The sequence below is a fragment of the Patagioenas fasciata genome, chromosome 3 (genome assembly GCF_037038585.1).
Source record: "Patagioenas fasciata isolate bPatFas1 chromosome 3, bPatFas1.hap1, whole genome shotgun sequence".
Classification (NCBI taxonomy): domain Eukaryota; kingdom Metazoa; phylum Chordata; class Aves; order Columbiformes; family Columbidae; genus Patagioenas; species Patagioenas fasciata.
In genome coordinates, this window is record NC_092522.1 from 100,891,495 (window position 1) to 101,032,045 (window position 140,551).

The 140,551-nt window shown below is 42.4% G+C and overlaps 8 protein-coding genes across 30 annotated transcripts in view; 6 read left to right on the plus strand and 2 right to left on the minus strand.

Moving 5' to 3' along the window:
• Positions 1-1,377: 1,377 nt before the first annotated feature.
• GCM1 (glial cells missing transcription factor 1) lies at positions 1,378-9,320 on the plus strand. Its single transcript, XM_065833216.2, has 5 exons — positions 1,378-1,480; positions 3,249-3,501; positions 4,439-4,551; positions 5,548-5,676; positions 8,862-9,320. The coding sequence occupies exons 1-5, from the start codon at positions 1,379-1,381 to the stop codon at positions 9,318-9,320; spliced, it is 1,056 nt and encodes a 351-aa protein (XP_065689288.2). The 5' UTR covers position 1,378.
• A 15,153-nt stretch (positions 9,321-24,473) lies between these two features.
• On the minus strand, positions 24,474-43,699 carry FBXO9 (F-box protein 9). 2 transcript variants are annotated; one of them, XM_071806992.1, is made up of 14 exons: positions 43,568-43,699; positions 39,643-39,720; positions 38,497-38,655; positions 38,008-38,065; positions 35,091-35,190; positions 32,560-32,690; positions 31,173-31,287; positions 30,322-30,440; positions 29,937-30,027; positions 28,864-28,959; positions 28,033-28,126; positions 27,133-27,287; positions 25,697-25,845; positions 24,474-25,250 (listed from the first exon to the last, which is right to left on the minus strand). In XM_071806992.1, the coding sequence occupies exons 1-13, from the start codon at positions 43,568-43,570 to the stop codon at positions 25,737-25,739; spliced, it is 1,308 nt and encodes a 435-aa protein (XP_071663093.1). In that variant the 5' UTR covers positions 43,571-43,699; the 3' UTR covers positions 24,474-25,250; positions 25,697-25,736. The 2 variants fall into 2 exon arrangements, with proteins under 2 accessions (XP_071663093.1, XP_065689264.1); XM_065833192.2 differs by lacking the exon at positions 24,474-25,250 and having other exon boundaries at positions 25,272-25,845.
• A 14-nt stretch (positions 43,700-43,713) lies between these two features.
• On the plus strand, positions 43,714-69,880 carry CILK1 (ciliogenesis associated kinase 1). Of its 13 annotated transcripts, none has more exons than XM_065833188.2 (14): positions 43,714-43,794; positions 49,717-49,887; positions 51,773-51,827; positions 53,366-53,487; positions 55,365-55,444; positions 56,155-56,287; positions 56,758-56,929; positions 57,490-57,657; positions 60,111-60,407; positions 61,484-61,674; positions 62,247-62,398; positions 63,794-63,922; positions 65,694-65,807; positions 66,274-69,880. In XM_065833188.2, exons 2-14 carry the CDS (start codon positions 49,787-49,789, stop codon positions 66,426-66,428), a joined length of 1,869 nt encoding a protein of 622 aa, XP_065689260.2. In that variant the 5' UTR covers positions 43,714-43,794; positions 49,717-49,786; the 3' UTR covers positions 66,429-69,880. The 13 variants fall into 13 exon arrangements, with proteins under 13 accessions (XP_065689260.2, XP_071663091.1, XP_065689261.2 ...); XM_071806990.1 differs by lacking the exon at positions 43,714-43,794 and adding an exon at positions 44,123-44,336 and having other exon boundaries at positions 49,638-49,887; XM_065833189.2 differs by lacking the exon at positions 43,714-43,794 and adding an exon at positions 44,123-44,336.
• Positions 69,881-71,405: 1,525 nt separating this feature from the next.
• Positions 71,406-83,000, plus strand: LOC136099977 (glutathione S-transferase 3). The gene is given in 7 exon segments (XM_065834679.2): positions 71,406-71,575; positions 74,134-74,240; positions 77,813-77,864; positions 78,610-78,742; positions 80,479-80,620; positions 81,769-81,900; positions 82,469-83,000. Coding segments are annotated over 7 exon segments (729 nt in total). The 5' UTR covers positions 71,406-71,556; the 3' UTR covers positions 82,613-83,000.
• Positions 83,001-86,462: 3,462 nt separating this feature from the next.
• LOC136100532 (glutathione S-transferase 3-like) lies at positions 86,463-98,508 on the plus strand. 3 transcript variants are annotated; one of them, XM_065835730.2, is made up of 7 exons: positions 86,463-86,542; positions 89,695-89,800; positions 90,528-90,579; positions 94,091-94,223; positions 94,584-94,725; positions 95,847-95,978; positions 98,195-98,508. In XM_065835730.2, the coding sequence occupies exons 2-7, from the start codon at positions 89,714-89,716 to the stop codon at positions 98,315-98,317; spliced, it is 669 nt and encodes a 222-aa protein (XP_065691802.2). In that variant the 5' UTR covers positions 86,463-86,542; positions 89,695-89,713; the 3' UTR covers positions 98,318-98,508. The 3 variants fall into 3 exon arrangements, with proteins under 3 accessions (XP_065691802.2, XP_065691803.2, XP_071663094.1); XM_065835731.2 differs by having other exon boundaries at positions 86,469-86,542; positions 89,695-89,873; XM_071806993.1 differs by lacking the exons at positions 86,463-86,542; positions 89,695-89,800; positions 90,528-90,579 and having other exon boundaries at positions 94,119-94,228.
• An 11,170-nt stretch (positions 98,509-109,678) lies between these two features.
• Positions 109,679-117,667, plus strand: LOC136099276 (glutathione S-transferase-like). Its single transcript, XM_071806997.1, has 6 exons — positions 109,679-109,788; positions 110,699-110,750; positions 112,659-112,791; positions 115,858-115,999; positions 116,857-116,988; positions 117,303-117,667. The coding sequence occupies exons 1-6, from the start codon at positions 109,702-109,704 to the stop codon at positions 117,420-117,422; spliced, it is 666 nt and encodes a 221-aa protein (XP_071663098.1). The 5' UTR covers positions 109,679-109,701; the 3' UTR covers positions 117,423-117,667.
• A 6,286-nt stretch (positions 117,668-123,953) lies between these two features.
• On the plus strand, positions 123,954-134,216 carry LOC136099275 (glutathione S-transferase). Of its 6 annotated transcripts, none has more exons than XM_065833268.2 (8): positions 123,954-124,058; positions 124,964-125,087; positions 127,203-127,309; positions 128,401-128,452; positions 128,694-128,826; positions 129,812-129,953; positions 133,092-133,223; positions 133,875-134,216. In XM_065833268.2, the coding sequence occupies exons 3-8, from the start codon at positions 127,223-127,225 to the stop codon at positions 133,995-133,997; spliced, it is 669 nt and encodes a 222-aa protein (XP_065689340.2). In that variant the 5' UTR covers positions 123,954-124,058; positions 124,964-125,087; positions 127,203-127,222; the 3' UTR covers positions 133,998-134,216. The 6 variants fall into 6 exon arrangements, with proteins under 6 accessions (XP_065689340.2, XP_065689342.2, XP_065689343.2 ...); XM_065833270.2 differs by having other exon boundaries at positions 124,964-125,061; XM_071806996.1 differs by having other exon boundaries at positions 123,976-124,002; positions 124,964-125,061.
• A 1,558-nt stretch (positions 134,217-135,774) lies between these two features.
• TMEM14A (transmembrane protein 14A) overlaps positions 135,775-140,551 on the minus strand; it is a 7,343-nt gene continuing 2,566 nt past the window's right edge. For all 3 annotated transcript variants that reach the window (XM_065835040.2, XM_071806998.1, XM_065835041.2), the window contains exons 3-5: positions 138,893-138,994; positions 137,348-137,435; positions 135,775-136,367 (exon numbers count right to left, since the gene is read on the minus strand). In XM_065835040.2, coding sequence (XP_065691112.1) covers positions 136,328-136,367; positions 137,348-137,435; positions 138,893-138,994 — 230 coding nt within the window. In that variant the 3' untranslated portion in view covers positions 135,775-136,327. The remainder of the gene's footprint in view (positions 136,368-137,347; positions 137,436-138,892; positions 138,995-140,551) is intronic.

Genomic DNA, 140,551 nt, shown 5'->3' on the forward strand with positions numbered 1-140,551 from the left:
CTCTTTCTCCCCGACTGCCACAGCTTGAGCCAAAAGGTGGGGCAGTGGGACTCTGTTGTGCAAATATTTACGAACTCTTGCTTTATAGGTGAGGTGATAATACAGCAAGAGAAATGAAGATCACAGGTATTTTATAAATGGGAAAACTAAGGCATGAAGGCTAAGTCATTTTCAAGGGTCAGCTATAAGCAGAGCCAGAAATAACAATAAAATAAATTGTACTCAATAAATTTGATTAAATAGAGTTACATGAAGTAGTTTTTACTTCCTCTCCCACTACTTAGTAGCCTTTAACAAATCCTTAACTGGTATAAATTACAGTGATTTTGCTGGTATCACTGAAGTTTTCCCGTTTTCCAGACACAGAAAACTGGCCTGTTCATTTTCTGATTCACCTTTTCTCTCAGTTTCAGTGACTTCTGCCAAAGGAAACAAACCTAAAAACTTTTTCATGCATGGGATCCCTGAGGATATTTTGTTAAGCTTGGACGGTACTGAAATTCAGAGTAGGGCAACTGCCTGCTTCACAAGATTTCAGACAAAAAATGTTTTTATCAAACATACCTTTGTGGGGGATTTTTTTGGTGGTTTTGTTTGTTTGTTTGTTTGTGTTTGGTTTTTCTTTGTTGTTGTTTGGTTGGGGTTTTTGTTTGCTTGTTTGTTTGTTTCTCTTTTGATTTGTGCGGGGTTTTTGGTTTGGGTGGGTTTTTTTGCTTTTGTGGGGATTTTTGTTTGGTTTGGTTTTTACTTCAGTCTGCTGTTGAGATGATAGATAAATGCAGGCAGCCCAGGGTCCTTTTCTACACTTCCCTCATGCAGTTGGTAAACTCTCAGAGATGCCAGCAATATTTGAAATGACTGAGCACCATTTCATCTGAAATGATGCAGCTGTCCCTTCTTGTTGCTCACCTTTGTCATGTGTAAAATATCTAAGGGGTAAGCAGCAACTCAAAGAGCCCCAGCAGTTGCTGAGATGTTCAGTCATTGTGGCTCTGGAAATATTGAGCCAAAGTCAGATCAGACGTACAAAGAGGCTGAGAGCAAAGTTACATGACAATAAACTTGGTATGAGAGGAGACCAAGCAAAACAAAACAGGTGATAAAAGCATGAATTGTTTGCTGTTAGCAATGCCTTTGTAACATCACAGGCTGTTTCTAAGCTATATTTTCCACTGCATTGCTGGCTTGCAAAACTTTTAATGGAACAAGTTTTTCTGGCAGAAGAACACTGATTTTTATCTTTAATGAGCAGCCTCTCTATCATTTAGCTTCAGGAAACAGCTTCCTGGTTGTAAACTGCTTGAGAGTGCTGACAGCCAGTCAACTTCAAAAGCACCAAAGGAGAAACCTTCTTGCTAACTTTGGGAAGAGATTAGAAATGCTGAAAGGTGCAGACAATGTTGTTATGGAGCAGGAGGACTCTGCTTCCCGACATGGAGAAATGAGAAGTTGGGATATCAATGACATCAAACTTCCCCAGGTATGTGTCTGTGTCTTAGAAATTTATCCAGTTCTGGTCAGTCTTCTCCACTTCACCACTGATCTCAAATGCTGTCTCAGCCATCTGTGCCACATTGCCTTTATTCTTTTTGCCACCTTGAGCTATGGGTGTTATGCTGAAAAGCTAGAAAATATTGAGCGAAATATTGAGATGTCCATGTATTTTTTCTTAAACATATTATTGAAAGATCTGCTGATACATGAAAAGTAGTGATACTGCAGATGTGTTGCCTTTCTAGTCCACTGGTGGGTAAGGTGCATAGAAAGCAGGGGAAAAAACTATTTACTGCTGTGGCTGCTCAATTAGCAATGTCCAGGACCTGCTTTTTGCCCTGGGTAGTGCTTTGTGAAGAGTGAGCACAGCAACCATGACTGCCTTGCAGCTCTGGGTGCTGAGCCCCACTGCAGATCAGGCTTCAGGCGAGCGGGATGACTTCCCATATGGAGGCAACGCTTCTCCCACCAGCACCAGGGAAAAGCCTGCTGCAGTGGGCAGAGGTTTGCCACAAGGCAGAATACTCATCTTTCCCTCCCTTGGTCCTTTTCTAGTCCTGTTATCTATAAATCTCACTCATGCTCTCCACTGAGAGCCCTCAGCACCCCAATGTCATCTCCCTGTCCTTCACCTCAGCATTTTTGTGCCAGATTCCTCCTGCTGCGGTCCTTCACCATCTAGCTCTTTCATCTCCCAGCCCTGTTTTCTCACCTAATCCCAGTCTCTTCCCTGCTAGGTCACTGCTGTTCGCCCAAAGCCCCCATGTCCCAGGCTGCCTCCTTCCCTGCCCTCTGCCACAAGGCCACCTTCACCCACATTTCAACCGGAGTCTTTCTCCACACCCTTTCCTACACCATCCAATGGATCTGGGGGCAACACAGGAGTTTTCCTCTTCTCAGTTGATGTTCTTGCTGCTGTAATGACTCTCGGTGACTGGGATCAACAATTTCAAGGAAAATCCTATTGAGTTTTTGCACCCCTATAAAGCCTTTTCTCAAAACCCTCAGCAGGTATGTAGGTGCTTTCCAGCTTACTGCATTTTACCACGTTCACTGTACCCACTGAGGTGATGTGTGTTTGGTTGTTTGCGGTTTTCTTTTCCATTAAGTTTTATTTTTATTGCTCCTTATAGTGTTGTCCTTGGGTTGTTTTTTTTTTGCTTAGTCCACAGCAGTGAAGATAAAACCTGACCAGGATGTCCAGTTCGTATAAATCACTGTAGAAGTCTTCCACAGCAGCTAGGCCAAAATACGCTGAAGTCCAGAACTGAAGTCCTACAAATGTGGGCATGGTCTCAGTCTGATTCAGTATTTGCCGTTTTTCCAGCTAGCCAAGCCAAATGTCTCACTGTAACGCTGCTGCGAATGTCCTGAAAGGTAAAGCAGGATCTCTGCCATGAAAGCTAACAGAAGTTAGGTCGTGGCTGCTGCCTGCAAGCAAAGTATCTGCTATTTTACTTCAGGTGCTCCATCTTCCCCTCCCGTGAGGTCCTGCACTGAGCTGGACCTGTGGATGGGTGAGAATAACCTCTTGGCTAGGCTTTTCTGACACTTTGGGGCTTGCAGGGAGCCACGGGGAGCTGTGTATTTTCTGCCTTCTCTCCATTGCTCCATCCTGCTGACCAGCATTGCCTGCCGGGGTGCTGGGGTCACCCAGGCTAGAGGACACCCAGCAGAAGACCAGGTCAGCTGGGCTCTTGCACAGCTTTTCTCCTCCTCAGCCTAAAACGTGGCTTGCTTTGGTCTCTCCACAGGATATAAGACAGACAGACTGGTTTCAAGAATGGCCCAATTCCTATGTAAAACATATCTATAGCTCAGAGGATAAAAATGCTCAGAGGCACCACAGCAGCTGGGCAATGAGAAACACCAACAACCACAACTCTCGCATCTTAAAAAAGTCCTGCCTTGGGGTGGTGGTCTGCGGCAATGACTGCTCAACCTTGGATGGAAGGAAGATCTACCTAAGACCAGCCATATGTGATAAAGCTAGGCAAAAACAACAGCGTGAGTATGAGCATGGCTGTTCATTATATGGCAGTTCATAAGGGAACACAACATAAAGGAAATCAAAGTAGAGGATATCCTTTGGATTATCCAACCTTTCCACTGCCATTCATTATAGTAAAATGCAGCTCTGGATTTTGTAACTACCGTTTTGCATTTCTTACTGTTGGAGGGGAGTTGTTTTCTTTTTTTTTATTTTCTTTTTTTTTTTTTTTTCATTTTAATTCACTTTCTGATGGTTAGGGATTGATTGGCAGCCTTCTCAAGCCCATGGGTCAGGCTACTGAGAAAGCTGTGCATTGCAGGCTGACCTGAGTGTTGGCTTCATCACTGCATGGGCTCAAGAGTAACTCAGGAGGCAAGTCTGGCAGGAAAGAAGTTGTTCATAAACCGTGATGACTGGAAAATAGGCCTCATAGCCATGTCTCTGGAGCAAGACAATGCAAATAGAGAACATGAGCCACACACACATTTTTGAGACCATTCCAAACAATTGTTGGTTGCTCAGTAGAGCTAGCACATACTGATTTTTGGATTTGCTGAACATTTTGGCTAAAGAAAGATATTATTCAAGCACTACCCAAGGTTATAATGATGTACTCTAGAAAAATCAAACAAGAACACATATGACAATTCAGACATTACCAAGTTAAAAACAACTAAACCTGACCATGTTATTATCATAAAAAATTATAATAAAGCTATGATAGAATTATTTGTTGCCAGTTACATTTAATAATGGAACAGAATGAAGGCAATTATTAGTTTGCTTTTATTAGTTTTGCTTATTTTTTAAAGTTTTTTGCATAGTTTTTCTCAGTGTAGTTTCTGATCCCCAAGCCAGAAGTGACAATCCACCACCAATGAACCATTGTATCACATGGTATTCAGATGATCAATGCTGTATAGAAAATGTTTCCAACCATCTTTGCCCTAGGGAAATGCTGTCCAAACTGCAACGGGCCCCTGCAGCTCCTTTCCTGCCGAGGCCATGGTGGTTACCCAGTTACCAACTTCTGGAGGCATGAAGGCCGATTCATATTTTTTCAGGTTGGTATAAAATTACTTTACATTTACATTTACATTTACATTTACATTTACATTAATTTTAAAGACGACTGTTATTTAAGACGTATTAAGGACATCTTTTGTTCCGACAAATAAGAGTATTTGAATACAACAATGACTGGAAGGAGAAGAAATTTCACAATGAGTGGGCAAGGTCCTAAGCAGCCTGATCTAACTCTGAAGTTAGTCCTGCCTGAGCAGGAGGTTGAGGTAGACCTCCAGAGGTCCCTTCCAACCTAAATTAGCCTATGTTGTTACAGTGCATTATATTTTTCATTTAGGCTTCCATGAAAATCTGTTGATTTTGAAGCACTTTGTCTTGAGTACACAAGAACCAACGAAAGTCAGAAATGCCATGTTATCTCAACCTCTTCTCCAAGGCACCACGCATAAGCATGAGAGTATCTTGGGCAGGAAATGTTTGTACCCAAGGGACTGTCTATGGAAAATGTTGTCTGTGCCTTATATGTAGCTTATCTCTGGAAAACAGTGTATGCAAGTGTTTGAATAATGGGCACTATTTCTGGAAGCTGTAGTCCTAGTTTAGTACCATAGCTACCGAGCTGATTTTTGTTTTCCAGTCTTTCACTTATGTGCAGGTTAAATAAAATTAATTATCTGTGGACACTAATGGAAAGTAATGTTCTGATAAACATGTCTAAAGTGTGAGAAGAATGGAAATGACTGCAGGGACACTGTAGCCAGGCTGCGAAAGACCTTATGGCTTTAATTGAGGCGCTAGTGTGCGGATTCTCTTCTGCACATAAATGTGGGCTTATGATTTCAGAGACTTTCTACCCCATCACACTTCACCCAAGATATGTTTGTTACTTGAGCTCACATTAAATAACTCTTATTAAATACAAAGCATTATATCAAGCTATATGTGTGGGTTTGGCTGGTGCTACAAATTCTGCTCCATTAAGATTAATAACAAAGTTGATTCTAACTTTAGCATATCATAATTCCTTTCTAAAGTCCAAAGGAGCTCATGACCATCCACGTCCAGAAACAAAACTAGAAGCTGAAGCAAGAAGATCAATCCAAAAAGCACAGACAGCTTTTTCTCCATCTTCTCCAAGATTAAAAAGAAGCCAGGAAACTGAGGTAACTATTACCGATCAATGAAATTGTGGAGTCAGCGATCCATGCTTCAAGGCACGGTGGAGGCTGTCTGGGCTTTGGGTCTGGGTGGGCACAGGCTTTACATCTCCACGTTCTGCCTTCCTGTGATCAGCCCAGGAAGGAGCAGGGCTGTCCTGCCCAGCCCGCTCTGCTCAGCACTGTCATCCCCTGCCAGCATCCTCCATCTGGAGCCTCTTGGGGCCTGATGGCAGCAGGGGATTATATCTGTACTGGTAAACAAAGCAGGGCCAGAGGGCAGGCTTGGTCGTGTCACTATTCACATGGTCCTTGCTGTGGATTTGGCCAATGCTAACTCATGCTCACAGGTAAAATGCCCTGGCACAGGTCAGGAGGACAGCATGTGCCTGGGACCACTCCCTGGCAGGATTTCAGACAAGGTTGTATCAGGTTTGGGTCCCATCACTGTACACAGCTTGCTTTGAACCTGCCCATGCCCCTTCGTGCTGTCATGCTTCAAGCCACAGGCATTAACAATCTCAAGTTGACGCTGTGAAAAATAGCCTTGCATCATTTCACTTCAGGTCCAGAGGTCACCCAAGGCCAGGATGCAGTGTGGACACCGCCAGGCTGTGTCTCTTGATCCCCGTTACCAACAGCAGTCCTTGGCATCATTTTATTTAGCAGCGTGGACACAGCTTTAGAACCCCAGTTCCTTCCTTTTTTAAATGCAAGTGTTGCCTTTAGAAAGATTTGCTACAAGTTCTTTGTCAGTGCTGCTCCAGAAATTAAATTATTTACAAAGAAATCTGGGAATAAAGTAACTAGATACCTAGTCTAATCAGTATTGACATTGAAGGAAAATTTTAGAAGGTTTTAATTGGATTCAACTTATAGTATTCATTGCAGCACCCCATGAGAAAATTGTAACAAATTAACACTTGAAAACGTTTTGATAACAAGTGAACTCAGGAGGAAGATTCACGCGTGTGTGCACACATACACACGCACAAATATGTGTACACATACACACACACTGCATACTATTTTACTATAGAATACAGTATATAACATTACCTCTATGATATGCCTGTTATATACTCTCTGTGGTACCTTGACAAAACAACTTGTCATTAACAAGGGAAATCCAGAAATCCTTATTCCTTCTTCCTCCAGTCACCCAGTCCTTACTTAAGAACACCCAGTTACTTCAAACACAGGCCTGAATCATTTTATTCACAGGTTCCATGCCCACCACGGAGAGAGATGCTCTCCTGAAGGGACAGCTGCCCCTGAGCAGGATTTGGCCACCTCAGTGAGGCTGACTCCAGTGACCTTCCTTGCAAAGGCTGTGCTACACACACCTCTATAACACTGGTCTTCAGTTTGTCTTTTGATGTGTTAGAGGTGGTGCATCCTCCCCAGCCTGGTGCTTGGGATAGCAATCAGTGCCACTTCAGCTACAGATAAAATGGAGGATTGCGCTGGGTGGGGACAGACTTCTTAAATGGGTGACATGGGGAAGCAGGGGGATCCAGGAGACCAAGAAACAGATTAAAAGAGTGAACAGAGGAAGTTAAACCCATTTGAATGGAATATGAATTGAAGAGCTGCAGCTGTTTCTAATGGAAGTACTCAGGAGGACACTAAAATCCAGAGCTCAGAAGTGACTCTCATGGAGACACACTGGTGTGGGATGGGACAGTCAGAGTACAGGATGGACTGGTGATGGCGTCTTGACACAAGTGTCGGGGAACATGAGCATGAGAAAAAGCAGCTGAGCCACTGTGTACATGTCTAACAAACAAAGGAACAATTATTTTCATATCACTGGTTTAATTCTGTCCCCATGATCACTAAAATCTTCCTCACCTAGGAAATGTTACTGAACCTCAGGGCTTTTTTTTTCTTTTATGCCAGCGCTTACTGGTCTTACTGAGGTCAAGTTCCCTCTAGACGTGTCTTCATCTTTTCCTTCCTGTAACATCTTCCTGGTGCTTTCACTTCAGATTGTATGGGAGTAACAACAGACCAAAGATGTCATAAACATCTAATTGTAGAGTGTGGTCTTAGCTGATCTAACTGTGCAGTCAGAGTGATACCATTTACCCTTCCAGTTCATGGGTCTCCAGCAGTTTTTTGGGGGCAAATAACCATAGTTGTGTTCTGCGAAGACTAACTGCAATACAAACAACTCAGGAGTCTGATGTCACATGCAGAACCTCTGTTGCTGAATCTGCAAAAAGTCTTCTGAAAAGATTCAATTTTCATAAGCGCACAAGAGGCCAGGGAGGAGAACTAGAAAAATGTATGAGCCCAAAATAAAGCAAGTGATACATAGGATGTTTTCTCTATGGTGTCAGTAGGTCTTTGGCTGAAGGTGGGCTGGGTCCTACGTCAGGCTGTTGGAATTTCTTCTCGTGCTAGGTGGAGAACAGCTGAAAGAAGCTTTGCTACTCTGGCAGACAGTAAAATCACTGTAATTAAATGGATGCAAAAGCAGAATTACGAAGAAGAGAGACCTGCAAGTACTCATCAGAAATGATAGGACAGAATGAGTATTCTGAAAGGAATTAAAGTTTGCAAAATTATAACCAATAATTAGGGCAATTAAAGAAGTTGTGAAATATCCAGAACAAAAGACCCAGAAGAATAATACTTGTGTGCCTCTCCCTCCCTGAATGAAATTTCCGTTTGTGTCATAAAGAAATGTAAAGAGGAAAATTTATCAGTCGGAAATAGAAGTGCAGTCTGGAAAAGCTGAAGCATAATATTGTAATGAAAAGATCACTTCCTAACAACCAGTTAAAAAACCATCATGCTTAGCTTTTCCAAACTCCATAGACAAAAAAAAAAAAGAAAGAAATTCTGTGGTGTCAAATGTATTAGCATAATTTCATTTTCAGGTGCTTCTTCACTATATGCTGGCAGTGGACCCTGAGGGCTGTGAATGTGCAGTCTAACAATTCTTTCAGTGTAAAACAAGCTTAGGGCAAAAACTGGTGAAACAAACCCAGACCCATGATCTGGGCTCCCTGTTTGGTTTGCCCCTAAAGCCCACTGGCATTAACCTGCAAGGGGGTTCTGCTACAGCGTCTGCTTCATTATCTGTATTAATTTAATGCATTCGTGAGGGTCTCATGCAGGTTGGTTATTTCATGCTGCTAGAGTACACCTTGTTTTACTAAACCATGCTTTGCTTTTCCAAGTCTCTGACAGGTGCACTGCCAGCGCAGGAGACTTTGCCTTTGCTTCTTTCCAACATGGATGCTTATGTTCTACCTGCTAATTTCAGGGGCCATTTAAGCAAAAGCTTCCAGGAGCCAACACTGGGCAGCTGCTCTGGGTGGCTGCCATGCCCAAGGGCAGCTGGGGAGGACGGGGGCACTGGAGAATTACTGACCTGGAGCAGGAGCCTGGCTTTTGGGAGGGTCCCCAGCACCGGGAGGCCTTGCAGAGGCCATGCCAGCCCCACAGCCAACCTGCACTGTGCAGCCGCTTCCCCCCAGCACTGCGCCCACCCCGGCATCCATCACATCCCACACAGCAATCAGCATCTCGAGGGGGAAGCAAGTGAGACAAGGCCAAGGGAAGGCACCATACAGGTCTCAACTACTGCAATGGCGACATGCTTTTTAACCTGTACCCACTACAACGAACAGGTTTAAATGCCCTCTCCCCATCCTCATCCTCTGGCAACCAGCCTAATGCTGCAATGCAGATGTGAAAGTGCTAGTGCACCAATTCCCTCATTAGCTCCTCTTGAGAGCCTCAGGAGGGGCTTTCATACCTGAAGACTTGCCTTTGTTATTTTTTTTTCAACTGTAATATTTTTTCCCACTATTTCATTGATGTAATAAAAGTATCAGCTCTTACAGACCACCTCACTGCCATACTGGTTTGGTAGCATTTCAATCCCCCTTGATACCCTGTTTGTTCAAGCCTGTGGGACTGTGGAAGACAATCTCAAGGACCATGACTGTTGTGTGTGACCCTCTGCTTTCTTCCAGCTTCTTCAGGTAGTGATCTAAGTCTCTCCACTGTACCAGTCCTGCAAATTCTATTGTATAGAATAAGCATAGAAGGGTTTGGGTTGGAAAGGACTTTAAAGATCATCTAGTTCCAACACCCAGGGACACCTTCCACTAGATCACATTGCTCAAAGCCCCATCGAACCTGGCCTTGAACACTTCCAGGGATGGGGCATCCACAATTTCTCTGAGCAGCCTGTTCCAGTGTCTCACCACACTCATAGTGAATAATTTCTTCCTTACATCAAATCTACCCTCTTTTAGTTTAAAACCCTTATCACTTGTCCTACTGTAACAGGCTGTGTTAAAAGGCCTGTCCACATCTTTTTCATAGGCCCCTTTTAAGTACTGAAAGGTTGCAATAAGGTCTCCCTGGAGCCTTCTCTTGTCCAGGCTGAACAGCCCCAACTCTCTCAGCCTGTTCTCATAGCAGAGATGTTCCGTTCCACATCCCATCTTGGTGGCCTCGTCTGACCCCTCTCCAACAAGTCCATGTCTTTCCTGTGCTGAGGGCTCCAGAGCTGGACAGAGAACTGCAGGTGGGGTCTCACCAGAGCAGATCAGAGGGGCAGAATCACCTCCCTCAGCCTGTTGGACATGCTTCTTTTGATGCAGCCCAGGATATGATTTGCCTTCTGGGCTACAAGCGCACATTGCCAGCTCATGTCCAATCTTTCATCCACCAGTATTCCCAAGTGCTTCTCTGCAGGGCTGAGCCCAGTTTCATACATGTCTATATTCATTGTCTGACCCAGCTTCATTCATGCACATATTCAAGGTGCCCTGCTGCTGTTTCCAGCCACTTCTCATTTCTTTCATTGCAGACTCTAACATATCCTTCAGCATCCTTTCCATACATCACCCCCTTTTCTGACCACTTGCATGAGCTATATTTCAGTGGGAGCTGTCTGTCTCCTACATTTGTTTAAAATAGTAGGGTGCTAAATGTGAATTTTCTTCCCTCAATTTAGTGGCTAGCGTGGAGATGTTTGGTAAAGATATCTTTATGTTTTCCCATAATTCACATCCACATTCCTTTCCTGCATGCACTTCCACTGCTCTCTGGACTGCGCTCCAGGGGCCACCAGCCCTCACCCTGCAGAGGGAGGCACTGACACATCCCTGCTGTCCCCTCTGCCAGAAAGAGCTGAGGGTATTGTGTCCAAAGCCACGTTTCATGGCTGGTTCCTTTAATCACTGTCAAGGTAATGAGCCTTGGCTCCATGGGCTGCCCAGCTGGAGGTTCTGACTGTGTCCTGCCCGGCCTGCAGAGAAAGTTGTGATCCCACAGGCAGTGGTGACACAAAGCTTTTGTTGGGATGAGTCGATGAGGACACTATTAAAAAACAAGTGACAATAAAAACTCTTCACATTACCTCAGACTGTGGTGTATCTTGTGTCCATCTAACATTTCAGTCTTATAATTTCTTTTTCTTTTTTTGTTGTTTTCATCTTTTCAAATTCCCTCTTTTTTTTTGGAGCACATTAGTTACTTTGGAATACACTAATTACTAGGGAAATTGTTCTCATTATGAAGGGTGGAGTTTAGAGACATTTACAAGAAAAGAACAAATTATATTTATGGACTGTTCCAAAATGTTTATTGCAATTTGTGAAACAGGGGATGTATAGTGATTTGTTTTATGTGGAAAAAATTGAAATATAGCTCACAAAATGACAGTCCGCTGTTGGAGGGGAGGGTCAGCTCATCCAAAGTTTTTTTAGTTTATGAGTTATTCCCATGCTAATTGCAAACTTGGCAGGTTTTATGATGATTCTTTGGATCAGTAACTCAGAGAAGGAAACTTTGATCAAGGGTAATAACAACCTCTACCTTTTAAGACAGAAAACGGGAAATCAATAGGAGCCAGAAGTGCTTTGCGCTTCGGGAGGTGAGCTGCAGGACAAGGGACAGGCAGGTTCCCCGGGGCTGCGTGTTCCATAGATGAGATTCCTTTGTGACTGCCAAACTGGTTGCTCCAGTGAGGGACCACGCAGGGTACGGACTCTGCCCACTGCCATCCTCCTGTGCCTTGTGTCCCCTCTCGTCTGAATTCCGTCCTGCTCCCCTGTGCTGCTGCCAGCACAGCCCTGCAGCAGTGCTGCCACATGGGTGTGCGGCTGGGAGGCTCCTCGGACATGGCTCCCACACTGAAGCGCCATCTGTCCATCCCCTTTGCACTCACCAACACCTTCCTCTGCTTTTCAAAACTTATAGCAGAGGGGATTTGATAACCGATCCTATAACCTGCTCCATGGCTTCACTGTCCCCATCCCAACTATTAGGTTTTTTTAACTCGTGTCTAATTTTCCTTCCTGCAGATCAAACATTTCTTCAAGTCTTTGAAGATGGGCAGTGTCCAGCTACTGAGTTTCACAGGCTTCCTAAAGGACTGTTACTACCAAACCTTCCTAGAAGACAATTACTACCAAACCCATCTTCCTGCCTGAGAAGCAGGAAGCTTTTTGTTCCTTTGTCCCTAAGTCTGAACCAAATGTTTTCCAAAACCAAACCTGTTCTTGCGAGCACAGTTCCCAACATCTCCTGCCAGAGCAGGGCTGTACCTTCTTGCAGCTCCTGTGCTCCTGGTGCTGTGCACCCATGGCTGCCCCACAGTGTTCATTTCACCCAGTATGTTTCTGAGAGGAACATATTTCAGGTTCTAAGAGGACAGCTTATTCCTCTTTAAAAAGGAGGAAACTAAGACTTCATGATTTTTCTAAGGCTAAACACCGACAGGCTTTCCAGATTTACAAGCTGCCAGGGTCAGTTTGACCTTTACACATTCTTGCAGTGACTTCTGCGCTGGCAGCAACTCCCTCCACTTTAGGTACAATCAGCACAGTGGGTCAATATATTGTCCCAAATTTATATCTGTACAGCTCAAAATATGAAGATAGTAATCCCAGCTCTGACCTTTGGAAAAATGACTTTTTGCAACATATTTTGGATATGTGAAAATAACTGTATATATGTCACTGCTTTAAGCCTCTTTCAGCCAGCTCTAAGGTATTGTACCCAGCTGGGTGGTGATAAGAATCAGAGGTGAAAGATGGGACTAAATGCATTTTCCTCTGCAATTTTAGGAAAATATGCTGAACACTGAGGATATTCAGAGTAGCTTCATGAAGAAACACCAACTGATATGTGAGGATCTACCTGCAGGCAGGTCTGTAACTTCACTCTCTGCTGCAGAAAGTGGTTTTCTGCAAGGTGCAGATGCAGTAAAACATTAGGAAGGCAGCAGAGATGCAAGGAGGTCAGGATGTGGATGATTACACAGGCAAAATCTTTTGTTCTGGCTTATCAGAGTTTCATATGGCTGTAGCTCCTGACAAATCTTACGCAAATATCCCTACATGGTATGTGTGATCTACACTCCCTGCTTTCCCAAGGTCTTAGCTCTGAGGGCACCGGCCTCAGTGTTTAAGGGGTAATTCTTTGGAAGTAATCCTTGTGCTTCCTCCGAAGCAAATATTTTTATATATAAGGGCTCTCCTGAGGCCATCAGGGAACCACAGCAATGTTGCTCAGAATGAGACATAAACCACACTGTATCTTACAGAAACACAGCTTCTATGGGTCCTTTTTTGACTCATGCAGCATTTAAAGATGAAATATAGACATATAATCAGAAGGTGCTGTCTTCATAATTCAAGGCAGCAGCTGGACACCACTTGTATTTGGTGTATTTATCCTCAGAATATCATTGTGAGAAAGGGAAACACTTCTGTATCAGTCATAGCAATGGGGAGATGAGAAGGCACAACAGGGATTTGACCCACATCTCTCCAGGCCCTGGACACACGCCTGCCCCATTTCTTGCCCCTCTCCCTGGGGCCTCTACTTTGCATGTGAAAAGAACTGCAGGTCTAACTGAGCACAACCAGAGGTTTTCATTTTCAACCCGTTGTACAAAGCCTTTGCCCTTTGGCAGGCTGAGGTTATGAACTGTTTTGTATAAACGACAAGGTTATGGAATATTTTCTAAAATATAGTCCTAAATACATTCTCTGTATTTTTTTAATGAAACAAGTGTGACAAATTGCTGGTGGTAGAAAGAACTCCAGCTGAGGAAGCTTTAGGGGATACACTCCAAGTAACTACAATAAAGCTTTTCTTTCCTCATGGCCTTTGGGAAGTTTACTAATCCGTGTGTCTGGTACTCCTGGGAATTTTCCTCTGCTTCCCCTCAATATAGTCATTTGGGACTTTTTAAGTAATTACGCTCAAGGAGTTAGAATGGGAACATCTAACGTGTTTTCCTTTATTGCAAGCAGAAGGTGGAGGTGGCCCCCATGGTGGACCTCAGCAGGGATACGGCCTGTCTGTGCCAGGAACAGGCTTCACGTGGCAGGGCGGTGACTGGCAGGAGGACCCAGGGAAGGCAGAGGAGGATGACACATCATTATTTAAGAAAAAAAAATGAAGGAAGTCTGCTGGTGTCAGAATGAAAATAGATGCAATCAGTAATCAAAGCGAAGCATGAATAGGATATTAACGTGGCACATCTGAACACCCTGAGCAGTTTGGACCTGCTTCTTGTGCCAGCTATGCAGACTGGCCCTGATGCAATACAATGCCCATTTCTCCCAGAGCTGCTGCAATCCCCAGGCACTATGGGGTTTTAACTTTCACAAGTTGAACTTCACCAATATTGCTCATCTCCTGGAGCAAGGGGGGCTCACCATCCATGCAGGAGAACCAGGTTAGGAAGCACTTAAATAAACCAAATATACTTAAGTCCATGGGCTCTGATGGGAACCACCCACAAGTGCTGAGGGAGCTGGAGGTGTCATTGTGAGGTCACTCTCAATAATCTTTGAAGGGTCGTGGTGACTGGGAGAGTTTCCAGAAGACTGGAAGAAAGCAATGTCAATCCTGTTTTCATGGAGAATAAGAAGGAAGATCTGGGAAACTTCAGGCTAGCCTGTCTCACCTCAAAATCTGTGAAGCTGATGGAGGAAATCCTCCTGGAAACTTTGCAAACACATGAAGGACTAAAAAGTAGTAGTCAGCATGGATTTATGAAGGGGAAATTGCACTTAGCCGACTTGATAGCCTTCTACAATGAGATGAGTGGCTTGGTGGATGAGGGGACAGCAGCAGAGGTTTATGTTGACATTAACTACGTTTTCAGCACTGTCTTCCATAACATTCTCACAGACAAGCTGATGAAGTATGGGCTTGATAAGTGGACAGTGAGGTGGACTGAAACCTCATCTATTCTGGGAATGTTTAGCATCAGCTGCAGCTTTTCTCATACCAGACAGTTGCAGTCTCCACCCACTTCTGCTCAAATTAGCTGTGTACCGTGCAGAAGAACCGGTAAGTCATCCAAAGTCCTGACATTCCAGGAACACCCTGGGGCAGCAGGACACAGCCTTTGTGGCCTTGCAGACAGTGGCATCAGCAATCTGGATGCCACAAGCATCCTTTGCTCTCCTCAGTGGATTATTTGGTTTCTGTGAGCAATGCCAGATGATCTCTTGGATGACAAGTATTCCTGAGGCATGGATATAGCCTCTTCAGAGGACAGGGCAAGCTAAGAAGGTCTTTGGCCAGCTTTTCACACTGTACTTATTCCTTCAGTTTCCAGTTAGTAACTGAGGAAGCAAAACTGGAGGGCTTGTCTCAGACGAGTGCTTTTCACTTCTCACAACCATTTATGTCAAGATTCAGACTTCACATCATTTGGCAACTGTATCACCAGTGATGTGGTTTAAGTCTTCTGTCACCAAAGATTGCCCAATCTATTTGCTTTTTCAAAGACAGATAGTCATAAATAATACAAACCACAGCACTAGAGTGTCCTCTCTGTTTATTGCAAAAGCCACACGGTTACTGAGCATCCCAGCTCCTTTTTGCTTCTAGAGGAGACAGCAAATGCCTGTGGCAGGATCAGGTCCCTCAGCCCTTTGCCTCAGCAGTGTCCCTGCCAGGACACATCAGGGGCTGGTTGGTGGGACTTTCTCCTGTCCCAAATGCCAGCTGAGGAGCAGGGGGACAACAACTTGCTGCTGTCCCCATGTCTGCAGTCCCTGCCCTGGCACCTGCAGGACCAGGGGTGTCAGGGCAAGCTGACCTTATGCTGGATGGTGATCAGACACTTAGGGGAATGAGTTATTGCTGCCACAAGAACAGCTGTGATGAAACTAGTATCTGTGGATAGTGTAAACACTGGCTGTTGTGAAAAGCTGTTTGCCAAACATCCAGATTTCCTCTGCTCAAATCACAGCAAAGACAGGAAGAAGCTGTGACCTCAGGGAGGATTTCAGCCCAGGCAGCAGCGGCCCTGGGCAGAGTAGGGTCCCTGGAGACAGGGCCCTCCGAGCTGACAGCAAAAGCACCGATGAATTCCAGAGGGGAAGAGGGGAGGCTCATGTTCACTGCCTCTGGACTTCCTGACTCCCTGCAGAGAGGAATGCAATTCCCTGTCTGGGCTGGGGGTGGTAGGACAGGATGATACACATGTAAATGGCACGAGTGGAGACCCACTGACACCCATGCTTGGAGGAGAGTTTGGGGGCAGAAGAAGGGCAGGAGAAAAATGAACAAGTGTTCAGACTCAGGGTGGGTGAAACTAAGATGAACGAACAGACCCTGGCCAAAGTGAATCAAAATAAGAAGTAAATTTATGTTGTCTTGCCATTTTTCTCCAATGGAGTAATTGATCCCTACTCGTCTTTGTATGAGTTAAGGAGAAAACTTGAACATTGAGCTTCTTGCTTTCCCTCTGCCACTCGTGCAGCCCGAGGGCAGGCAGGGAGTCACTTTGCCATGGGTGCTTGGTACTCAGAGCAGGGACTCAGAGGAAAGCCTCAAAGAGCACTACAGGTGTGGCTGCTTGCTGCTGATGGGGGGTTTGTGCCAGGACTACCATTATGTCACCGAAGTTACAGGCAACAGTAGGTCAATGCAGTGAAGCACATAAAGCTCACCTGAAGAGCATCACCTGAAGAGCATCACCTGAAAAGCATCACCCAGCAGGCTGCTGGGTTGCCAGTATCCTCCCATTCTCTCCTCTCCCAACAGGACAACACCCCTACTAGGAATGGGCAGAGGGAGGTTTTTGCCTCTGGTTCAAGTGAGGTACGTTCCGGTTTTCCTTTTCTTTTATAGCTCACTAGTTAATAATAGTTGTACAGCTAATTTAATAGTGGTTCTTGTTGTGACTTGACAAGCTCTGACTTACCTGAAGCACTTGGACAAGGCGCTCACTGAGTACTTCTTTGCAGTGATACTAAAACTCTTGTCATGGACCAGCCTCCTCTTGTGAACTTCCAGAAAATGCTCCTTCAAGGATACTATCCTGTGTGCCGCTTAACCCTGCTTCCTCTCAGTGCCCTGTGGAGCCCTTCTTTTGGGACCAGAGGAGGTTTGCCTGACTTTGTTAAATTACCGTGTTCACTGTAAACTCCTTTACACACAGCAGTACCGCAGTAAGGCAGAAATGTTTATCTTCAGCCAGATAAAACTATTCTCCATAACCATGATTTGCATGAGAAGCCCAGTGAGAAACACGTCTGTGGCCTCCCTGCAGCATGGCAGTGAGCTCCAGCCCCAGCTGAGGGAGGAAAAGAGGGATGGAGGAGCGCTGCTCCCTGGCATGTAGCCGCGCTAGGGTGGCTTCAGCATCTTGGTGAGGCTGTGGCCTCTCCATACAACAGAGGTGAGGCATCTTGCTGTCGATAGCTGGCACTCAGCCTCCCCACCGGGTTGTCCTTCTGCCTTCCCTGATCTCGCCTGACCGCTGGATAAAGCGCATGATTCGCTCTTTCCTGTAAAACTAATGCTTTCTCGAAAGGTCCCTCACAGGCCCCAAGGGAGCGCTTTGGTGTTTTTAAATGCCTGGTCTCTCGGAAGCCCCATTCCAATAAGAGAAGAAAACCTTTTTTTATGCCTGAAGCAGCTTTAAGTTTTTCTCAGATCATTTTAACGCTGTCTGTGGGTTTTTCTTGGCCACCCACACCCCCTTGGGTGGCATGTGGTTACACTCCTCCATGCCTGACCACCCCTTCATCCTAGGAATACAGTGTCCCAAGCTCCAGCCAGCCTCCTCCCTCCCTCCTGTCATTGCACAGAGCGCATTTACGGTTTTCCTCACCTACTCCTGGAGGTTAATTTAACTTAAAAAAACCTCATTTTGAATGTCTACCTAGTTGATTAAAACCATGGTCTTACATGGCAGAAATTGTGAAGCTGGAGCTTGGCTTCCCCTGCCACTCTCCATTGTGAATTGTTTGGGGTCTAGTAACGGAACAGTATAAACAAACTACTAAAGTACTCTAAAGATCATTTGTGATGATATAAAAACTGAAAATAGATATTATGTGGCAGGATTTCTCTTCATGGAGATATTAGTAGTGTTTCCTTCTACACATTGCCTACTCTCATCAAACCTGTCAGAACTCGGTATAATTGAATCTTTGGTCCCTCTGTCAGACTTACTTTGAAACTGGTCAGCAAGCTCAAAAGTTACTGGTGGAAACTGCCAGGCTGACAAGATGACTGCTTCATCCTTCACTGCGTTAGGCACTAGCTAAAAACCGACCTGCAGGCAGTCACTGGGCTTAGAATCCAGGCAGGCTTTGATGCCGGTTCACTGAAGGGTGATAGCAGCACAGGCATATTTGCTGCTGCAGGTAGTTGTGGTTATCCAGGTAAACTATATAACGTGGTCTTTTTTTCATCAAAATAGTCTCTTCATCTCCATGATGACTTTAACTTTACCAGCTGCTGTCCCATCCTGGTCCTGTTGATAAATGCAGTTATAGCAAGAGAGCAGAAGTCCTGCTTGATCTTAGCTGGCTGCGTGTATTTAGCAGGCACTGACTTTGTGGGAACTTGTAACTACTTCCACTGAGGTCACTGTTCCTACGCGTGATCGCCTCTAGCTGTGTAACCACAACATAACCCTTCCTCAGATTCAGAGACAAAAGTCTTTCTCCCTGTCTGGTTCTTGCCTGTTCAAGGAATCAAGCCTGCTCGCAGGCTTGGGCTTCAGGAAAGCAACAGAGTGAAATGAGAGAAACCTTAAGTTCACACACATCTTCGTGTAGGTCAAGATCACTTCTGCATGAAATGTGGGTGGTTTGGGAATAGCCGCAGTTAGGGTTGCCTGGCCAGGCTGTACATCATTAACCCCAAACACCTCATGACAAAGGCAAACAGCCAGCGCCAGGGAGACGGGGCAGTCGGCATCCTCCCAAGAACAGTCCGGACTCCTGCGCAGCAAGAGACTGAGCCCTACTGTGGTGGGTTGTCCCCACAACCCTGTGGCTGCTCCGTCCCCAGGGCAAGTAGTGCAGAAAGACGCTTGTGTCATTATGGCTTCAGCCCACCCTGCTTTTAGCAAATCAAACCAGGGAGCATAGTCTGCACATTTCTGAAACGCAGGGGCTCTTGCAAAGCTTGTGGGCTCCTACTTTTAGCCACATTTTCAGCCTTTCATCACTCTAATACCTCTTCATTTTTAGTGGTCCTTGCGTACTACAGCGAGGCAAAAATCACTAAATTGAAGGAGAGTGCAGCAACGAGTTCTCTTGGGTCTTTTGGAAAACCGTAACTCAGACTTGACTGTAAAACTGGGATAACAGTAATATTCTCTCTGTTCGTATGCCGTAAGTTTAAACTTTGTTTAGGTTACGCTTGTTCTATAGCAAATCATCTTCCAGGCCTGATGAGAAGCAGAACAGGTGCAATTTTAGCAGAGTATGATCAGGAATGCTGCCGTACTGAAGCTCAGAGATGAGCAGCTGATCAGCAGTGCGCCCCATCATTTTTCTAATCTTGTGAACAAAAGTAACCACACGCTGACAACATGCTATATGATTTTAGTCTCCTAAAAGACTCTAAATTAGAGCCCTTCAACAGGAAAGAAAGAAGAACTTGATTCACTGCATTGTACGCACCCAGACAAATATTCATCTTATCATCAGACTACTTTTTGTGGTAGTTTTTCAGGTTCTCCAGACTTCAGTGGTTTTCTTATTTTTTATGTGAAACATTTAAAAAGACACACTTCTTAAAGACCAGGTTCCAACCAAAATCACTGGCACCTGTTTTATCTGCTGCTATGAAAGTTAACCTCCCCAATCTTCCCACTTTATTACCGCTGGGAAATGCTGCTGACTTTAATATCTCTAAGTTTGTCTTTCCCAGACTTTACTTTCCAGATCACCATCTGTCTAGACACTGTCAATTACTAATATGTGTACTCAAGGTGAGTTTAAAGGTACACAATATTTTCTTCTCCGTCTGATTAAATTTCCAGGCAGCACTGAACCAAGCCACTATATTCACGTTTGTCATTTAAGGCAGATGTCACATTATCCAAACAAATTGAAGACCTTTTCATTGATTTTTGATTTTTTTTTTTTCTTTTTACTGCAACCAAAGTACAGAAGTTGTGGAAAATACCCTGAATTTCAAAGGTCTTCTTGTGGGTTGTATAATAGGAACAATCTTTTCCTTGGGCGTTCCGCCCCATATCTCAAAAAAATCAGTGAGGTGTGGGAAGAAGGATTCAGCTGCAATGAGTTATGAATTAACATTGGTTACTACTAAGAGAAAATGGAAAAGCTTTTGAGAAGCAATTAGAGGGATCACATCCACCCCTATATTAATCTGTACAGAGAACAATTTGGCTGTGCTGGAAGAACCATTACGTTTAGCTTAAATGCAGTTTCTGCTAAGTAACTTTTGGTACAGCCGCCCTTTCTGTGCAGGTGGGGGTTACGGAGCGTGGGTCAGCATCCCCAGTAGGCACAGAGCCAGCTCTGTGGGTGCTGCTGTGGGCGTCAGGCGGCCCAGGACCCAGCTCTTCATCCTGCACATCGTGTCGGACACGGTGGCACAAAGATTAAGCTCCGTCTCCATTTTGATCTCCAGTATTGCGGCTCTCAGAGAAGATGCCACAGTCATTGGGAGAGATGACCTTGGGGGGGGTTGGGGGGAAACAAACTAATCTCCCTGATAGATATACTCTGAATGAAAACTGATTGTTAATTATTTTTACTTATACAGGAAATCTGATAAATATGTAAAATTTGAAGAGATTTGTGTCTTTTCCTCCCACATGTAGGAACTGAATCCCATTCCCCACCAGTCTGCCCTGAGCTGTCTGTTTCCCAGTTGTTTTAAAAGCAAAGTCAGCTGTTTGTATGACCACAGTTCAAGTCAGGAGGCAAAGACACCGGGCTTCACAGAAAAGATGAGAAAAAGGACCAATATTTTGTACTTTATTTTTTCTTCAAATGTGCAACTGAGAGCTGGTAAAAATTCATGTCCCTATAAACTTATCTTAATTGTCCAACCCAGGTTAATAAACACTAAAGTATGAAGTACCAGAGCTAAATCCAATTTCTTGGCAGTGTAGGAAGGAGCTTCCTGAGCTCCCCTTGCAGTGAGACAAACCTGCAGTATCTTCTTAAAAATACGAGAGGCTTAAGATACACGTCTGCTCAGCACATCATCCTTTGTCATGTAAGGATGTTCCCGCTTCACATATTGGCTGCTTCAGATCCCATCCCCTCCTGGAGTCTGGGAAGCAAAGTCAGGACTGAAGGTTCCACTCCAAGATTCAGATACTTAAAATCCCTTTGAAGAACTGGCCTTTCTGTTTAGTCCCATTCAGTTGTGTTACCACGGACATCTCACCACTGCAGAAATCTAAGGAGCTGAATGCTTGGCGGGTTAAATGTAATACAGAACTATTGCTTGTTGCATTTTCTCTAGTTTGCCTGTAATGCCCTCAAATTTTAAATAAGTTGTAGGGAAAAATAAATACACTAGGTTTATTAAGCACAAAAGAAAACTGCGACATGCCACCTCGTGGTAGAACAGCAACATTGTGCACTGGTACCAGTAAACATCGATCAGGAAGTTGCATCCCAAAGCTCTTCTTTATTACTAAGCTGCAACGACCTGGACCTGCAAGGGTAGTGCTACTTTGGGGGGATGGGGAATCAATCAAGCAAATTCCTTTCCAAAAAAAGTCTGCAAACTAAACCGGGCAGAACTTCTTTTTTAGCAATCTCTTACCATTATGGAAGTAGAATTAATGAAAATAAATTTACTTCGGGCATAAACTTGGCACAGAAACATGAAGGGGTCGCAGTGCTTGTACTTATCAGGTGAAAATTCATTAATTCAGAAATAAAATGTGTGGAAAAAATGCCTACTTATCTTGCCTTTCCACATTAAAAATAATTTAACTCGGCAGGACTTCATTACTTTTACCTTTCTTAGTTCTGCATCATACCCAGCTATTTCTCATAGAGCATTCTGATGCTAAATTAATAAACATGCTGCAGACATCTTCAAAAGTTGTCAGAATACCTGCAGTTGCCAGGGTGAGAAGGCGACAATATTCCTGCATCTCGCAGGATTGACATTCAGAAGTAGTCATGTTTCATGATTTTTTAAATTTTTTTTTCTATTCATACTTTGAATATGTGTTCCACAAAATCATACTATACTGTAATTTTAATACCTGTCTCTTGCAGCCTGGAATGGTAAGTGCACATCAGCCTGGTGCATCTGGACCCTTCCAAGTGGGCTACACTACCAGAGCTGACAGCAGCTTTAGCTGAGACACAAAATGCCACTTTTAAATAGCCCAAAAAGTTGTGTTTAATAACAGACTCTAGTTTCTCTTCCAAATCCTTTGTTTCAGCCAACGTTATCTAGGACTTGCTGTTTTAAGAATTATTTTAAGGACTCAGGAACTATACTCTGGACCAGACAGAGGTAAGGCGAAGCACTAACTGCTCCTTTTAAGCAAACAATTACACAAGTCGTTTTCCTAAGAAAGCTGCTAGTTTTAGCATAAAGCACAAAGCTTGACTGTCAAACAGAAGTCTTTGATTTCTTTACAGGTGCTATCAATACTCAGTAGCATACGTAACATTAATTTCTGAAATCCAAATTGTTCTGCAAATGTATATAAGCTTTCATGTTTTTCTTATCTTGGACAGTAGAAAAGACAAAACTGTAAAGCACCTCAATAGCTCAACCCTTTTAACATTGACAGAATTTTCCAAATACACTGGGCACACATTCCAGGGAATTTTCTTGGATTAAAAGAGTCAAAACTGACTCTATCATTTTCTTTCTCGAAACAAAAACCTTGTGTAAACATCATGTGTTTTTGAAATCCTGACCAGCTTGGCTCATGGTGATCGAGCAAACCAGAAGCTGAACTCAGCAGTTGGGAAGCGCCCACAGCTGGACCTTTGCTCCCAGCACCAAACCCCCATCTCTGCTTCCTGACCCTTCTACAGCCCAGCACCACACACAAAACCTTCAACTGTGGCTCGTATCTGAGTCAAGTCAGCCTAACATCTGATCATCTGAGGATCGTCTCTCTGCAAAACTGTCCACTCTAATACAATGCTAAGAGATCTACAACTCTGATAATCGTGTCTCTGTCACCTCTCGTAGCCCTCCTTCCATTTTTGTAAGTGAATTTGTCTCAGCTTATACAATAAATTCTTGGGGAAAAGGACCGTATAGGTGTACACCTTATTCTCTTATTCAAGTTACAAATACAATTAGTAAAGGGCAATTTCCCAGCAGTAAACTAGTTACACTAATGTCTTCATATGGTAATTAAAAGGAAAATAAAACTAAATTATAAAAACATAGAGCCTCTAGCAATTAAAGTCTTGGACTATCGAAAATCACTAGACAGAATGAAGAGCAACTAGTCACCCATTTATTTACTGAAACAAGTACTATTTTAATATATGCACATGGACAGTAACAGTATCTGCTGATTAAACCATTCTAAAAGACAAAACTAGCTTGACTTGCTTGCATTGCTAAATGCAAAGGAACAAGCATTTAATCCCAGCTCAGTCTCACAGATAGAAGGCTCACGTAATTTATATATAATACTCCTTCATCAAGAAAGTACTGTTACTGTCCATGTGCATATATTAAAATACTCATTGTCTGAGACTTCTGTTGAATCAACATCTCAATTTGTAACAGATTCTGTGTATACCAGGATGTTAGCTAGCTTTTCCTTTACACCCAGAGTATACAGGGTGTTTCAAAGAGATAGACTTAATTTGAATTGCAATTCAGCAAGAAATTGGGTCCATATTTTTGAAACACTCTCTTTTTCAAACACATATCCAAGGAAAGAAAAAACAAAAGCTTAGAAGCAGCAGGTAAATCTTGGTATGAAAAGGGCTTTGAATTGAAAGGCTTTTCTATTACATCCATGGTACTGGACAAAGCCATACCTGAACAAAAAATTGATATCTTCTTGTGATTCTTGTGACAAAACTTTTGACACTTCTCAGCAGGAAGAATCAGATCTTTGTCCTTCACCCTCAACAAAAGTGTAGGTAACTAACAAACATCTTACTCTGTGTACAAACTCGGCAATATTTCAAAACACGAAGTTGAAATTCTAAGCAATCATTTTTCCCTTCAGCAATGAGAACACAATACACTCCTTATTAAATAACGTATTGTATGAAGTCACAGTGCAACTGAAGTCTGAGGACATCAGCCAAAGAGGCACTGTAACCAGTCTTATTGGTCTAGCTAGAAAAACCACAAAGTTTCAGGTATCTACCTCCTCCTTCAGAACCCTTATCTACTTATCTACTTCTCTCAGTCAACTTGTAAACAGCATAATAAACAGGCTTTAAGTGGTTAACTCTACCTGTCAATCCTGCCTAGTATGTAGTTTATGCACGGTAACTCCTAACTGATCATCTTTAGCTGTATGAAAATAATGATTTCTCGGCAAAATAAGAAATTGCAAGGGATTGCGTGTTCAAAGTCATGATTTATTGATGTATTTTTAATCATGTAGCTCCTTGCAAAGATACACTTTATAAATTATGGAACAAGTCTAGTTCTTTCCCCAGCTTTCACATTTCAATCCTCAAGCCCAGGTCAGTATTTTGAAATGAGATGTTCAAAGGTAAATTAAGTAAAATAGCTTTAAAAAACTACACTAAAAAGCTTCAGTTCTTTCAGAATCAAAGATACATATATAATAAGCGGCATTACAGTATCTGCACTACCCCCCAGTCGATACATGCCGAGAAGCAGTGTACAGTACCTGCACTGAACCTCAAGGTACACTTCATGATTAGCAGTACACAGCACCTGAACATCTACAGCAGCCTCAACATTTATCGTAGTACAACAAATGCTCAAAGGATTTACAGCATCTGTAGCGAGGTTAGATGAAGGGTTGTAACACATGCCGATCACGTCCAAGTGAGCCATGCTTACCTGTGCCAATGCATGTGTGGTACACACCAGCATTTCGCCAGTGTGTGGTGACATTCTCCACGCAGAGCTGCGTACCCTGCAAACTCGTCCTACTGTACAGGAGAACAACTCACTGCCCTCTGCCCTCTGTGCCCATCCTGTCGAGAAGGCTCCACTCAGTTTCCATCAACATCAAATTACATGTGTGACCAACTGACATCACTGCATTGGTGCAGATGTATCTCTGCAGTTACATTTTCTACTTCATGCTTGCTTGCCCTTCATTGTTTTTTCTTAAGGTTGATGTTGACAAAGTGCCAGATCTTAAAGGCAAACAAAGTAAGTTTAATTTAAAGAAAACATTTATTTGAAGTTATTTTAAGCCACACAATTTAACAGATATAAGACAACTTTCTCCCCTTCTCATTTCAAGCCTTCACCAGAGACCACACACACTGTCCCACGGACAGTGAGATTTTCCTATAATAATTCCTTTTGGACAAACCAGTGTCCAGACAGATGAACTCACATTTTTAACAGACCGATTTATAAAATCTGTTTAAAAAACAAAATGAAAACAAACAACAAAACTTTGTTACCAAATTCTTGTCACAAAATAAAGGCGTTCGATACTCACAAGCTTGATCTCAAAACAAAACCCCAGCCATTCATTATCAAACAGAACATGCTGCCTTCAAAAAATTCCCCAGAATTTCAAAATGTTCCAAATATATACACATTTATAACTTAAGTGCTCATTAGCTACAACCTTTTATTCATGCAAAAATTGTGAGAGGAAAAGGTGTTTCCTAGAGTGGCTTCTCTGAAAATGCAGTAAAACTCTTCACTCGTGCAAAGAACAAAGGACTGTACATTTTGTCGATGTCAAAAGTAGTAACAGCTGTCTCACCAGTCGATCTGCAAAGGGTACCATAAGAGTTAAATTAGAGACAAGTTGCTATTCAAGTCCCTCAATAACGGAATCAAGTTCCACAGTACGATGCGTACACCAACCTACAGCTGGAATGTGTCTTTCGTACTGCCTTGTTCCGAAAGCATGTGAATGTTGGATGAATCACGCTATATAGACTATACTTCTATATAAATATCAAAGAAACCATTTTTTCCTTCCATTCTTATTAGCTCCAAGACTTGAAACAGCATGGGATGTCACTCAAGTCACCATATTAATATTGAAGTAAAAAATCCCCTTTTATTTGTTTCACTTAAAACCCTGAATTCAGAATACAGAGGGACAGCAATAACTTGTATGTTTACAAAACTTTTTAAAAAAGAAACCCAAGTATTTCTGAACATCAGTGACCAAAAGCATACATTCTTCCAGCTGTGTTTTATACTCATCTTTATTCTAGTTTCAAAAGGACACCGCCATGCTGAGAGGTACCGAACCTAAGCAGTACAGAAACTTCATGCTGTAAGGAGTGTCTATGATATTGCCACTTCTTCATAAATTACGTATGAAAGTATTAGTTTGTATAAAAGCAATATTTCTGTTTATGGAAGTTACCTATACTGCCAACCGCCAGTAGTTTACTTAGCTTTTATATACTTGCAGCCCAATAGCTGAGCTATGTTCCTTTAAAAACAGACTGGAAGACAAGGCCTAAATCCACCCTAAATGCCAACATCAAACATCTGGACAGCCAACTTGCCAGTAATTCAGTGTCAGGTGCAAGAAGAGTGGCCATGGTTAGTGATCAGAAGGGCTGGTCTCATGTCCACATTTTGCAGTGCTGGATTATGTAGTTTGTAAGTGCTACAGTTCTCACATGATGGGTGCAGACATTTCTAGCTTGCACATCCACAGAGAAAAATAAATATACCTTAATGAATATGTGTTTTCCACATCCCATTACTAGCACCACACTAAGTCATTCAAACCTGATTCAGTTCTGAAATCATTCAAACACTGTTCACAAATCCTTTAAACAGCTAAAATACTGCAATTCTACTACTGAGGAATCTTCCCATACCATTAAAAAGTGTTACTAAAATATTGGGATTTCTTAAAGTAGAAGTTCATTACAATATATCAAATCAGGACCAGTTACTGTTTTCAGGGCATTCTGTTAAAGCCTCTGAAGTCTCAGTCTTTATCTCTTCTGCACTTAGTACTGGACAAATCAATGCTACCCGTTTCTACAGTTAAGTATCTTTCTTTCATCTTATTCCCAATGTACTTACTTGTAAGTTACGTGACAAGAATGATGTACCCAGAGAAGTTTGTTGAACCTCTGTCGCCCACTGGAGCACAGCTGCAGTCCTACATGAAAACTGTGATCTGTTTCTTGCACAGGAACACGTCGGAAATACCTGTATTTGTGGTAGTCAATTGGTTTCTGTACAAAGAGAAGAGAAAAGTTTCATGACCTATAAAGAACATATTGTGTGACTATTTATCCTGAGGCCTTAGTATTGTTAAACTCTTATACTTAAGGCTAAGTACTGGTATTGATTCTATGATGCTAAGATACATCAATTAAGCTGTTAATTACGGAAGAAGTTCTTACAGAAAGTAATAGAAGTGTGGAAGACACCACCCAACTATGAAAACTCACTGTAAGTAGTGTAACACTTGTAACTCTTTGAAGTTTCACTTGACAGACACTTTGTTAATCTGAAAATTTTGTGATGTAAATAAATTGACCAAATCATTCAGAGTTCAATTAACGAATACTGCTTATTTAGTTTTATTTAATGCTGTAGAATATAACTGCCAGAATCTAAACTGATCTCAGAAAATGACCTTTTCATCCTTCCCTTCTGTTTGTTAACAATGTCAACAAACTACCTAAATAGCATCACATACAGCAATTAAGCCTAAGGGGGAGAACTGTTGCTCAAATGTGAATGAGATATTTATCTACCTTAATAAAAAGGTTATTACAGATTCAGGAAAAAGGTACAATAAATTACGATGCTCATTTATAATTTAATTTTAAACCATTTAAAAATGAAATTAATTTTTTAATTCTCTGGTGTAATGCAAATATTCAGATGCCTTAAAATATTTGGTCTGAGAAAAAACCTATTAAAAAGCCACCTCTCTAAACTACTTTTTCTCTATTCTCTTTTGCTACCTACCTCTTCCTTTTTCTTCATTAATACAGCAAATACTTTGGTTTGATTGTCCATTTCCTGGGAAAGGCGATAATGGCCAAGCAAGATTGCATCCGTTCTGGAAGGTTAAGAGGAGGAGAGTGTCAAGGACATAAAAATATTCTCTGTCTTAAATGCAAATGTTCTCTGTCTTATAGTGTAAATATCAGCAATTAAAAGAGCACTGAGTACATATCATAATCAAGGATATTTTTTTATTTCCATTTAGTAAAGTAGCAGGCTCACTGATGATACAAATCGATGGAAACATTTTGGAAAGTTGCTTTTAATTTGTCCAGGTAGGACAGTAAAAGTGAGTTAGTCAGTTCTACCCAGTCCACTGCTACATATTTTCAGACTTCTGGGGAACAGCTCAAACGTGTACTGAAGTCACAAACAATTTTCTATGTTTTTAACAAGTTCATGCAAACATCAAAAAGAAATAAAGCAATGATTTAGTCATATCACACCAAAATTTTCACTCTACTTCAAACAGTCAAGAACTGCGGGAAGGCAGTCAAGAACAAAATAGTATCTTTAAAAGGATTCTAAAACCACCAAGCTAATAGCACGTATTATTCCATCTACCTCCTCTAAAAGTTGAAAATCACATAACCTGCAAATGAAACCTACTTACAGTAGCAGCACCTCAAAATGAAACATATCTTTGCACAAAGACCAAATTTTAATATAGTAATATAGTATTTTAGTCTTGTTTTGTTAAGCCAAGATGTAGAATCTGAGACAGAAGTAAATACAAATTGCCAGGTAAAAGCAAGACGAAAACTGTAGAGGCAAGTATTTTACTTTAATAACCTTGTATTTTTAGTCCGTAAGCGAGGAACTATGGATTGTGGATCTTCAGGAGTTGTCAGCATCATAACTTGGCCATCTGGAAAGAATCTCAAATACCTGCAGGAATATAATTACACAAGACAAACCTAGAAAACAAATTATTTTTTCTCTGATTTTTTTTTTTTTAAATCACAGGGTATTTCCCAGAGGATATAGAACTTGGTAGGTAATAAGATTTGAAAAAAATATTTCTTCATACGTGATATAACAGAAAAAAAAGTAATCCGAAACCTAGAGTTCTGAAGATTAAAAGAGCAAATTATGAAGAGTTATGAAAAAGGGCAAAAGTTCAGGAGTTTTGTCACCTCTAATCACAGCAAGAAGGCTACCCTGGAATCAAAACTGATCTCAAGTAAGTTTCTCCATTCCTAGGATTGATTGAGACAAAACAACAAAATCTTAATTACAGTATCAGTACAGAATGGACAATGTCATATGGACTTTTTCAAGTTCTGGGATCTGATAAATGTTTACAGTACTGAGATACCATGCTGATGTTTGTGATACTACAGAAATAGCCTCAGAACAGACAGCAGAAGGGAACAATAAAAGCTGGAAACAGCAAGATGAAGAACAGCAGAAACACAGGCTGAGGAAATAAATGGCAAAGTATTTACAGCAAGTTGAGCAAGCCCAGCCTCTTGGTTATTTACAACTGGTTACATATAAGTCAAAAGAAAATTATTTTAAAATAACTTGTTTTCCCTCTGCTGAAAACAATTATTATATCATAAACGTAAAGTAGAAGTGATTTGGGGAAAGAAACCTGTGGATGAGTATTACTGTTGTTACTGTTTAAGCTATATCCAAGTGAAATAGTATAACTGAGGATGGAATGTGTTTCTAAGCCCACCTCTAATTGTAATAATAAATCCTATTTTTTAAGACCTATTCTCAAAAATATAAATAGCTTTACACACTGTAGTAGTTCCATTGAGTTTTACAGAATGATTCATGTTTGTGATATCAAGGGCTGGATTTAAAGAACTTAAGAGAGAGAAACATTTCACTCACTCATTGTACTACAGTTCTACCTGTAATATTCCACTTGGTGCCACGCTCTATAGAAACCATCAAGAGATTGTTCTCCTTGACGTATGTATTTTGTCTTGCTGATATATACACCTACAGAAAAGCAAGATAAGTATACAAATAAAAATTAAGTACATAAAATATTTAAGATGAAAAAACAAATAATATAAAACTTTTTATTTGTCTTTTGTTACTTAAACACATGAAAGTTTTTGGTTTTGTCCCTTGCACCCCTCCATTCTCTTTACAGATGTTCTACAGGTTCAAATGCCCAAACAAATTCAGATTAGGTCTAATAATGACGTCATAAACACGAAATCCACCTGATTGCTTCTGTCGCGGTTACATGCAGTAAAAAGTACAACTGTTTCCACAAGTACGTCTTACCATCAAATCGAACACGAGGCCTTTCCAAAAACATTTCCCTCCACGAGGCATATGGAACAAGCTTATTGCAGCTCCTGCCCCATATTTTCAAACAGACTTGATGCCAGATTTCAGGATCTCTAGTGAAAATGAGAAAAAAATAAACCTCGCAACTTTTTCGCGAACCTTGCTTAGCTTTTTTATATCAAAGTAACACACTCCATTATTCAGTTGGAGGCAACTAAAAGAAACTTCATTGAACAACAATAGCTCATAATTTAAGATCATTGACTCATTTACTTAATCCTGGAGCTTTTGAAAGCCACTGCCTTCTCCCAGTAAAATTCAAGAACACAATGCCATTTTCAGCCAAGGATGGAACAAAAACATTGCAGCAGCCAAGCACTCCTCTGTGTGGCCATATGAGGATGATGACACAACAGACATTAGTTTGGAGACCTTGCAGCTCTGACTTTCGAACATGGTGAAGCAAGTAAGACTTTGAGCAACGTTTTCCATCACAGTGAAGCCATCTATCTAACCTATCATTTAGTGGTGTATTCAAAAGCTGACTGGCATTGTGAGGAGTGTAACATGAAAACTGCCATGGGAAAAAAAAAGGAGGACATAGTCCTACATGTACAATTTAGCTGCCTAAGCGAAAAGGGAAGGGGAAAGGGAAAACAAAGAAAAAACCCCCACAAACAAACAAAAACAAAACCCAAAAAACATCTGTCCAACACAGGCAATTTTGCTCTATGGATTTATTATCCACTTCTCCATACTGTTTACATACGCTTAAGCATAAAAAAAAGCTCTTTTTTCTTCCTTAGAGTAGAGAAGCTTCACTCTAGATAACTTATGTGCAATACCTGGCGCAAATGTAAAATCCTCGACAAACAAGAGATAATTGCTCTAATGATCTTAGGTCCAAGTCACTCGAAACCACCCATCGGAAAATGTACATTAGTACTTCCATAGGCAACACTGCAAAGAGAAAATAAACCCTTGTTAGATGTAATCTGTAATCCCAGGGTTGACCATTACTGAAGTTCTGACTTGCCATAAAAAAATCTGATTTTTTCACATTGTAGCCAGATGCCAGGAAAAAAAAAATGTTTAACAGTCACTATATATTAGAATAACAAAAGAACAAAAATCAGGGGTTGAAAGTGCTTTATGGTAAGATTATAGGATAAAACATAGGCTTAGAGTACAAATATCCACAACTCTAAAGCATTACACCAAAACTTCCACACATATATATTGCACATCCACAGTGCCTCCAAAGCAGTATTTTCTTCAAACTGACCTAGTGTGTCACATTACCTCAAAGCATACTGCTCCTGCATAACAAGTGAAACCAGCTCAGGTCAGGTTCTGTGTTGGAGAAGAGGTCCTAAGGACAACCTATTCACCACAAAATTGATATGATACCACTCTATATGTTGTGGTACAGTTCCAGTGTTTGAAAATGGTATCACACAGCATTGTTGTGTTTAAAGGCTTTTTCTAACATAATACAAGATGACACACTCCTCATGAAAGCTCCACAAGATCATATAAAAATTTTCACAGCATTAAAAGTTCAGTGAGAAAGCCCTGGGAAATTAAGCCAAAATTACACCTAATACCTTTCTGCCTCCCTAAGTCTTTTCTATTGCTTCAGTTGTGTATAATCTTGTTCACTAATAGCAGCAGGAATCATATTTCATTTATTTTCAACTACTGCTGCTTCCCAGGGCCTATGGTTGCAACTGTATCATCACATGCACATAAGACTTGATGAACCTGAAAATACATTTGTTTGAAAAATCTGATACAGAATCAGATAAAAACAAGAAATGCATTTATGCATATTCTTCACAGAACAATTGTCTCTTATTCACAATTAAGAATTGTAATAAAGCAAACAAAACCGCCCCACATTTTACTTTTTCAAACATTAACTGGAATGAAAACTGGAATACATGTACTTCAGCAAGTCTGTTTCTTTAAGATGCTACTTTTAAGTATGACTCTGATCCTGAAAAATTCTACTTGTGCAACAAAGGCAAAATCATGTATGAGAACAATATCTGTTTAGCTCGTTAATGATCTTTTTTTCCCCTCACATCTAACTACAGAAGTAAATAGATATTGAGTACACTTCTTTAAAGGTGGCTTTAGAATGAAGGAGACAAATTTCTTAATAAAGTCTGAGTGAAACATCTCTATAAATTCTGCCTCTGAACTCTTACAGAGTATCTTATCTCATACCTGAGATATGGGTCTGGCTGACATCAACTTCGGGCTGGCAAAGTTTGACTGGAGATTCCTGAAGAGTTAACTGCTGCTGGAAATCTGACAGGAGATCAGCCATTTTGTCATCCTCTTTGTTATCTTCGACACTAGAAAAGGGAGAATGCCAACACAATTGGACAAAACACACCAACAGATGTCCTTATCTTGGCATCAATTCGCTGTCTTAACCTCATTCAATGTAGTTGTCTCCTGTATGTTTTTAAATAATCTCATTTCATCATACGATAAAACAACTACTACAATCCTATCAAGTCAATTTAGATTTTACTGGAACCAATCTGACAGTAACACTTATTTTTTCATTAAATTCCAGTTTATTTTGGATTTGAGAGTTCATGGTTCACTGGTTTTAGACAAGTCACTGAAGATTTGCCTGACCCCACTGAAACAGAAAACTGATCTTTTGCTTTGTCTAAGATAGGCCATATGCAGGAAATAATTTACTGTAATTGACAGAAAGCTATATTTTGTAATCCTTGTTACATTGTAGGACACTGAAAAACAACTAAGGATTTTTTTTTACTCTTGCATTATTCAGTCAAGAGTGATCCTCAGTGTATTTATTCATCAATTATGAAGGAAAACTTTCATTTAGGAAAACTACTTTTTACCAATGCTGTAGACAGGCAGACATAAAAAAATTTCAGGAGCAAGAACAAGATGGCAGAACAGAAGCAATGTGCTTGCTACTCGTCAGTATATTTGAAGGATTAAAGACAAAAGAACACTACCACATTAAAAAAAAAATCCAAATTTAAGTTGTATGTCATAATACGATCATTTAACAGGCACATGCTTCCTTGCACCAAGTAACCAAAAATTACACAACTCTCCTTGATCTCATCACAAAATGCGTTCTTACCCCTACCTTGGTATACAAACTAGCTAAGGGATCTTTCAGTCACTTTTTAATATTATTAAATTCTGCTCTAAACAAGCTTGATCGAACGAGCTGAGAATGCAAGCAAGCAACTAGCAGACCTACCAATGGGTTTAAAGAATTATAGAAAAGACAATTATGTTTGGGCCTGTCATAATGAAGACCGCAGTAAGATGCTGCACAACACACCTTCCTTTATTTTGATGTGTAGGATGGCCAGTCCCAGGCCACACTGTAAATTGCTTTTTTTCAAATGTAATGGTGTAATTTGCTTTTTCCTCTCCAAGATTGTATGAAACACCTACAATAGTAATTCAGAGAGTAAAAACACAACTAGAGTCTCTTGAAAAGACACACCTCTACAAATACTGCTTTTAAAGAGCAATTAAGAACACTGGCTGTTTTTCCCCCACTGTCACATAGTGCGCGGGATGTTGCAGCAACATTTACAAAACAAAATGAAAATTCATACAGTAAGGGGGAAACGGACAGAGAGGCTTAATTAAGGGAATGGAGAGAGTGATGCTAAAATAAGAAAATAATCCTAAGAAAACCAATTTTTGTACGTGACTGTAGTTTATTATCCAATATTTTTCCTAGTGCACAAACACACAGCAAAGATGTCATGCTAGCAATGCATTCAGAAACTAAAGTAACTTGTAAATAAAATACTTATCTCATCTCACTCTTTTATACTGAGTCAACTACTGCGTTGAAGCTATACTGCCCTGGGGCAACAAGACTGAGCTAGTAATACCACAAAGACATGGTTGTACTTTACTCTTTTATTCTCAGTTTTCAAACTCTTGATTTCTTGTAGCAATCAGCAGCATCTACGTCTGCTGTCAGTAAGCAGTAAATTGGAAAGCTCTGGTTCACAAACTTGTCTTCAGTATGCTGAGTTGTAACAGAAGTTTTGGCCCTAACCTGAATCCTGTCCTTAAGACTTGAGCTCAAGTTAGGTCAACCTTAAACTGCTACACATTTGGTGTGTTGAGGCTAGGGGTATTCCCATGACCAAAGACCAGACTACTCAGATTACAATCAATAAGCTTCTAAATGTATTGCCTTAATAACTGGAAATGTTCCAATTTGACTCTGTTAGTCAGCACAAGAACAGTAGTATATTTCCTTGCTTAATTACAATGCCTATTCCACGGAACAAAGCTTTTAATAATTTATGTTTTTGCCATCTGCAATTTTGTGGATGATCCTAAATGTATAATTTATAAATCTGAAAATCAGAGGTGAAAAGTAATAAAATGATTGATGCTTTTTTCTTTTTGTTTGGTTTTTTTTGTTTGATTTGTTTGTGGTTTTTGTTGTTGGTTGGTTTTGGTAACAACATAACTATATGTAATCCTTACATTTGAATTAACAAACAAGATCCATACCTTCTTTGAACTAGAGTATAAAAAAGCCCTCCTTAGACTAATACATCTGTAAAACTTTCTATAAAGCAGTCTATTCAAATGAAAGCAGACAAGCTTTTCAAATTTTAAGAGACTTACAACTGGGTACGACAGCAGACCATTCACCTGCTTTAAAAACAAATTTTCGGGGTTCAGTACTCCTAGGCACTTAATTAGTAAATTTTCATACTCACCACCTCTTTCCAACTCCATCCCCATCTGGGGACCGTGTGTAGGTGATCTTAAACTCTATGTCAGGTACAAGCTGCATGGCTAGACGATAAAACTTGATGGCTGAAAAGAAAAGTTTAATGTTTAAATATGTCTGATACTTATACTAGCTTAGCAAAGCAAAGATTTTTTTTCAGACAGGTGGCTTCAGTTAAAGGAATAAAAAGGTAGAAAATGCCTTCGCCTAGTAAATCTTATTTAATCTAAACTGATAAGGCTTATGTTCAATACAGAAGAGAGGCATATTGAACATCTATTTCTAAAACTAAAGACTTCATGTATTCTTTCAGAGTGAAGAGCTCTCAGATGTATGTCAGCTTTTACAGATTCGCCTTAACCACTACAAATTCAGTTATGGAGTACAAAATTTTATATTAAAACACTACAAAGACCTGATTTCCTTTGTTGCCCAGCACTTACAAAGCTTTCTCGAAAAGTCGTGAAGATTTTAGGCATTATATTCATAAGAAACTATGGTGAACATGAACGAGAATTTGAAAGATGATGCAGGTAGGCAGTATAGTACAAATAGTCATTCAGCCATATGTAACATTAAAAAGCTGAAAAAGATCAACAAAATATTGTTGTACTTTTAGAACATCAATGACAGAAACAAAACAAGTAAATTTTACTGTGGCAAAACCCTGAGAACTACAGAGGGCACAGAAGCAAGCCACTCAAGCCACTGAGGGTGAGGAACCCAACTGGAGGACAGCAGCAAGCACAAGACTACAGGAAAGGAAGGAAAAGCAGACCGACCAGGCTTCTTACAGCAAAGTCCCTCTGCCTTTAACACTCCAAAGATGCCGTAAGACTGAATAAAGAAACAGGCCCAAGAAAAACACCTTCTAGGAAAAAACTGTTATTTAAGCTGTAGAATGTCTTTTTTCTGAGTTAACTCTGTGGATCCTCCTTAATTTAAGTACATTCGGGTTTTTTAAATACCAATATTAAGATCATATATGTATTTATGTCTCCATATTCTCAGATGGTGATACCAAGACCAGAGGGCAACTCTCCCTCATATTGGACCCTCAAAAACAAAACATTAGTGAGTTTGGAAGCCAGAATTTGACACACTAATGAGTCTAAGAAGCACGAGTTTGGGGCAAGTAAGGGTTCCTGTTTTCTTGAGTTCATGTCAACACTGATGAGTGACAAGCAGTACCCTTTGGCTGGTGAGGATGAGGAAAACCAGCAGCCAGCTAAACAGAGATCAGCCTCAACTTTAGCATTTAATCTTGCAGCAAGGCCTGTACTGTACTTCAACATGAACAAGCTGCTGCACGTAAGTGTCTCACAAACATCAGGTATCAGCATATCTCAGCAGCAGGCTGAAATGTCACTTGGATTCTAGCGACCCAGGTCAGGTCAGCAGATAAAAGTGTGCTCAGCAATATATCTGTGTCTGGCGTAGGACTGTGTCTCTAAGGTCTGATACAGGTGTATGTATAAAAACAGTTTTGTTTTGTTTCTTTAAATCTCAAACCAAATTCAACTGAGAAAGAATGGATTGATATTAATGCAATCCAGATGTCTAAAACACCTTTGTGAATGCAACTCTGCTGGCTGTTACTACTTTTCCACTGCTGTGTTCAACATACAAGCAATGCACTCCAGCAGATGAAGCTACAGCTTCCATTTTGTATACATAATGCTTAAATAAGCTGCTTTCCTAATTTTTTTTATTTACTTGGCAACTGTTGGTATAAAAAAGCTTCAGAATCTACTGTATTATTTCCTAAATGGCAGATTTTGTATCCGATTCAGTCCCGACATCTTTGTTTACCGTGCATTTAATTCTATACCCAACACACAAAATACCTTAGCCTAAAGTAATTTTGGCCTGTAAAAACATGTAATATATTAGAAATTGAACCAACTAATTTTATTACCTACTGAGGACTCGTATTTCTCCCAGTTGATTTGACATCTGGAACAACCACCACTGTAAATCCCTTGCAAGGGAAAGAAAACTCCCATGGTGGAGAGGAAATTTTCTATTCAACAGGTGGTTGAGTTCAGGAGCTTCCAGAGTAGCCTCTGTTTTGCATATCTTGCCATATTTTGCACCTGCACTTTAACAGAGGTGGCCAAAAACTCTAGTGGATGAGCAAGATGGCACGTATGTTATGTGTTCCTTTTTTTTAAAGAAAGAAATAGAAAACTTGGTGTAACAATTAAGTCACCAGTTATTACCTGGTTATCTCCACTACTGACCTACAGGACTTGAAGTTAGGATGGGCTTCTTACTCTATATATTCTGAAAGCTAAATATGTGGAAAAAAACTTTGAATTTCCATTTTTGCTAAAGCTGATAGCAAGAGGGCAAGCCAGCTAAGCATCTTAAATATTTATGGTAAACCTCATAAAATTAGACTACCAGAATTAAACATTCACTTCAGGAATTCTTAAAGCTTAGCATGCTGTGTAAATTTATAAAACAAAATAAAAACCAGACAACAAAACAAGAAAACATTCCAGGGGTGTTAAGCAGTTCTCTTCAAAGTGAAACAAAGAAAACTGTGAGCACAGGAAATAGAGTATATTGTCTTCCTTAATTACTGTTACAGAAGTCATATAAAGAAACATGCTATATGAAGAAGCAATCCAGTGCTTCACTAAATTGCTAGATTACAAAATACCATAATTTTGTCTGAAATCTAGAAATTGCTTCCTTGATCTCACTTTAGCTTCACCTCAACCTTAGAACTACGATGATTCCTTTTATAGCAAACCTGTTTGCTTATCCGAATAACTGAGCTCTCAAATTACTAGTAGCCTGCAATTCAAGTTCACTGGCATCATGCAGTCTTGCACATAAATCAGAATGTTAGATTCCTCTGCATTAAGGGTGTCTGTTGTAGACTTCCATAGTACCTTCATAAAGGGCCCCATTTCGTTCTTCTTCCACCGCCTTCAGGAAAAGTTCTTTTGCCTGCACAATACATGATACAGAACACTTCTTAAATTCCTTACAAGTACATTGTCACTTGACTTATTTTTCATCTTATCTACTGTACCCTGTGAAGCAGATTAATAAAATAATTCCACAAATAGAGTGAGAAGAAATAACTCATGATAAAAATCATAACTGAAATTCCCAATCAACAAACTACCCCCGTTCCTGTTACTTTGCCCTTACCCACAGTCTTTCAGAAAGCAGATGTGGAAGGTGACACAAAGTGAAGTATAAAAACTAGAAAAATCAGTGTAGCATTATGGAAAGATATTGGTATGGAGACAACAGGTGAAACACCTCTGTTGTTTCTCTAGATTTAATTCAGCATTAGCTTTTAGGATAATTATACTGTCATATTAACACACTCAAAACCCCCAAAATTATACTACTTTTTTTTTTTTTTGTACCTTTTCCTCTTTTGCTATCTCCTGTTTCCCTCTGGCATCTACAGACTTTACTCCAGGTCCTCTTGAAGATGCTCTGCATGGCGGAGGTTCCAACCCACTAGAACTCATACCTGGGGCAAGCTCAAACATCCACTGAGCTCTGAACATCTGAAGCTCTGCCTAGAAAATCCAGTTAATTCTGATTTAGTATCACATATTCAGATAATTTCTGAGAAGAAATTACAAACACAAAAAAGAGTTCCAAAATTATGCTTTACACTTCCAAGTCTTAAATAGTTTCAGTGAGTTTAGACAAAGAGAGTTAGCAATTGTTTTATAGTATTTTTTTTTTTTAAATGCACAAGTACTTTTTCAATCTCATTCAATAACAGAAGCACTTTTATCTGGACTGTTCATCTCAAAAGAAAAAATGATGTTTCAGGAAGAGGTTGTTAGTACTAAGGTAATCACTTACGACTCCATAGAAAAGTATTCTTCCTACACACAGTGTTTGTCCTTGTTTATGCAGAGTTATCTTAAATAAGAAGTCAATAAACTCTTGAAATGAAAATTTAGAAAACCTGATTTTTTGTACACAAGCATAATAAGCTTTATTACAATCAAAGCTGTCATTTATATAATATACAAGAAAGATCTCACACTCTGTTCTCTTGTAAAAAAAAAAGGACTATGCTCTGTGCAATAAGAAGTTATAATTCTTGCCATGCATTTTTTTCAGCATCTTTGAAGTTACCTTTTACATGTCCCTTCCAATCATCACGACTTCTGGGGGGCAACTACATAGAAATCTAGTATTGTAAGAGAACTCACTTTTCTATCAAACTGCTTTTATCAACTTTCTGTTCCAGAAGAAAGTGACAACTTAAACTGGAATTTGATCCATATGGAAACTGTTGTGCAATTTCAAAGTTCTTCAAATAAATTCCAAATCTGCCACAAACTTTATTTTCTTCGCCACAGACAACTGAAGGCTGAATTTGACATTTGGAGCACAATGCAAAATTTATCTATTTTGCTTTTGGAGGGGTACACAGATCAAGCATTTGTCAGATCAACAAACATGTGGTAACTAAAGGAGCGTAAGTAATGCAGCTTAAATCACAGCAGTACTATATTTGTAAAAAAACACTAACATGAGAGACATACCTGAAGATTTGCTTCACCAGATCTTTCATTGTCATCGGTCCTTACCAAATCAGAGTGACAATCTTCTTCAGCTTCTGCCTAGTAGAGAGCAGTCAGACATGATTATACATAAGTCCCTATAGCACATTCACAAAGCATGACTGTCATGGACACTCACAAAAAAAATCAAGCATGTTCCTCTTTTCCCCACCCTGCCCACCTACCCAAAAGATCAATCTTAATTGATCATAAGAATTAATCTTAAAATACTGGTATTGTTTGCACTTCCCTATTAAACAATGAAGTTGGGTTTTGCATTTCAGTCACATCAATCCGACACAGTTTTGTATCACCTGAAGGCTTATACGCTATAATACCAGAATAAATACACTCAGTGTCTAAGTCAAAGCACAGAACCAAAGCTTCGGTATTAAACAGTGGTGTACTACTAATTAAAATTCAATCACTATCTTCTCATTGTAAAGATAACCAGTAGTTTTTATTTGTTTAATATTTACAAAAGCACAAAAAGACTAGTGCTTTGCGTAAGAATACTTTATGAAAATTATGAGACAATATGTGCAATCTCAAAAACTACATGTGAAAGTAAACAGAACACAAAAAGACAGCATGAGAGCTTGACAGCTGGTTTTATTTACAGTACTGCTGTGAGACAGGTTACACAAATAAGACCTTAAATATGACATTTAACTAAATTGAACTGGGTTCTACATAGGAGATAGACAGCTAGTTTAAGAGCAAAACTTAAAAACACGCAAATATATTCTCATTGTCAAATATCCTTAGATTATGGAACCTATACTAAACCAAACAAAAACTAATTCTGATTGTCAGTGATGAGGCACTACAATTACAACAGCATCAAGATGTCAGCAAGGAAAAAAAAACCACTTCAAAAAAGACTAAGATATTTGTTTAAAGTTCTTCCTGCAGCTGAAACATCCCAGTTTTTCTGTCATTCTGCCCTGAAATTCTATAGTTCTGCAAGTACATAAAGCAAAGTGAGATGATAAGAAGGTAAACCTGGCATTAAGATTATCACCACTACTTAAAAAAGTGCAAATCAAAGCATTCTTGTATTCAGAAAATTTATAAAATTTTTTTAGCATCTGGAAGTTCATGAACAAACTACATTGGCAAACCTGATGAGAATGCAACATTTAATCTCTTTGTCTTGGTGACAAGCACTTCCCTGGAGCTAGGCTGTAGCTCTTCTCCCTGGCTCCCAAAAGGACCCTAAACTTACAGGGCTGGTCATCTATAAACTTATTTTCACTAATGTCTCAGTCAATTTATCTTATACAATTAATAATGCAGTGTTGGTTGACTAAAATAAACAGATATTGCATCTGTTTTTACACTCTCATCTTAAGGTTGTGCATTTTTAATTTCTCGGTGGAAAAAACAGTTAAGCCAGAATGCTCCAAAGCAAATCTGTGCAAGCGGCAAATAACTTAGAAGTTTCATGGTTTTTCATTCCAGAATTTGATTGCAGGCAGTTAATGTCCTATAAGTACAGCAATCCTATCATCACATTATTTTAGCATCCAGGGATTATATCTACACTGGCCAAGCGGAGATACCTAGGAACAAGTCAGCACTGAAACAGATGCCTGTAAGTGCATTATTATGGCACTGGGCTGACACAAATAAGGCCTACTCCTGTCTGCGCAGAGTGCAAGGCTTCTGGTTCACAGCTGAATTCCGTCTAGTCAGCTCTCCGTCTGGGCAGGAAACGCCTGGTTTTATCTACAAAATGCAGAGACTAGTAAAATTATTTCTAAACTAAATCAATACACTATCTTCTTGTGCATAAAGGCACACCGATTAAAACCTTTAACTCATAAAGTCTGTAAATATTTAAGAGCAAGAGTTCAAATTATTTAGAAGCTTATGAAGCTGGCTGAAGTTTGCCTCATGTTCAAAAACTTTGTTTCAGTAATCTGTTTAAGAGTCTTGATTTTCCTCCCCTTGTCTCTGTTCAACTGCCCTACTTCTCCCTCATTTCTGAGTCAACTGTCAATCACAGTTCTGGACCAATTGCTTCCAAAACGCCATTCAATGCTCTTTAAAATGTAAATGTGCTCTCAATCAAAACAAACAAAAAAAATACACCATAGTAAGAAGATCTAGTCCACAGCCCAAAAGCTGCCAAAAAACATCATGAAGCTGATTACAACCAAAGTTTTGGCTTTCATCATTACCTCCTCTGTACCAAGTGCACCTGTGATCTGAAGTCTCTCATATCAAAGGTTTGTCTTCTGGCAGCAGTGGCAGCTTAAGTGGCCATCCCTCTAAATTCACCAGTAAAGTAATTCATTCACATAGCTACTGCATGGCTAATTGAACCAGAAAACCGATCTCTATTAACAACCTCTTCACTATTTGATCTGCTGAAATCCTATGGTTTTGCTAGAACAAATGAGCAAACACAGGTATCGCTGAAGCAAGGATCTTCAATAACAGACAGCTCATGAGACCACAACTAAAGCAGGTTGTAACTTACAAAAATTGTCTCCATGTCCCCCATTCTACACAATACTTAAATTGTAGTTACAGTTTCTGAAGTTCACAGAACACTGCACTGTAACTGCTACTTAGTGGATAGATCTAATGGATTCATCTCTATGCTGCTGGCCTCCCTTCTGCTACAAGTCAGTTGTCATATGGAACACTGACTTTATCCAGCTTGAAAGTGAGACATCCTTAGTGTGTACCCATCAGTTCAAATAATTTTCCATGAGAAAAGTGGTAGCCAGTCCAGCGACCAAAAGGTCAACATGTCAAAAGCAAAATCTGAATTAGACTGCAACTTGTAAAAGGAAGTCAGCTGAGGTGATTTGATTCTGATTTGTCTGCAAAGCTTTATAAATCATTTGCCAAATGCAAAACTAGTTTATTTGGACAGCTTTGTTTTAACTGTTTTGCAATCAATAACTGCATGCCAATTTCCTCAGAGCACAACAATCACTTACTAAACTGCCTGTTATGTCAAATCCTTCAATAGTTGAGATCTTTGTTTCAGCTAAAGAAAGCCAAGATCAAAAACAGTTGAAAGTTGACTGTCACCAGCTGAACACAGCTACAAGTGAACTGTACTGAATGAAGGGAAAAGCAAGCACGACTTAGTGAAACAGTGACTGATAGCTAACACTCTGCTTGGTATTACAAAAAAAATGAGGAAGTCGCTCAGTTTTTCTGTCAATGTAGTAAAAGGAACACTGTGTTCTAAAAAAGAGTTGTAATCACAGTGGTAAGGAGTTTTAAGAGCTCCTGAATTACAGAAACAGTTTAACTCTGAATGATCAAGTTCTCATCATGGATACTTGAATTCACATTGAGGTGCCGTCAGAAGAGCAATACTGAACCAAAAACATTCCTGATATGTTATATCACAAACTCAAATGCAGAGTGCCTGGCTCACAGACCCTTTTAAATTACCGAGTGACTTCATGCCATGTTTTTTGATGGAAGAAAGAGAAAGGTGGGGCACGCCCATTTGTAATGTCACAGAGATTTGCTCCCGTGTTTCTACAGACAGCTACATCGGTCCTGGACCCAGCAGCCCCACTCATCAGCCCAAACCCCCCAGCGGAAGGCGGCCGTGCCTCCGTGCGGCGCAGTCATCCGCCGTGCGATCCCGGCCACGACCCCACACAGCACCCGGGCGTCGCGGCCGCCCCGCGGGCAGGCGGACAGGGCAGGGCTGCCCGGCAGCAGTGCGGCTGGGGGCCGCTCCTCCAGCCGCCAGGCACACACCCCGTACCGCCTCATCCCCCCCGGCGGCGGGGCCGGGCCGGACCGGCCTCCGCCCGCATTTGCCACAGCGGCCGAGCCCCCACCGCCGCCTCCCGGTTCGGTCCCTCCCCCGCCCCAGGCCGCAGTGCAGCGGGGCCCAGGGTACGGCCGGCCTGGGCTCGCTCACCATGCTGCCAACGCTCGGGCGGCGCTGTCCCGTCCCGGGGGTCTCTGCCCCCCCTGCTCGGTCCGTGTGTCCTCCCCGCGGGGGGAAATTAGCAGAGTTCTCGGTCGGAGAAGCGCACCACGCAGCGGGAGTAACTGCGGGCCCTGCGTACGGCAGCCATCTTCCCGGCGAGTGAGGGGCAGGCGGACCGGGAGCAGCGGAGACACGGGACCAGACAAACCCGCAAGGTCAGAGCGCCGCCTGACGCACGGGCCGCTCTGAGACGCGGGCGCCGGCCGCGCGGACTACTCGTCCCAGCGTGCACCGCAGCCCCGCACCGCCTGTCCTGCTGCGGCTCTGCGGCGCGCTGCCTGCTGGGAAATACAGTTCTAGGGCGACAGCCCTTTGGGCTGCGGGCGCGCCGGGAGGGAAACGGCTCTTCCCCAGGCCGACCCCGCCCGGCGGCGGAGCAGAGGCTGCCGGGAAGTGTAGTCCTCGCGGGCGGCGGTCCCCGCAGCTGGCGCCGGCTCCCCGCGGGGTCGGTGCTCTGCCCGGCCTCTCCGCCGCCGGGGCTGCCGCTCTGCTTGAGGCCCGGCCCAGGACGTCACCGCTGCTCCAGTGCGGGAGCCGAGGGAAGGTGGCAATGTCCGAACCCCGCGGGCGGCCTCCCACCCCCTCGGCGTGACCCCTCGGTCCGGTGTCGGCAGGAGCAGGGCTCGGTGCGGGAGCAGCCGTTTCCCCTGTGGCTGCGGGCAGAGCGGTGCCTCGTTACAGACAAATTAAAACCCGGGTAACAAAGGGGTGGCTAGTACTGCGGTTGTATAGGTAATCATGTTGCTGAGGTCATGTGAATGTCATGGTCCCTCATCCTTTGCCCAACCCGTTCAGTGAGCTGTCAGTATGGGTGCCCTCTGCACCTCATTCTGCACCTCATCAGGTTTTACAAAATAGGACTAAAACTGGGGGGTTGAATCTGCATTACAGTAGTGTTTTTTTTTTTTTTTTTTTTTTTTTTTTTTTTTAGAAGAAAACCAGACGTGTAGGTCTTTACATATAATCTGTGAACTCTTACCTGTATCTACAGCCCTGAAGGTTTTTAGGAGCAAAAGGAGGCGGGTGTCTAGAGATGGCAGTGGGGCAGGTGGCTGTGGCCAGGGGGGCTTGAGTGGCGCAGGAGCTGGGCACCTGCAGTGGGTTTCAGATCCTGGTGGCTGTAAAGCTGCTCTGGAAGGAGTGTGAGAGGTGATGGGGCTGTCTGCCTGACCGGTCCTCATCCCTGGCCAGGCAGCTGGAGGTGGTGGGGGACTGTAAGGTGGTTTGGGTGGGAGGGCTGGGAATGCCTCTGGGTACTGGTGTGGTGGTGGACTCTGTGTGAATGGTTGAGGTGACAGCAGTGCAGATGCGGTTTTCAGATAAGGTAATCATGAATACAACTGGTTATCTTTAATGCTACTTTCTAGTTCAGGGTTGGAATCAAAGCTGCTGGGTGTGAAGAAGCCTCTGGCAACAGGAAAACAGGGCACTAGGGCTGTCCCTGGGCTGGGTACTGGTACGTGTTTATGCATGAGATGTAATAGGGATGACTTAAAGCAGCAATCTTTCCAAGTAAGTATGCACAGCTCCTACTGGCTTCACTGCGAGTCATGCATGTCCCTAGGAGATAATTTTAACTATTTTCATTATTATTCTTTCTTCAGTGTAGGAAGCATAAATGTTCCAAAGACCAGTCTCTATTTAGATGTGGGTGGCTGGGGCATCCAGAGCTTTTCAGAGTTCTGTCACACCTTTTTAACGAATGAACATCTTAAATAAGTGTATTTCACTGTGGGATTTGCAGATGTAGAATACTCCCCAACAAGAGGAGCTGGGTGTGCCACCAGCTCACCCTGTCTTGCAAATGTCAGGAAGTAACTCTGTGTTTTACTTTTAAAACCTAAATGAAGAAGTGCAAAAAGAAGACTTACAGAATCATTATTACAGTCAGATCTGATTATCAGCTGCTCAAGGCCTATTTTTGTTGTTCTGAATTTCCTCTCTGCATCCCCCGCGTCCATTTCTTAGCTTGACTCTGCTGGAGCCAGGGAGACCTGCTGGCCCTCAGCTGGGGAAAGCTTAGGCCCCCGGGGCAGTGGTTAAAACGTCGGTATTCTTGCCATGTGTTCACAGTTGGGCATTTCTGCGTCCCTGTTTTGTTATTTAAACTCCTCTTGGGGATTTGAGAGAAGCCAGTCATCAGAGGATTATTATTTTTTTTTTTAATTACGTTAAAACCCAGCTCAGCCGTAATCCCCACCCTGGCAGTAGTGGTGCTGTGCCACTCCACCGTCTATTGCGACCCCCCGACAGCCGCCCGCTTTTGGGGAGACCCCTAAACCATCCCCGCCGCCGAGGCCGCGGCGCCGAGGCCCGCGGGCCCGCGCTGCCCTCCCTGTTGCGAGGGGACCGGCCGGGCGGCGCGGAGGTGAGCGGTCGTGGGGCGCTGTCCCCCCGCGCGGAGCCCCACCACCGGCGGGCGGGGAGCGGCCGCGGCCGGGGCGGGGGGCGCGGCGGGCCGCGCCATGGGCTCGGCGGCCGCCGTGGGCCGCAGCGCGTCCGGGGCGGCGCAGGCTGGGCCAGAGGGCCGCGGTGGCAGCCGCGGGGGGCGGCGGGGCCGCAGCGCCGCCATTAGGGGCCTCGGTGCGGCTTCCGCAGGCTGGGGCTCGGCTGGAGGGGGGAAGAGGCGCACGCCGTGAGTACCGCGGGGGGATGCGTACGGCGGGAGGGAAGGGGAGCGTTCCAGGGCCATAAATGACCGAGTGAGGTTATTCGCGTGTGTCGGGGCCGGGAGTCGGTCACCGCCTCGGTGTGAGGGCCGGGCGGGAGCCCCGACCTGGTCTGTGGTGGTGGGCGGCGCAGGGCCCGGGGCTGTCCCCCGCCATCTCACTAATGCCTTGGGCCCCCCGCTGCTCCTCCCGCGGCTCTCTGCGCCAGGGGCACCCCAAAGCCTTCACCAGCAAACAAACAGCGGCTGCTGGGACAACACCGCTGGAAACCCGCGGCTGGAAACCCCGCCCGTCTCTGTGCATCCGGCTAGTAACACCTCCAGGTTATTGCCGAAGCACAGGACGCATTTTAAAAGGCACTTGCTGGTTGTTTACTGTTTGCGTTTCTCAGCTTCGGCAGAGTGAGCCAGTTTCACTTTCAGTTCTTAGCGCTGCAGCCCTCCGAACGGGAGAGGAGTCTCACTTAACATGTTCGTACGCGAAATAGTAAGTTTGAGTTATACTTCAGAAAGTAAGCTTGGTACATTAAATTAGGGTTGCTTTTAAAGGGGCTTTGCTGTCTGATTTCTGGGGGAGGGGGGGAAGTAGGCGAGGTACAGTCTGAACACAGCGTTACAATATGGTGAAAAAAAAACTTTTACTGATTTCTTTTTAGTGTCAACACAGTCTTTTACTCCAAGACAGTTTTTCAGTTTGTATTTACATCCCCAGTGATGTGAATTTGCCTAGATTGTTGTTCTAGACTAGGTTTTACATGTTGTAGCTCTGCAAACTGCTTCGCAGAGACTCGTGCTCTTTTCAACGGGGCTCTGCTTAGGTGAAGCAGCGTGAGGCTGAGGTTTAGTTTATGCTCCTAGTTGAAAATGAGAGATAGCAGGAGGTGATAAAATAAATCTTGCAGAATAAAACAGACTTTTGAAAACAACTCCACTATTGAGGCCAACAAGAAATGATACTGACTTAATTAACCAAAGATGACCGTATTTAGGTTTTGTTCAGTGGATTTGTGCTCCATAGGAACCATGTTAGCTTCTGTGCATCCTTGCATGTTTTTTAACATGCATGCCTCACTGAAATCTCTTATTTTCTGACTGTTTTTTTTCTCTCTGAGGTTCTTTGCCTCCCCTTTGTGCCTCAAAAATATTTCAGTTATATTGTCTGTTTTGGTCATGTTTGACAGCAGAGTTGGAATCATGGTAATTTCTTGCAAGTTCTGTGAAAATCAGTGGCTGTGGAAGAGAGAGGGGCTTAAATTAGTATCTGCAGTAAGGAGTAGGCAATTATGTTTGCCACTTCATCTGTTGGAGACATCAGACAAATGATCCAGCCATGATAGCTGTTGGTGGTGATTACTAGCAATGTCACATTCCAGCCATGTTACGCATCTTTTAGTTTGCTGTGGTTATCGAACATGAGGCAGAGATTCTCCTCTAGTCTGCAGTTGCGGTCCCCTGGAAAGGGATGTGGGAATGGTAAACCAGGGACAGCGTAATGGTCCATGAATTGTAAACCTTCACATCTGTTACGATTACCATTTTGGAACGCTGTCATTAGAGGAGTATGTGCTGAAAAATCCTCAAGTCCCATCTGTTTCTCTTTGGAGTTACTGTATAAAAGTATTTGTTTGGATACCAAAAAATATTACACTTTCGAACTAGGAGACCGTGCAAGGCTTTTTTGTTGTTTGAAATTTTCAGCAAGGATCTGAATAAAGATGTAGGGGCCGAGCCTTCTGAGTTGCCATCCAGATATTGACGAGCTGGAGTAACCAAAGCTTGTTAACCTGGATGCAGAACACTGCCTGAGCTTGGCTTTATGCCGTGCAGGTGCACAGACTGAAAACTAGCCAAAAAGAAACTGGTACTCCAAAGTGCCAAGACAGGCTCTGTGTTCCTTGCTGAGTAGTACAAAATGTGGGATTAAATCTCTAATTTAAGGTGATCAGTTCTGGTTCTCTGTAGCAGCATGTGGAAAGGAGCTGGTACTGCGAAAGGGCAATTCCTCCTGCCTGTCTGAGCCACCACCCGGTGTCTATTGATAGTGTTAGAGACATGCTGTTTCTTTTTCATACACGATGTGTAAAATAGACAAAAGGTATATTAACCTCACATTTCTCAGTTCTTGTGGGGTTTTGTTGTTGTCGAAGCCGTGTTAGTGGGACTAACAGGCTTAGAAGACTGAAAACAATGGATCTTCATGACATCTTGTACCCACAGGATTGTGGCTCTGCATTAATGTCAGTTCAGAGTTCAAACAACATAATCCCATTACTTTTAAAACTGTAATGTGTCTCCGTGAAATAAGATGGAGGAGAGATTTAAGGCTGCTAAAAAATCGTGGAAGTGTAGCTGAAATGCAGGTTAAAAAGGGAAAAGTCACCCACCACAGATATTGCTGTCCTGTTAAAACTGATGAAAGACAGAATGTGGCGACAAAATTCTTATTGCAGCGTAATTCTATTTTATTCCAATTAATTTACATAGAATAGACCACATTTGTTCTAAACTGAAGTGTAGCAAATGTTATCAGCAATTAGGTTAAATGATGGAATAGGAACTTTTTTTTCTTTATTATTGGTATTCCGTTGTTCATGCAGTGTCAGGACAAAACGTTGGACAGATAATATAATATAATATAATATAATATAATATAATATAATATAATATAATATAATATAATATAATATAATATAATATAATATAATATAATATAATATAATATAATATAATATAATATAATATAATATCATATCATATCATATCATATCATATCATATCATATCTCCACTACTTCCAGAGACTGATTCGTGCTTAGAGCTACTGTAGTGAAATACATGTGGTCTTATCTGGCATGAATATAATATTCTTCCTCTGAAGATTTAAGGGAATACATGTGGCTGTATCTCTAGTATAGGACCTTATGAAAAGTCAGGAAATTGTTTTAACTGATGGCAGTATGACCTGTGAGAGTGATGACTTACATGTCTGATAATTTGGGTAGAGCAGATGCCCTCCTAGAGTGCTTCATTTTTCTGATAGCAAACTGTTTTCTCTAAGCTGTGAGACTTTATCCTCTGCCTTCAGTAGTAGTTTTTCCCAATAGAGCTGCCTGCAAGCTTGCTGTAAGATACCTCTAGCTTGGCTGTAAAAGTGGATTTGGGGATCATACCCAGTTATGTCCAGATACAGGCTTGACCCTTTCGGGTGGGTAACCAAGACAAATGTTTGTGTGTAGCTTACAGGGCCTATCTCTTGGAGGAGAAGAGAGTCTGCAAGCAAGGAATCTTAGAAGGGTACAGAAATCAAATGGATTATGTTCTGTGCTTTCAGACCAAAGGCTAAGTCTTGAAAACATGATTCCTGCAACTGTTCACACTGTCCTGAGTGCTCTATATTTATGCTGCCACAGAAAGAACTGGTTACACTCGGAGAAGAAACACTAAGGACTGAAATGCGTTTGCAGCTAAAGTATCCTCATCATGAATAGGTACACAACTATCAGACAGCTTGGCGATGGGACCTATGGCTCTGTCCTCCTAGGGAGAAGCATTGAGTCTGGAGAGCTAATAGCCATTAAAAAGTAAGTATTTTCATTTGTTACTTAAGAGTGGATTGTCCAGGTTTTTCCATTCTATGGTCGGCATCACTTGGTCATGCTGGTTTGAGTACTTCACACTGCACACATTTGTATTTGCAGTTGTGTTGGGGCAGCATGCAAAGCTCAGGTTTCTTATATTCTCCAGAGCCTCAGCATAAGATAAAGAGAGTGACATGTACCGGGTTATTGTAGCAGTGCTTTGCTACTACATGCAGTCAAACATGTATTATGTACATTATTTAGAGTGTTCTGCAATGGTGCTTTGGAATCTGCACCCTCTTCCCTGCTTCTCACATGAAACATATGTTTTATGGTTTAATTTCCAGTGTAATGTTAATACCGCACTGATAATTAACATAATGAATCCCATTTTCCATTATCTGTATCTTTATATGCAATTACAAGTTAGTCTTTTCAGCTTAAGATTTTCTTAAAATTCCTTGAGAAATCCACTGTATTTTCTCTGCCGCTTCAGCAGTGACCTTAGTTTGTAAATGGCTTATTTGTCCTAGTTCTGGTAAGAGATGGCTGTGAAACATTGCAGGCACCTTCCTGAAATACCGACCATGACCCAGCGACATACTGGTCAAAAGAGCTTTCAGTACAATCCTGTTTTGTATGAACAGTCAATAGCTGGCTTTAGCAACTTTCTAAGTCCTCTGTGCGGAGGCTATTTTTTCTGTATGAAACCTTGCCAGAGGCACCTTTGATTTTCATTTTGTGGCGTGGCATAAACTCAAAAAAATTCAGAACAAATAAGAAGATGATACTCTCTTAGCTTACACATTAATGCCAATCTGTTATTAAGAATTGAAATGGCCTGGCGACTGAACGCACAAGACAGTAATTGTGGAAACACCGCTTAAACAAAAAAATAATACAGACCCCTTCATGAAATGAAGGGCTTCTAGTTCTTAAACTATTCCAATTATGAGAGGTGATTACAAACTGGAACCTTGCTACAATAATAAGTAATACTGAATTATTATTAATGTCTAACAAAGACTCAGATCTTCAAAGGGTGCCTAACTCCCTCCAAAATCCAGACACTAAGCAGTTGGGTATTTTTGTAAGCTTAATGTGTGCTCTTTGTGCATGTATACACATGATCTTTCATCCTGTTGGTCCTAAAGCATAGAGTTGATGTATGAAAGAACTGAGTCATAATCAAAATGCATATGAACAAACAAGACTGTATTTTACACACTAATACTACGTTCAGAGTTATATTCTGGCTTAGAACAAAACAGAAATTTGTTCCTGTTCAAGTTGCTGAGAAGCTTGAAAGGTAGAATTCAAAAAGCAGTTGGCGTGATAGATGCGATTTGGGAGGGAGAGAGAAACATAGGAAGCAGTGAACACTGAAAAATGAAGAAATACAACTTAGAGGGGAAAGATACTGAAATTACAGAGAAATCAAAATATAGATAAGAGGAGGAAGAAGAATATGGTGAAATTGGAGACACAGTGATTTAATTTGGTCTTCATTAGATTTGTTTCAATATTTAGTCTGAGTTGTTCATAACTGTTGTAACCCGTCTTTACAGTTAGACTCTACTCCATCACATTGTACCCTGAAAAGAAAAATAGCATGCCCTGACTTGTTAAAGGCTCTGAAATTTTTGCACCAAGATATATGTACACACACATATATATATATGAAAAAAGGCAATCCTGTGTAATAGTAGTGCTTTTAAATTCTATTAGAGTGTACCTTGTCTGGAGATCTAAAGTTCTTTGACAAAGAAGATAATACCTTGTATTTTGAATGGAAGAACTGAATTGTTAGGATATAATGAGACTTACAGGTCTAAGACCAGCTGATATTGACCATGTGTTAATTGTTTTTTTCCCTCTACTATTGTAGAATGAAGAGAAAGTTTTATTCCTGGGAGGAATGTATGAACCTTCGAGAGGTTAAGGTACTTGTTCCATTCAGTGATTGACTTAAACAGTCCCTACCACATATTGGGGTAACATCAAATTATTTCCACCCCTTTTATCAAAAAGTCCCCCCAACATGAGTTGTGGCATATGGTATTACAGTTCTGTTTTCTGGCTTTGTATTTGAACGGGATGTCTGTAGTCTTACAAAAATTCTTATCAAAATTCTGTAGTCTTGCAAACAATCGTGATTGTAGAGAGCTGCTTGGTTCTTGCAGTGAGTGGTGAGTGAGAGAGCTTTCCTATCACAAAACCTGAAGTCAGTTGGTGTTTGTTTTTTAGGGCTTGAGAACACATGCCCTTTGCTCAGCAGTAACCTTTGTATGTGCAGTTATTTCTGGATATTTGGTTTGGGGGCAGACATTTAGCATGAAATGCTGACACCAGCAAAGCTTTAGGGGTATGTTCTAAGAACTTCCCTTAATTTCTAGTCTTTGCTACCACTGTTGCAAACATGCAGAAATCCGAAGTCACTTTTCTCATAGTACCACATATTGGTACTCTGTTGCTACAGCAAGAATGAATGCAGAATACACTGAAAATCTAAAAAGAGGGAGAATGAAGACCCAAGTATGCTGGTGTAGGCTGGGATAGAGTTAATTTTCTTCATAGCAGCTTGTAGGGGTCTGTGTTTTGGATTTGTGACCAAAACAGTGTTGATAACACAGAGATATTTCAGTTATGATGAGCAGTGCTTGCACAACCTCAGACCTCTCTGTTTCTCACACTTCCCCACTGATGAGTTGGGTGGGTGTGCACAAGAAATTGGGAGGAGACAGATCTGGGGCAGCTGACCACGACACACCAGAAGGATACGCTACACCGTATGATGTCATGCTCAGTATGTAAAGCTGGTGGAAGAAGAAGGAAGGGGAAATGTTTAGGGTGATGGTGTTTGTCTTCCCAAGTAACCATTATGTGTGATGGAGCCCTGCTGTCCTGGAGATGGCTGAACACCTGCCTGATGATGGGAAGCAGTGAATGAATTCCTTCTTCTGCTTTGCTTGTGTCTGTGGCTTTTGCTTTGCTTATTAAACTGTGTTTACTTCAATCCATGAGTTTACTCACTTTTACTTTTTCGATTCGCTCCCCCGTCTCACTATCAGGGATAAGTGAGCTCAGCTGCTGACCAGGGTTAATCCACAATACCAAGGGAGAATTTCCAGAGTTATATTTTCTCCTGAGTCTAACCTGACTATTGCTAGTGCAAGTACAAGAAGAGTGTGAATTCTGCCAGTAGAGAGTTACTTATAGAGCAAATGCAGTTGTTCTGGTGCCTCCTATGATACCAGATAGCTGGCTTTTGAATGATGAGCACATTTAATTAATACATATACTGTATGGGCATCTGGTAGTGCTTGGAGATCTGATCTTTGTTCTCAGAGCTGTCTGATTATTTAAAATAGTAATGAGTTTTTGGAGCCAAGTATTCTACATGAGCAAAATAGTTGTGGTTTTTTTTTTTTTCATTAGAGTAAAACCCTTGTAAAATCCTGTTTGTATTTTCTGTTTCTAGTCTTTGAAGAAATTAAACCATGCCAATGTAGTAAAACTGAAAGAAGTTATCAGAGAAAATGATCATCTGTATTTTGTGTTTGAATACATGAAGGAAAATCTTTATCAGTTAATGAAAGAAAGGTATGTAACACCATAACCCATTCCTGATATAAATTCATTACTTGCGTAATGTGCTTCTAACACCCCTATTACTTTTCCAAGGACTTTAGATCGTTTGTTTAGGCTTAGATCACTATGGCTTAAAGCTGTGTAGAAGCTGTGGCTGTCACCTTTGAGCATATCCCAAACAATTCAGTGAGATTTTCCAGTGTCTGTTCCCAGATTAGCCTGGCACATAGGTAGGGCACTCTTCTGAGAGTTAGGAACTGTGGACTTGTAACAGCCCTCATGCTGAGGAGGTGTTGAACCTAGAGCTTTTGCCACCAGCTCTTCTGTTATGGCTTCCTCGCATAAATGAAGAAATAAAAAGTGGCTGAAATGGTAATCAAGAGGGATCAAATTCTGGATTTGTTCTAGGATTTTTTTTTTTCCGTGCAAGTTGAACTGACATGTCAAAAAACTGTTTATTTCATTTGTCACCATTCTCAATGAAGTCTAGCTTTTTGATATTTGCTGGAGCATTAATAAAGTCCTTATTTTAGCCTTTGGACTGTGATAGCATCCTCCAGAGGATAACTCAGGGCAAAATAGCTCCCTGCTTTGAATTGTTCTCTGAAGAGGCCATCTTCTCTTTATGGGCTGTAGAATCAGCCTGGGAGATGACAGCAATCTTACTTGATTTAACAAAGTAAGGTTATTGTTATATCTCTGAATACTATATAAAATACCTTTTTAAGCATAAAAATACTTACTGTGCATGCACAGGTATAGAACAACTTCAATTAAATTGTGTACATATGTATGGATGCTGATTTTTAATTATATGAAATGATGAACTGTGAGAAAATAGTTTGAGTGCATAACATACAAACCAATTATCTTTAGGAATTTCTTAGAAATGCTTGATATATCCTACCTCCTTATGAAAACAAAGAGTGCAGATGTCTGTAGAAGTGTGCTACACATCATATTCTCTACAGTGTAGCTGGTTAGGCATTGTATAAGTCAAACTTTTAAGAATAAGATTTATTTGCTTAAGTCTTGTAGTTAAAATTGCCAGTCTTGCTGGAAGGGACTGTAGAGGAAATATGACTCTCTGCTGTAATTTAAAAAATAAGCAAGCAAATATGAAAATCTGACTCTAGTAGCTGATCTCACTTCTGAAATATGTGATGGTCAGGTTTTTTTTGAGAGAGAAATCAAGCTCAGGAAATTGAATAAGGGCCCAGCCTTCTTCTTTATTCACTGTTAGGCTCTTTCTGAGCAAAATAGTCACTGATTTCCATCCCAGCCCATCTCTACTTTGTTATGGCATGTGGAGGGGCAGCTGGTAAGAGGGGCTGTCATTAAACCACCTGCCATGGCTGATCTGCTCACCTGAATATTATGAGAAGAAACTCTTGTTTTCAGTAGTAGCAGATGAGACTTTTTTTCAGATAACCGCAGAGAAGGAGGTAGCATAGCAGCTGCTAGGTAATAACAAGGTAAAGTCAAAAGTGTGGCTTATATGTGCATTAGAAGAGAGGCCAGAAGAAACCGTCCATGAAAAGCTCTAAATTAACATGAACCCTTGCTGTCTTGAGGAGCGTGCCTGCCTGATGACCTGTACACGTTCAGGTTTGTTCAGTTTGGCCAATTTATTTTTTTTTTCTTTTTCATTTTTTGATTTACCGTCCCACACAGCCTTAGCTTGATGTCACATAGTCTTAATAGAATGTAATATGGCAGTTCTGCAAATACTAGTAAAATTTGTTGGAGAAATAAAGTACATGTGAGTGCTTAAAATGCGTCTAGCAGTTTTATTGTCATTGTTACCTTTTATCTTTGATTCATTAGATAGTATAAGCTGGTGTGCGAGCTTAATCATTAATATTTATTTTCTCCCTTTTACCCCACAGAAACAAACTCTTTCCTGAGTCTACAGTTAGGAATATTATGTATCAGATCCTGCAAGGGCTTGCATTTATCCATAAGCATGGTAGGTTATGTTTTAGCTGTAAACATTTTGAATTAGAGCAAGATAGTATCTCTGTAAGTTTTTTAATGAGTACACTAACAGTTACATTACTAACTTTAGTACAGGGAGTGATTGAAAGAATGACACTGTATGAGAGATTCAGATTGCTGAAAATATCCATATTTTATAGTTGCCTGATATTTTGATCTGGGGGTTTGCTTAGTTCCTTTTCTCTAGATTTCTACTTTTTCAAACTGGTAGCTGGCTACTTTCTAAAACTCATCTGCTCCTAATGGGGACATTTCTTGATTTAGCGGTTCCATGACACTGAGAATAAAGGGATAATTACTCATTTCTCAAGGTACACATAGATACCAGAATAAAATGCATGTTTTCTGTAAGATATACTTAAAGTAATACAATCTGAGTGACAAACAACTTTCATTGCATGGCATGCCAACTAATTTTTGCAATAATGTTAAAAGCTGAAGCTGGTGTACCAGCCGGTAGTAACAAGACCCACTTTACTAACAAAAAAAATTACTTATTTTAATGATAACTCACTCAACATGTTTTGCTGCCCTCTGCAATTCTGCCTGCTAAGTACCCTATAGTGTATGTTGCTGGTCTGCTCTCATTGTGATCATCAGTGGCCAAAGTCCTGGAAGTCAGAGGCCTGTAAAGCTGGAGGCGACATTGCAATGCACATCAATATTTCATTTGAATTTTAGGGTTCTTTCACAGAGACTTGAAACCTGAAAACCTCCTTTGCATGGGACCGGAACTTGTGAAAATAGCAGATTTTGGCTTAGCTCGAGAAATTCGATCTAGACCTCCCTACACCGACTATGTATCCACCAGATGGTAAGTGCTGGTATTTGCCTGCGTTGTGTGAAACTTATAATCAAGTCTTTGAAGAAATAAGGTATTACATTTGTGCTGAAGGTAGTTCCAGTTTTGATGCCTCCTCTTTATTAAACTTTTATTTAAGCTAGGCATAATTTGAAAAGGTTCAGTTAATGCAAGATAGTTTACAGATGGCAGCAGAGCACAGGAACTGAGAAGGGACCTGATAAGGCAGGTGGGACATGCTGGGATTGCTGCATGTCAGGAAGGCATTAGAGAGCTTAGAAGGGTTTATGTAGGTTTTAGTTCTTCATTCTAGAAAAAAATGAAACCTTGTCTATAGGATAGGAAATAATAGGAATTTTTAAAGGGATATTTGCTCTTAACAGCAAAGAATGAAGAGCTGAATGGTTTCATATATGTCTGAGTTGTTTTGATTGTTGGATTTTTGGGATTTGTTTCTTTTCTTTTTTTTCTCTCTCTTACAGGTACAGGGCTCCTGAAGTCCTTCTGAGATCCACCAGCTATAGTTCTCCTATAGATATTTGGGCTGTTGGTTGTATAATGGCAGAAGTTTACACACTGCGGCCTCTCTTCCCAGGCGCCAGTGAAATTGATACTATATTCAAAATTTGCCAAGTCTTGGGGACGCCAAAGAAGGTAGCTACAGTGGCATTTCACACTGCAATAATACTACAAATGTTCTACAATACAGAATGGCACAAGAGCAGTAAGGATAAAAATAATTTATTTATGCACTTACTGCTGCCATACAGCATTCATCTCTGATACAGTAAACCAAATTAAAACTTACTTTCTGTGAAATAAGCAGTATGTAATTCTTTCATAAAACTTGACATTTAGAGGAGGAGAAAGAGACCCCTAAACAGCAAAAAAAGTAATTAGACTGTGATTTCATTAGGTGGAAGTTTCATTTTTCTCTTGCATATTCCATATAAACCTATGGTTTAAGAGGCTAGAAATTGGAATCGTGACAATACTTCTGTGTCCTGATTCCATTTGTGGCTTTGGCTTGGTCAGATGCAAAGCAAGACTTACCTCTCACCAGAGGTTTGAGGTGAAAATCACTCGTGAAATCTTTAAGAGTTTAGAGCAAGCTGGACATAGTCTGTTACTGATAGGAGACTATACGCTAGTGTACCTAGACACTGTATTTTACAGCTGAACTGTTTTTATAATTTGAAATCTTATTTTTCCAGAGTGACTGGCCTGAAGGCTACCAACTTTCAGCCTCCATGAATTTTCGCTGGCCACAGTGTGTACCTAACAACCTAAAAACCCTCATACCTAATGCTGGCAGTGAAGCAGTGCAGCTCATGAGAGACATGCTGCAGTGGGACCCCAAAAAGCGGCCAACAGCTAGTCAGGTTTGATTTTGTTTTCTTTTTCTCACATCTGGATGGTGCACTTTCTTTCCCTACAAGACACCTTTTATAGACAGTCAACTGATAGTTGCTCAGGAGTGCAGTTCTTATAAGGGAGAAAAGCAGAAGCCAAGAACAATTTGCAAGACAAAGGAGAGTAATTAAAAGAGGGTAATCAGTCTTTTGCAGGTAGCATCAACTGCATGGGGTGTGTGCTGAGTGGCCACGTGTGGGACTGCAGCATATATAAGAACACCTGAATTGAGTATAATCCAATGACTATGAATGGCAGCAGAGTGAAGGCAGGATGTATAGCGGAAGGCTGTGATGCCATTCTTCCTCCCACTCAGGGCATTCTGTGATTCTGTTGCTATGTGCCGTAGAATCACAGAATGGTGAAGGTTGGAAGGAGCCTCTGAAGGTCATCTGGTCCAACCCCCCTGCCCTTGGCAACCTGTGTCAGTGCTCAGTCACCCTCACAGAATAAAAACCTGTTTACTGATGTTCAGAGAGAATCTCCTGTGTTTCAATTTGTGCCTATTGCCTCTTCTCCTGGCAGTGGGCACCACTGAAGAGAGCCTGGCTCCATGTTCTTTGCACCTGCCCTTCAGGTATTTACATACCTTGATAGGATCCCCCTTCTCCTTCTGTTCTTCAGGCTGAACAGTCCAAGCTCACTTAAATCTTTCCTCATATGTGAGATGCTTTGATCCCTTAATTGTCTTTATGGCCCTTCACTGGACTCCCCATTATGTCCATCTCTCTCTTCTGCTGGGTAGGCTGCAACTGGACACAGCACTTCAGGTGTGGCCTCACCACTTCTGAGCAGAGGAAAAGGATCACCGCCCTTGACTTGCTGGCAACAATTCTGCTTGTGCAGCCCAGGATACCATTAGTCTTATTTGCAGCAAGGGAATATTGGTAGCTCCTGTTCAACTTGGTGTCTAGCAGGTCTTTTTCTGCCAAGGTGCTTTCCAGGTGGTTGACCCCAGCATGTTCTGATGCATGAGATTGTTCCTTCCCAGGTGCAGGACTTGCGTTTTCTCCATGTTGAACTTGATGAGGTTCCTGACAGCCCCTTTTCTCTAGCCTGTCAAGGTTCCTCTGGATGGCAGCACAACCCTCTGCTGTATCAGCCACTACTTCCAGTTTTGTGTCATCAACAAACTTGCTGAGGGTGCACTCTGCACCACCATCACCATAATTAATGGAGATGTTGAACAGTATTTGCTCCAATATTGACTTCTGGGGTACGCTGATACCTACTGGCCTCCAGACAGATGTTCTTACACTGATTGCCACCTTCTGGGCCTGGCCATTCAGCCAGTGTTCAGTCCACCTCTTTGGCTGCTCATCCAGCCCAGCGTTGCCTGGATAAAGCTGGCTTATGCAAGGTAGTTTGCAGGGCACGCTCAGCTCAGTTGCGCTGTGGATATGTCCCAACATCCTGTACGTAAGCATAGCCCAAGTAACAGTATTGCACATATAATGGACCAGTTGATGTTGACAGTTGCCACTGATTTCAGATATCAGTACTGTAGTGGTAGTACCCAGCTAATGAAATAAACAGGGAACCTTTTGAAAACCAGATGTCATTCTAGGTTCAAATCTGACTTGACTGCAATAAAACCATAGCTGAAGCTTTGTGATTAGATCAGACCTTCAGTACAAATTGTAATAAAAAGCTTTAAAGCTAATTAAACAGTTACAAAGTAAAATAGATGGAGAACTCACACACATAATGAAAAGCAAAAAATATGGACTATAGCTTGGTATTAAGAGCCATTAACAAATATTTTACAGTAAGGTGCAAATATGTTGAGGATTCTGAGCTTTTAGAAGCTTATTTTTTAGTGAAAAGTCTTTGGGAAGACGAGTAGACCTGAAACATCAAGATGGGCAGAGATTAATTGCCTTTACTAACAACTCCTTAATTACTCGTAAGGCAGGATAAAGATATTTCTACCAACATGTCTTCTTCAGAAGAGAGAGGCTGTTTTTCATAAGGGTTATTTTTCTTTCGCTTGATTCACTCTTGAAATTGGAAACTGGAAGGGATGGGGTGTCTCTGGAGTCATTCAGGTCTTGATGGCTGAATCTATGATGACAGGTGTGCTTGTGTTTGCACATGTACACACAGACACACATGAAGAGACAGCACATAATGAAACATGCTCCTGGGTACCATTTACATGGTTGTCTTGCTTCTGCAGAACCTCTTCCTTCTGTGGAAGTCCACAGAGGATTTGATAACGTGATATCTGTTGAAACCTTACTGTTGCAGCATTATTCTGACATGGATTGTACTCACTAGAATCTAGTGTTGAGAGAGGGGTCTTCTGCTGTTTCCCACCCCAGATAAAAAGGGAATTAAATTCATACTGTTACACGAGGGTAGAGTAAGTTAAAAACTTTGTTTTCCTAAGGTGGATCCTAACATCTTAATTATGTTTTAGGCACTTCGATATCAGTACTTCCAGGTTGGGCATGCCCTGGGTGTTCAGGAACTCGGGAAACAAAAGGAACTGCATAATAAATCATCTCTGCATATTAAGCCTGTACCTCCAGCACAACCCCCTCTGAAACCTCATGCCCGCATTTCAACAAGGCCTTTTCAACAAAACCAGTCTTCTCAGCACTCGGTGTACCCATATAAGACAGACAACTTGGGGGCCGAGCACAGTAACTACTTCCAGGAAGACAAGTCTAACCAGGTTCTTCTGCCTGCAATTCACAATAAGGTTCCTCAGCAGGTAAAGGTCTATCTAGCTTAAGATATGCTTCCTGATATACTGCCTGCTTTTTCCTTAATTGTGTTTCTTTTTCTTGAGAATCTTATACTTTACTAAAAGGACATGAAATTGGAATAAAGAATAGTTTACAACTTTCTGCTAGAAATGGGAAGTTACTCTGTTGGAATCTAAATCAAATTGCTGTAAAGCAAGCAAGTCATTTTCTCACTTCAAAGCCATTTTATGCTTACTTTTGTTGTAAAGCACCACTTAAAGGATGACCCTGTGATTTCATACAAGCAAAAAGGATGTACAGTGGTCAGAATATTAATGAGACTGATGCCAGAGAGCAAAGTATTGAGCTGAAGTGTGTTGAAATGAGAGGTAGGGGAGCTATTGCCTTCGTCCATTTAAGGCATCCAGTTTCTGTCCCTGAGAATAATAGTCCCTTTGGGCTTCTGTACTGGCTATGGAAAACAACAGATTCTTTCAGCAGAAGAAGCTACCATCTCTGTTGATTTTACAAGGAGACTGGACTCATAAGATAGATGATGAGAGCAGACTGTGAATGCTGCTGCTAAGAGATCGGTCTGAAGCAGGGTCTGCACTGGCCATATGCAGAGTCGTGCAAGGTTAAAATGTACTGATGAGCTTAAATAGATGAGAGGCACAAATTTGTATCTGCACTGTCCCTCAAGAAAGATGTTTTGTAAGTATCTCAGTACAGGCTTGTAGAAACATAAACAAGCCTGCAGTTTTATACTCTCAAGATGAATCAAGAAATAAAAATGGAGCGTGAACTAATTGTTTAGGAGGTTTATAGTGAAACATAAATAGAATTGGAATTGAGACCTAGGAAATTTTTTCTTCTGTCAGTGCAAGATGCTTTATTAAAGGATGAAATGCAGAAGGTATGTAATAATGTCTACAGGCTACAGATTGTGTTCTTACCATCTTTAATGAAAGATTAGGATTCTGTTGTTAAAACCAAACTACTACTGTCACTCTTTGAGGAAAAAAAAAAGTGCATCTTTGTTCCTGCCACCTGGTTTGTGATGTAAACACATGGGTTTGTTTCTTTTCAATCTTTATAACAGAAAACATCTGCTGGCACTGAGAATATAAATGGTGAACTTAAACCAAAAACTAGGCGAAGATGGGGACATATTGCCAGAACGGTGAAGAGTTCTGAAGACTGGGATGACGTGGAAGACCTTGATTTCAGCTCTTCCATCACAAGGACAGACTTGAAAAACAAGAAGAGGCAGAGCGATGAAACTGTTTGTAGGTAAGTTGGTTTCTTTTATGTTTGTGTGCTATTTGGTTGTATTTCCTTAGACTTCGTTTCTTTTTTCGTAATGTTGTTCGTTAGTCTTTGCCTTGGTTGCTTGTTGCGTGCTGGTCTTTGAATTGCAACCCCTATTTTGGTGGACAGTGCACCCTTCTATACAATTCCTTGTTCATTTTTGCCCACTGAAAATGATGCTTAGCTTAAGTCTTCCCAAGTTAATCTTTGAATATATACTTTCTGTTTCACATATGAACCATTTTGATGTATTCGATGCATATGAACTGTTTTGGGTGACTCTAAGCTACAGTTTCTGAGGGTCTTACACAACAGAGAAAAACTTACTGGGTGATTTATAAAAACTTTAAAAGCAATATATAAGGGAACTAGAAGCACAAATCTGATTTTCAGGGCACTGGTATGGCTTCAGGCTGAAAAGATTCCCTGTTGTCGGTGTGTTTATGCTTTAGCAAACACAATATGAGGAAATGATTCCTGGAGATGAGAAGGTCAACTGTGCATAATCATGCACTGTAAGAATTGGGCTAAGTGTAGCAATTTTTGTGTTACAGATTTGAAAGCATTTTGGACTTGAAGCCTTCAGATGCTGTAGGCTCCGGCAGCAGCGCACCCTCCCACGTGGCTTTTCCGCGGCAGGACACTCCCACACTGCGAGTTTCTGCAGCGAAGCAACACTACTTGAGACATTCTAGGTATCTACCTGGTTAGTAAAAAATACTTATTTCTTCTTCTTTCTGTTAATTCCAACAGTAGTGTGAAATAGTCATTGGTACACTAGGCTTTATCCTTTGAGCTTACAGTGGGGGAGGATACTGCATAAAGAAGATGAGGAGAGGAAGAGCTTTACTAATGTAGATAGCCATGCGAGAAACTACATTCTAGCAGTCTAGCAACTGAGATAAATCCTGCTTGCAAGAAGGGATGGAATTGTTGGTACTTCGTCCTGCTGGATACTGTCTTGTACTTTAAAGTGTGTTAGAATATGTCTGTTAATGTGCCAAGCTATTCCGTTTTCCCAAAAAGGATAAGACTGGTCTCCTAGACTGGAAAAGGAAGTGCCCTAGGTTTACCTCTTGAGTGTATAATGCCATGAGCAACAGAAGCTGACTAATAGTGGGAATATGCTTTGCTTGTAGCTTGGAGTTAAAGAGAATGCAAATCCCTGCCTCTCTAGAGGAACCATATGCCTGTCTTCATGTTAACTTCTGCTATACTGAGGCCAGCATTAGGACAGGATGAAGTACAGGAGGTGGGCAGCATGCCTGCCTGTATTTTAAAAGAAGCTGGGTGTAAATGAATCGTCTTTTCTGTTTATAAAGGCAGTGTTAGCTGTTCGTTAACTAGTAGTACTAGTACTTGAAGATTATTACTAGAAGGTATCGTGATGGTAAACTCGATCTTTTGTCTTGCAACAATGAATTTCAATGACTTTCAAATTGGATCACTGCTTAAGTAGAGCTTTGATAGCCAAGAGTTGTGTTACTAGAGGAGGCTGTAAAACACATTGATCCCAAGCCTACCTTTGCTTTACCATAAATTGTAATTGCATCCTTGCGTGTTAGACACCCTGCTGAAATATGAGATGTATATTAAATACAAATAATATGCGACATATGAACTCTACTGCAAACTGTTTGCACAATCTGTGGTTTCAATAGTTACACCAAAGACGAGTACAGTACTGTGGGAAATGTAATTACCATTATTTACTGTCAGATTATCTCGCCACTGTTAGGCTAAAAGCTGTAAAATGTTGTGTTTGATATGAAGCATAGATTTCATTTACGTAGCAACGTTCATCTTCTGTGACTTGAGAGTATTTGTGGCCTCGATGTAAGGGTTCTGTTCCCTGGCATAGAGCAGCCATTGACGCCAGTGGAACTATTTACACCATTATCCTTGCAGGAACAGGGCCTATGGTTCAGCATAGCATTCCCGTGTGAGAGGATGGGCTGTAACCCAGGGGCATGTTAGAGTGGAATGGTTTTGGTTCAGTTCACTGAACCGCACAACTGCTCTAAGACTGTGCATCAGATGAAATTAATACAAGCCTGTGTAGCAGATTTCAGCATGGGTTTTTTTTGCGTTTTTGCAAAAGGAATAAGCACAAGGAATAGCACGGTCTCCACTTCAAACAAAGAGTCTGTTCCGTCAAATGCCTGGCCCAGTTCTGGTTTGCCTGGGAAAACTTCTGCTTTGGGAGGTAGTATTAACAGGATGAATTCAGGTAAGAAGCTGTGCTTAACACTCTGAGAAAAGATAATGGGTGATGTCTCTGCAATTCCAGACAGCTCTGCTTTGGGTTCACCTATTTCTAATACATTGTTAGTTCTGAAGATATTTGCTAACAGTATCTGTTATTTCTGTTGAAATCAGTTTATGATCACTGTTCCTTTGATTTGGAGACTACCTTAAACGGAAACACAGTAATTTCTTGTAATGAGTCCCCAAAAGTCTGATTTGATCCTGAGGGTCTCTTCCAACCGAAATGATTCTGTGAGTCTATGAAGTAGCTCATGCGGAGAAGGATGCATAGCTTTGGTGTGTTCAACCTGAAATACTTCATCTCACCTGCAATTTCCCTCATCTGTTTTTGTAAGTCATATTTTCAGATTCCCAAATTGTTTTAGGCCAACTGGTATATAAATAGTCATAGAGGAGGAAGCTGATCTAAACTGAGCTAGCTGTACACACCACTCTTGTTATGTGAATAAAGCAAATAAAATAATCTCTCATCATGTTTTTTAATTGATGCTGTTTAAGATAGTGGAATAATTGTAGATTTGAAAAAAAGCAAAACTCTTCAATTTTTCTTCTTCAGGTTTTTGGGGCATTTGGTATTTCAGGTATTTAATTCCTATTATTTGATTTGAAGCCATTAATTTGTTGATTTTCACATTAGGTTTTACCAGATACACTTAAACATGTTGATGTTTCTAGATCATATCTATGTATTCCCTCTATAAATCTTCCTTGGCGTCAGGTTTTCATGTGATGTTACAGTTCTGCAGTGAAGTACTTGTTTTGTATATGTTGTTATGAAGATGTTTGATTGGGAAAATTTCTGTTGAATCTTGGCCCAAAGAAGCATTTCGGGCCTTTAGAAACTGGTTTTGAAAAGATTTTGCATGTAATTTTTTCAGAAAATTTTTTCAGGATGGGAGAATATTGTAAATGGCTAAACTACATGAGAACCTTACATACGTAGCACGTCTCTTTCCTGGCTCTTCTGCAAGTTTTTGCTGCTTTTGTAGCTGCATAAGATATAATTAGGTTTTTACCTTGTGTGCTTAATAGCATAATTTCCCACAATACGCTTTGCTGCTGCTCTGCTGCTCTTGTGCATTATAGGCCTATGTGCCATGGGCCCGATCTGTGCATGCTGACGTGTTTAGTGTCCATGTGCACTATGACTCTGGACTGTTTTTGTTGCAGTTTCTACAGCTTATTCTACAGCTTATCCTACGGGTCAGTCAGATCTGTTCCTGCTCATCCTAGGGACAAGTTTTGTAGCTGACTTTCCAAATGTGGAACATGCACCTGTCCCAGTTGATTAAATTGCGCTCTTACTGACTTCAGTAAGAGCTTTGTGTGGCACCAGAGCACCAGACTCACTGCACAGAAATCAGGCGTGAGAATACATATAGGATGCAGTTGGTGAAAGTCAGACAAAATAATTCCAACTGAGATGCTACGTTTTGAAAACTTTGAGAAACCTTGGAAAAATCTGAGTTTTCAGGGAGAAATGGAAATCTGTACCTGTGCGATTTGTACCTGTTTCCATTCATCTGTAACACAGTCTGGTGCTGACAGCCTCCTGAATGCAGGCATGTGTGGGATCTGTGTATTTCTAGTGTTTTCAACAAAGTTCTTGTTTTCATCAGTCCATGGTCAAGCTTGATTTTGGGTAGGACACATCCATGCACACTTTTGTCATTTGTTGATAATACAGGAGATCCCTTGGGTTGAGCTCAAGTGTTCCTTGCTGTTTCTTTCAGGGCCTGTAGGATCGAGTGGTCTAACTAGTGCTTGTGTCCCTTCATTTCTGAAGAAGGAGGTCGGCTCTGCTGGGCAGAGGGTCCAGTTAGCACCAGTTGTGGATCCGTCTTCTAGTAAGTACGGTACCAAAGTTGTCTCGCTCCCTTACTCATTACTCCTGTAATGCTGTATATCCACAGCGCTGAACCAGGTGTCTTTGCTTTACTTTATTTGTAAATATTTGACTGAGTGGAACTGCAGCTAGTCACCTTGCAGTACTTCATATGGAGAAGGACTTGGTTTATTTTTACTTTGGTTATGAAATATGTGGTTTCATCCACAGCATATTTCAATGGGACCTAGAGGTTGGTGTGAGAGCTGGCACAGAATTCACGGTTGTCAAATCAGTGGTATAAATACTTCTTATCTGATAAGGTTTCAGGGATTGGATCCACACTATTGTTTCCCATCAGCAAACTCTATTAAGAAAGGAGGCTTATTACCTGAAGAAATAAGGATCTGGACCTGCATTGGTTGCTGTTCAGTGTGGTCAGCTACTCACTGAACCTTTATCTCATAGCGTTTTCTTTTATCCATTAGATTATACTGCTCTGAAGTCAGTAAGACCACATCTTGGACGGCCATCGTTCAATTCACCTACCAAAAGCACCCCGAGGTTGATGCCTCTCCCACCACCAGCTCACCCGATCCACGGGCGCGTTGACTGGTCTGCGAAGTATGGTGCTCACCGGTGATGTGCAGAAATACTCTCTGAACCAGTGCGTGTTTCCCATCAAATGATGGATAACATGAGACAACTTGATACACTGTTTTGTGTACCTGTATATTTAAAAGAAACAGATCTTATATGAGTGAGACATTTTGAAGGGTTTTTTAATTCACTTTTATTTGTATTAATTTGAATGCAATCTTGTACCTTTTTGTATAAAATTGTTTTGTTATATAATTGGGTCCAGTTATTTTCATAAATCTGATACATTTTGTATATATGGCTTAGGGGGTTTGGCATTTTTGTATGAAAAATTTTTATAACAAACTTTTTTAAAAGTAAATTTTCCTTTATTAGATTTAACTTTTTTATAAACGTGGATAAAAAAAGTGAAGTGGTGCAATATTGCAGTGGAAGAGAAGTACTGAGGAAGGGGCATTCACTACACATTTTCTGAATTTTACGTGCTAAATGAGGCTTTATAATTTCAGTGATGCCATGTCTTGATGCCAGGCTGTCCTGTACTCATTTGCTTTGTAGTGACATCAAAGGAATGAGTGACCAGCAGCTGAAACTCTCGTTTGCAGATGCTGGGAGATTGCTGAAAGTCAGCGGGAAGATTTTCTTAAAATTTATTTATTTTTGCCTTTACCAGGTTTTTGTTGGACGGCTGTCCAGCTTTCCAGCTCCATTCTTTTGCTTTTACCAAATTCGAGGAGTCCTCTTGTTTGGTGAAGGGTGAATACCCTTCTGTAGATCTGTTTTCTGACACAGCGCTCTTTTTTGTGCTTCAAAGTTGCTTCTTGGCATTGTTTGCTAGGAAATAGAATGCAGACCTACCTCTGTTAAATTAATATAAATATTCTAATGATGTCTAAAGAGAAAATTCAGATGCTGCTGCTGCTTTGTTGTTAGGAATGTGAGATCTGAAGACATATTTGAAACAGTATTAACAATTATAAATCTGGTTTCAAAGTAATAACATATTAGTGATACAATACACCAGCAGCAGAGTTTCAGAAAACAATATCTGTGCAGCTGACGTAATTTTCATCACCATTTTAATTCATTTTTGGAAAAAAAAATGCAGAGGAAATGAGTCAGTTTAAGCTTACTTCAGTACATCTTCACTCACAATGTGAAGAACAAGTCAGCTTCTGTAAGTTAGTCCCCCAGGCTCTACTGGGTAAAGTGGGACTTTACTTGGTCCTGCTAAAAAACATTGTAAATTTGTGGTTGATTTCACAGAAACGGATACAGCTCTTTGAGGAGCAGTTTAACTCAGTTTATAAGAGAAGGTGAATTATCAGATTGCAGAGAAAAGAAAATGGCCCCTTATTCTGGTTTTATTCTGCACTGAAAAGTTGTACCAGGGTCCAGCCATCAGCAAAAGATTGACGTAGATCAGAATCATCATTTGGGTGTTTTTGCAGCTCCTTCCACAGAAGGAAGAAAAAACACTACAGTGTGGTGGGAGAGCATCTTTTACTGCTGTGTTTCAGACCAGCACCGCCAAAGCTGCAGCCTGCTGTGAAGGTGCAGCTTCCCGCAGATGTGTGCAGAGGTGCTCACCTTCTGAGCTCATTGTGTGAACAGATCAGGCAAATCTTGTATTTATGAGACTTAGATCTAGCCTGAAGGGATCAGGGCAGGTGTGGTTCTCAGCACCCGGGCCTTTTGAAGGAGGTGAAAGGTGAGTGTGTCAGGGAGACCCTGCCTGTGGGGTCTGCCGGCACCCGTGAGGGGCAGCTGCTGGGGACTGGAGGTGGATAACTCAGGCTGGCCTTTCCAGTCCTTCCACGGAGAATGCGTGGGACTTAGAGGAAGCTGTACCCCAGAGCAGGCTGCTGACTCTGTGCTACAGGGAGCTGTGAAGAGCACTGGTAGCTGTTGGACTTCATGGACTCAGTCCACAAAAGAAGATAAAAAGGGAGCAGAAGGGTCTATGCATTAAAAAGAAGTATGCATACAAGATTCACAGGTGCCAAGGACATGTTAACATGTCCAGCTACCCCAGTTATTTGTTCACAGCAAGTGTGAACTCCACATCTAACTGCTTCCAAAGCGGCAGTGCCAGTGTGCCACAGTGGACTTAAAACAGCCATTGGATTTCTAAAGCACATACTGATGGTGTCTTTGCGTGAGCAGAAAGGGAAATAGGTATATTTGTGATAGAACTGGAAAGATAGTTTTTTCCCTTGGGGGAAATATCAGTATTTATGCCTAGATATCATTTAATATCATTTAATTTATTTTATCACTGAATTATCGGTCTCAAGAGGGAACAAGCTGAGCTTATCCTAAGTATCCCTAGACCTAAGTAGGCAATTTAACTCGTATGTTCCGTATACTTAATTCCTACTAGTAAAAGCAAGAGATTAACAAGTCACTAGAACGAGCTGCTGGGGCTAGGATTGGTCCTACCCAACTGCACACACCTAAGTGTGAGCTCCTTTCTTGTGAGCTGACTCTGTCAACGCGTGGTGAGTGAGAATCATCTTGGGAGCAGTTGAGCTCACCTGAGAACTTGCCAGCCCTCTGGAGATGCCTGGGTCTCTCCGCTAAGGATGGGGACTACTCCATGTGTTTAAAGTTCTCAGCCATTTTCAGCCCTGCAGTGATTTTCTTGACCACAGCATTCAGGTTCTGGTCAGTCTGGCAAAAAGATTAGAAAAAGTGGTGGTACTTTTTTGGCATATCTTCTGCTTTCCCAAATTAAAGCCTGCCTTTAGGAAAAAAAGCTAATAATCTTGATATTCAGAATCACCTCTGCTAGTTTTAATTTAGTGGGACAGAAGTTGCTGAGTACAAGTATAACAGCAGCAGTCTCGTAGCCTTTACTCAAGCAAATTCCTACTGAAGTTGGAAAAAGTTATTTTTGAGCAAGGACTGAGCTGTGTATTTTACTGTGCTGTCTTGGTGTGCAATACAGATATGGAAAAGATGTAGGGCTTTATTATACTGAAAGCTGGACAAGCAGCATATCTGAGAATTTATCATATGTAACGTACTACTTTGTGTTTTAATATTTAGCAGCATCTTTATGCAAAATGTTTTTAGAATCCTACTGTTTACATTTTCTCAGGCTTTTATGCGTAACATGTAATAATGACTGTTGGAAATAAAGGAGCCTGACAAGGCCCTCGTTCACCTTTGGAACCCAGATTTTCATAAAAGTTTTGTGTAAGTGCCAGGATGCTAATGAAAAAAAAAAAAAAAACACCCCAGAAAACCCATTTCCATGGTATTTCTGTACCTAATAAGACTGTTGATTATGAGTAGGTTGTTCCATAACGTGAGGAAGGAAACATATTGAAAGAAAGTTTTTTGAACTAATGTGGAAGGAGAGGGTGGAGTGAGTTCTTTAAGAAAGAATGGTTCTTGTTTGTTCAGTGTTTTTGTTCAAAACCATTATAAATATTTGTTTCATTCCTTCTGTGTTGTCTTCTTTCCAGAATAAAGTTACTCTCAAAGAAATATTGACTGAGTGGAGTCTTGATCTTTTATAATAAGAGAACTTCAGTTTTGCTTTTGTTTCTTTCTTTAGTTGGGGGGTGTTGGGGTTTTGATTGGTTTTGTTTTGCTTTTTTTTAAATAAGCCTTACATGTGGTGCCCTGTGGGAGGGTACTGCCTCCAGCAGCTGTGCTCTTTCTGCAGGTTTGTGGCCCGCGTCATTTGAGTGTAAGCATGTAGTTTCTGTGCTACACCATGAGCTTTGTGTAAAGCTGGCAGTTTCAGAGGAGTTGACATCTGAGCACTAAACTGCCTGCAGCGCTGAATCAACCCGAAGATGCGCAAGGCCTCAGAAGGACAGGCAGTTGGACTAGATGGCCATCGTAGGTCTAGTCCAACTGAAATCTATTCTATTCTCATCTTCCGTGTCTTGTGTCACCTTTCCTGAGCTTTCTCCCCCTGCTTTCAAGACAGTGGAAGCTGGAGAAGGTTGGTGACTTAGAAACCCAGCCCTTTTGGTAACTGTTAAATGGGCTGAAAGTGACTTGTAGAGGTGATAAAGTAGGTGCAAAATAGTGGATTGTAGCTGCAGCGTGTATAAGGTGAGGAGGTCGAGGAACCATAGGTGATGTGGGTAGAAGTGCTAAAGCGAGGAAGACCCACAGGGAGTAAAGTAATTACTGGTTTCCATCCCTTTCCTGCTGCAGTGCAAAGGATACGTGCAAGTGGCAGTTCTGGAGGGTTTAGGAAAAGGCTAATTCCCTCGGGGCGGCACAAAACAATGGCAGACTGCCCCGTGCAGTGCCTCACTTGGATGTGTCTGGAGTCTTGGAAGCTTGACTACCCTACGTTCTCCTACAAATGGACCGCTTGAGCTTGTTTGGAGGTTCTAGCAGGGGAGCGCAGCTACCGTATACCCTTGACCGATGAACGGTACGCCTCTATCGGGGAAGGTCGTCCTCTTCGACCGAGCGCGCAGCTTCGGGAGGGACGCACATGGAGCGGTGAGGGAGGAAGGGGACACCCGCCTAGCCAGCCAGATCAGCCGAATCAACCCTGGCGATCAATGGGGTGACAGATGTCGCAGCCAGATCGCCCTCACATCCATTGTAAAGCTCGGCCCAAAAGCTATATAAAGCTCAGGTGATTCAGTTATGTTAAGGTTGCGGCGATGCCGCCGAGTTGGAATATTCAGTGACGCACACCGTGGAGTGATCTCTGAGTAAAGACTAAACGTTCCAGGCTAAACCACCTCAAATTTTTAAAGGGTTTTCTTTCTTTGTTTTTCGTTACGCTTTTCTCCCAGAAGCCTTCGCTAACTATGCAGAGTAGCGGCTTTCTATTGGCGGCTGTCCCGCTTGTCACCGCCTCATAGCGCCACGGCGGGGAGCGAAGCGGTGGTGGTTGTGGCCGTTGGTGGTGCGGGTGGGTGCGTAGGCGCCCGGCCCTCACGGGTTGGCGGGCACCCGCGGGCGGGTGACGGTCTGCGGGCCTCGCCAGCTAAAAGCCGCGTTTTTTTGTTTGTTATTTATTATTTGTGTTCTCTGTCTGAATAATGTGGGTTTTGGTGATTTTGCCTTTCCTGTCAGCACCCCGGTGTCCGGGGCGAGGGGTGGGTGCTGTGCCAGGTGCAGTTCGCCACTGGGGTGTCTGATCAGGATGTCATGTCCCTGGTCCTGGGCTGCTCGTCCCAAGCCAGATGAGTGTTGGTACAAGAGGTGCGTACTCCGGCGTTTCTCATCTCTTACGTGGGAGTGTTCTCCGTTCTGCTCTTTGCTTCCGAGCCCTCCCCTAACTGCCAACTATTAGTGTTGTGGCTCGCCATTTAGTAACATGAACCGCTCTTCATCTTCGGGCTATGAAGAACTTGTCACAAATGGAAGGAGTTGGAGTCAGTGGCCTGGGAGGCTACTACGTGTTGCAAGTTGATTAGGGGACTTTCCCCCGTGGCTGGTGTGACAGGAGAGCTGTGACAAGAACAGCTGGTGTTGGGCTGCTGAGTGCGAGCAGAGCCTTGGGTCTGCAGGACATGCCAGGCGCAGCTGTCTCCTGGCACTCTTCACCACTGTGCTGGTCTGTGCAGCCAGCATGGGAGCAGTGGCTTCTTGCGCGGATGTATGTTCCCTCTTTCTCCCTGTTAGCCCAGGTGGCCTTCACAAATCACAAGGGAGTAAACTGAGATTCTTTTTTTCCCCAAGTCCCTCTTGCTGTTGGGATCCCAGGCTGAAGTCAATGACCAGCAACCCACCTGCGATTGCAGATCCTGGCTGCAAGTTCACAAGCTGGACTTTGTCTTCCAGCACTGCATGTCAGACTCAGTCTTAGGAACCAGAATGCTACAGCTTTCTTCAAAGCTCATCGATTCCCCCTGCATTTACAAGACAAGCATCCACTGTGTCTTTACCTTCTCTTTGCCTTTGCAGCATCAGTGTGTGCTGGGCAACAGTGACTCACTTCTCTCCTGTGCTGATAAGCCAGTTGTGATGCTAGGAGCAGGTCTTGGGAAGGAGCACTGAAGAAAAGTGACTCTTCTGTTTCTTTAATGTTTTAAACCTCATGTTAAGAATCACCTTTGGCTTTTTTCTTCTGTGAATTTAGCTGTAGTACAAGCAACTCCTGTTTCATTCTGTTCTTCTGAAAGGGGATCTCATTAGTTTTTATAAGTATCTCAAGAGTGGGTGTCAAGAGGATGGGATCAGACCCCTTTCAGTGGTGCCCAATGATAGGATGAGGGGCAACAGGCACAGACTGAAGAATAGGAGGTTCCATCTGCATGTGAGGAGAAACTTCTTTACTTTGAGGGTGCCAGAGCACTGGAACGGGCTGCCCAGAAAGGTTGTGGAGTGTCCTTCTCTGGAAACATTCAAAACCTTCCTGGACACATTCCTGTGTGATCTGCTCTGGGTGAACCTGCTTTAGCAGGTGGGTTGGACTAGATGATCTCCAGGGGTCCCTTCCAACCTCAGCCGTCCTGTGATTCTGTGATACTTTTCTTTAGTACTTTTTCCTGTTTTTCATCTGCTGTTACATTTATTAGCAGTATAGATATTACTCAGCAGTATTTTAGTTTCCAGTGACTTACCTAAGAAGAAATGGAAGTCCCTAAGCAAGCGTGCAGGGCCGAACACCTTGGCTCATCTGAATTCCCGTGGTTTGATGCAGCTTTGTATCTTGTGTTCTATTTTTGTGCCTGTTGGCTAACAGGCGAATTGCTGGCCTCGGCTTTGTTCAAGGTCTTTCATACGTTGTTTTTTCCCTCCACTTATGAAGGAATGCTTGCAGCATTGGGAACTGGAGGTTATTGTTTGCATGCCAACAGCCTCTTTTCCAGGATTACTGGAGCTGTGGGTTGCAGTGACAAGAACTCTCCCTGCAGAGGGAGAGCAGCTCTCAGTTGCAGCCAGGACGGGCTGTTACTGAGTTCTGCGTGTGAAATGCCAGTGTGATGAAAGTTGGTGCTCCCTTGGCTTATGGCTCCACAGCAGGATCCAGTTCCTGCTGAGACCTAAACACTAATCTATTCAAAAAATAACAGCTAGTAGTCTTGTTTATGAGGCCGTTTGAGAACTAAAGTGGTGCTTGCAAAGCATTTGGTCAACTGAAAAGTGTATAAGGTTTTTCTGAACGACAGGGTTTATTAAGAGAAAGAAGTGCAACCAGTAGAAGGGTAAGTAGTGCAACAGTCTGAATCTTCCTCTTTTAATGTGGATTATTACAGAAGAAAATGGTAATTATTTTGAAGTTTCTACTGATTCTGGGTCACATACTTACCCTGGATCACCGCAGCTACAAACAAAAGTGAGAGGCTTTGAAAATATGTTCCCATACTTCACCTGAGTATGTGTAGAATTAATGTTTAGATACTTGTGGCATTCTTTGATAAAAGGACTGCCAGGTTGGAAAACCCTGTCTACTGCCCCTTCTCCCCTGCAGTCAAAACTTGGCTTTCAGTAGTGATTGAGTAGCTCTAGTGCTAAAACTTACATTTTCTAAAAGTTTCAAGGATTTCCTTAGTGGTGACTTAATTTTTTTCTGTTATCTCCTACTTAGAAACTTAATGCTTACTATTCCTGAATTTCAGGCAATGAAAAGACTCTGAAATACTGTGACTTGACTGTTGAGTGGTGAAACCAAATCAGTTTAGACTGAAACTTTACTGAAATGTCTTTTAAAAAAATAACTTTAATCTTTGGCATGTGAGTGACCTGTGAGCCATTATTCCAGCTGCCATCAGATTTTTCTATCATTAACTTATTGTCTTTTATAACTATTTTAGGTAACAGGAAGTTTGAAATCATGGCTGGAAAACCGAAACTTTACTACTTTAATGGAAGAGGCAAGATGGAGTCAGTTCGCTGGTTGTTAGCTGCAGCTAGAGTTCAGGTTTGTTTTAGTGTTTTTAACTTAAGCTGCACATTGGTAAGCTTGTCTTTGAGGCAGGTCACAGGTTATTAACTAAAAAAAAAAGAAAAAGCATCCTCAGACCGAGTAGTAAATGAGCATTTGGTATTTGGTATAATTAAACTACCGTTACTTTATGCACACAAAAGTATGGCTTCAAGTTACAAGTCCTCTGAGCAATGACACTGTAAACCAGTTTCTTGCTTAATGCAGGACTGTGTAATGCTTGATCAAGCATTTGCTTACTGACCCAAGGCCATTGAGCTGAATGACAGGTGTGTTCCTGACTTAACAAGTATTATCTGTGCCAAGTTAAACTGCAATGCATTTGCTTTTTCTAGTCTTTCTGTTTTCAGCTGCATGCTCACACGGAGATTTTTATTTTATTTTTCACTCCACTGGCTACATCCTCCACAATAAGCTATAGCATGAATTTTATTTTCTCTTACTTGCATCATGAAGTTCAACAAGGCCAAGTGCCAGGTCCTGCACTTTGGCCACAACAACCCCCTGCAGCGCTACAGGCTGGGCACAGGGTGGCTGGAGAGCAGTCTGCCTGGGGCTATTAATTGATAGGAAGCTCAGCATGAGCCAACAGTGTGCCCAGGTGGCCAAGAAGGCCAATGGTATCCTGTCCTGTATCCGAACTAGCGTGGTCAGCAGGACAAGGGAAGTGATCCTTCCCCTGTACTCTGCATTGGTGAGGCCACACCTGGAGTATTGTGATCAGTTCTGGGCCCCTCAGTTCAGGAAAGACATTGAAGTGCAGGAGCGGGTCCAGAGAAGAGCAACAAGACTGGTGAAGGGACTTGAACACAAGACCTATGGGGAGAGGCTGAGGGAGCTGGGGTTGTTTAGTCTGGAGAAGAGGTGGCTTAGAGGTGACCTCATCACTCTCTATAACTACCTGAAGGGAAGTTCTAGCCAGGTGGGGATTGGTCTCTTCTCCCAGGCAGTGAGCAATAGGACAAGGGGGCATGGGCTTAAACTCTGCCAGGGGAAATGTAGGCTGGATATTAGAAAGAAATTCTTTACAGAGAGAGTGGTCAGGCATTGGAATGGCCTGCCCAGGGAGTCAGTGGAGTCGCTGTCCCTGGAGGTTTTTAAACTGAGATTGGACATGGCACTTAGTGCCATGATCTAGTAAACGGACTAGAGTTGGACCAAGGGTTGGACTTGATGATCTCTGAGGTCTTTTCCAACACAGTCGATTCTGTGATTTAGATGATGCTTAACAGGGTGAAGAGAAAAACTTGACCTCCATGTCAGGGGAAGTTGGAAATCTCATAGCAGGAAGAAAAACATCTGGGTAAACCAGAGAAGCAAGACACCATTTCAAAATACTACTTTTTTTTTTTTTTATGGGAAATAATTTACTTATTCATTTGCTATCAATCTTGGCAATAAACTGATAATTCCGTTTGAGGACAGAAAGGACTAGTAGTTTCTCTGAGTGTCCTCTTTTGTATAATAGGCTGTTACACTTCATGCAGTTAGCCCTGTCCTGAGACAAGGTGTTGCAGGATGCAAACTCCCCTCTCTCCCTCTCCCTCCTTCAGTATGGAAGGAGTAGGCACATCTCCCTCTCTTTCTCTGTTATGTTTAACAGCTTCTTTTGTTTGGCCCCAGAGCACCCTGGCCAGGGCCCTTAGGAGCAGGGAGTGCCGAGGCCCAGTGAGGCGCTGGGCGCCAGTGTGGGGGATGTTTGGAAGCTCCAGGGGCACCCCACAGCCAGGGTTGGGGTGCAGAGAAGCTTCTGGAATGCCTACAGTCAGATCTGATCAGCCAATAAAAAACGGGACTCTCGGCAGCAGCATCTCGCTCGTGCTCCGAGAGACCCGCAACAAGGGGGGGGGGGGGGGGTCTCTTGTATTACATGTGCTTGCATTAAGCACGTGTAAAATTAACCCTTGCAGGATTGCGGGTGTATCTACTTTCTGTGCACATTTACACGTGTACTTTCCGTGCTCAATACAAGCACGTGTATAAATTAACCCTTGCAGAATTGTGAGTGTATTTTTCTCCCGTGCTTCCACATAAGCACGTGTAATATTCTGTGCACATTTGCATGTGTATTTACCCTCACAGGATTGCGAGTGTATTATAAATTTACCCTTGCAGGATTGCGAGTGTACACTTTCCGTACTCAATACGAGTATGTGTATCCCTTTAAAATAATCCCACACTGTGTTCAGGCAAGTGTGTACTCTTCCCGGACTCAGGGGTGGCTCTGGCATTGTTTTGGGTGAAGCCACATGCATGCACGCTGTGCACTTCCTAAATTATTAGTTGCTGCCCCTTAATAATTTTCCTCAACTGATATCCAAACTTGTATTTAAGTAACTTTTGGAGTGCTAAAACCCTGTTTCTCACCAGTTTAATAAAAGTTGTTTTGGACCCTGTTTAAACTAACCTCAGGGTGCCTCCGTGACACAAGGAACCTGAGATTTTCAGAAAGACCACCAGTCTTTGTTTGCAGGCCTTGCAGAGGACACAACAGGCTGCTTCCCTGCATAATTTTTTTCCTGTGTTTTGATTCTTTCTCTTCCTTTTTTTTTTTTAAAATGCAAAAAAAAAAAACCTTGACAGGTACCAATTATTACATTTTGCCTTGGGATATTATTTTCCCAGCTTTTCATCAGCAGAAACCTGGGTTCTGAATTTTAGACTTTGTTATCAGACTCACAATGGTCCAACATTAGCACTGCATTAGTTTGCCTAATCTTCTGGGGTTTGCCTAGTAGAGCAAGTCTGAATTATTAACACAGGTCACTCAGATGTTCTGAGCAAGGTTGTCTGAGGAAGGATCCTTGAGAGTCCATAGCCACGCATCTAGGGATTGGTAAACTCAGGCATTTTCTAATCTCCATGGTCTACATTGGCTATAGACATGGATGGTACATGCAAACGTGTACATATGGACATGTAACTTTGGTGTCTTAATCTTGAACTGAATTCTTCTGTAAGCAGCACTGATTGGACTCAACCTTATTGAATATAACTACATAATTTTGATCACAGGCAATTCTGTATCTTTTTATTTCTCATCTAGTGCATAATTCATCTTTAGATGTCCTAAACCTGTTTCTGTACTAAACTTCCTGCTGGGCATAATACTTCTACTTTTTTTTTTTTTTTTGTAAAAGCTTTGGTTTAGCTTTCTAAGAATTGGTTGCTGTCTAAACTTCTAAATCAAAATATCCCACAGCAGAGATTTTTTCCACATACCAGAAAGCATTTTAAAGACATCCTGGTTGGTGTTGTTGACTGTCTTACATTAAATTGCCTGTTCAATACCAAACCAACCATCCTCACTCCAGCTCCTATTGCCTGCTTTTCTACCAGGGTTGTCTTTAGCAGCTTTTGTCAAATGTCATAGTCCAACACAGTTTGCCAGTGCTTTTGCTCTTGGTATTTTCTCCCTTAGGCCCATATCTGCAATGGAGGGAACCATGATGTGTATTATCTTCCTTTTATGATGTTTAAAAAGTTTATCTGTTCTATAAATGTGAGGAGGTGCTAATTTTCTCTTCTTCCTCATTCTCTTTTGTCAGTTTGAAGAAGAGTTTTTGGAAACCCGAGAGCAGTATGAGAAGCTCCTGCAAGGTGAGTCCACGTGAAACCTCAAGAAAAGTGTGACCAGACTTTGCTTAGTCTCAGAGAAGACATGTGAAGAGAAGACTTTGAAGACAGTGTGGGACTTTCTTTCCACACAGCAGAGAGGGGAGTGAAACAGAACTGTGAACAGCTGCAGAGGCTGATTTTTCGACCATATGTGGACAGATGCAGTTGAAAATTCTGTGTCTTTCCAACCTGGAGAGCTTCCCAGGCCTCTGTGTTTGTCTACATGTCCCACTTGGTCCCACAAACTTACCTTGGGTTCCAGTAACTTGTGAAAACATACCCTAAAACTTCCTTGGATGTCTTTATTTAGCTTAAGATACTGGCTATAAGGGAGAAATTTGGGGATCTGGAATTTTCTTCAACTGTGTTTTAAATAATGAAACAGAATTTTAAAATGTATTTAGATTTACACACTTTTTTACCTAGTTGATGTGTTTCCTGTGATTGTCTCTATTGTATTTCAGTTTCAGCACAAAAGCTGCTGTACACAATCCTGACTGTAATATCAGGTTTTTTTTTTTAAAGGAAAGATGTTAATCCACAATAATTGTATTCTGCAGTTTAATTTGTCTCCACCACTATAATTTATTTGTGTGGAAGAATGACAGTTTAATATAATGACTACCCACAGCAAGCTCACCACAAAAGTAATGATCCTCTGAAGACAGCAAGAAATCTGATGTGGAGTTACCAGATCTAGTAGAGTAATATATGTCTTTCCCTTCAGATGGATCCCTGCTGTTCCAGCAAGTGCCCCTGGTGGAGATTGATGGGATGAAGATGGTGCAGACCAGAGCCATCCTCAACTACATAGCAGCGAAGTACAACCTGTACGGGAAGGATCTGAAGGAGAGAGCCCTGTACGGTAGCAGTGCTACTCATCTTAAATTTGTTATAGTAGCTTAGATGCATCTGGAATCAATTACGTACTTGCACACCCAGGGAACCACCTGTGTTCCTCAGTGACACACAACTTGCAGTGAGGCTGGCAGGCCACAGTTAGATGCAAGCCAACTGATTTGTTCCAATTAGATTACTTTTACATAAAAATACTGGAGACGGGGGTTTATTGTGCGTTGGTAAAAGATTAACACACCTTGTCACAGATATTTGGGAGGTGACTGGTGTGTAAATGTTGAACTATTTTTGTAAACAGAAAACTTTTTGGAAAGCAAGTCTTTAAGTTTTGTCTGCAAAATAAGATCTGTCATTGATGTTATCTGTGATTGCACGATGTTCCACAGCATTGTAAAAGGTGCATGGTTTAGGTCCTTGGGAATTGGGGGAAGAACAACTAAAAGCTGTTGAAAAACTTCTGTTTTCACATTAAATTAAATCCAGATCCAGATGTTGTGTCTGTGTGAAGGAAAAAAAATGTAATTGGGATATCTCAGTCTGTAACTTTTGAATGTCCATTTCTTACTGTTTTTCAAAAGAAGTAAAACTAAAGGTCAACAAGCATTTAACTATAATAGATACTTTACAATAAACTGCAGTTAAATGGTGCAAGTGGTTGGAAGAACTGGCTGAAGTAGGTTTAGGGAAGTAACAAAAAGAATGAATATTCAAACAGGAGCCTCAGTCATAGCTTATCTGCTTTGTGTTGCTAAAAAGCCATCATTCCTGTAGCCTGCATTCCCTGCATGCCTCTTCCTTCAGATGGGATACTCCTCCATTGAGTTTAGATTTAACCTGGAGCCTATTCTTGCTCTCTTACCAGCAGATACTTGTCAGTTTGTTCTTGAGCAGTGGGAAGGGAGCATCAGTATTTCGAGGAAGAGTTGCTATGATTTGGTCCAGGTTGAAGTACTTTGGATAGCTGGGCCTTGTACAGTGCAGAAATGCAGTTTTGGAAGACCAGGTAGATGCAGGTGAGAAGCTGGCGTACATTAAGGCTTGCAGGAATAACTGATAGATTCTTATTGCATGTAACATGTTTAATCCCTACAGAGGCTTTTTAGAGAAGCTGGTGCCTGACAACAAAAACTGCACTTAGTTTTATTACACAGCAGGAACTCACATCTCTTATGACACAGGATGATTAGAAGATTTTGTTAGACTACGTTACCAGATATTTTATTCATATTCATGAGGACTTAATTTAAATTTGAGTCCTGTCTACAGTGCAAAACCTGCTGTCAGAGCTCTGGAAAAATGGATAAAAGGGACGATCTGAAGAAATGCTGTACTAATAATTTAGCTAGATGCGGAACCTGGTAGACTTCAGGTTTCCAACCCCATTACAAAACTATATGGCACCACCTGGATTTTGGGTGAACCCTGAAGATGGGATACATCCAGGTGTATTTCTTTGGTGATTCTGTAGTGATCTGTAACACCAAAATTAAACTTTTTTAACCTCTGTACTATCCTGTTTATTCCTGCACAATGAGGCAAGTAAAGTCCCAACAACACTACAAATCTGAGTGAGACTCAGACTGTAACGTATTTTTTTTTTTAACTGCCAAATAATTTTCATGGTGAGGGGGCAAAGAGGGGACAGGAAATTCAACTTTTACTGTCACAACACAAATCTAAGAAAACTGATTATGCAGGTGCCTCCTTATTTAAGGGCTTTGCTTCCTTTGTTTTTAAGGATTGATATGTATGTTGGAGGAACTGATGACCTTGTGGGCTTCATTTTGATGTTCCCATTCTGATCTGCTGAGGATAAAGAGAAACAACGTGCTTTTATAGTTCAAAAGGCGACAAGCAGGTATTTCCCAGCATATGAAAAGGTATATAGGAGCATAATTTAATTTCATTGTTTTGGAAGGATAACAATGGGAACACTGGGTATTTTACCAAACGCAGAAGAAGCAGAAAGGTGTCAGTGCAGTACTTTAAACCAGGACATCATACTGTCTGTGGGCTGGAGAGGTGAGTGGGAGGTCAGAGCAGTATGAGACAAGTTGGGGTCAGTTAATTGCAGAAAGTCTGAAGTGAGATTTCATGGCCTGAGCAGCATCAACATTCAAACTGAAGGGTACAAGTTTCCCCTTTGGCTCAGAACTGTTACAATCTAATGACTGTGTAAACATAGCTGCATGCAGTTAAATTAGCAATTTCCTGTTTTACAGGAGAAATGAAACTGTGTAACTTGCATTGCAAAATGAATACAGTTTTAGAATAACTAATTGTCAGCTTTATTTACCATTTCAAATTAATCTACCTGTTTTTTTTTAACCACAGTAATATACAGCTATCTTTGCTGTCTTCTAGTCCCAGTGGTCTGGCTGCTTAAGCCCTCCTGCAATCTTGGTGTTTCTCTAACTGATTCTCAGAGAGATAGGATCCAACAGGTGCTCTCAGTGGAAACTAATACACACAGACAGGATGATCTGACAGAAATAGCTGCTTTTCTCTCTTGAAGTCTAAAGGGAAGACAGTTTCCTACTTAAATAGCAGCTCTCCTATAGATGTGTGCCGGAGTTCATTCTGCCCTGGATTCCACTTGTATCCTAGCCCCAGTGCTTTAGGCTGATCACCTCTCTTTTACATTCTCCATTTTGCCACTGAAGCTGTAACTACATACAGAAAAATTCAAGATTTATGAGGCTGGAAAGGAGTGAGTACCAAGGAGATATCTAACCCTGTAGTCCAGTATATGGAGTTAGCTTGGGCTACAGGAAGGATGGCTAAGAGAAAGCCCAGTATTCTAGATTGCCACTGTGAGGACTGCTCAATAGACATCTCGTGAAAGAATCAGTGACTGCAGGCATTGAGCCCACATCCCCCACACTCGTAGTATCCCTATAGTTGCATGGGAGAGAAAGGTGAAAAGGAGGCAGTAAGTATTTTCAAAGAATGTGTGCCTGTGCATTTTGAAAACATCAACCCCAGCTGGCTATCCACATCTTCACATGTTCACTTATGACACTTCTAGGTTTTGAAAGACCATGGGCACGACTTCCTTGTTGGCAACAATTTTAGCTGGGCAGATGTTCATCTTCTTGAAGCCATTTTGATGGTAGAAGAGAAGTCGTCAGACGTGCTCTCAGGCTTTCCTCAGTTACAGGTACCTTACATTAACAATACACTCATGTGGCAGGTAATGTGATAAACAGTATTTCAGTCTATTATGTGTAGGTGATTCCACAAAACAAGAGCATTTATCACTTCTCTTTCACTCTAGTTTTGCTGTGCTTGCTCTAGGAAAAACCCCGTAATATGTTTTATCTAGAGAGTCTGTTATTTTCTGGAGCAAATCCTGAACAGATCTGAAGAAATCCACGCTCCTTTTTTTTTTTTTTTTAACCCCTCCTCTCACCAGTTCTGTGACACGTTTAAGCAGAAGATATTTTCTGGATCACAGGAAGTGATTTCAATAAAATACACATTGGAAACCAGAGATAACTGTTTATGCTTCATCCCATATCAATACAAGACAGAGGGCTGCCTTATTACTGTTTAAAATAACAAGGTTGGGGTGAGGAGGAGTAAAATTCATCCAAGGCTAAAACTATATTTCTTGTCTTGCCTCGACATACAGCTCGTTGAAGGCTGTTACAGAAATCTGTAAAATTGCTTTTCCTTATGTTACTTTCTGTTCTTTAAATACCATGTACTTGCTGTTTACCTTTTAGGCTTTTAAAGTGAGGATAAGCAGCATCCCCACAATCAAGAAATTTCTAGAGCCAGGAAGCCAGAGAAAACCTGTTCCTGACGATAAACACGTGGAGACTGGGAGGAGAGTTCTCCGCGTGTATTATGACGTGAAAGCGAATTAGTGTGTCTGGCTAAAACAACAGGTGTGCTCAGCCGAAGAGAGCGATCGGATGGCAGATGTACAATTACACTGCAGACAGAAGGTGAAAAGGTGTTCGAGAGGAGTTTCAGTGAGCAGTATCTCCTGTTCTCTCATACAAAGTACAGTAGTAGGCAGGTACTTTTTGTAACGCTTTGCTACTAGCCTATTCTTTTCCTTCATTCTCCTGGTAATTTTAAGCAAGTGAAATGGCAGCAAGCATGTTGTCTTCCTGGAGACTCTTTGGAAGAAGGGAAAGCAAAAATGAAAGAAATATGAGTTGCTGACTGGTGGCTTCAGCTTCTGCTGCTTCTGAAGGTTTTCTTCTGAGATCCAGATCAGATTTTTGTATAATGATTGCTTCCAATTCAGGCCTGTACTGTTTTTAATATCACCGTAGGCAAATGAAACAAGTGGCTCTGAAAGAAAGTAAGGAGTTGCTTTTCTTGCCAATTCTATTGAACACTAATGACTTTTCTGAAATGTCAGTATTGTGCCTTTTTAACTAAGCTGCACTTTTATCACTGACTTAGGAAACAAATTGACTGCCAAATGGCATTTTTATGTAACTGCTTTATCTAGAGGATCTGTTCTAATCAAATAAACTTTTCATGTAGTCATGTTGCTATGTTGTGTCATGAATGAAAGTTGGGGGTTGCAAACTTCATTTTTACTTTTCTTGGAGGATAAATTCTTTATATTTTATATGAATGGGATCCTTGTTAACCCGTATACCTCATGAAAAGGTGTTTCATTTGCATTTATATACCAGCAATGGGAGATGTGAAGGAGAGGTAATGAGCCAGTACACAAACCTGGTCTAGTTCCTATCTAAAGTCTAGTACCTGCCAAACTCAAAATGTTATTTCTTTTCCTCTTTTTTTTTTTTTTTTTTTATTTAAATCTATGGTTTCAGCAGATGACTTGACAAAGGATTTTCAGATTTTTTTTAATCACTTCGATAAATGGCACATAGGCTTTTAAAAACTGTCTGTAGCATGTTGTCTTGGAGTTTAATATCTGCTATTTATCGTTCTGTATTAAGGATACATAAGAAAAGGCTAGTGCTCAATCCTGAATGGCTTTGTTTCATTCCTGTGTTAATTACGGGTTGAGAAATAAGATGCTGCTTGACTTTGGAATGCAGTGAGTACACCCATCTGATATTTGATGAATGAGTCTGCCCATTTGATGAATGAGTCTCCCCAGCTTCAGCACGACTGAAGTTCTCAGCACTACAAGTACTTTTCCTTCATTGCTGGGAATACAAGGTTGATATTGACCTATGCTGACTTATCTGTTACCTGCCTTCCTAGTGTCAATTGCAATTACAGTTTAGTCCTTGGTTTAATCTCCAATTAGTTAAATAACAAAGTTTGGAAAACGCTGTAGTTGTTGATTTTAATTCCTTTGCTAAATGAACAACTTCTGCAGAATATGAGAAAAGTCGTGGAGTAATGCTCTTCAAACAAAAGTTCCACAAGCATAGATGCAGAAGATACAGGAGGTGACTGTCTGTCAGTACTCATCGGTGATAAGCCTAATAGCTAATGGCCATGCCTTTTGGTAAATAGGGTGGCACAGTAGGAATGAAGGTGAACAGAAGAACAGTTGATACTGAAACCTTGTCACCAATGCTGTATTTGGGAACAGGGTTACTTCAGCCTAACTTGAGTGATTGTGTGGGCAGAATGCTGTTTCAACTGTGTTAGGTGCACTCTTGGAGCACATCTTTCAGTTAATTTCATCCAGAAAGAATCCAGTTTGTACACTCCAGGATCTCACTGTGATGGGAGCCAAAGCGCAGTTAAAAAATTAATTTTAAAATCATACTCCTGTTCCATACTGCTAATGTAGACATACTCCATAATGCTCCAGGTCTGGCCCAACTGATGAGTCATTTCTTGATATTTCAGTAAATCATTAATAAGAACTTGTATTCTGTTTGGTTATTTTTTATCATTTTGATTTGGCTTGAGATGAAGACACCTAAATGTGTTTATATATGAGCTAGTGTGCACCTCTCTGTATCACAGCTACAGGCATTTTTGTTTATGCTATCGTTGCAGGGCTCTATGGGTTGTGGGTTAACCCTGTCTAAGGATGTAGCATTTCTTATTTGGATATTCCCACACTGGTTTGTCAGTTTAGTTTCTAGCCTGTACAGAGTCTATAGACTGTTACTATGATCTTCCAAATTCTGGGCAAACCCAGGAGGAAATCAGCTTAGATTTAAATCTTTTCAAAAAAGATCCCCATACTAAGTATCCTTGCATTGTGGTGCAGTCCTCCAGCAGTAATTATTTAGGTCTTTAGGTGACTTTTGTAGCACTTTAAGACACATCAGAGCACTTCAGTTCTTTTACCAGCCTTCAAGAAAGTAGTAAGCAAAGCAGATACACAGATGTTTAATGCCATTTCTCCTGTCTCTGTGTTGCTGGCCCAATAGTTCCTGGCTCAAATTTAGTTAAGAATGCATGATAATCTCAGAAATTGTTTCACTCTTAACTATCCCAAAGCACTTAGTTGTTAGACAGTTTTAATGTATTTTCCAAGAAGGATTTGGGTTTGTCTTCAACCCTTGCTCTGGTAAGACCTATTTATGTACAAATCAGCCTGCAGCATCATTCTGATAGCCAGGCAAAAGTTATACTTAGTGGGAGTGCACATCTTTTAAACACCTCCAGGGATAGTGAGTTCACCAGTTCCCTGGGCAGCCTGTTCCAATGACTGACAACCTTTTCCTTGAATAAATTTTTCCTGATATCCAATCTAAACCTTCCCTGCAACTTGAGGACATTTCCTCTTGTCCTATCACTTGCTACTTGGAAGAAGAGACCAGCACCCTCCATGCTTACAGCCTCCTTTCAGGTAGTTGTAGACAGCAATAAGGTCTCCCCTCATCCTCCTTTTCTCCAGGCTAAACAGCTCCAGTTCCCTCAGCTGCTCCTCATAAGACTTGTGCTCCAGGCCCCTCACCAGTTTCGTGTCCCTTCTCTGAACTCTCTCCAGCACATCAGTGTCTTTCTTACCGTGAGAGGCCCAAAACAGAACACACAATTCAAAGTGGGGCCTCACCAATGCTGAGTAAAGGGGGATGATTACTTCCCTCTGTGCTAGAGGTGAGAACCTGATATTTGGCACCCAAATCCCATTTTCCACCTGCTATGCCATCCTTGTGTCCGTTCACGCTGGCTTTCAGTTTTGGTATTTTCACCTGAAATGTAGATAGCAAAGCCAAAGCACTTATTTCTCATGGAAACAGGGTAGGAAAATCATAGTTTATTTAATCTCTGAGTGTCAGCCACATACACTCAATTTCCAGGATGAATGCTGTTGCCTTAAGACACGGGGTGAGCTGTGACATAAACTGTTCATCTATTTTTTATATCAAGTTATCACTAAATAAGTCTGATACTGGCAAACTGTATTTCACAGTAATTGAGCATGGTTATCCCATACTCTGGCTTTTTGTGCCATACAGCACTGAAAATAAAAATCTGGGTTACTGCTAAATAGTAAAACAAGCCCAGAAATTTCAGTGGTAAGTCTTTAAATAGTTACTAGTACTCTAAATATGACCCAGAAAAATCCATAAATTGTCTCAGTGTTTTAAAGTGTCTCACCGTTGTATTTGGGTAAAACGCTCCAATAATTCTAAGAGAGCAGCCTGAATAGGTGGCTGTCATAGAAATGATGAGGCTACCCACATGGTATAGTCAAATCAGCAAACTGAAACACGGTCTCTGCCTTGGATGGCAATTTTCAGACACCTGCACCTTTAAGATGGGTAGTGGCAGCTCCATAGCTGATTTCGTCTCTAATTGGGTATGGCTGGAAACTCCCCCAAGCTACAAGTTTAAACACTCCAGTAAGTGCCTGTGCTGGGTGGAGGTTGAGTTGGGCTCAGGAGGTAAGTGATGACTTACAAATTCCTTTTACTTCAAGTGTTTGAGTGGCTGTTTATAGTGAAGCTGCTTTCAAATTTATTAGGGCATCTGTTGGGGTAATATAAATTCTCTGCTTTCTTTAGTTCATCTGCCAGGTATGCATGGCTCGATATTTACTCACCAGTCAGAAGCTGCAGGAGAGAGAAGGCAAGAGAAAGGGCTTTTTTTTTAACCAGGAAATGCATCCTGTGGTGCTGTTCAGAGCTGAGCAGGTGGCGTGAAACTGCTGGGGGGAGGTATGTGTCAAGGTTTAAGGCAAGGTGGCAATAAACCATGGCAGATGCTCCTTGTTATCCCCTCATTTCCCACCACTCCTTCCTTTAGATTGAAAAGATGATTGGAAAGATAAGAGGCAAGGAAGAGAGACTTCAAGTTGCAGAGTTTTAAAGGGTTTTATTAATGCTACTAATAAATATATATACAAAATATGCAAAAGCAATCTCAAGTGCTCGATGTGGAGTTGGGGTCACTCCAGCAGCAGAGCTGGGTGTGCGGAGCTGGCGGCTCCAGCAGCTGCAGCTCAGGGCCCCGGAAGTCACGGGCGGGACTGCACAGCAAACCAGAACCTGGGTGCAGGATGCAGGGCCTGAGGCCTGTACATCACAGACAGACAGACAGACACGGTCCTCTCCAGATGCCAGCTATGGTTGAAGAGAGCGTGACCCTCCTGATCACCCTCTTATATAGGGGGTATGACGATTATGGGATAGAATACTTCCGTTGGTCAGTTCTAGTCACCTGATCCATCCACCCCTCCTCAAACACGCCCCTCTCACAACGGAACGTGGGAAAACTTATCAGTCTTTCTTGACTACCATAGTAATAAATCTAAACATGAGCTTCCTCAGCATTCCATTGGTCTCTTATCAGCACTGAGTGCAGCATCCTAGGAAAAATATGCAGGTTAAAACTCAGAAAAGTACAGCTACCTAGAAGAACTTAGCTGAAAGAAAAATCACTAAAAGAGAACTGGTCTTGTTTTTAACAAAACCAGGACAGTATGGGAAGGCAAAGATGGCTGGGAGAATACAGTGCAGCCTCCAGCACCTTGGCAGTTTCTTCTGGGTTTGAGCATGAAAGGTGGGCTCTGGTCCCAGCACTTCATGCTGGATGTGGGTAATGCTGTCTACTCTCTTCAACAATTCCTACATCACTAAGAAGCATCCCCAGGGGGGTTCAGGACAGGCATGCCATTAAGGCTCACTAGGAAATGGGGTGAAAATAGGGAGCTTAGTCAAAACCAGTAAAAATATCATTATATAGGCTTTTGTTGTTGAGGTCTTTGCTAAACATTAATTAAGGCTAAAGTAGTGCCTGCAAGACGTGCTACTTACGTGGCTACACGTATTTATGCTATAGCATAAATTGCATGTTCTTGGTATTGCAGTCTTTGTCTTTTTTAGTTAAAGGGAAAGTCTTATTTGCTGTGAGTGTCTGCATGTTACAAGTTGAGGCAATATGCATTGAAATGGTAAGGATGCAATGTATCTGAGAAGTGTGATAATGAAAGAGGCACTAGTTCGCTCTTGTGAACTACACAGATAAGCTGCGCTGCCATATAGAGAAAGCTGGTCACACAACATACAGAAATGAGTAAAACCACTGTTTTACAGGCGAAAGATTGTAATTAGCAACAGTTATTCAAACTTTAAAACTGGGGGGAATAATGTGTTCCTTTATGTTTGTTTTGATTATATTGTCTAAATTTCCCCAAATATCCCCATTTATTGTAGTAATGTGACTTGATTCTTACAGAATTGCTCAAGGGCAAGCTCTTAATCTTATTGGTCTTTAAAAACAAGTTTTGGCAAGAAACGTCCCACATGTATTTTAAGTACACTTAAAAAGCGCTGTGACTTGAAAAAAAATCACTAGAGTGTACTGAACCTAATTCGAATGGGAAATGTCATGTGATTGCGAAGTGTGACAGATAAAATGTTGCAGCTTTGGTTTTGACCTCTGAGAAAACTGGGGTCGCCTATATATATATGTGTGTATATATATATATTTATATATATATATATTTTTTTTTTTTTTTAATCAAGCACTCTACTCCGGTTTCTGAACTGTTAGAACATGATTAGGATACTGTTTTTAAAGCTTTTTTTTCCTCTCAGTCATTAGTGTATGATACCCACATCTTTGTGAAGGAAGAATGCTAGTGCCTTTTTTTTTTTTTTTTTTTTTTTTTTAATTAATTAGGGCAATGAAGCACAGGGAAATTAAGGCTTGGATTTGGAAACACACTCAAGTGTCAGTACAAATAGTCTGTCTGGTTGTCCCAAAGTAAGAAACAGCTCAATGCAGATGCTCTGTCCCTGCCACACACTCTGTTGCTCCTGGAGCAGAGCGAGGGGCTGTCACAGAAGCCTCTAGGCAGCCTCTGATGTGCTGGTCCCCTGGGCAGGCAGGTCCCTGGTGGCCCATGGAATACTTGTGGGGGCACCTAAAGCCAGTGCAGAAAGGTTCCAGATCTGGCTTTGAGGGACACCTCAAGGCTGCTGTAAGCAGCAAGGAGATGGGCTGTAGCCATTCAGTAGGACTGCCAAGGAAGCTCAACCTGTTTTGTGGAGTGAAGGGAAGAAGGACAATGGATTTGCTTGTACTTGAAGACAGAAGTGGCTGGCAGCTGAAGCTGCAAAATGTGCTCTGATGTCTGGCAAAGAAGCTAGACAAACATCAGCCTACCAGTAAAACATGTTTTCCTTTTTTTTCCCTTCAACTTTTCAGTGAGGATGGTGGCAATGAGCGTAACTGAGTAACTTCCCTGAGGATGTGGTAGCATTTTCAGTGGCTTTGTATAATTGTCTCAAAATGCAGCAAGGTTCCCCCTGTAGGTCTGGACTCATACTACCTGTTAAAATATATCTGTGTTTGCTTATAATAATTAAAAAACCTCTCTAATGACACTGGGGAAGGCTTTACACATCTTCACCCCTTTCCTTTCTCAGCACATGCTGTGTGGTCTCACCGATCCCTCGCTCGTTTTATTTTTTAAAACAGCTGCAGCGCAATTCCAACAGGCATAGTGAGAATAAACGGCCCCTCCTCCCCACCAAATAGTGGTACTTACACCAGTTTTCTGAGACACTGTTTTCTGCTTAATGTTTTTCAGGGAAGCAGAGCTCAGAAGCATGTCGGGGAAGCCCAGGCTTACCTACTTTAATGGAAGGGGGAGGATGGAGGCCGTCCGATGGCTGCTGGCTGCAGCCGGCGTGGAGGTTAGTAGACCCTCGGCACAGTGTTTCAGACCGGTACAGTGTTTCAGACTGGTGTTTTCAGCTGGCCTCAATTGTAAGTAACAATTCAACATGCACATGAAGAGTAAGTGGCTGCAAGGGGGTGGCTGCGTTAATTTGGCCAGTGGCACTGCATGTTCGTAACTACCCTGTTCAGTGGTTAATATTTTGAGTGCAAACTCAGTGGAGATTGGAGTTTTATAAAGCTGGTATCAGTCCCCTGAAGTAATTAATCATAATGGGTCACAATGGGGATTTATTTAAAGACACTTAAAAACAATCATCTGAGTTTTTCATCTGTGCAAAACCACCTTAATTCAGTCTTAGTTTGCAGTTACAATGTGTGTAAAGAAAAGTGTTGTTGACTTAAATGCTCTGCAGTGGGGCTAGAAATAGTTGATTTACCTTGTGTTTCTCTTGGCATGGGCTGCAACCTGTCTTCCTCCTGTAGATGTCTGTACTCTGTTTTTTCCCACACTAAGATTATTTCTGAATCAGTGCCCTGAGGCAGGAGCGGCCAGGCCCTCCTGCTCCTCCCCAGCTCTGAGGATGGGTGGGGGATCCTCAGGACATGGTGGCCAAACAGCGTAGTTGAAGTTTCAGCTCATTATTTTCTGCTTGGTTGGGTCATTCTGTGTGTGGTTACTTGCAGTCATTTACAGAAGAAAAAGGTTGAAATACAGCAGTGTAACACTCTTTCCTTTTCCAGTTTGAAGAAATTTTTTTGGAAACAAAAGAGCAGTACGAAAAGCTAATCAAAGGTAAGAACCTGACACCTGAGGCTTAGTCCTTTGAAAAATTGCTTCAATTTACCTAAATCTGTGGTTTAACATCACTTTATTTAAACCTGTTCTTTCAAGTGCCAAACAACTTCTATAAGCTAAATGCCATCATTTCTGTGACTATGTTTATCATGGTACATCAAACAGGAGTAACAAACATTCCTATTTAATGCAATTTAAATATCTATGCTGTTGAGCTGTTAGCATGTTTCCTGGCACCCTTTTGGTCCAGGCCAAACAGCACTCCCCAGAGCAATTCCTAGGCATCATCTGGGAGCTGACCAGGCCAGGGGCCGTTTCCAAGATGCCTTTTAGATGTGACCACCATGCTGTGTAGGCAGAGAGAGCTGAACAGAGAAAACGTGGCCAGTCTGTGCCAGCTGGCCTGAGCTGAGGTTGAGTTGACTAGTACAGATGTACCTGCACATCAGTTCTGAACCTCGGTGACATAAACCTCTAAATAAAAGGCCGGCATGGCACCAAAACACCCAGAAAAGCCAGTTTTCATTTGTGCTAGGCTCTCTGTGGGCAGACTAGTGACAGTCCTAATCAGGATAAGCCATTCTTCCCACTGTCTCCCTGTTTTCTAGCTGGGGAGACACCTTTAGAAAGCCTGATATGGTCAAAGCAGCAAACCACAAAGGCTTGATGGCAGCCTTGGGAGTGAGATCAGTTCTCAAACACCAGTGCATACACCCAGCCACTGCCCTTGATATTTGGCCAGATGAAACCCAGCAGTCCTCTTGGAAGGAGAAGACCTTGCTGCTGGGGTAAGGAATGTGTTGGAGCTGTGAGAAGCACCACAGGGTGCACCTGCCCCACATTTATTTACCTGCTGCCCAAGGCAGGTAAGAGATACCTCACAGCAAGCTTGAGCTTGCCAAGACCTACTAGGAGACTTGGAAAGGACTGATCTGCATTCTGGTTGCTTGCTCAGAAAGGAAAAGCTGTGTTTAAAGAAATTCTGACAGGAAGACTAAAATGAACAAAAATTTAAAAGAAAAAAAAATGGTATCAAGAAAATGAGAATTAAATTTGCAGATCCAGCTGGCTGGGAATCTTACAACATGGGAGGGCAGTGCAGTGTAAAGATACCAGTTATAGCAATAAATATGATAGCTCAGGTACTGAAAGACAAAATATGAATTTGCTTCACAGGACTAATTAATTCAAACAGAGTGGTAGAATCCTGGATACAGCATTCCAATTCATCTATATCCAGAGAGAGTTAAGTGGTGACGAAAAGGATAGGGAAGTTTTTATAAAGAAGATCAAGGGCTTTTTTATATATATCTTGGGCTTAAGAGGGTAAGAACACAAAGAAAAAGGTGGGGTTTAACATGACAGATTGAATAAGGATAAATTAGTTAGTCATCCTGACAAAGTGATCTCTTGAATGCTGCTGGTCATGTAGGGCACGACTGAACAAGAATAAACCCACATTACTTCTCTCTCTCTGATTTTTTTTTTTTTTGTTTGTTTTTTTCTCACCCTACCAAAATGCTTTTTGCCCAGGTATTCTGTGTTTAGACACCACCACATTGTTAGAATGGTTCACAGAATCACAGAATGTTAAGGATTGGAAGGGACCTCAAAAGATCATCCAGTCCAATCCCCCTGCTGGAGCAGGAAAACCCAGATGAGGTTACACAGGGAGGCGTCCAGGCAGGTTTTGAATGTCTCCAGAGTAGGAGACTCCACAACCCCCTTGGGCAGCCTGTTCTAATGTTCTGTTACCCTTACTGAGAAGAAATTTCTTCTCAAATTTAAGTGGAACCTCTTGTGTTCCAGTTTGAACCCATTACACCTTGTCTTACCACTGGTTGTCAAACAGGCACGACTTTCAGGCTTGACTTTGGCCCATGCCAGCTGATGATCTTCTAAGCAATGCCCCGGCAGCATCCAGGATGAAACCTGGGCCAGGGGCTGTTCCTGACAGGCAGCTTGCAGACAGACAGCTGTTCTGAAAGCTGAGAGAGTTAAATATCACCAGCCTTGCCAGACCTCTACCCCTTGGCCTGAGAGATGACTGCCTTGGCTCAATCTGTGCAGCCACAGGTTGCGCAAGTTGCTACCTGGATATCAACCAGCTCTGCTGGTTGGTGACTAATAGTAGGTCCAGATGACTGGTTTTCTAACATATGATCCACAGGCCACCTTCTGACAGCACAATGCAATCCACAAAACGACTGGCAGACTGCTTTTAATCCTGCATATATATTCTGTGCAGTGGTGATGTGAAGTGGTTCTTGCTGCAAAGGAAGGAGAAGCAGTCTGCTACTGGTCATGAGAGAGAAATCCCTCTTTTCTGTAGATAATAAAGAAACCATGCATTTATTTGTTGCATCACTTTTTGCCAAGGGGCAGAAAGTCAGATTTTATTTTTCAGTTCATGTCTTCCTGCTGAAAAATAGCCTTGCAAAGTTGTTAGTTTTCCTGTTTTATTGTGTTCCTGCTAGACAGGTACCAAGTAATATTTCTTCCTTAAGCTGCAGAGGTATGTTCTGGAAACACATGAAGACACACTATCTTCCTGTGAATGTTTACAACAAACATTCAACAAACAAATACAGGCTATTTGTTGCTGCAGAGAGAACTGTTCTTTGAATTTAAATTGTAAATTAATAATTTAGAATGAGTGAAGAATTTTTATTAATTCTAGACTAGCAAAGTATTCTAATAGCTCTGTGGAGGAAAAAAGTGAACAGTGTGCCTGTTAAAATAAACTCTTTTACCTGACAGAAAGATGCACTAAATGGATTAAAACTGAGCAATTAAAATAAATGATTCATTTTGAATAATACAAAGTGACAGCTGCCTAGTTTGATTTGGAATTTTGCTGTGATTCCAACAGAGCGGGATTGTTCTCTGGATGCCCTTAATGTGTAAATGGAAGAGGGAGTACCTCCAAAGACTGTGAATCAGTCCAGCAGAAAACTGCTCTCTAAAAGACTGATTTTGTTATGCTGAATCTCTACATCAGCTCAACTCTCAGAGCTGCCTCACTGAAGGCTCAGCCAAATGTTTCTACCAGCACCAGGAGAAAAATGGACTATAAAGATGTATCTAGAGAGGCTTAAATTGTTGTGGAATGACGTTGAGGGTAGGCCTGTAATGAAAATCTATGAAGACTCTCAAACTTGTCTCTCTGAAGTGACTGTCTGTAGCTTCACAATGTTTGAAGTGGCCTGACCTCTTCCTTTATCCCAGGAGCTCAGCCTTGCTGTGGTACTACCCCTCTCATACTTTCTACTCATGTGTGTATGTCCCTGGCAGGGAACTGATCTGCATTCAGAATAATTGGTGTGATGCGGGCTAACTAATATTTGATATTTCCCACAACATTAGTTTACTGCATGGAGTTTTACAGTTAGGGCAAGACATCAGCGATCTCCTACACCACAAAAGAAACGCAGTCAGCCTCTCGCTCTCCTGTAAAGCTGCAAGTCTAGAAGGAACTAACAAGCTTTTCCTCAACTTCCCACCCTAGATGGAGTCCTGATGTTCCAGCAAGTGCCCCTGGTTGAGATTGATGGGATGAAGATGGTGCAGACCAGAGCCATCCTCAGCTACATAGCAGGGAAATACAACCTCTATGGGAACGACTTGAAGGAGAGAGCTCTGTACCGTAATACCTTCTTTCACTTAATGAGCAATCTGTTATTTGATAGTTGCATTACATATAACGAATTCAATCCTGTAAATAGAGTAGAAAGGTGTGAGAAAGCTAACACAATAGAAAGCAAGGACTTTAGCCTTTGCTTATGTTTTAACCACTGCTTCTAAAATCCTGCTGAACAGAAACAAGATCTTAGTCTTTTGAAAAAATATTTATCTTTAGTTTATGTTTAGTTTTGGCTGTGAAAATGGGCACTACGGTGGTGATATAAAATTCTTATAAGGAACCTTAGTTACCTTAGTTAATTGGAAAACAGATTGAATAACTGCTGTGCTATTTTCTACTGTCTTTCCCTCACCAACAGTATTGACATGTATGTAGAGGGAATAACAGATATGATGCAAACGATTTTGATGTTTCCTTTCTCTCCGCCTGAGGCAAAGGAGAAAAATCTTGACTCAGTTAAGGAGAGGGCAACTAACAGGTACTTCCCAGTCTTTGAAAAGGTAAGTGACAGTGAGACGTGCCTATAAAACTTATATTTACAATTAGCAAAGTTTCCCCCAAATAGGAACATGTTTGTAGTGCAGATCAGTTCCAAATCCTCAGCTTTCTTGGCTGTCTCAAAGAAGGGAAAATACGGCAGCATGTTTTCTCTATTTGTTGTCTTGTGTTGTCAGGGCTGTGGTATTTGAACATCTACAAAGTAATATGTTCTCAGCTATACAGCAAAACTTTTTATTAAAGTAAAAGCAAGCATGTATGTTGTCTTTTGTTTTTTTGTTTGTTTGTTTTGGTTGTTGGGATTTTTTTGTTTGATTTTTGGTTTGTTTGGTTTTGGTTGTTTTTTTTTTTTTTTTTTTTGTTTGAGGGGATAGTTCCGCACTTTTATTTGTTTAGAGCACATATCTCTGCTCTACTTAGTTTCAGTTGGAACATTTTCTTTAGAAGGGTGCAAAAATCCCATGTAAATAAATCAGGCAGAGAGATTAGGAGTGTTTCAGTAAAACAAGTCACAGATTTCTGTACGTCTCTGTTTCAAAAAACAACAAACCAAACCTATCTGACTCAGTCATCTGGCAACATTTCTCACTTTTGTAGCATTCATCTAGTTTTGATGGACAGCAACAATAAAGGCTGAATATCCCATAAGTTCTTATGACTATAATAACCTATTCTCGAAGGTAGGGAGTTTCTTTGGTTAGCTATTGTAATTCTGTATTTCTAAGTTTGCTTCGTGATACCAACATTGGACATAACTTTAAATGAAATATCCAAATGGCAGTTTTATATATTCTCAAAATTACTCTTTAATTCCTCCATTACCCTTATTTTTAATTCTATGACTGTACTAGTCTACTTAAGCACATGGTTTTGTCTCTGTTCCCAGTGCCTGTCATCATTCATCATTACCAAGTGATCAAAGTTTGTATTCTCTATTACAAGAGTTCAGATTTTTTTCTTAGAAATAATGAAGTGATTTATGCTCACATCTTCCAGCTGAAAACTCCACCCTGAGATTGCAGATATACTTGCTGTTCAGCTCTACAGCTGTGCTGTGAGGCTCAGCTGCCAGGCATCACATGTCCTGTTCTCATCTTCAGCCACATTCTCTTGTATTCTACAGGTTCTGAAAGAACATGGCCAAGACTTTCTTGTGGGAAACAAATTCAGCTGGGCAGATGTTCAGCTAATTGAAGCCATTTTAGCAGTGGAGGAGAAAATACCTGCTGTGCTGTCGGGGTTTCCTCAGTTGCAGGTAATGCTGTACTTGCCCATGCCTGTATCGAGGAATGAGAACTGATTGCCCTGAAGTGATCCTCTCTCCATGCTATGTAAATCAGGAGTGGGGGCTCTTCAAGGAACTGTCACTATCCATATGTTTGTTTGACATCAAGGACAAGAGGGAATACATTTAGTTGTTGTGTGCTCCTGACTAAATCTGTTCAGGTATACCTGTCCCTCTTTCAGAGGTATGTGCCTCCTCAATAGAAATAAATTAATGTCATCCCAAGGGAATCCCTGATCTAAGCTGCCCTGTTTTCATGTTCCTGCCTTCTGTCAGTAGGTATTGTCTAACACCATATAACAAATTAAATCTGTGATACAGGTTGACATGTTAGAATAAGGTACAGTGCGCTATTTTCTGTATTGGCTGATATTACAATTTCGGGATCCCAGTAAGCTTGCTTCACTTCTGCCTTCTACAGTATGACTAGAAACTCAAACCGTAGCGTTAAGCCACAGTTTTTTTTCAACAATCAATTCAATACAATCAGGGATGAATTTTTGGCTTTTGTGATGTGTACAAAGTCTGAGACCAAACAGAAGTGAGGCACTTCTGCTGTGAGGTTTGACCCAAAATCAGAAGCCTCCAGATATGCAGCGTGCAGCGGAGCACACTGCATGGGCAAACCAGAGGCATGACCTGCAGGAGTTACTAAGAATTGCGATAGAGTGGACGGGAAACAAAGCAGATAGTGTTCAGTACTCCTCCCATGTGCCTGTAATAATGGCAAAAAGCAGTACAGACAATGCAAATTTGGGTTGAGAACGTCGTGCTTATTTGTGCTTACAAACTGTAAATCTGCAGGGTGCACTCAAAGACTTTGGCTTTATTCCCATCAACAAAAGAAACAGTCCAGCATCAGAATATCACAGTTAGGTATTTTGCTTGGAAATGATGAGGGAAAGGGCTTTGATTTTTTTTTTTTTTTTTAATTTTTTAAAAATCTCAACCACAACAGTCTGAATTTAGTGTGACAGAATGAAGCACTTCAGCCACAAAGTGGGCAGTAATGTGTGTGAGACTTTATACCATATGTAGTTTTACAGCCTCAGATAATTCTTGCCTCTAGCTCCTATCTTCTAGGAAGAGAGCTTAGCTGCTAGGTATCGACACAGTTCTGTTGAAGCCAGCCCTTGAATTATGAAGGGATTTCTTCACTGCCAGAAGGGAAAAAGTTTCTAAAATTGGTGGTTACTTATTTCATAGTTTTGACTTTCCTTGCTTCTTTTTGCATTTCCCTCTTATCCTTCCAGTGCCTGTAAGAAAGAGGAAATTATATTAATACATCTGCCAGCAAGCACTGGCTGCTGCTCTGTGAATCTTCTCTCCCTTAGCCCCACTGTTAGAAGATGTTCTTGCGCATCTAAGATTGCTCAGGTAACTGTGGGGTCTCCAGCTGCTTGCAGTCAGCATCAGTGAGTCCCCTCTGACTGCCTCTACAATGAGATGTCTCAGGATCCTTGACTCAGTTGCCTTAACACAGGCATCTCTTGCCACCTGAGATGCCCAGCTCTTTGCTAATACTAGTCCTGATGTCCAACCACTGCTCCAGAAGGGAACAGGTCTCCCTGAGGGGTGTGTTTATCTGCTGGACATATGCAGATATTTTGGCTACCCTAAGGAACATCACATAGTACATGACTACCTCTACTTGAACAACTGAACTGAGCCAAGGATGCGTCTAGCCATTTCACCTTCACCCATACAGTCCTAGAAGTGCTGGGACAGTGTGAGAACAGTGGCTATGCTAGGTGCAAACAGAGCTCAGATACTTACACAGTGTAATAAAAATGGAAATCATGTTAACATATGTTGTGGTTTGCCCACATGGTATTTTGTACCACCAGAACCAGCAATGAAAAATGCCATGGGCTGGGTTAGTGTATTTGTACCTTCAAAACTATTCCCTGGTGCCCCTGGATATTGAATTTTTTCCTTCAGTTTCTTTCAGGAAGCAGAGTTTTAGATATTGTCTGCTCCAGTACTGCCTTCACTGGTAAGAACAGGCTCTTTGCAGCAGCTGAGTCCTTCTCCTGTTGGACAGGAGACTGTAGGAGCCATGAGATGTCAGTGACTGTCAGGATCTCTTCTGCCAGCAGGGGGAAGCAGCAGTTCTGTGCAGGGAGCACAGTTTGCTTTTGGAACAGCTGGAATTTCTCTCTTATTCTGTTGGTTTTATTTTTTAGGCTTTTAAAATAAGAATGAGCAATGTGCCTACAATTAAGAAGTTTCTGCAGCCTGGCAGCCCAAGGAAACCCCCACCGGATGAATGTTATATAGAAACTGTGCAGAAGATTTTGAAGATATGAACACCTTGATACCTTCACTAAGACTCAAAATACTGAAAAAAACAATCCCAAAAATTCAAACCCTTAACGGAAGTAGGAAGCTCAGTAAATTAGTATCATTGTAGCTAAAACCAATGGTAAAACAAACAAACAAACAAACACCAACCCACCCAAAACTGAAATAAAGCATTCTAATTACTCTGGCAATGTAACAGCAGATTTGTCTTTATTGATATCAAATACTTGGCAGACCCTGAAAACAAAGGAGTATGGAAGGAAAGAACTATTTGTGAGGTAGGGAAATGATTTCTTTGAAAAAAGACTGATGCAGTGCAGTTATTGTCAGAATGTAACTTATTGAAGAAGATATTTTTCTGGATAAAAATAGGCTTCAAGATCAGAGCTGTGAAAGAGACAAAGGGTCACCAAATCACTTATTATTTGAAGAAGTAGAGTTGTTTCAGAGCATTTTTTGGTAAGTACTTGTATTGCATTATTTTTACAGTATTATGTGAGACTTCTAAACTAACTAGTTTCATCTGCTGCCACTAAAGCCAAATCTCTTTGGTTTCTCATACTTGCCAGATCTTGCCTAGTAACCATGTCTTATAACATTACGTTATTTTCTTCTTTGACCTTTTAAATGCAATTCTTTGAGGCAACCTAGTTCAGTGATCCCAGTGCACCAGAATCTGTGCACCTCTTCACGTGATGAACCTCTTCAAAGGATGGGGAAGACAGAGCCACATCCTCAAAGAGACACTCAGGTTCAACATTTGTTCATGCTTCTTACTGTGCATTTGTCTGCCACTTTGGAGGACTCTCAGCTCCTTCCTGGACTCAGTTCTGGACACCAACCAGCTACATCTTTGTCCCAGTAAAACAAGAAGCACCAGGCTCCATTCCCTGGCTCTGAAGCCACATACACACTATTAAACTCTCTGATTACCCAGAGCTCTGCAGCCATGTCCAAGCTGCCTGTTGGAGCTGGCACTGGCATTGACTGGTTGTGGCTGGGAGCCATCTGGAAGAGAGCAGTGGCCATGGACCACTAACCCCTGAGCAAAATTCAGCCAATTCAGTTACACAGATGGCATCTTCCAGCACCTGTGCCTGAGCACTGCCTCATGTTTGATGTGATCTTTGCTCTTTCAGGGGGAAATACTGAGCTTGAGCTGCCATTTTGCGCTGCCCTTGCAGCAAAGTGGTGGGACCAGTGGAACCAGCTCCTCCCAGTGAGGGCTGTTGGTGATGGTGGAGGCAACTCATAGAGTGGCAAAGGGGAAGGGAGGAGTGAGGTCACAGGGCAGTGCAGGTTTCATGGCTAAAACATCTCAGGTGCCTTAAAGATGCAATAAAGTTTCCTAAGTTTCCCTTATTATCAACCTCTTCTTGTGCAGGTAAGGTTACTAATGGTTTAGTGAGTTGTGCTCATTATCTCTATACCAAAAAACCATTTAAGGTTTCTTGGAAAGTGACTTGGGTCCAATGTGAGCGCTGAAGAATATGCCACCCAAGAGACTCCAAGGTCTGATGGCAAGGTCAGCTCAGGCTGAAGAGAGGAATGGACCTGTGGTGTTTTCACCCTGGATCTCTGCTCCAAATCGCAACTCAATGGGCACAGAGGTGGCAGCTGTTGTGGTTGGCATCGGCACCTTGCTCCACAACACTGGCAATCCTGTTTGATGGTGACAGAGGTGGCACCTCCATCCTGTCCCAACAAGAAAGCTGCTGCATGTCTGCCTGCGCAGGGACCCCACCTCCCTAGTAGCTGCTACTGCAGCAACATATGTACACCTCCATGCAATCCCTGCGGCTGCTACCTCTCCATGCTGAGCAGCAGGATGGGCTTTTCAACATGAAAATGGAATTACTGTGAGCTGGTTGGTACATCACTTGCTTACACACCTGTAACAGGTCAAAATGTAGTTAATATTACCATCTGTAAATTAAGGACTGTGGGTGAATTAGATTTTTTAAGATCCCTCTGCAAAGTTTTCCTCACAAAACTGGTTATTTTTCTTCATAAATCAGTTATTTCAAACCTTGTGTATGATCTTACCAGCATTTCGCATGCAGGTTACAAATACATTATCTCTTGAGAATCACAGAATTGACTGTGTTGGAAAAGACCTCAGAGATCATCAAGTCCAACTCTTGGTCCAACTCTAGTCTGTTTACTAGATCATGGCACTAAGTGCCATGTCCAATCTCAGTTTAAAAACCTTCAGGGACGGTGAGTCCACCACCTCCCTGGGCAGGCCATTCCAATGCCTGACCACTCTCTCTGTAAAGAATTTCTTTCTAATATCCAGCCTACTTTTCCCCTGGCAGAGTTTAAGCCCATGTCCCCTTGTCCTATTGCTAACTGCCAGGGAGAAGAGACCAATCCCCACCTGGCTAGAACTTCCCTTCAAGTAGTTCTAGAGAGTGATGAGGTCACCTCTAAGCCTCCTCTTCTCCAGACTGAACAACCCCAGCTCCCTCAGCCTCTCCCCATAGGTCTTGTGTTCAAGTCCCTTCACCAGTCTTGTTGCTCTTCTCTGGACCCGCTCCTGCACTTCAATGTCTTTCCTGAACTGAGGGGCCCAGAACTGACCACAATACTCCAGGTGTGGCCTCATCAATGCAGAGTACAGGGGAAGGATCACTTCCCTTGTCCTGCTGACCATGCTATTTTTGATACAGGACAGGATACCATTGGCCTTCTTGGCCACCTGGGCACACTGTTGGCTCATATTGAGCTTGCTGTCAATCAGTACCCCCAGGTCCCTTTCTGCCTGGCTGCTCTCCAGCCACTCTGCGCCCAGCCTGTAGCGCTGCAGGGGGTTGTTGTGGCCAAAGTGCAGCACCCGGCACTTGGCCTTATTGAACTTCATCCCATTGGAATCAGCCCATTTTTCCAGTCTATCCAGATCCCTCTGCAGAGCCCTCCTGCCTTCCAGCAGGTCGACACTCCCTCCCAACTTGGTGTCATCAGCAAATTTGCTGATGATGGTCTCAATCCGCTCATCTAAATCGTCAATAAAGATGTTAAACAGGACTGGACTCAAAACTGATCCCTGGGGACACCACTAGTGACTGGCCACCAGCGAGATGCAGCCCCATTCACCAGCACTCGCTGGGCCCGCCCCTCCAGCCAGTTCTTAACCCAGCAGAGAGTAGACTTGCCCAAGCCACAGGCTACCAGCTTTTGCAGGAGTATATTATGGGAGACAGTGTCAAAGGCCTTGCTGAAGTCCAGATAGACCATATCCATGGCTTTCCTGTCATCCACCAGGTGGGTCACCTGATCATAAACGGAGATCAGGTTGGTCAGACAGGACCTGCCCCTCCTAAACCCATGCTGGCTGGGTCTGATCCCTGGTCCATCCTGAAGGTGCTGTGTGATTCCATTCAGGATAATCTGCTCCATAACCCTGCCAGGCACCGAGGTCAAGCTGACAGGCCTGTAGTTGCCAGGGTCAGCTTTGCAGCCCTTTTTGTGGACTGGGGTAACACTGGCCAATTTCCAATCATATGGGACCTCCGCAGTGAGCCAGGACTGTTGGAAGATGATGGAGAGCGGCTTGGCGAGTTCTTCTGCTAACTCCTTCATCACCCTAGGATGGATCCCATCTGGTCCCATAGACTTGTGAGGATCCAGATGGCTCAGTAAATCACCAACTATTTCCTCCTGGAATACAAGGGATCTATTTGGCTTCCTATCTCTGTCAACCACCTCCAGAGATGAGTTGTCCTGAGGGCCACTTGTCTTACTGGTAAAAACTAAGGCAAAGTAGGTATTAAGTACTTCAGCTTTCTCCTCATCTTTGTTAACTATATTTCCCTCAAAGTCCAACAGAGAATGGAGGTTTTCCTTGCCCCTCCTTTTGTTATTAACGTATTTGAAGAAGGACTTTTTATTATTCCTGACAGAATTGGCCAAATTAACTTCAAATTGCACTTTTGTTTCCCTGATTTTTTTTCTGCATGATCTAGCTATTTCCATAAATTCTTCATAAGTAGCCAGCCCTTTTTTCCACAGTCGGTAAAGTCTCTTTTTATTTCTGATTTCATTCGGAATCTCCCTGTTTAGCCAAGCCGGTTGTCTTCCCCGCCAGCTAGCCTTCCGGCACACTGGTATAGCCTGTTCCTGTGCACTCAAAACCTCCTGCTTAAAGCATGTCCAACCCTCCTGGGCCCCCTTGTGTTTAAGCATTGTTTCCCAGGGTATCCTCTGAACTAGACTTCTGAATAGGCAAAAATCTGCCCTCCGGAAGTCCAGCGTAGAGGTTTTGTTAATGGTTCTCCTTGCATCTCTGAGTATTGAAAATTCTACTATTCCATGGTCGCTATGCCCCAGGCGGCCTACAACCACTACATCTCCCACCAGCCCTTCTCTATTTGTAAACAGTAGGTCTAGCGGGGTCTTGACCCTGGTAGGCTCATTTACCAGCTGATGAAGGAAATTGTCCTCTATACACTCTAGGTATAAAGTCACCCGCAAGAACAAGGGCCATCGATTTTGAGACATCTGCCAGCTGCTTGTAGAATAATTCATCTCCTTCATTGTCCTGGTTGGGCGGTCTATAACAGACACCCACGAGGGTGTCAGCCTTGTTGAACTTCCCTCTGATTCTGGTCCATAGGCACTCAATCTTGTCACTGCTGACCTCAAGTTTAACAGAGTCGAGTGACTCTCTAACATATAAAGCCACCCCTCCACCTCTCCTACCCTGCCTATCTTCTCTGAAGAGTTTGTAGCCACAGGTAGCAGCACTCCAGTCACATGAGTCATCCCACCATGTTTCTGTGATGGCAACTATGTCATAGCTTTCCTGCTGCGCGATGGCTTCCAGCTCTTCTTGTTTGTTGCCCATACTGCGTGCATTAGTGTACATGCACTTCAAGTGGGCTGCTGATTTCACTCTTAATTCGGGCTTTCCATCCTTAGACTGATCTTTGGAGAGCCCAGTTTCAATCCTTTCCCCCTTCAAACCTAGTTTAAAGCCCTCCTGATCAGCCCCGCCAACTTATGGGCTATAGTCCTCTTGCTCTCCCTAGAAGGATGAAGCCCATCTGATTTGAGGAGACTAGGTACCATGGAGTTTGCCCCATGGTCAAAAAACCCAAAATTTTGACGGTGACACCAATCCTTAAGCCACCTGTTGACGAGATGAGCTTTTCTACTCCTCTCTTTATTTAGCTCCTCATCCATCCCAGATGGCAAATATCACCTGTGCTCCCGTCCCATGAACTGACCGACCCAGTGCTTTAAAGTCTTTTTTAATTATCTTGGTACTTCTTCTGTTAATGTCCTTGCTGCCAGCTTGGACTACTAACAGGGGATAATAGTCTGAGGGCTGAATTAGCTTGGGAAGTCTTCTATTAATGGCCCTCACCCTGGTCCCAGGAAGGCAGCAGGCCTCCCTGTGGCATGGGTCTGGGCGACATATAGGGCCCCCTGTTCCCCTCAGAAGGGAGCTGCCGACTACTACGACTCTTCTTTTTTTTTTTTTTCTTCTTACAGCTGCATGGAAGAAACAGTGTCGTGGAAGAAACAAGCAACCTGTTTTGCAGACTCAGGTAAGGCAGACGTGGTTTATTTCTACATCTGTAGGACAGAACACAGAGAGACACAGGTTCAGGTTCTATTGATTTTAAAACAAAAATATTAGGGCTTATATAAATTTACAGCAGACAAAAACTGTCTTGTGAGGGCGCCTGATGTGGACAGCAGCATCTGCACAGAAGAAAATTTTGTTTCAGTAGATGTCAGTAACCAAATCTGACGTTAATGTTGTCATGACAGATGTGTAGAAAAAGGAAATTGAGAAAAATACTGGAAAATGAACCCGACAGGGAGAAAACAGAAGAACAAGCTTCCTTACCAGATTGCTTGCTGTCCAGTATTCGCCCATGCCTCTCCTGCACAGCAGGCTGCAAAAGGACAGTGAATTATTTATTTCTGTTAGGGTACAACCAGATGAAGTAGTTTTCAACTAAATATGCTCTGCATTTTGTCAGAGGTGATTTATCTTTTATATCTAATAAGATTTGTAGCTTTTTGGCTATGACGTGCAAACACTGAATCTCATCTTTGTCCATCTGAAGCCAAGTGTGTGCTTAGGTACAGCCATAACTCAAATAGTGCGTGCTAGTGAGCATCCTTATGCTCTAAGCAGACATAGAACTGAAGTAGAAAACATCTTTATGTGAGTTATTCACAAGTGTGTATAAGCTAAGGCCCTCCTGTAAAATGTTATCACTTTTGTAACCAGGGGTTAAAAAAAAGTGTCGCTTAGCATCAGCAAGCCTTCAGGCCAGCGGAACAACAGTAAACCTTCTGAAAATAAAGGTGCTGGAAAACTTCTAGCATACCCCATTTGCAGCTTAGTTCTGTAAGAAGTATGAAAAACTGTTAAAAGCAATTGCATTGCCCACTGGCACAGGGCACACATTAGCTGAAACGGTGGTGACAGACAGCACAAGCAGTTTAACAATACATATAGCATGTTCCAGGCTCCATGGAGGAAGAGGACTGGAGGTCACTGTTGGGAGAAGACAGACAAATATAGACTCCTGGTTCTTGGTGTGTAAGTCTTCCTTTCCATGCCTACCACATTTTACAATGAAACAGAACTCTGCATGAGAATATTGTGGGAAAGATGTGGGAAAGCAAGATGTGTGGTTCCAGCCACCTGGATGATAAAGGAAGATCAACACTAACATGACCATCTGGATGGTCAAAGAAGAAATAGTACTAACATAATTAGATCGTAGCAACTAGTCAAAATATAAAGGGCCTTGGACAGGTTGTGCAGAAGTACGTTTCTCATAACTGTAAAGAGTGATAACCCAGACTCGTGAGAATGGTATCTTGGGCTGAATAACTGCCCCCAAGCACATGTGATGCGTGAACGTCCTTGACCCTGGTCTGTGGATGAGTGGGAACATAACTGAAACAAACATAACATGAGTCTGGTGTGGTTTTAATAACAATTATTGATAAAACATCTAAGTTCAGGCCTGTATCTGTAACTCCTATAGATTGTCAATGGCTAATAAAGAGGGCCTCAGCCTGGCTCAACTTTCTGCTCTGCTTGGCTCTGTGCTCCTTCCTGAACAAGATCTCTGCCTGTGTGTGCATCTTTGTCTGCATCCCAGTGTGCATCGTTTCTCATCACCACAAATGTTTTATTTCCTTGCTTGAGAAGTGACTGTTTTCCCCTCTGGGCTCCTGAAAATGCTGATATTTGCTGTTAGCACAGGGTTTTTTAAGAGCTGGCAGAGATGTTCGCAATGATCATGACCTCTTGTGAATCTCACATTTGTACATAGTCAGCATGACACAGGAATTTATTTTCTGTAGTTTATGAGTGACTAAAGTGATCTATTTTTTTTCAATTTGTAGAGCCGTGTGCAGCTTTTTGTAGGGAGGGGCTAGAGACCTGTATAGTCTCAAGGCAAAGCTGCTGAGAGCTTAGAGTGAATTACACTGAGTACAAGATAAGCTTTTTGGATTTTGGACATGCGTAGGGAAATAGTGTACTTGAAACTAAGGCAGTGACTGGGTTTTATGGATTAAATGTTTGTAGGTACGTTTTTACTGACATTATTATGTCCACGAAATATTAAATTATTAATCAACTGCTTTCTAGGTGAACAGATTTAAGAACAAGAAAATTAAATCTCAGAATTGTGGAGTGCTTCCTCTCACCCTCGTCTTCCTGTTGTAGGGAAGATGACGTTATTTATAAGGGGAATATATTTTTGGTAGCCATTTGCTTGTGCTGCTGTTAATGCTTCAGCTTTATTGTTGACACGATATTAATAACTGTGAAGCCATTATAAACCAGGCCCTGTCTACGTGTTTGCTGCTGATGTGCATGCACTGGTTCTGAACGGGGGGATGAGAGTCTGTCTAGAAACCATTATTGCTTTAAATTCCAGCAAAGAATTAAAATTAACCAAGCAGATATTGCACCTTGGTTCTGTCTGTGGTAGAAGCAAAGCTAATGTTACCAGAGTCAAAATCAAATTCCACATCTTTGGGTGCTTGCCTAAAGAAATAAGAGGAGCAGGGAGGTTGAATGCTTACAATGGCATAAAAAAAACGTAAAACCCTTATATCACTTTATAATGCAGCATAATAGCTAGTGGAGAAAACACAGCAATTGCTGATTTTATATTGTATACCTGAATAAACAGTAAACTGTATCCTGAGATAATGCCAAAAGAAATAGAGCAGTATGTCTCGCACACCCTTCTTTTTGGTCAGAGCAGAATGCTTTGGGATACCAAGAGGTTTTCATTTCCTTGTTTTCTGACACAGGCCAATCGTAGAGTTCTGCTTAACTAAACTACTCATGTAAAAGACATCTTAAGGCAAAATGAGCTTTGTGTAAAGCTGGCAGTTTCAGAGGAGTTGACATCTGAGCACTAAACTGCCTGCAGCGCTGAATCAACCCGAAGATGCGCAAGGCCTCAGAAGCACAGGCAGTTGGACTAGATGGCGATCGTAGGTCTAGTCCAACTGAAATCTATTCTATTCTCATCTTCCGTGTCTTGTGTCACCTTTCCTGAGCTTTCTCCCCCTGCTTTCAAGACAGTGGAAGCTGGAGAAGGTTGGTGACTTAGAAACCCAGCCCTTTTGGTAACTGTTAAATGGGCTGAAAGTGACTTGTAGAGGTGATAAAGTAGGTGCAAAATAGTGGATTGTAGCTGTAGCGTGTATAAGGTGAGGAGGTCGAGGAACCATAGGTGATGTGGGTAGAAGTGCTAAAGCAAGGAAGACCCAACAGGGATGTAAAGTAATTACTGGTTTCCATCCCCTTCGTGCTGCAGTGCAAAGGATACGTGCAAGCGGGAGTTCTGGAGGGTTTAGAAAAGGCTAATTCCCTCCGGGCGGCAGAAAACAATGGCAGACTGCCCCGCGCAGGGCCTCGCCTGGCCGTGTCTGGAGCGTCGGAAGCTTGTGCACCGGTAGAGCTTGTTTGGAGGCTCCAGCAGGGGAAAGCAGCTACCATGTGCCCTTGACAGACCAACAGCACGCTGATATCAGACCACACGATCTTCTTCGACCACACACCTAGCCAACCACACTCAGTCGAATCAACCCTGGCCACCAAGGCGGTGACAGACCCCGTGAGCTGATGGCTCTCGCGTCCGCGATAACGCTCGGATCCCCAGCTATCTAAACGTCATTGAGGTTCAGTTATCTTAAGGTTGCGGCGATGCCGCCGAGTTGGAATATTCAGTGACGCACACCGTGGAGTGATCTCTGAGTAAAGACTAAACGTTCCAGGCTAAAACCACCTCAAAGTTTTAAAGGGTTTTCTTTCTTTGTTTTTCGTTACGCTTTCCTCCCAGAAGCCTTCGCTAACTATGCAGAGTAGCGGCTTTCTATTGGCGGCTGTCCCGCTTGTCACCGCCTCATAGCGCCACGGCGGGGAGCGAAGCGGTGGTGGTTGTGGCCGTTGGCGGTGCGGGTGGGTGCGTAGGCGCCCGGCCCGGCCGCTGCCCTCACGGGTTGGCAAGCAGCCGCGGGTGGGCGGGCGGGTGACGGTCTGCGGGCCTCGCCAGCTAAAAGCCGCGTTTGTTTCTTTGCTTGTTATTTGTTATTTGCGTTCTCTGTCTGAATAATGTGGGTTTTGGTGATTTTGCCTTTCCTGTCAGCACCCCGGTGTCCGGGGCGAGGGGTGGGTGCTGTGCCAGGTGCAGTTCGCCACTGGGGTGTCTGATCAGGATGTCATGTCCCTGGTCCTGGGCTGCTCGTCCCAAGCCAGATGAGTGTTGGTACAAGAGGTGCGTACTCCGGCGTTTCTCATCTCTTACGTGGGAGTGTTCTCCGTTCTGCTCTTTGCTTCCGAGCCATCCCCTAACTGCCAACTATTAGTGTTGTGGCTCGCCATTTAGTAACATGAAAGGTTGTGGAGTGTCCTTCTCTGGAAACATTCAGAACCTTCCTGGACACATTCCTGTGTGATCTGCTCTGGGTGAACCTGCTTTAGCAGGTGGGTTGGACTAGATGATCTCCAGGGGTCCGTTCCAACCTCAGCCGTCCTGTGATTCTGTGATACTTTTCTTTAGTACTTTTTCCTGTTTTTCATCTGCTGTTACATTTATTAGCAGTATAGATATTACTCAGCAGTATTTTAGTTTCCAGTGACTTACCTAAGAAGAAATGGAAGTCCCTAAGCAAGCATGCAGGGCCGAACACCTTGGCTCATCTGAATTCCTGTGGTTTGATGCAGCCTTGTATCTTGTGTTCTGTTTTTGTGCCTGTTGGCTAACAGGCGAATTGCTGGCCTCGGCTTTGTTCAAGGTCTTTCATACGTTGTTTTTTCCCTCCACTTATGAAGGAATGCTTGCAGCATTGGGAACTGGAGGTTATTGTTTGCATGCCAACAGCCTCTTTTCCAGGATTACTGGAGCTGTGGGTTGCAGTGACAAGAACTCTCCCTGCAGAGGGAGAGCAGCTCTCAGTTGCAGCCAGGACGGGCTGTTACTGAGTTCTGCGTGTGAAATGCCAGTGTGATGAAAGTTGGTGCTCCCTTGGCTTATGGCTCCACAGCAGGATCCAGTTCCTGCTGAGACCTAAACACTAGTCTATTCAAAAAATAACAGCTAGTAGTCTTGTTTATGAGGCCGTTTGAGAACTAAAGTGCTGCTTGCAAAGCATTTGGTCAACTGAAAAGTGTATAAGGTTTTTCTGAACAACAGGGTTTACTAAGAGAAAGAAGTGCAACCAGTAGAAGGGTAAGTAGTGCAACAGTCTGAACCTTCCTCTTTTAATGTGGATTATTACAGAAGAAAATGGTACTTATTTTGAAGTTTCTACTGATTCTGGGTCACATACTTTCCCTGGATCACCGCAGCTACAAACAAAAGTGAAAGGCTTTGAAAATATGTTCCCATACTTCACCTGAGTATGTGTAGATGTAGAATTAATGTTTAGATACTTGTGGCATTCTTTGATAAAAGGACTGCCAGGTTGGAAAACCCTGTCTACTGCCCCTTCTCCCCTGCAGTCAAAACTTGGCTTTCAGTAGTGATTGAGTAGCTCTAGTGCTAAAACTTACATTTTCTAAAAGTTTCAAGGATTTCCTTAGTGGTGACTTAATTTTTTTCTGTTATCTCCTACTTAGAAACTTAATGCTTATTATTCCTGAATTTCAGGGAATGAAAAGACTCTGAAATACTGTGACTTGACTGTTGAGTGGTGACAGCATGTAGCATCTCAGTATGGTTTTGTACTATACTAATTTGAAGAGACCCTTTGGCCATAAATTGGTTTCAAACAAGGCAACTTTGAACAATGCTTAGGAACCAGCTAGAGACTCAAAACCAGCATTCTGAATCTTTATTTTGCAAATCGTACTTCTTTATTTCAAACAGTAGGAAATCAGGCACATAGAAACATGGCTGCGAAACCCGTGCTGCACTACATCAACGAACGAGGCCGAATGGAACCGATACGGTGGTTACTGGCAGCAGCGGGGGTTGAGGTTTGTCCTTCTCTTTTATTCTGGGAGTGTGTGACAAATACATATTTTCACTGTTCCATATAAAAACCATGAGTGACTGGAAGTTTCAAGCTCTGTATTTACGGCATTGCTGACCAAGCCAACAATGACCACCCGCTTACCCTAAGCAGGAGGGCTTAGGGTTCCCATTTCACTTCCAAGCATCATGTGTCAAGCCTACTGGTAGCACCATAAATGCCTCTCCCCTATAGCTAGTGAGAGGAAAAAATTATAGCCGCAGAAGAAGAAATTCTGATCACAACGGTCCAGGACTTTTAACTCTGAAGGCCTCCAGTTAAATCCCAGTGTTCAAAATAGCAAAAAATTATGATGCCTATTAACATGTAGCTGATCCCTGAAGTTATTGAATATCATTAAAAAACCCAGTAATTGTTTTTCCCTCTTCCAATTTCTGATATTAAATGGCAGAGGGAGTGATTTTAGAGCTGTGAGTTTTTGTCGTGGTGATGGGCACTGTGCAGAAAGCCACATGGGGCACATCATCTGTTCGCTTTGTCTGTCCTTCTTCCAACTTGTGGCCAAGGACCTATAACACAGTCTTGCTTGCAATGTGAATTTACTTATCCCCTCCTCTGCCTGCACCATCTCTTGCCAGCACTGACAACAGAAGCGGCGTGGTCCTCCTTTGCTCGGCAGACAGAGTTTTGTGCTTTTCAGTCATCTCAGCTTTAGAGAAATCTTACCTGCACAAAAATACGAATCACATGGGAGAGGGAAGAAGAGACAATGTGACAAAGGCAAAAGAAATCTTTAAAGATATTGCTTCACCCAAACACATCTCTGTGTTCTCACTGTGTCTTTAAAGCAGAAGCCATTGATAAAACAGGAAAGATGCAGTGACCACACAACTTTTCTTTTGTATTTCCTGCAGTTTGACGAATGTTTTGTGAAAACAAAGGATGACCTGACGAAGTTAAGAAAGGGTGAGTTTCCTTCACTTGTTGATATTTTTTAATAACAATAAGTCCAGGCGATTGACTCTCCTGTGTTTCAGGTTGTGACCTTGCCTCCTATCCTGTGACAATACAGGTTTTTGTCATCAGGTCATCCTGAAATTCATTTGTGTTTTAGGTTGCCTACAAAGCTTCTGTGTTACAACCTGTATGAAGCCAGAGTTCCACATATCTGAGGTTAACCTGTACCTCTGATGCATTCCTGTTTCCCACGGCAGCTTCTCACTTTGCTGTCTTTAGCTTCCATCCTGTGCAGATGACACTCACATTATGAAGGGAAGTGGAGAGCGAGGTACCGATCTCTTCTCCCTGGTATCCAGTGACAGGACGCGTGGGGAAGTTTCAGAGGTGCACCTGGGGAGGTATAAACTGGCCATTAGGCAGCATTTCTTCAGCAAGAGGGTGGTCAAAGAGTGTAAGAGGCTTTCTAGAGAGGTGCTTGATACTCCAAGACTGTCACTGTTTAAAAGGCATTTGGACAATGCTCTTAAAAACATGCTTTAACTTTTGGCCAGCCCTGGATTGCTCAGGCAGTTGAACTAGATGATTGTTGTAGGTGCCTTCCAGCTGAAATTATTCTGTTTACTCCAAAGGAAATTACATGTCTGTGTTGTTCTGGTCCACTTGGCTTTTCAAAGATGCCTGAGCCAGGGTTGGCATTTGCAGTCCTGCTCTCCTTTAGGAGAAATGACTGGATCCCCCTGCCAGCTTTCAGAGAGTTTTTGGAGACACAAGCCTAAATGAAAAAGGGCCCTTAATAGCAAGCAATTTCTCTGCATGCTTGGCATACACTGGAAAAACTTCTTTAGTTTGAGGGTGCCAGAGCACTGACTGGAACAGGCTGCCCAGAGAGGTTGTGGAGTCTCCTTCTCTGGAGACGTTCCAGACCTGCCTGGACACATGCCTGTGCAATCTGCTCTGGGTGAACCTGCTTGAGCAGGTGGGTTGGACTAGGTGATCTACAGAGGTCCCTTCCAACCCCAACCATTCTGTGATTCTGTGATACAAAGATGGATGTAGCTGATCAGTTGAGTCAAGAGATAGGATTCCATAAAGAGAATACTCTGGCTTGCTTCTCTGATCCATTCCTGAGGGTATTTTGTCTTCTTCCTTGCCAGAATAAGGCTTCTGTAGACCAGTAAGGGATTTATATGGCTCCAGTCTCACCCCAAGTGATATTTGGCTCTTGTCAAATACCAATATTTCCTGCTTCACGCCTGTACAGATGTATGTCATTGTATAAAGTTAAGACAGTAGTCACAAATATATTATATGCATTTATATTGTCATCATATGTTTTCCAGCCTTAAAGAGTACAGATTTCCATAATAGCAAAGCATGACAGAAAACAGGTCATTATAGGTGAGATCCTTCAGTTCTTCTCATTTGTATTAACCTCCACGAAAATCTGAGTTAGGGCTGTGCGGTGCAGGACTTGTCTTTGTCACTGTCCGACTGCTAAAAGTGCTCCACTTGGCTGCTTCCTCAGATTTGAAAAAACTTTTAAGTTATTAACATATCCCTAAAAGGTGGTTCTTGGTTTCATGGTAAGCATTTTCCATCCATGCTATGGGAATGAGGAAGGTTGCCACCAAAATGGTTATCAAGCCCTGGAACAGGCTGCCCAGGGAAGTGGTTGAGTCACCAGCCCTGGGGTTATTTGGAAGACATGTAGATGTGGTGCTTAGGGACATGATTTAGTGGTGGCTTTGGCACTGCTAGGTTAATGGTTGGACCCTATGATCTGAAGGGTCTTTTCCAACCTAAATGACTCTGTTTCTAAATATAAAATAGCATGTGTGGTTACTTTGCCACACACCCACTAATGGTTCTCATTCAGAGACTGAATGTCTCCTTGTCTTGTCCCCTTTTCCCTAGATGGATTCCTGCTGTTTCAGCAAGTGCCCATGGTGGAGATCGATGGGATGAAGATGGTGCAGACCAGAGCCATCCTCAACTACATAGCAGGAAAGTACAACCTCTACGGGAAGGACCTGAAGGAGAGAGCCCTGTACGGTAGCAATACCACCTTTGTTTGTTAGGCTACAGTCCATCCTACCTCTCTGTGTAACACAGGAATATCCCAGCTCGCAGTGGGATTCAGGGTGACAGAGCAGTTTTTCACGTGGCACGTGCTGACTGTGGCTGCAGGTGATGTTCCAACAGCACCTCGATTAGATAGGCAGGATGGAGCAAGGGAGTTCACGAAGGCCCAAGGTCAACACAGTCATCAGATGAAAGCAGTTGGGAGCGCAGAGGGCAGACTGTTTCGCTGGCACAGCTTTGCGCTTTTCCTGCAGTTGTCAGCAGCAGGGATTTTCACCACATCAAGTTCAGAGAAATGTCTTTGATGGAAACAAAAAGCTTCTCTCTAATCACGGTATCACAGTATGTTTGGGATTGGGAGGGACCTCAAAAGATCATCTAGTCCAATCCCCCTGCTGGAGCAGGAATGCCTACGTGAGGTCGCACAGGAATGTGTCCAGGCGGGCTTTGAATGTCTCCAGGGAAGGAGACTCCACAACCTCCCTGGGTAGCCTGTTCCAGTGCTCTGTTACCCTCACTGAGAAGAAGTTCTTTCTCAAATTTAAGTGGAACCTCTTGTGTTCCAGCTTGATCCCATTGCCCCTTGTCCTATCATTGTTTGCCACTGAGAAGAGCCTGACTCCATCCTCGTGGCACTCACCCTTTATATATTTATAAACATTAATAAGGTCACCCCTCAGTCTCCTCTTCTCCAAACTAAAGAGCCCCAGCTCCCTCAGCCTTTCTTCATAAGGGAGATGTTCCACTCCCTTAATCATCTTTGTTGCCCTACGCTGGACCCTCTCCAGCAGTTCCCTGTCCTTCTTGAACTGAGGGGCCCAGAACTGGACACAATATTCCAGATGGGGTCTCACCAGGGCAGAGTAGAGGGGAAGGAGGACCTCTCTCGATCTACTGACCACCCCCCTTGTAATACACCCCAGGATGCCATTGGCCTTCCTGGCCACAAGGGCACAGTGCTGGCTCATGGTCATCCTGTTGTCCACCAGGACCCCCAGGTCCCTTTCCCCTACACTGCTCTCTAATAGGTCATTCCCCAACCTATACTGGAACTTGGGATTGTTCCTGCCGAGATGCAGGACTCTACACTTTCCCTTGTTAAATTCCATCAGGTTATCCACCACCCAACTCTCCAGCCTGTCCAGGTCCCGCTGGATGGCAGCACAGCCTTCTGGCGTGTCAGCCACTCCTCCCAGCTTAGTGTCATCAGCAAACTTGCCGATAGTACACTCAATTCCCTCGTCTAAATCATTAATGAATATATTGAATAATATTGGCCCCAGTACTGACCCCTGAGGCACTCCACTAGATACTGGCCTCCAACTGGACTCTGCACCATTGACCACCACTCTCTGGCTTCTCTCTTTAAGCCAGTTTGCAACCCACCTCACTACTCTATTGTCTAGACCACACCTCCTCAATTTTGCTGTGAGGATGCTGTGAGGGACTGTGTCAAAGGCTTTACTGAAGTCAAGGTAGACCACATCCACCGCTCTGCCATCATCCATCCACCTTGTTACATTCTCATAGAAGGCTATGAGGTTGGTCAAGCATGACTTACCCTTGGTAAAGCCATGCTGACTGCCCCTAATGACCCTCTTATTCCTGATGTGCCTTGAGATGACACCAAGGATAAGCTGTTCCATTACTTTCCCAGGGACAGAGGTGAGGCTGACCGGTCTATAATTACCCGGGTCCTCCTTCTTGCCCTTTTTAAAGACTGGAGTGACATTTGCTTTCCTCCAATCCTCCGGCACCTCTGCCATTTCCCAAGACTTGGCAAAAATGATGGATAGCGGTCTAGCAATGACCTCAGCCAGCTCCCTCAGCACCCGCGGGTGCATCCCATCTGGACCCATGGATTTATGGATGTCCAGACTACTTAATTGTTCCCTAACCCAGTCCTCATCGACTAAAGCAAACTCCTCCATTAACCTGGCTTCATCCGGGGTCTCAGGGGTACAGGGTTCCCCAGGACAGCCTCCAGCGGAATAGACAGAGACAAAGGCGGCATTCAGCAATTCTGCCTTCTCTGTGTCTTCTGCCACCAGGGCACCCACCTCATTCATCAGTGGGCCCACATTGCCTCTGGTATTAGTTTTATCTGCTATGTATTTGAAAAAGTTCTTCTTGCTGTCCTTGACCCCTCTCGCCAGCTGTAATTCTAAGGAGGCCTTGGCTACCCTAGCTGCCTTCCTGCATCCTCTAACAGCAGCCTTATATTCCTCCCAAGTGGCCAGTCCCTGCTTCCATGACCTGTAAACTCGCCTCTTCTGCTTGAGCATACCCAACAGATCCCTATTCAACCACGCAGGCCTTCTGGCTCCCTTCCTCAACTTCCTACGTGTGGGGATGCTCTGATCCTGAGCATGGAAGAAGCAATCTCTGAATGCAATCCAACTCTCTTGGGCCCCTTTTCCTTCAAGCAGTCTTGCCCATGGGATTTCCCCCAGCAATTGCTTGAAAAGGCCGAAATTAGCCCTGCCAAAGTCCAGGGTTGCAATTCTACTTGCTATTCTGTTCCTGCCACACCAGGAATCAGAATTAGAATTATTAACTGGTGATTAAAGGACAGGACTCTGAAGGCACGTGCTTTGACTTGAAGTATTTTTAAATGCCTCAAGTTAATTAGCAGAGCTTAATATATTTTAGGATCTTTTTAGGAACTATATAGACCCGCTGTGTAACTTACCGTGTCCGATTGCACTTTTAACACAAGTTTGGAGGACACACATGCCAATTTTGTACTCCAGTTCAATAAACCCACTTAATACAGAGAAATATCGCATGTAGTGAAAAATGGACGTGGTGCAGTCCTCTAGTTTTTGGTGAGGCACTTTGCACTTGTCTTTTGTCAGACTCTCCCTTTTCCCCCCGAAGCTACTGCAGTCGGGGGGAACTGCTCCAAGCTGTGTGTGCTGGATAGAAGAGGTGGAGAGTTTCGAACATCTCAGTGGGTTTCTTGCTGGTAGATGTCGTGCTGTTCAGACCTACTGTGTTTGACTTGACCAGCTGAATATCTTCATTTCAGAATTGATACGTACGTGGAAGGATTATTGGATCTGAATGAGTTAATCATGGACTATGATTACCTATCAGCAGATCAAAAGAAGCAACAATTAGCTCCTATTCTGGACAAGGCCACAAACAGATACTTCCCAGTCTTTGAGAAGGTAGGTGACAAAGCACCTTAATTAATATTGTTTTCCTGAAACTCCGTCCTGGATCTACACACTTTCATTGAGTAAAACGGAAAAAAAATTGCCACCCTAAAATATAAACGCTGTGTTTTTTGTGGGACTGGGACAGGGATGGAGACAGCACACTACAGAGAGGGGACACAGCACTACAAATGATGATTGCACTACTGGGAGAGATGCAGAGCTGCAAAACCCAGGAAACACTGAGCCCGTAAACGCCCATATTTCAGTCTGGATGTTGCTTCAGGCAAAAGACACTACGGCATCAGCTTTTACATAAAGTTTGCTCCTAGTGTGCAGAACTCCCTGTGCCATACATGCTGTGTAGTGTATGACAGCTTCTTCTGTAATAAAATGAAGAATGCGTTAGCTGGGTGTTAAGACCATGAGGCACAAGTTACATGAGGAGAGCTCTCAAGGCAGTATTCCCAAAACCTCAGAAGAAACAGGTTAGAAGTCATGGAGCTGCCCATAATTTGAAAGAATCCAAGATACTCTTACTGTGCCATGTGCTGAACTTAAGCCTGATGTAAATTTCGTAGGCGTTTGAAAAGATGGTTTTATCCCATAAAGCTTAGCTTTCAACACAGCAGCGTTGATTCCATGAGCTACAGAACTGAGGGCAAGAGAGATATAACTGAGCTGCCAGAAAGTGCAAAAGAGAAAGGACTGATAAATTATGCAAGGATGACAGTGTGGTCAGATCATTCCTTTGCACTACAGATGTTCTTACTGCAGTTTCTTCTTTCAAGGGTAACTCCATGGCGTTTACGACCTTGCTTTGAAGAAAAATAAAAAAGTCACATCTGCTTCTGGTTCTCTGTTTTTAGGTTTTGAAAGACCATGGACGAGACTTCCTTGTTGGCGACCGGTTTAGCAGGGCAGATGTGCACTTACTTGAAACCCTTTTAATGGCAGAAGAATACAAGCCCGATATCCTTGCCTCGTTTCCTCTCTTGCAGGTAACGGAATGGACAGTTTTAACGGACAGTGAATCAAAGCAGGACCACTGATTTAAACTGGCTGAGAAATATGGGGGAGTGGGAGGGTGGGGAAAGAAATGGAAGACAAAACCAAACATCCAAAGTACTTTTAGTTGGCCCCAAATACTGACGGTTATTGCTACTCGCTATCACTGTAGCCACAAAAGTGTAAGAGGGTGAAGCATGTAGATTCTTTTGCAGCATCAGTGTTATTTTTAGAGCATGGATAACATTTAAATGTCTGACAGTTACCGTAGTTCTTAAGCACAGTGCTGTTCTGTTTTGTTCTGTAGAGTTTCAAAGCAAGAATAAGCAATATCCCCACAATAAAGAAATTCCTGCAGCCTGGCAGCCAGAGGAAGTCACAACCACGACAAGAAGATGTACAAGAAATCCTGAAAATTTTCGACTGAGCAGCAACCTAAGCCCACAGAAACTCGATTTCATTTGTCTTTGTGTTCGCTGAAGCGAGTTTTTGATCTCTCCTTCCTTAGCTACAGCACTGCTTTTAGCCTACCGCAAACATTTCCAATGTAAATCTGCAGGAGCGTGCCAGCAAATGAAATAGTTCACTGAATTAAGGGGTACACTGGGCAACAAAAATGTCTTCAATTACTTGATAGAATACCTGAAATAAAGTCTTACTATTGACAAGGAAGACCAGCTTGTTTCGTGACTTCTTGCTGCTGCTTACACACCGAAGGGTTCTCTGGTTCTGTCTTCCTGGCATTCCCAAGAGCTGCCAGAAAATGAAGAGAGCTTATAAGTTGCATGTGAGTTGTACATTATAATCACTTATATCAAGCTCTACTACTGAGCGGATAGCAAGACAGCTGAACACAGAAATATGTGTATTATTTAAGACCAAATGAACCAACTATGTAAATGCAAGAGCCAGTACACTAAAACCAACTAATGGTCTAGTAGTGACAGTTTTAGGCTGGGCAAACTCAGGGCACTAAAACTCTTGCTAATGCCAACAGTTTCTTTATAAGCAATATCATGAAGCTAGAACCAGTTTTAGCATCAAGAAAGGAAAAAACACAATGTTTTTCTGCAGCAGCACTATGGGACATAATGTGTGGGCTGCGCTTTTCAAGTGTGTTGAACACAGGTAGTGCCAGTTTAGAAAAATGGCAACAAATGGGACCTTTGTTTTAAACAATATGAAACACCGCAGCTGTACATCAGCTCTGCAGCACTGGGCATATCCCAGCAGGTCTCACTAGGCACATCTGAGTCTCCGTTTGTGGGAGATTTGAGGGATTTTCTTGAGGTTGTTGTGTGGATGTGTTTCTATTAGATGGAGATTTATTTCTGAACTAGCCAGGCCCAAAAGGAATTTCAAGGCCAGCTCGAAAGCTGCGTGATCAGGAAATAACTGCATACATAAGGAGGCTTGTTTCTGTAATAAATGACTTTGCTTGAATTCATATTGGATTGTGTGGAGTCCATGATTTTTTGCCCTCGCAAGTGGTGATTCCAATGTGATCCATAACGAGAATTTACGGAAAGGGGACGACCGCTGCGGGGAGCGAGCCCCAGCTGGAACGGCTCGGCTGGACCGTGACCGAGACGCAGTCTGCGGGCTGCGTGACTCCTGATTGATTGCTACAGAAGCGACAGAGGAGGGATAAAGGATCCGGTATCGTTGCAACAGACACCGCAAGAGGTGAGCAGCTGGGGGCGAGAGTAGGTGGGGCAGAACATTTTTAAAGAAGAAGAAGAAATACTGTGGCTCCTCTCGCATATTCTCTCTTAGAGAGGGGTGAAGTATGAGGAGAGTAACCTCAAAAGACTATCAATTTGGTGCAGAGGCAATGGGTTTCCTGCCAGTCTGTTAGGAGCTTTTCCAATAGAGACTTGGGAAAAAGTGGGAACTGTGTTGTTGAAGGCAGTCAGTTGCAGTGAAAAAGATATTCTCGGCCTTGTAACCGCCTGGAACTGATAATTACTCCAGTGAAGCAATTAAAACCTGAAAAGACTGTTATGAGCATTAGTGACTCAAAACTTAAACTTGAACTTTGGGACGACACAGGGCAGAAATTATGGGATAAAGTCAGCAATGGAGATAAAGAAGGTAAATCATTAGCAACTACATGGAAGCTTATAATTACCACCTTAAAAGATCTTAAGGCTGAGCGGTCTGCTGCTGCCGGAAGTTTTGCAGCGTTGCAGCCTGATAAGCATCCTGAAAGTCGCTGTGAAGTTTACCCAGTTCGTGTCTTTGATACCCTCCCTACTCCATCCCCTGCTGTGCCTTTGGCACCCCCGATGGTTCAGCAGTCCGGGGCAGGGGGAGGAAAAATGCCGAGCGGGTGGCCTCCTGTACCATTGCCCAACCCTGGTGAGAACAGCAGGTCCAGAGGATTGGAGTCAGACAACTTGCCCAAAGAACCTGTGAAAGCTGAGAATGCTAAAGTCGTAAACAAGTGTACTATCAGTCCTTTTACCAATTTGTATCTGCCTTTACCGCCTTTTAACCTTCCAGCTTCCACGAGAGAGCAGGAGTCACTGGATAAGAACCGAACAACAGAACTGTGTGACAGATTAGATCAGCTGATAGCGAGTGAATCCAGCAGTCGGCAATGCGGTCACGATGATCGTGACAGGAAAGGGGCTGCTCCTGGGGACTCAGGTTATATGAATAATTATGATGCTAGAAAGTATTGGCGAGACTGTGCACTGTTCCAAATCCCCCTGTTACCAACGATTCTCCAGCACTGTTCAAGTCCGCGTTATCTGAGGATGAGGGTCTGTAGCTTTTTTTTTATTATTTTTAAAGTTAAATGGAAAACGAGTATGTGTACGTGTTGCCCCGAGATCAGATAAAAACCATGAAAGACTCAAGCAAAATTAGACCTATGCAATGTAACAGCTATAGATCATTTAGGACGGAATGATGGGGACTCATTGAAAGGGGTGGGTATCCCCCAACTCTTGGAACACACACTAATTGGCACACCACAATTACAGGCGCTATTAGTTTCTGAAATCCTGAGGCAGTCAACAGATCTTGCATATTAAGCTATGATAAAGGTGCCTGAAACCAACAAAGCAGCCAAATCATTTACAACTATTAATCAGGGTCCCAACGAGAATTACATGCAATTTATTGACCATCTTCAAGTGGCCATCAATAAGTTAAGGAAGCACTGGTGTTGAAATTAGCAGTAGAGAATGCTAATGTTTGCTATCAACGTGTTATCTGGGAGTTTTACAGTACATATTACATGCTTCTGTGTATTGCCTCTCTGAAAATCAAGCAGCTTGTCAGGAATGTGAGTTAATTGTTTCACTGGTTGTTGTTAAAATTGTTTCTTTGTGGTATAAGTACACCGTAAAAAACCTTCTCCCCACTTTTTCCACTCGTCCTGCAAGCAGCCCTGTGCTTTCCCCCCTCCCTCCCTCTTCTCATGGTTTTTACTTACGAGATGGGGTTAGGAATGACTGTTTTCAGTCGTGTTGGCAATCAATTTAGCAGGGCAGATGTGCAATTACTTGAAACCCTTTTAATTGCAGAAGAATACAAGCCCGATATCCTTGCCCAGTTTCCTCTCTTGCAGGTAACGGAATGGACAGTTTCAATGGACAGTGAATCCAAGCAGGACCACTGATTTAAACTGGCTGAGAAATATGGGGGAGTGGGAGGGTGGGGAAAGAAATGGAAGACAAAACCAAACATCCAAAGTACTTTTAGTTGGCCCCAGATACTGACAGTTATTGCTACTTGCTGTCACTGTAGCCACAAAACTGAGGTGAAGCATGTAGATTCTTTTGCAGCATCAATGCACAATGGTTTTTTTTTAGAGCATGGATAACATTTAAATGTCTGACAGTTACCATAGTGCTGTTTTGGTTTTGTTTTGTAGAGTTTCAAAGCGAGAATAAGCAATATCCCCACAATAAAGAAATTCCTGCAGCCTGGCAGCCAGAGGAAACCAGCACCGAAAGAAGAAGATTTACAAAGAATCATGACAATTTTCCACTGAGCAGCAACCTAAACCCACAGAAACTCTATCATGGTCTGAGTGTTTGCTGATAGCGGTGAAGTGGAATTAATGAAAACTGAAAAAGTTTTTGATCTCTCTTTCTTTAGCTACAGCACTGGTTTTAGACTACCACAGACATTTCCAATGTAAATCTGCAGGAGCGTGCCAGCAAATGAAATAGTTCACTGAATTAAGGGGTACACTGGACAACAAAAATGTCTTCAATTACTTGATAGAATATCTGAAATAAAGCATTACTATTGACAATGAAGACCAGGTTTTTTCATGATTTCTTGCTGCTACTTACATACCTAAGGGTTCTCTGGTTCTGTCTTCCTGGCATTCCCAAGATTGGCTGGAAAATGAAGAGACCTTTTAGCCCAAACAGTGGGTGATGCATCTGTTCTGGGAAATGCCAGGCAAAGCCTGCAGGTTCTGGTTTCATAGGGATGACAGCTTTGGATTCAGCTTTCCTCTGAACTTAACTTGGAGTACACTGGGCCCAGAGGCCCTGCTGCACCTGTTTTGTCACTAGACATTTAAACTCTTGTAGCTTCACCAATATTTCCTTTAACAAAAGGTCTAATACAGAAGCTAAAAGCACTATGCACCACTTTGTTATGTCACTTTATATTAAACTCAGTGAAATATAAGTTGCATGTGAGTTGTACATTATAATCACTTATATATAATCTCTACTACTGAGAGGATAGCAAGACAGCTGAACACAGAAATATGTGTATTATTTAAGACCAAATCAACCAACTATGTAAATGCAACAGCCAGTACACTAAAACCAACTAATGGTAAGTAGTGGCAGTTCTAGGCTGGGCAAACTCAGGGCACTAAAACTCTTGCTAACACAAACAGTTTCTTTATAAGCAATATCATGAAGCTAGAATCAGTTTTTAGCATCAAGAAAGGAAAAAACACCATGTTTTTCTGCAGGAGAGCACATATCACTCAGCGTTGTTGGATGCGCTGTTTCCCTCTTGCCTCACTGTCACGGAGGCACCCCGAGGTCAGTTTAAGGGACAACAGGGTCCAAAACAACTTTTATTAAACCAGTGAGAAACAGGGTTTTAGCACTCCAAAAGTGACTTGAATACAGGTTCGGATATCAGTTGAGGAAAATTATTAAGGGCCAGCAACTACTCGGATATCAGTTGAGGAAAATTATTAAGGGGCACCAACTAATACAACAGGTGGTCCACAGAGTGCATGCACGTGGCTTCACCCAAAACAATGCCGGAGCTGTCCCTGAGTCCCGGAGGAGTACACACTTGCCTGAACACGGTGCGGGATTATTTTTAAAGAGATACACGTACTCGTAGTGAGTACGGAAAGTTAGTACACTCGCAATTCTGCGAGGGTAAATTTATAATACACTCGCAATCCTGCGAGGGTTAATACACGTGCAAATGTGCACGGAATATTACCCGTGCTTATGTGGAAGCATGGGAGGAAAACGCACTCTCGATTGTGCAAGGAAATAATTTATACCTGTGCTCGGATTGAGCACGGAAAGTTACATGTGCAAATGTGCACGGAAGGTACACGTGCTTGTATTAAGCACAGAAAGTACGCGTGCAAATGTGCACAGAAAGTTGCACGTGCTTGTGTTAAGCATGGAAAGTATGCGTGCAAATGTGCATGGAAAGTTACACGTGCTTATGTGGAAGCACGGGAGGAACATACACTCACGATTGTGCAAGGAAATAATTTATACACGTGCTCGTATTGAGCATGGAAAATTACACGTGCAAATGTGCATGGAAAGTATAAATATACTTGCAATCCTGTGAGAAGTTTTACTCACATCCGTCGCGGCAAGGCAAGCGGAGTCTCCATCCTGGCGGGGGGAGCTCTCAGTGGCAGCATATCGCTCATGCTCCTAGAGACCCGTGACAATGGGCGGAGTCTCGACGAGAGTCCTGGTTTTTATAGGCTGATCAGACCTGACTGTAGGCATTCCAGAAGCTTCTCTGCACCCCCACATTGGCTGTGGGGTGCCCCTGAAGCCTCCAAACATCCCCCACACTGGCCGCAGGTGCCCAGTGGCTCACTGGGCCTCGGCACTCCCTGCTCCTAATGGCCCTGGCAGGGTGCTCTGGGGCCAAACAAAAGAAGCTGTTAAACATAACACAGAAAGAGAGGGAGATGTGCCTACTCCTTCCATACTGAAGGAGAGAGGGGGAGAGAGGGGGGTTTGCATCCTGCAACAATCATCGAAGCATTCAGGCAGTACTTGCAGCTGCTGGGCACTGTCAGAAACTCAAGGCAGAAACTTTGGCTGTGGCTGCCAACTCTCTGCTGTGTGAGTCCCTGCACAGCCCGGTGTTTTTAGGAGCCTGCACACACACCCCAGCGTTTGGCCACACAGAGCCAGAGTCCCTGGCACGCCAACAGCTTGGCAGCCCTTGCACAGGGGCTGTGGCCCAGGCCCTTTCCCCAGTCACATCATCCCTGTGACCCCTTCACCGCTGCCTCAGGGGCCTCAAATCCTCTCTCCAGCTCCCCATGCCCTGGCTGCCATGTCCCTCTGAGGTGCAGCCACAGCACTCCACTCACCTCCAAGCCCCACGGACAAAGTCGCTTCACAAGCCTTCGGGGACAAGCCTGAGGTGGCTTTTCCTTCAGCTACACTTGCAGGGCTTAGGGATGCGGCTTAGCTGCAGGACTTAACTGGCCCTTGGTGAAATTTTACAATAAGGGTGGTGAAACACTGGTACAGGTTGCCCAGAGAGGTGGTAGATACCCCGACCCTGGAGACAGTCAAGGCCAGGCTGGACGGGGCTCTGAGCAGCGTGATCTAGTTGGAGATGTTCCCTGCTCATGGCAGGGGGTGTTGGACTAGCTGGTTTTAAGGTGCCCTTGCAACTAAAGCTATTACAGGATCCTGTGAAGCTGCGGTCACCAGGCCTGAGGGAGGTAAGGGGCGGGCAGGCTGCCCAGCACCGCCCCCGAGGGCAGCGGCCGGGGTCCCTGAACGGCGGGCCGGGTGAGCGGGTTGGGTCGGGCAGTCTGCGGGGAGTCGGTGGGGCCGGAGATCAGGCGGTGAGTACTGTCAGCGGCGGGCTGGGGGCTGCTGCTGGGGTCGGCGGCTCCGCGGGGCGGCGGAGGAAGTGGGCCCGGTGTGAATTGCTGCTGCGAAGTGCGGCCTGTGGTGGGGGCGTAGGGCGGGTAGCTGCTCCGCGGGCTGATCGCTGGCCGATCGCTGGCCGCGGGACCGTGTGCTGCCGCCTCTGCGGAGCCGCAGGAGCGCGATTCGCGCCGTGGCGGGGTGTGGAGGGAAGGAGGGCAGGACAGGGCTGCCTGTCTTCTCGGGGCACCCGCGCACGGGTCGGAGCCCGCACACCGGGGCTGGGTCCGCCAGCCGGGCCCCTGCCGGGAGGGCGAAAGGCGGGTCCGTGGCAGAGCGGCCTTTGCTCCGGGAAGGTGCTTGAGCGTCCTGCGGCGCTGGCCGGGGTGGGTGTCTGGGGTGACCCCACCTGCTCCCCGGCAGCAGGAGCCCAGGCCGGGGAGTGGGTGTGCGCGGAGCGGGGTTGTGTCTGGCTCTGGGTGGGATCAGAAGGGAATCGGAACCAGAGTTGCTGTCTGGAGTTAAAGGTTTCAGAATCTCTCGGGGTAATCTGCCATTCACCTCGTTCAAACGATCCTCCTAACCCAGGTGGTGGAAGGAAGGCATTTTGAGCCAAGACTTGGCCTGAATCCTGGTAGGAAGCACACACTGATTAGCAGTTAGTCTTAAGACTGCCTCGAGAGCGAGCCAGGCCCAATGCAGTCCGAGGTCTGTGCTGTAGGGTCACTATGCTGGAGCAGCCCTGTGCAGCTGTGTGTGAGGAACAAAGCGTTGCGAGGAGCTGCTTTGGGGTCCACATCCAATTAGGAAGAATGTTTAAGATCTTGCAGCTAATTCTGAGTTTGCTGTTAATTTCACATAACTTGTTTCTCATTGAAAGGCTGGTGCCTGAGTTATTTTGGACGAGGTGACTCTTTAATACAGTGATCACAGTGGTAGCTGTTACTCTGGCAACTACCTGGCTGAGGTCCAAGGAAGGTGAGATCCACTAGAACATCAAAAAGGTTTGTGATTTCTTTTCAGGTCCATTGTTGCTATTTAAGTATAATTTACCAGCTTGGCCACTCTTTTATGACTCATTGCTTTACAAAGGGGTATTCAATGCAGAGCAGTAATAGTGTCACCAAAGTACTTTGCAACCCTGTGTAAGCGTTCAGAGATTAAGCAGTGCAGTTTCAGGAAAATGTAAGCTTTTTCTTACCTGAGCAAGGAGACTCAAGCCTCGACCAATTCCTACACAGAACCGTGATGAACAAGTACAAGGTTCAACAAGGCCAAGTGCTGGGTTCTGCACTTGGGTCACAACAACCCCAGGCAGTGCTACAGGCTTGCTGAAGAGTGGCTGGAAAGCTGCCTGGCAGAGAGGGATCTGGGGGTGTTGATTGACACCGGGTTGAATATGAGCCAGCACTGTGCCCAGGGGGCCAAAAAAGCCAACAGCATCCTCGCTTGTATCAGGAATAGTGTGGCCAGCAGGACCAGACAAGTGATCATCCCCTTGTACTCAGCACTGGTGAGGCTACACCTCAAATACTGTGTTCAGTTTTGGGCCCCTCGTCATAAGAAAGACATTGAGGTGCTGGAGAGAGTTCAGAGGAGGGTGATGAGGCTGGTGAGGGGTCTAGAGCACAAATCCCTTCTCTAAATGCCTTGTTTATGTTCCCTGTTGCTGTTCAAGAATTAGAACTCCAGCTGGGCATCCAGCAGCACTAGTCTGGATGCCAAGTCTGAACTGTCAAGACATAATCAAGTCTTTATTATCAAGCACATATTTCTGTGTCAGGAGAACTTTGTTGGAAGAGGCTGAGGCATTTGGGGTTATAAGCATTGCCGGGGATTGGTGGAAACTGAGCAGTGTTTTTGAAGACCTGTATTTTGGACTGAGGTACCAGATTTCTTCTGTGAGGAGTTTGGTGAAGATGGCCAGGGATGCAGTCTCTCCTCTCACTTCTGTGCTATTTATGTGTGCCTCTTCATTGGTGTCTTTGGAACTACGGCCAAAGTTTCCATTTTGTGGCTCAATTACATACTGTGCAGTCTATGCAAGAATAAATAACCCTGCATGTAAACAGACAACACTTTGCCTTAATGATGAAGCACTCTGTTAATCTGTGACTCTGTCTTCTTATTAAATTTGCTTTGTCCTTCTGGGACCCATTAGCGATAAGAATACAGTGTTAGCTTTGTTTCCAGCACCAGGCTTACATCAGCTGCTGGGTTCATACTGTGGTGTGTGACTACCCTTGGTGTTAGTGAAATCCAAAATGAAGTGTTTCATCCCAGCGCCTTCATCCAGTGGGCTGACTTCAGCCCCCTGCTGCTGGGGGCATTGCTCAGGACTTGTCTGTCCAACAGAGGTCATGGTCTCCTTTGTTTGGTTTTGATTTTAAAGTTAATTTTCAGAGCAAATAGGTTATAAATCCCTGTTACAGTTTAACTGTTTATAAATTGGAATGGGTCTTGAAGTTGGACCAGATTATCTATAATTGATACATTGCTACTTGAGTAATGGTCAAAACATAACTAGCTAAATATGGAAGACAGCAAGCCTGGTGAAATATATGCTGGAATATATATTGCTGTTACAAGCTCATATTCCTAAAGGCAGAGCAGCATGGAGGGCTGAAGCTTCATAATGAGAGACATGAAGACAGTGCTGGTGTCTCTGAGTTGGTGTTCTTGTGAAACAATTCATTTGACATAGTACATTTTCAAGCTTGGTATGACAGGGATGCTGTCACAAAACCAAACACCTACTAAATAGATTACATCACTACAAGTTTTAAAATGTATTTATTCAGGAATATGCTACAAATCTGCTTTGGTTGTAAAACTCTCATCAGCTCTTAAAGCTGTGTTAAGATATGATTTGATAGATACTTACTACATTCTGTCATGATTCTTTTTTTAAATTGCTGCATACTCTCCTGGTAATGTGTACTATTTCTTTTTTTCCACTAATCCACAGGAAACTTGGTTGAATCAAGCCCAAGTATCTGGGTCTTCATTGCCCTTCGACTTTCACATTCATCCAACAGGGTTTAGCAGTTCGGAGTGGAACATTTTAAATGCTAATTTAAAATGTGCTTGCTATAAGATAATTTTCTTGAATTTATCAGGAAACAAGAACTCTGAAATCATGGCGGGGAAACCAAAGCTGCACTACACCAAGGGAAGGGGGAAGATGGAGTCAATCCGATGGCTATTAGCAGCTGCCGGGGTTGAGGTTTGTATCTTTCTTTGATAGGGTCATAAGATTAATCTGTGATTAAAGTAAGTATTCTTTGAAAACATTTCCCAATTACGTCTATGCTTAGAGATATGCACATCACATGTTGTGGTGCAGAATACTAGATTCAGTGATACACTGTCTCATGTGGTTTTTATTTAATGTATTCTTTGAGCAACAGTTGCCCAGTAAAAGGATTTTAACATATAAAGAGGATAGTTAAGTGTCATTTTTGAAACTTACTTTAAGCTGAGGAGATCTTAAATTGTCGTTCCAGACCAAAACTGTGTTATCTCTGAGGTTTTCTGAATGCTCATTACTTCTCCGAGTCTCATGATTGTTCTCCACTGAAAGACCATGTGTACCACATGAAAATCTTTAGAACATTATCTCCAAACAAAGTGCTTTTTATTCTTTAGTTCCTATCAGAGTGGGAGAAATCAGCAAAGCTGCAGTGCAGCTATCTACATTAACATCAGGTGAAAACCATCCTAAGGCATATTAATTTCTACATGCTATTTTTGCTTGAATACAGTGCTTTGAAATTGTTTTCTCAGAAACTATTTATATTGTGTTAGAAAGAAATGGCTTTTTAATGATGCTCAGTTGTGAATGTTGCTGATGGAGAAGCTCCAGAGCACGAGTGCTGAGGAAACGGAGATCTTTCCCTCTCTCAAATGTCCTCCTAATCGAAAAAAGCCCAACATGCCAGTGGGGGAAAAAAAGGAGATAAATGCTTTGTAACAGAGGCATAACTTATTAAAAATTTCTCAGTATTTCATGTGGCATCATCTACTTTTCAGTGGATGATTTGGTGTCTGTTAATTGTTCGGGCAGTCACGTAGGCTGGTCTTTATAATGAAGGAAGGGGTCTTTTTAAGTGTAAAGCATTGTATGTTACTGTGGGGTTGGGACACTCTAGTCCTGGGCTATTTGCTGGAGCAGAGATGAAGAACTGGTGTAGGGAGTCAATGCAATCATGAGAAGTATGGGGAATAGTGTGGAGAGGCGGAGTCTAGTTTCCAGACTTCCTTCCACTTCCCCATTCCCTTCACAGTGACACAGTGTTTCCTGTTTGTGTTTTTCAGTTTGAGGAAGAATTCATAGAAAAGAAGGAAGACCTAGAAAAATTACGCAATGGTGAGTCTGTAAACTGTACCCTGAACATAAATTCACACCAATATAGTAAAAGGACAACAGTTGAGATTTTTCTAAGACCTCCAATATGATATGACCTCTAGAGAGATTTGAGAGACCTGCTTGCTTGTGAATGCTTTCATCCCTCAGAACGGGAAATGTCTTCATGTGTTACCAGGTGTCTTTCTCAGATTCAGTGTAGTACTGCAGCAGTCTGAGTCATTTGCTGCTTTTTCTTCCCTAGATGGATCCCTGATGTTCCAGCAAGTGCCCATGGTAGAGATTGATGGGATGAAGATGGTGCAGAGCAGAGCCATCCTCAGCTACATAGCAGCAAAGTACAACCTGTATGGGAAGGATCTGAAGGAGAGAGCCTGGTATGGTAACAGCGCTACCATCCTTACTAATACTCTTCTGTTGTTTCTAAAATTTGTGAGAAGAATATTGCTTTGAAATATCTGCATGTAAAGGTGCATATACATCTGCCAGTGCTTTGTCTCCTTGGATCCAGGGATTGGATGAATGGACTTTCTGATGGATAAATATAATAATATAATAATATAATAATAAAGGCTAAGTTTGCCTTTTGTTTGTTTGTTTTACTGGAAAGCAGTAGTAAAAACTACAGCTGACTGCAAAAAATGAAATGTCTTTAAAGCGTTCTAATTTACTTATTCAAAATCTTTCACAGCTAATTTTAAAAAAGACATGTTCAGCGGCTTAATGCTACTGAAAGTTTAAGCAATATTTCCTAATATTACTTTGCTATGTAAGCTGTAGATACTTTCCATTGTCATAACTAAAAGGATAATGCAAAAGCAAAAATCCTTATTTACTCTTTTCTTAAAAACCAAGTAATGCAGAAGGTAAAGTCCTTAAATCTAAGTGACTACAACTTATTGTAAAGGGTTTATTCTGTGATAATGGAGGGGCAACTCCAGAGATCGTGGGGATTACTATGCACTGGCATGTCTGAGCTGGCAATTGGCAATTTATTGTTTGATTCTTTCATAATTAGACCTCAAAACTTTTTTTTTTTCACTAGAGTGGTTTGCTTATGTGGTCTTTTCTCCCACAGTATAGATAAACAGGTTATCAGTGGAAAACAGTGTGAACTCCACTTTAAATGCATTAGTTGCAGACTCTTATTTATGCCTGGCTTGTTGCCTTTTTATAAAGATCTGTGCTTTGAAAAAAACTGAGCTGTAATCAAAGTGGAAGAACAAGGAAGCAAACTAGTGTCTTAATGCTACATTCATTAATCAGCACTTTACTCCATTATCACTTCAGCATTGTATTTCAGGAAAATAACCAAAATGAAATGTTCAAATGATAAATGTTAAATAAAAATATTTGTTTCAGGATTGACATGTATGTGGAGGGAACAACAGACCTGATGGGAATGATCATGTATCTCCCTTTTCAACCAGCTGACACAAAAGAAAAGAATCTTGCCTTGATCATTGAACGAGCTACAACCAGGTACTTTCCTGTTTATGAAAAGGTAAGTGATATATCACCAGTAGTCCACAGACAGTAAAGTGGGGTACAGGGTCGCTCCCAGCCCACTCCCCTGTCCCCACACACCTCCCTTCCAGAAGGGAAGCAACAGTACAACTCTGGAACTGTATGATGGAGCCAGTATTCAGCCATGTGAAAAGAGGGCCACAAAATCATATTGGGTGGGTTTCAGTACTGAGTATCTTTGCTGTCTTCATTAAGACTCTTCAAAGAACAGATCCTACTTTTTAAACTGAGCTACTAAGCTACTCTGATAGCTCCTAGCATTTTGCATAAATTAATAATTTAAATACCTGTGCCAGATTTCAGAACTTATTGTTTGAAAGCATATATACTCTTGCTGTTCAACATTAAATATAATTGGGCTTTATAGTTAAGGTCCTAATTCTGTGATTTTTCTCAAACTCATTGCTTAAACATGTTCTACTTACAGACTATTACTGTCTTTTTCTGAATTACTATTTGGGCATCCTTAGGTATGCACAAAGAGGCTCTGCAAACAAGATAGATGTATTATAGCTTAAAAGCATAAAGCAATTATTTACTGGCTTGCATGTGCTCAAGAGTTGGCCTCTGATGAGCTGCATGAAGCATTGGTATGCTTGCTGCCCCAGTAGAGCACATGCAGAGTCTGGCTAGGGAAGACTTGGTCAGGAGGGGACGGGTTGTTCTGTGCTTCTCCCTGGAATGTAGGCTGGGTGTTACTTAGTTGCCATTTTCTACCAACTTGCTGTTTGTTCTGGTGCTTTCTTTTTCCTTTCAGGATATTTTAATTTTTGTGTGTGTATTAACATTCTCCTGTTTGAATTGAGCCAGCTGTGATCCTAATCTCACTATCCTACTTCTGTTTGTAGTTTTACCTTTTGTACCTGGTATAGTTGTACTATACAGACTCTCACAGTGCTTTTTCAGAGCGTAGCAGTCTCCTTGGAAGTCTGTGCTAAACATACAAAGCTGTGTTGTTTCAGAGCTGGGCCAGGCTTCTAGCTTGAATCCTTGGTTCACAGGCAGCTGAAGTCCATTCAAAAAATACAGGACTTGATGCAATTTCATGTTGCTCTTTATCAGAGCCTTGAATTGCACAAGTGAAACCCACAGAGGCTGCCCTGTGAAAAAAAAAAAGCGCACATAAGTGACATAAGCCAGCACTCCGGTAGTCAGAATTCACACAGATCCACGGCCATACCAATGGAAGGCAGTGCTGAGAGAGGTTGATTGTACGTGCTGATCTTTGCATCCCCCGTGGTAAGGCTGTCTGTTACCTGGCTGAGGAAGTTATCCTCAGTGCACTCCAGGAGTTTCCTGGATTACTTACAGCTCGCTGGGCTACTTTTCCAGCAGATGTTGGGGTGGTTAAAGTCCCTGCGCAGGAAAAGAGCCTGCAAGTGCGATGCCTCTTGTAGCTGGTGTGAGAAGGCTTCATCAGTCGTCTCCCCCGATCAGGCAGCCTGTAGTAGACACCAACCATAAGGTTCCCGTTGTTGCCCTGGTCTCTGATTCTTACCCATAAGCTTTCGACCTGCTTGTGGTTATTCTTCAGGGACAGGTCTTCACCACTATCCAACTCCTGATGTAGAGGACAACCCCTCCACCCCTCCATCCTCATCTGTCCCTTCTGAACAGCCTGTAGCCATTGATCACCACACTCCACTCATGGGATCCATCCCACCAAGTTTCAGTAATGGCAACTAGCTTGTAGCCTTCTAGCAGCATGGTGGCTTCCAGCTCCTCCCGTTTGTTGCCCATGCTGCATGCATTGGTGTAGAGGCTCTTCAGCTTGGCTGTCCGCTGTGTCACCTTCTTAGAGGAACACCCCTTAGTTCCTTTGAAATATTTCACTGGTGTTGCCTTGTTGGTTTCCGTTACCTCAGGAGCCCCTGGCTTATTTCCATAAGAGCTCCGGTGTGCTGCAGTGTACCCAGCATGTCTCAGAGCCACAGGTTGAGGGCCATCACTAGCACCCTGTGCCTCTAACCTTGGTGTCCCATCCCACAGCTTGTCATGGGCAAGCGTGATACTATCACCCTCCCCTTTGTTTTAGTGTGTTTGCTCACCGGACGAAAGTATTTAAAATAATCCTTGTTCACAGCTAAACTTCTCCATGATTTTTAGCCTAGCTAACTTTGTTAGAAGGATTAATAATTTTCCTTCTTTGCCAGCTGTTTAAATTGTATTTTGATGCCGCTTAGCAGGACTTGCAGTCTATGTGTTATGCAATCCTGATAGAAAGTACCGGTAGCTATGAGTGTTCACTTTAAACAGCAGCCAGATAGAGCAGCAAAAGGTAACATGAAGCACTGCAGGTGATCTGGTTCTGATGCTCTGGTTGGGAATTTCCCTATGGCTTTGATAGACAAGCTGTGGTGGACCTTATTGGAGCAGTATGGGAAATAACTACATGAAGTTACCTTGCCTCTTGTCAGAGGTTACTGCCTCGTCCATAGTAAAACTGGCAGGTGGGACTAGAGAAGGAATCAGCTTCCAAAGTCATAGACTGATGTCCTAGTTTTAGTACATACTTGTTGTTGAAGTGTAGCGTTAAGAGTGTGTTAGGCACAGACATATTTCCTTCTTCTGCTACAAGGGTGATAGTCTTCGGGAAAACGGTAGGCTGGAGAGCTGGTAACTGTTCTGAAGCTGTGCTGCAATATTCACCACCACAATCCTTCCCAAAAGGAAGAAGGGTGGAAAGGCAGGAAGGTGGGAAGTTCCTTAATTCCTGGCCTGTTTCAAACTAATGAGCAATTTTAAATTTTGCTGAAACAACTGGGAATTCACATGACTTTTTTTTTTTTTTTAAATCAAAGTACACTGCAGGTAAACTGTCCTGACTGTCTCTTACAGTTACTTTGGTCCAGTTTTTATGATTTAAGTCTTTGTTATGGGACTGGACTTGCTACAGTTACCTGGTGCAGTAGATTAGAGTGAGTGATAGGTCCACACACACTGAAACATGAGTTCTAATTTAATTTCTTGTTCTGAGAATACCTGTCATTTTCTGACTTTACAGATTTCCTGCATAGATTTACTCTGCCATGTATTTCTGTAGAAGTCCACTTGTAATGAAATACCTAGATAAAAGTCTTACATCTTATGTGACTTTTTCATTGATATTTTGTAGGCCTTAAAAGATCATGGCCATGATTATCTTGTTGGCAACAAGTTAAGCTGGGCAGACATCCATCTGCTGGAAGCCATTTTAATGGTAGAAGAATGTAAGCCTGATGTACTGTCTGCATTCCCTCTGCTACAGGTTAGTAACCACCTGATGTCAAGATGGAGTGTAACATACAGATGTCACTGCCCAGTTTTAAATGCTAATTGATGTTTAAATCTCTGAACCATTGTACTATCTAACTGACAGTTCTCTGGTCTGCTTGTGTTGACCACAACAACCTGAACACACGTGCTCTGCTTTGTCCCCAGAGCTGCTGGGAGCTCCCCCTTTCTCCAGCTCTACTTTTCCCAGCTGTTCTCAGCTGGCAGGAGCTCACTGACTAACCCTGCCAGTTGGGTCCTGTAACTGCTCCTTCCATGTCTTCAAACACAGCAGTTGGCATCAGGAGGGGAAGTCTGCAGCCTGTTGTATCTGCAGTTCCTGTCCTTTTTTTTTCTGACAAAATTATATTTTGAAGAAATCATATACAAGAGCTGTTAAGTATATTATGTCTTGTCTTCCACGGTGCTTTGCATTGAGGTATTACTGCCCTTGTCTCTTTTTTTTTTTCCTTTTTTTTTTTTAATGGAAAATGCTGAATGCTGAGCTGGCTATAAGGAGCTACTGCGTTTCTCTCTTTAGTGAGTATGTCTGAGAAGTAAAAATCCAAGTAACTTGATTTATAAACTATAAAGGATGGAATTATGGTTTCATGACTCTCATTGGCTTTATTGCTGCTTCTTACAGGCTTTTAAAGGAAGAACAAGCAACATTCCAACAATCAAAAAATTCTTGCAGCCTGGCAGCCAGAGGAAGCCACCCCCAGACGAGAAGTTTATTGCCAATGTGAAGAAAATATTCAATATGTAATCGTGTGGCTGCTGAAGATAACACAACTGCAGTGCATTAGCAGAGCTGTGCCTTGTTAAGTGTAAACTGCATAGATGTGCTCTGTGGCTTGCATCATGTGATAATCATTGAAACATGATACACTTTTAAATTAGAGTAGAAGACTGATTTGGACCTGTTGAGTCCAGAAAGTGGTATTTCATGGAGCAGTTACATGAAATAAAATATGCTGATACTTTGTGGGTTTGTTTTGATTTGGTTTTTAATTACAATGCGTGCCTGGTAGGGTAAAATGTTTCAGTTGCAACTTCCAGAGTACTGTGCAAAGAAACCCCTCTTCCCCTTCCTCCCCACATTTTAATAAACTGGAGAAGAGCCACTCCATAAAAATGGGGAAATGATTTAAATTTGGGCCAGAATCTATCATTTTTTCCTCACTAGGTCATCTCCTAGATCAAAGTTCACTGTCCCCCTGCTGTATTTCACTGCTGCTCTGTACATTCAGAGCTGTGGTTTAAAAAGTTAATGACAGATTCATGATCCTCATAAATTTATGGGCAAAAGTAAAAAAACCTGTTTAATCCCCACATTAATCTCTCAAAAGAGATTTTGTTCACTGAGAGATCGAGTCCATGTGTTCAATTCACCTGATATGGTTTTCAGCCATTGAAGCCACCTATCCCCTTTGTCTTTCTTTTTGCTGCTTGGCTAGATGGGTCACAGCAAGGAAAATGCCTCTTGATTGTTTTTGTTTGTTTGTTTTTTGTAAAGTTTTACCTATTCCAGTCGCTTCCCAAGTAGTTGTAGAGAGAACTGTACTTCCTGCTTACATGTTCAGTAAAATAATTTTATCTCAACAGTGCTAAAAGCATTCACTGCTATTTTGGACTCTTTACCCTTATTTTGTGGGAACCATCGCTGTCCTCTTGAAGAACTGTGCCATGAACTATTCATCTTCCTTGCAATTAGTTGTTTTTCTCAGTAGGACTCGAACTGATTAGGCCGTGTGTAAACAGAGCTGCTGCCCAGCAACGTTAACTCCTTTTCTGACCTATGCAAAAGACCTGCTATGGTACGTGGCAGTTCAATTCCTCTGATATCGCTTGAAGTTCTGCTTCAGGATGAAATGAACCACATTTTATGTGTCCAGCTGTCACCTCAATCTGACGTCCATAACACACCAGCTCAATCACCTGAAAGCCTGGCAAGACCCGGATATGACTGATAACAGCATTTGTTAGCAAAAGATTCCGGTACTGGAAGCTGTGGTTTAGGGCTGGTGTTTGTTTTAGGGTTTGGTGGTTTTTTTGGTCCTTTTTTCTTTCTGGTCAGTTGTGCCTTACACATTTGAGCTGCTCACAGCACCTTGTCACCACCTAAGCCCCTGCCAAGAATAATAAACCTGGTATTCTGCTGATGGATTTGCACAGCACTGAGATCTACATATGACACCCTTTGTAAGCAAGCACTGTATGAAAAAAATGAAGCCAAATTTCTCTTTGTCTTCAATAGTGCACTCACCCATATTCAGTTTCCTATCGATTTGGCTGCACATTCCTGTGGAGGACTCCAGCAAGATAATCTGCATAAAACCACACTGGCAAACCTGTTAAAGAGGACTGAGACTGAGAGTTTAGAACCTATTTGTGCAAGATGGTGAAAATTCCTCAGCTTGTGGTTCATGTCAGTGGGAACTTAGAGCACAGTACATGCTTTAAACCAGCAGTGAGTACAGAGCAGATCACCAGACTCTTCCAGTGACAAAACCGCTCTGGTCTGCAGAAAAAAATGAGGAGCCTTGAACATTTTATGTTTTATTTGAACACTGATGATAGTTTTTACATGTAGAACCAGTGTCAGAAAGAAAGGTGGCTTTTCTAGTGCAACACAGTACAGGCTCATGCCTTTATTGATTAGTGACTGACAATATGATTAGAATTGATTACTTAATCTGAGAAGCTACAAAATTATGGTTCAATACATCTTCTTAGCATAAACGTATTATATATATTCTTCTCTCAGAGATACAGTGCAAGACTAACTCAATTTCTTGGGGTGCTCAACACCCCTGAAAGAGATCAAACTTACAGGGAAAGATCTCTTGAGTCAACAGACTGCTTAAATGAAAGTAGATCAAAATATATCCTCAATAAAACATTGGTTTTAGTTTCTAAAAAAAGCTTTCAAAATATCAGCAAATGTCAATAATCATATTACAGGTACAGACCTTTTACAGAAAAGAAATGCAAGGCAAGACTCATGTTCAAACTTGTCTTTCAAGTCTGGAGAGCTTGCCTTTTTGTTCGCTGGCCAAGGCAGTCATACTTCGGTTCTCAAGCTGCTAAATTCTCCTACAGCAGCATAAAAACAAGCCTCAAAATCATCAAAAGGCTGAAAAAAAACACAACACAACAGAACAAAAACCATAAATACAGCTGTGCATGAACAAAACCAGCTAAAGTCATCATTAAGTAACAGCGCATTCATAAATACCTGACACTACAGCCCCCAGCAAGCAATCTTTCAAAATGTCTAAATCTACTGCCTCAGCTGTCTGCCCAAGCCTGAAAAGCCAACCACAATGGAAAATAACATTTTCCAGCTTTAGTTATGATTCTTAAATTTTGCATCTTGACAATTTGTGTCTGATTTTTTCCTTTCTGTATGTATTTGGAGTAACACAGTCCATGGAGTTTTACGATCTGGTGACAATGAAGCAACAGTCATTCTCCCATCAGAAGACAGAGATTCTGACTTACAGTTGAAAAATATTTTGAGTTACAGACTCAATGGGGAAAAAGTTTCAACTTAATAATTTAATTCCAAAATAATAAGTACAGAAAATTCTGTTTTACAGAATGCCAAAATAAGCACCAGCAACATAGTGATCAGACTGGTTGGAAACATCATGATTTGCAGTAATACTGACCAAAGGCTCTAGGTCAGGTCAAAAATGTCCCAGCTTTCAAAGGTGCTGAGTAGCAGTGAATGCAGCACTTCTGAACCGAAGTGTTGGTCTCTTTTAAGATGACTGTGTTGTATTAAACTAGATGACTGATTTTACACATATGTGTTGAAAAACACTGAGGCTTACCTCAGGTTCTTTCAAGAACCTTATCAGTATGCATTAATATTTAATTACAGATATCTCCTTTCTTTGCTGAGCAAGTCACTCCATATCTGATGTATCTGCTTAGTCAAATGAAAAATCTGCCCACTGGAAACAGGACTGTGACCTCAAAACTAATTTAACTTAAAACAGTTGTTGGATGAGAGTAACTTCCGCTGATACTGGCTTGAATCAGATATTGAATGGCAACTATTTCAAAATCAGTGAGATATTTACATTAAGATCCTCAATACATGTTTACCTCAGGCATGCTAGTAGTCCGGCTGGCATTAATTTCTTGGACCTCTTGAACCTCATTCCCATTATAATGGTCAAAAGAAAAGCTGAAACTGTAAAAGACAATTCAATATATTTATGTTCTCACTTCTCCCACTGGACCATTCAGGAACATGGAGAGTCATTGCTATGTTTTGTTATGAACTACAATTCAAAAAAACATTAGATCAGAGAGAGGGCCTATAAAACATTCTTGTTTTGCCAAAATACACGGTTATGATTTCTTTCAGCTACAAATACGGTTTCCTGGTACAGCAGAATGCTAAATCCTATTCCACAAATGCTAAGTAACTTCGTCAAACAGTGAATTCTGCTCTTCCACATCTAAATTCACAGGGATACAAATAAAGTAGGAAGAATCTTCATCATAACAGTGACATGCATGCTGAACTACAAGAACAGTGTCTCATAAATCCCATCACCCTAGATCATTGCAGGTGTTTTCTAAGTAGAGCATCCTGCTTCATCTCTTTTCCTTTCATAATGCTGGCTCTTCATCTGCTGAGCCTTAAAAACTAGATGGGAAGGTTTGCCAGTTGTTTTCACTACAGCATATGGCTACCAATGTCTCCTTCATCAAGACCACAAGCTCCCTTGTTTCCTTTAGCTAGGAGGGAGCCATCCTTATCTGTGACAAGAGGTGGACAGCCCAAGAGGGCAATAAATGCAGTGCAAGTAGCAGAGAACAAACATCATGAAAGGAATTGCATCTTCTTCCTAGAGCAATTTTACGTAAAAATGGAGGTAGCAATGAACTGATAAGGCAAGGTGGTTTCCTATGAGTGCTACATAAATGAGAACATTGATGAGAACGCATAAACTCTGCAAAGCTGGCTAACTTCATTAAAGACTGTCAAATGAAATGGTTCCTAGAAGCAGCCAGAGAGGCAGGACTTCTCATGGGCAGCTGGGCTTTATGGCAGTTACACAAATCCCTTCCCTTTTTTATGGAGCAGTTAAACCATCTGGTTAATCACTGTAGTTCCTTGTGTCCATAAGTCTTTCATGGCAAACCAGCTAATGTGACAATTATTGCGCAGTTTGTATCCCAGCTTTCTTATCAGCAAAGGAAAAATGCTAAGTCACACTATTTTTTTCACTGGGAGCTAAGGATACATTACATTATGCAAGACTGGATCCCACACCTACTTTACTTCTCAAATTACATTATAATCTGTAGCTTTAATGATTTTATTCCAGTACTTTCCCATGTTTCTCAGCTGGATTTCACAATATTTGCAGTGCTAGGCAATCATCTCGTAACAGGAGGAGCTGCCAAACGGTAACGCACACCTGCTCGCTTTGTGTGAATCATCTGCCTTATCTGGCAGTTACACATTTAAGCTCTTGAATTCTGCAAGCTAAGTTGAAGTGTATAACTCTATTAAGAAAAAAGCAACATTTAAACCAAAGCAATGCTCAAAATTCAATACGAGAGAATTTTACATGCAATTCTGGAAACTGCTTGTTTTTGTTGGTTTTTCTTTGTTTACTACAGTGAAATACTTACACAACGATATCTTCACATTTCTTGGATCACATGTTACGCAGTAAGCTCCGTAACCAGCCACAGAACCAAAGGTGAGACCAGCAGCTAACGAGATTTTACTACCTGCAAGAAACCATTCAAATGTTATTTCTCAATACATCTTTAAGCTCGATCTTGACATAGGAGTTCTGCCTCTACAGAGTATTATCCAAATATTTTAGAACCAGAACAAATTTTCCCACAGTGCGGCTAGTGCACACATTGTGCACAGCGAGGTAATTTTTCTGTAACTGGGTCATCCTCTTGCATGGCACTGGGGAAAGGTGACTAGATTAGAGGGAGATGAAGAAGATCTCGTAATACTTGCAATTTGGGAAAAATAATTTTTGAAGCACAAACCTAAATTTGGCTATTTTCTCTACCATACATAACTTTAGAAACATTTTTATATTTCTCTGGACTAGCTGTTGATTTTAACTACACATTGCAGCACTTGGGAGTCTCCAAAAATGTTACAAATGTGTCAATATATAGAAAGGGCAAATTGGACAACAGGTGTAGTCATAAACCTTTCAGTTTGACATCAGTCCTGGACAAACAAATGGTATCATCAACATCACATTCAATGAATGATGTATTGAAAATCAGTTAAAACAATTAGATGACAATGAAGACGAAAGTACAGTTTTTAAAAGTAACTCAGTATCTTCTTTCAGTGCTATGACAAAACTGGTTCATAAAGCCCAGAGTTTCAGTAATACACCTAGATTTCTGAACAGGCATTTGACGGGGTACCGTATGATAGAAGTGTAGAATCAGTACAGCAGGCATTAACTGGATTAAGCTGGTCCCCAAATGTTTAAAAAATTAAGAAATCCAGATCCCCAGATGTCTCTTAGCTCCCAGCCCTGTTATACTGAATATTTTTGACCAGGAACTTGCACGAAAACACAAATTACTACCAATAAAAAATAATCTAGATTTGCCACAAGGGCTAACCAACTATTAAAGGTGAAGAGAACAAGCAAATGGGAGTCAGTGAGTGCAGCTGTGTGCAAACAAAAAACTACAGTGTTTTCTTAAATTCAAATGAAAATCCATGTTTCTAAGAGCAAAGCATATGCACGCTACACAGGGAAACAGTGACCCTGAGTTGCAAGAATCGGGGTGTAAAACAGCCACAGCAAAGAAGACTGATGTGCTCCTGGGATCTGCACTTTGAGGGAGAGCAAACAGGGACCACGCTGGAGACCCCGCCTGGATGTCCCCGGTAGCACCGCGACCTCTGCTGGGATGTGGTGCCCAGCCGGGCGCTGCTCGCTGGAAAGGACTGCAAAAATGACTGAAATGTGGAAAATTTGCTTTATAGTACATGATAACCTAAGACCTGATTATCTTAGAGTTAGTATCAAAGAGATAATTAACCACTAGATCAGCATATGCAGGTAAAGGGTTTTCTTTCCAGAGTACACATGGAAATCTCAAAATCAAGCCAGGATGACTCCAAAGAAAATAAGCTTTAATCAAAGATCACAGAATCACAGAATGTTAGGGATTGGAAGGGATTTCAAAAGATCATCTAGTCCAATCCCCCTGCCGGAGCAGGAACGCCTAGATGAGGCTACACAGGAATATGTCCAAGCAGGTTTTGAATGTCTCCAGGGAAGGAGACTCCACAAC

What these genes read in the sequence shown, in the direction of transcription:
- GCM1 (XM_065833216.2), top strand. Translation starts at nt 1,379, where the DNA reads ATGCTGAAAGGTGCAGACAATGTTGTTATGGAGCAGGAGGACTCTGCT. An exon ending in AGCTAGGCAAAAACAACAGC is followed by an intron (nt 3,502 to 4,438) that starts GTGAGTATGAGC and finishes TCTTTGCCCTAG; the next exon opens with GGAAATGCTGTCCAAACTGC. An exon ending in AAAGAAGCCAGGAAACTGAG is followed by an intron (nt 5,677 to 8,861) that starts GTAACTATTACC and finishes TGCTTTTCCAAG; the next exon opens with TCTCTGACAGGTGCACTGCC.
- FBXO9 (XM_071806992.1), bottom strand. An exon ending in TTACGGACTAAAAATACAAG is followed by an intron (nt 28,127 to 28,863) that starts GTTATTAAAGTA and finishes TTAACCTTCCAG; the next exon opens with AACGGATGCAATCTTGCTTG. An exon ending in TAATGAAGAAAAAGGAAGAG is followed by an intron (nt 27,288 to 28,032) that starts GTAGGTAGCAAA and finishes CTCTTTGTACAG; the next exon opens with AAACCAATTGACTACCACAA.
- CILK1 (XM_065833188.2), top strand. Translation starts at nt 49,787, where the DNA reads ATGAATAGGTACACAACTATCAGACAGCTTGGCGATGGGACCTATGGC. An exon ending in GAGCTAATAGCCATTAAAAA is followed by an intron (nt 49,888 to 51,772) that starts GTAAGTATTTTC and finishes CTACTATTGTAG; the next exon opens with AATGAAGAGAAAGTTTTATT. An exon ending in AGCGATGAAACTGTTTGTAG is followed by an intron (nt 61,675 to 62,246) that starts GTAAGTTGGTTT and finishes TTTGTGTTACAG; the next exon opens with ATTTGAAAGCATTTTGGACT.
- LOC136100532 (XM_065835731.2), top strand. Translation starts at nt 89,745, where the DNA reads ATGGAAGGGGGAGGATGGAGGCCGTCCGATGGCTGCTGGCTGCAGCCG. An exon ending in GTACGAAAAGCTAATCAAAG is followed by an intron (nt 90,580 to 94,090) that starts GTAAGAACCTGA and finishes TTCCCACCCTAG; the next exon opens with ATGGAGTCCTGATGTTCCAG. An exon ending in CGGGGTTTCCTCAGTTGCAG is followed by an intron (nt 95,979 to 98,194) that starts GTAATGCTGTAC and finishes TTTATTTTTTAG; the next exon opens with GCTTTTAAAATAAGAATGAG.
- LOC136099276 (XM_071806997.1), top strand. Translation starts at nt 109,702, where the DNA reads ATGGCTGCGAAACCCGTGCTGCACTACATCAACGAACGAGGCCGAATG. An exon ending in CCTGACGAAGTTAAGAAAGG is followed by an intron (nt 110,751 to 112,658) that starts GTGAGTTTCCTT and finishes CCTTTTCCCTAG; the next exon opens with ATGGATTCCTGCTGTTTCAG. An exon ending in GACCTGAAGGAGAGAGCCCT is followed by an intron (nt 112,792 to 115,857) that starts GTACGGTAGCAA and finishes TCTTCATTTCAG; the next exon opens with AATTGATACGTACGTGGAAG.
- LOC136099275 (XM_065833268.2), top strand. Translation starts at nt 127,223, where the DNA reads ATGGCGGGGAAACCAAAGCTGCACTACACCAAGGGAAGGGGGAAGATG. An exon ending in CCTAGAAAAATTACGCAATG is followed by an intron (nt 128,453 to 128,693) that starts GTGAGTCTGTAA and finishes TTTCTTCCCTAG; the next exon opens with ATGGATCCCTGATGTTCCAG. An exon ending in CTGCATTCCCTCTGCTACAG is followed by an intron (nt 133,224 to 133,874) that starts GTTAGTAACCAC and finishes TGCTTCTTACAG; the next exon opens with GCTTTTAAAGGAAGAACAAG.